General features: G+C 47.1%; 2 protein-coding genes across 9 annotated transcripts; one reads left to right on the forward strand and one right to left on the reverse strand.

Moving 5' to 3' along the window:
* Positions 1 to 6,151: 6,151 nt before the first annotated feature.
* On the reverse strand, positions 6,152 to 44,591 carry EMSY (EMSY transcriptional repressor, BRCA2 interacting). Of its 7 annotated transcripts, none has more exons than XM_035115212.2 (23): positions 44,482 to 44,591; positions 37,804 to 37,912; positions 37,021 to 37,120; positions 35,204 to 35,278; positions 33,384 to 33,559; positions 32,372 to 32,524; positions 31,600 to 31,859; positions 30,285 to 30,579; positions 28,703 to 29,002; positions 28,014 to 28,163; positions 24,784 to 24,957; positions 23,554 to 23,589; positions 22,498 to 22,634; positions 21,961 to 22,134; positions 21,022 to 21,220; positions 19,823 to 19,987; positions 18,882 to 19,037; positions 16,719 to 16,778; positions 15,243 to 15,389; positions 14,394 to 14,548; positions 12,746 to 13,327; positions 9,571 to 10,056; positions 6,152 to 7,761 (listed from the first exon to the last, which is right to left on the reverse strand). In XM_035115212.2, the coding sequence occupies exons 2-23, from the start codon at positions 37,871 to 37,873 to the stop codon at positions 7,570 to 7,572; spliced, it is 4,242 nt and encodes a 1,413-aa protein (XP_034971103.2). In that variant the 5' UTR covers positions 37,874 to 37,912; positions 44,482 to 44,591; the 3' UTR covers positions 6,152 to 7,569. The 7 variants fall into 7 exon arrangements, 6 of the variants coding, with proteins under 6 accessions (XP_034971103.2, XP_034971102.2, XP_060129907.1 ...); XM_035115211.2 differs by having other exon boundaries at positions 33,378 to 33,559; XR_009557520.1 differs by lacking the exon at positions 6,152 to 7,761 and adding an exon at positions 10,565 to 10,662 and having other exon boundaries at positions 9,924 to 10,056; positions 33,378 to 33,559.
* Positions 44,592 to 54,447: 9,856 nt separating this feature from the next.
* THAP12 (THAP domain containing 12) lies at positions 54,448 to 77,085 on the forward strand. 2 transcript variants are annotated; one of them, XM_035116238.2, is made up of 5 exons: positions 54,448 to 54,629; positions 61,587 to 61,707; positions 64,485 to 64,592; positions 66,803 to 66,839; positions 69,321 to 77,084. In XM_035116238.2, the coding sequence occupies exons 1-5, from the start codon at positions 54,541 to 54,543 to the stop codon at positions 71,258 to 71,260; spliced, it is 2,295 nt and encodes a 764-aa protein (XP_034972129.2). In that variant the 5' UTR covers positions 54,448 to 54,540; the 3' UTR covers positions 71,261 to 77,084. The 2 variants fall into 2 exon arrangements, with proteins under 2 accessions (XP_034972129.2, XP_034972130.2); XM_035116239.2 differs by lacking the exons at positions 54,448 to 54,629; positions 61,587 to 61,707; positions 64,485 to 64,592 and having other exon boundaries at positions 66,822 to 66,949; positions 69,321 to 77,085.
* The last annotated feature ends 66,406 nt before the right edge of the window (positions 77,086 to 143,491 follow it).

The following is a 143,491-nucleotide window of genomic DNA, read 5'->3' on the forward strand; positions in this document are numbered from 1 at the left end:
GCCCCGACCTGGTGGAACACTGTCTCCTGAGACCAGGGCCCTGTGGGACCCGATTTCTTTCCGCAGGGCCTGTAAGACAAGACAAGAGTTGTTCCGCCTGGCATTTGCCCTGGAGCCAACCTGATTCCCTCCCCCATTTTCCCATTCTTTTCCCCTTTTGTACGAGGCTGCATTTTTTAATTTTTAATTTTAATGTATTTAAGTCTTGTTGTTGAATTGTATTTTAACTAGTTGTTTTATATTTGGTGTTAGCCGCTCTGAGCCTGGGCCTTGGCTGGGGAGGGCGGGATATAAATAAAATAATAATAATAATAATAATAATAATAATAATTATTATTATTATTATTATTATTATTATTATTATGTATTGGTTTAATTTGTGTACATGTGTTTCTCTGCTAGTCCTGTAACTACCTTTCACGCTCCTGGGCGATTCAAATGGGTGCGGGGACAGTTGCTATTGGTTAACTTGTTAGCACAATTTGGATCCTCACTCTGATAGGTTCCCGCCAAAATCTAAATGTATCCTTTCCCCAACCCCTGCTCCTGAGAGTATAAAAGGAGCTCACCCTTTCCCTCCAGTTCAGTCAAGATTCCTACTGCAATAAAGAAGACTGTTCTTGTTATACTTGACTCCTAGCAGTTCCTTGCTAGTATGCTGAATCACTATTCTGAGCTGACTTCACGAAGAGCTGAAATCACACTCACGACATAACAATTATTATTATTATTATTAACGTTAAGCAAACAGAATCCCCCACCCTGGGTGTGTGAAAAGATGTCCAACCTGTGACAGTCCCGCTGCACAGTCAAGAGGGTGAGAGGAAGAGCAGAAATGAAAGCCAGGCAAGCTTATGAAGAAGAAGTGGAAGAAGAGTTTGGATTTGATATCCCGCTTTATCACTACCCGAAGGAGTCTCAAAGCGGCTAACATTCTCCTTTCCCTTCCTCCCCCACAACAAACACTCTGTGAGGTGAGTGGGGCTGAGAGACTTCAGAGAAGTGTGACTAGCCCAAGGTCACCCAGCAGCTGCATGTGGAGGAGCGGAGACGCGAACCCGGTTCCCCAGATTACGAGTCTACCGCTCTTAACCACTACACCACACTGGCTTATGGGGCTACTTCAGTCGAGGCGAGGTATTCAAGGAAGCCCTGGAGAAAGTGGAAGCGGCCCATGGTGTCAGCCAGACATAGACCCCTAAAGTGTCACAACGTCATAAGACCCAGGGAGGAAATCACAGCAGCTGCTATACTTAGACACTGCAGAGGGGATGCAGTTTCTCGAACTAGCAACCACACAACTGAAAGCTCTCCGTGGCAGGGGAAATAATGTTGGATTTCCCCCCAAAGCGACCGATGGTTCCCTTTGGCAGAAATTTCCCTGCAGTTAAGGGTTTGCCACCTTTCCTGCTGGCCCTGTAACAGCGGCCTGACAGCCAGAAATGTAACACGAAGCTTTTCCTTCCTCGCCATAGGGGGGAAACACCGCCAGTTCGATTTCTTTGCAGGAATCTGGTGGGGTTGTTCTAGGGCAAAACAAACCAACAGAGAAGGGGCTCTGCAAATATAAGTAAGGCGACACCAAGTTTTCAGGAACCTAAGCAACAATGAAATGATATAGACTAGGATGGTTATTTAAACACGAGCATCTAAGTGCATGTGCACAGAACTGCAAAACGCAAATGACAAACTACATTTGCTCCAAACCACAGCCACAATGTGGAGAAGGACTATCGATCAGTGGTAAATGATTTGCATGCAGAAGGTTTCAGGTTCAATCCCTAGCAACCCTTGGGAATGCCCAAAATCCTGGACAGTTGTTGCCAATTGGTGTAGACAATACTAAGGTAATAAATAATAATAATAATAATAATAATAATAATAATAATAATAATAATAATAATAAATTTTATTTACAGTCATACCTTGGTTTAAGTACGCCTCGGTTTGAGTATTTTCAGTTTAAGTACTCTGCGGACCCGTCTGGAACGGAGTAATCCACTTTCCATTACTTTCAATTGGAAAGTTCGCTTCAGGTTAAGTACGCTTCAGGTTAAGTACGGACTTCCGGAACCAATTGTGTTTGTAAACCGAGGTACCACTGTATACCCCGCCCTCCCCAGCCAAGACCGGGCTCAGGGCGGCTAACACCGGATATGAAACAATTGATTAAAATACAACTTAAAAACAAGATTAAATACAACATTGAAATGCAGCCTCATTTCAATTGAAACTACAGGCCCTGTGGAAAGAAATCAGATCAGACCATGGATCATTGGTCTGCCTGGGCTTCCTATGTTTCTATGGCCACATTCACACCACACCTTTAAAGCCACTTCAAACAGCCATAGCTCTCTGCCCCGCTACCCAGAATTATGCGAACTATAGCTCATAGGGACCCAGGTGGTGCTGTGGTTAAACCACAGAGCCTAGGGCTTGCCGATCAGAAGGTCGGCAGTTCGAATCCCTGCGACGGGGTGAGCTCCCGTTGCTTGGTCCCAGCTCCTGCCAACCTAGCAGTTCGAAAGCCCGTCAAAATGCAAGTAGATAAATAGGAACCGCTACAGCAGGAAGGTAAACGGCGTTTCCGTGTGCTGCTCTGGTTTGCCAGAAGCGGCTTTGTCATGCTGGCCACATGACCTGGAAGCTATACGCCGGCTCCCTCGGCCAATAATGCGAGATGAGCGCGCAACCCCAGAGTCGGTCACGACTGGACCTAATGGTCAGGGGTCCCTTTACCTTTAATAACTCATTAAGGATGCTGAGAGTTGTGAGGAGGGTTCCTATTCTCCTCAAAGAGCTACAATTCCCAGAGTGGTTCAACCACGCTAGGTGCATGCAGCCAGAGTCAATGGCAGGCAGAGAAAACTAAATCTAGCTTTGCCCCCCCTGCAGAGTTCTGCAAGGGGAATGCTGAGAGCTCACCCAGACTTGCCCTTGCTCCGCTGCTTCCCCCCAGAGAAAACTGATCTTTACTGCTGAATCGGAGCAAACTTCAATAGGGCTTTCTCCAGGTTGACATTTGCTCATATTTATCATTAGAGAGCGGGTTTTCCTGGGCACAGAGAACAAACTGCTCAGACCCGAGCCTAGAAAGCGTGGGGAAAGCAAAGAACCGCTCAGACCCGTGCTTTCCAGGTATGAGACAAGCAGAGGCGCATACCCGTCAACTGCCCGGAAAAGTTGGGGCATCCCATTTTTTCCCTGCGAGAGAACGGTGACTATTCTTGGGAGCCTTGCTCTAGCACGATTTCGGGGCGACATCTCGTCCTGAAATAAGCGTGGTTATTTCCGGGTCCATCATCTTGAACAGGTCACGTGACTTGCGTGGCATTTCAGACCGGAAGACAGCTTCCCAGATTTGGGCCATGTCAAGTCAGAGGGTATGGAAGTGTGGATGGCCAGCGCTACCCCCTAGATTGGTTGAAAGTAAGAAGGCAGGGCAAGTAGGCACTAGCTAAGAGAGAATTTGGCATGGCTGTGCCACACTATGGGCCAGACTCCACTGCCTCTTTGTGCGGCGGGGAAGGTTGTGATAGTCACCGGTTCCTCTTCTGCAAAACGGTTATTTTGTGGTGCCCACGACAGTTTTAAATTTCCAAACGTGCCACAGCTCCCAGGCCTGAGGTTGGAGAATCCTGCAAACCTATTGAACACTCAGCAGCACAAAACAATTACAGCTTATGGAGCTGCGTCCACACAGGGCGCAAATGAACTTCTCATAGCGCTGCATGCGAGGCGAAATGCTAAGTGATTTCAGAGCCGGCCTTTTAAAAATAAAACAGGCACTGTTTTGCAGCCAGCAGATAAGGCGGCTGTTCTTCCTTAAGAAAACGCCTCTTCTTTCCAAGCCTGCCTACACAACTTGGGTTCAGCCACTGCAAGAGCGGAGGGGTTTTTGTTTTGCTTTTGGCTATGCTTATTCCCGTTTCCTGAGAAAGGCTGCAACCGGGGGAGAGACAGAAGACAAAAGTCCACCCAACCCACTCACCGCGAGGGGCCCTGCGGTGAACAGCGTGAGTGGTGTTGAGAGAAGACACTGGTTTGAACGGGGGTAGGAAAACTGGAGCCGAGTGTCTTTGGCACACCCGGTAGGACAATGAAAGAAGTTCAGTCTCAGCTAAAAGTACCTGCGCCAGCATGTCAAGACATGACCGTGTTATTTCAGGATAAGGTGGCCACAACAAACACAGCGCCATAATAATGATGATGACGACGACGACGATGTATTAGCAGAATAAAGAATACAGAAAATCTGCTATCGGGGGACTGGCTAGGCACTGAGGAGTAATGGCTGGATACTGAGGAGAAAGGGGGTTGGAGACCGACTTGGAAGGGACCAGGAGGAGATGCAAGCATCAACAGTGGATTCCACCAAGACAGGTCCTGCATTGCGGAAGCAACTGATCTACACTTTAGACTGAACTAGCCTCCTGCTATTTGAAAAGGCCCATCGCATCTCTCCGTTTCCTTTCGCCAAGAACCTTTCCCTGCCCGTACATTTCGCAAAGCTTTCACTTTGTTCTCATCTCACCCCTTCCTCTCCCTCTCCAGCCTGATCTGTCCTCTAGTTCTTTACATTGGGTCACCATCCTTTTTAGGTTTACGGGACGATTTGGGGTTTCAGAGTCCGTCCGTCCCCAACCCTGCCTGATCGGCCACCCTCCCCCAAGAGACCATGCCGGGTAGATGCACGGGCTTCGCTTTTCCGAGGGATCTCCGCAGAACAGTGGTTCCCAACAGGTGGTCCGCGGACCCCCAGGGGTCCGCGAGCTATGCCAGAGGGGTCCGCAAGATGCTATTAGAATAAAAAATATATTAAATATATTTTGTATGATAACAGATTTTTTGTTTTGGCCGCTTCCTGCATGAGCAGAGTCTAGCGCAAAACTAGAATTAGATAGAGGCAGTAGTTCTGCTGTATGCCGTTAGGTGGCGCTTTACAAACACTACTGTTTTGCAAAGAGGCAGCGCGCGCATTCTACTAACGCTCACCTCCCCAAGATGCTTTGCGCGCGTCGGCTTCATTTGTGCGCTACTGCACAGGTACCCTGTCTTCTCCATTCCCCTCCCTCCTCCCTGGCGCGCGCTGCCTCTTTGCAAAACAGTAGTGTTTGTAAACAAAGCGTTGTTTTTCGCGGAAGCTACAGTTCGCGTAGTTAAAAATGGACCCTTGGTTAAAAAGTGGTTCATCTCATTAAGAACTGAAAATTAAAACTAACTGTATACTGATGGAGTACTCTGCTGTAACTGTAAAAAAACGTATAAATATAAAATATAAAAAGACTCTTAATTTGGCTCTCACTTTTTAATTTTAGGATTAGGAATTAATGGGGGTCCTTGTCACAATAGCGGCTCGATGAGGGGTCCTCGAGAAAATTTTGTTGGGAACCCCTGCCGCAGAAGTTGAATCCGGCAAAACCGATATGGGGCCTTGAAAAGTGCCTAGAGCTGAAAGAGGAAGTGGGAAGGAGGGCCACAACTCTTCCAACTTCCTCTTTCCTCTCTATGTACTTTCAGGGGGAGAACAAAGGTAGCTGCTCTCATGACCAAGGGGGCAGTGAGCGTATGTGCATGTGTGGGTGTTCAGAGCCTTCGTGGGTTCTAGGGGAGGCCTCAACAGCATCTGAAGGAGAAGCTGCGGTTTCTTATTGAAAGAAGCACACCCAGACTCATGAGCAGCACTGGGCAATCTCTCTTTCATAAGAAGACCCCTGCAGGATCAGGGCCCATCTGGTCCAGCATCCTGTTCTCACAGCGGCCAACCAGATGACTTGGGGGGGGGGGGAGTCGCAAGCATGGTTCGAGCACAAGAGCCCTCTCCTCCCCTCCTGTGGTTTCCAGCGGATGTGGGTGCAGAACGCAGCCACCATGCCTGGTAGACATCAACAGCCCTCTCCCTCTGTGTTCTTCACCTGTCCTAGAGCAATAAGGAGGATTATCGCAACAGGGGAAGAGCGTGCGTGGTCGACTTTGTATAGAGATGTTAACAAGGAATGGTCAACAGTGCCACCTGGCGGGGAGAGCCAAGCAATACACACAGATACAAGATGCTTAAATGGACAACAGAGCGTTTTCGGTCATCATACTTCACTTCCCGGAGTGTTCTCTCAAGTGGCCATTTAATTACAAAACACTAAAATCACCATTTAGAAAATATTTGACACAAGTTGTATTAGAGCCTTCAGAGGATATCTACTTGAAGTAGTATTTCAGCACCAAAAAAACAAAAACAAAACAGGGCAGTTCAATTGATATGTATATACAGGATACATCAAAAATGCTTATTTATAATGAAATCTATACAAAAAAAAATCCACGTTAAAAAACCAGTTCCTATATACAGTTCTTTCTTTTCTTTTTCTTAAAAAAAGCAACGTCTTCATTACTAAGTTGTACAGACTGTTTCTTACTTTTTACTACGGTTGATTCAGTCGACGCAACACACACACTTTTTAAAAATTGTATTATTCGTTGTGCAAACAAAAATGGTAAGGCTTGGAAAAGGATCGTCTCAGAAACAACAGAAGGTCAGTAATTTTAAGGTATTTTTTTTCTTTGTAAAGTCTCTTAACAGTCATAATTAAATTTCCTCTTTTTAAAAAAGAAAAAAAAAGCACATAAGAATAAAAGAAATGTCTGAATGTCACAACCCACAACACAGTTCCTCTCTCGGATTATCAATGCCCTTTGTTCTGTTTTTGAGACGTATTTCTCCCACCCTGCAGCTTAAAGATCAAACCGTTTTGCTTTACAAAAAAAAAAAAAAAAGTATTGAGGTTGCTGGGCCTGTTTAACAGGACCAAGGAGCGTCAAGCTGGAATTCTCTCTTCAGGTTTTCCTATTTTGAATAAATAAAAATAACTTTAAATGTGGGACGATTTCATCTTTGCCCGGAAGAAATATGATTTCTTGGGTGTCTGATCCAGTAAGAGGATCCCCTCGCAGCATGTTTTCCCTGTGATCCTGAGTGTTCCTGGACAATACTGCTTTGTGTTTAGAAGCGGCCAATCTTCTTCAGCTTATTTGAAAATAAAATGGCACATCAGTGCAGGGAAGCCACAACGCACACCAGACAAAATTTCTTAAGTGCTTTCCCAGCACCAAAGGACCTAGGCATGCTAAGTTTTTTAAAAATAAAATAAAATAAAACTACAAACATCTTGTGATGGGAGTTTCAAAGAGAGAGTGCTGCTGCTGTTTTCAACCAAGAATGTTTTTAGCAGCTGGTCCAGAATGCCGTGGCAACAAAAACTTCGGTGACACCTTTAAGAAATAAAAACCGCCACACGTTTGTCTTCTTTGCTTGGAAAAAAAAAAATACATTCCCCACTGTCGTGCGGCTAAACCGGCGCAGCAACACCATCTCCCTCCAAAATCATTTCGCGGCCACTGCTGTCCCCTGCCAGCACGCCGATGCTTGGCGAGCCCCCCCCCCCAAATGCCTCCGAAGGGCAAAGTGCTTATGGAGAATGCTACAAGGGAGTCTTCAACACCAGCAGCCGAGTCTTTGCTTCGCCTTTCTGCGACCTCCAACCTTTTAAAGTGCACGCCGGCATCCCAGGCACGCTACGAGTGTTCGGAGCTCTGCATCGGGATGGGCTCGGCGCCGTCCTCGTTGCCGCTGTCAAGGTCCTGCTCCATGGCGGTCTCCTCCTCGTCGAGGCGCTGGCTGGTGAAGTTGTTGAGCTCGAGGAGGCCACTGGGCTCCACAACCACGTTGGAGGTGGAATGGCAGGCCACAGAATACTGAGGGATCGTCTGGAAAAGAAGGTGGAAGAACACGGTGCGTTAAGCATAGCAAAGCTAAAGGAAAGCAAGGGAGAGAGAGAGCGTAAAGGCACTTTTTGAGCCAGGTTTTTCTATTTTCTTTTAATTTTTTATTTATACTTCTCAGATCTATACATTTCACTGATTTTACAATCACCTTAAAACGTGACTTCCTTCCCCCTCTTTCGGCGGTTCCCTAAATTTATCTTTAATCTTCCACACATCCAAATTAACTTAGCTTACTCATTTATTTATCTTCTTTAAATATATGCTCTTATGTAGGTAAAGGTAAAGGGGACCCCTGACCATTAGGTCCAGTCGTGACCGACTCTGGGGTTGCGCGCTCATCTCGCATTATTGGCCGAGGGAGCCGGCGTATAGCTTCCAGGTCATGTGGCCAGCATGACAAAGCCGCTTCGGGCAAACGAGAGCAGCACATGGAAACACCGTTTACCTTCCCGCTGTAGCGGTTCCTATTTATCTACTTGCATTTTGTCGTGCTTTCGAACTGCTAGGTTGGCAGGAGCTGGGACCAAGCAACGGGAGCTCACCCCGTCACAGGGATTCGAACCGCTGACCTTCTGATCAGCAAGCCCTAGGCTCAGTGGTTTAACCACAGCGCCACCTGGGTCCCTATGGTCTTATGTAGCTGCAGGTTATTACAATAATCCTGCCGGTGTTCTTATCTGGAACGCCCTCCCACCAGATGTCAAAAAGAAAAATAACTACCAGACTTTTAGAGGACATCTGAAGGCAGCCCTGTTTATGGAGGCCTTTAATGTTTAATCGATTATTTTATTTTATTTTGTTTTTCTGTTGGAAGCCGCCCAGAGTGGCTGGGGAAACCCAGCCAGATGGGTGGGGTATAAATATATTATTATTATTATTATTATTATTATTATTATTATTATTATTATCTGCAAATATTCAATAAACCATTTCCATTCTTTTATAGAGAGTTTGCTATCTTGGGCCTGGAACCAGCTGCTGCAGCGTGGAACGCTCAGCAGCGGCGGGCAAAGCAAGGAAGCAGAGCGCGGAGATACGGATTAGCTGTAGCGCGGAAATCAGCTGTTCCTGGCTCAGCTGTAGCGCGCGCCTACCGGTAGCTAAGTCAGCCGTGAGGAGGGGAAATGGCGTTGAAAAATGCCGTTTGAAGTGATTTCAGCCTGCCACCCCGCCGCCCGGAACCGGCTGCTGCAGCGCAGAGCACTCAGCAGCGCCCGGGTGGAGCGCCCAACAGCGCAGACGGGAGCGCCCACCGGCGCGGACGGAGTGCTCAGCAGCGGCGGGGTGGCAGGCCTCCTTGGCAGGGCCAGGAAGAGACGAGGCTGCTGGCTAGAGCGCTCCTGACCCCAGCCGCTTCCACGCGGCAGCAGCAAAAGAGCCGTGCGGCCACATGGAGAGGCGAGCGCCCGAGCGGGAGACGCGTGCTCTGCAAAGCTCTGCACTCACTTCATCTGCCCGCCGGGAAAGCGAAGTAGGGAAGAGAAAAAGAGAAAAAACTGAAGCGGCTCTTTTTCTCTTCCCCACTTTGCTTGGAGAGGCGTGCGCCCGAGCAGGAGACGCGCACTCTGCAAAGCTCTGCACTCACTTCATCTGCCCGATGAATTGGAACCGCCGACCTTCTGATCGGCAAGCCCAAGAGGCTCAGTGGTTTAGACCACAGCGCCACCCGCATCCCAGCTGGGCAGGAAGGGGGTGGGGAGACTAAGAAGAGGAACCAATGGCAAGTGTAAGTTTCTGCTGACCAGCAACACTTTTTATGGCCCCCCTCTCAGGGTGTCTCCCACAGTTTACCTGGATCAAGATCTCCGCAGGAATCTCCTCCACTTTCTTTGGGGCGATGTTCTGGATGCGAATGAAGTGGTTGCCGGCAGCCGGGGTGCCCTGCTTCCTCTCTGGCAAGGGCAGCTGGACGGCAGGGGGGCTCGAGGCAGAGTCCAGGCGCTTGGGCTGCTGGAGGACCGACGCTGCCATCCCGACCGTGGCCACTCTCAGCACCGAGGCGGGCACAGATTCCACTTCGCCGGTGCTGTTTGGTGGGTCCGCCGCCGCCGCCGCGCGGTCCACGCTCGTGTCGATCTGGGCTTCCATCATGGACATTTTCAGAATGTCCGCCACCGCCGTCTTTGCAGACACCTGGGCAGGAAAGAGGTTGGGAAGGGGCGTTGCCAGCTTGGGCACCGCGCCGATGCTGGTCACCTTGGAGACGGTGGGCGGCTGGTGGCCTTCAAAGGTTATCTTTGTAACAGAGGATCCTTGGGTTATGATGGGCTGGTGCACCTGGAAATTAAAAGGGGGGTTCTGCACGTTACGGGCAGGTTGGCTGGACGGGTGGGATTATTTAAACCTAAATGGCAGTAATAAACACCAGCAACGGGGGCGTGATTTTGAAAGTCAAAGTGTTGTGAGACAGAATAATCCATAGCAACATAAGGGGGAAAATAAGTTAAGAGGCAGGAGAGGCTTTCAGAATTGCTTAGGGATCTACAACCAGCAGTCCCGTATTCCTTTGGGATTTACACCCCCCAAAGCATTGCCCTGTTCAATTCCACCCCTGCCCCCACCTCAAAAGGCTCAGAGAGCCAGTTTTAAAAAGAGAGGAGTGACTTTTTTGCCCCTAAGTGTCTATCTATAGTGATCGATACATGTTTTTGTCTGCTAATTAACTTTTCCTTGGTTCCCCTTTGCGGTTTTGCGCCCTTCCCCGAGGAAAATGAGGTTTGCTCTTCTCAGAGAAAGCAGTTTTTACTAAGCTGAGGGTGATGTAAAACGACAAAGGAAGACGTACAATGGAGGTCCTTAGAGTGCCGCCGGGCCTTCGTCTTTACGTTCCACAGAAATTAACAAAAAAAGGTATTACGGGGACAGAAATCAATAACTTTATACCTAAAAAGAAGAACAAAACAAAAGTGAAAAATGAAATAAAATCAGGAAATCAGTCCGTGCAATGGCAGTTGCAAAAGATCTGTTATTTAGAAAGCGTCTGAAGCTAACAGGAAATCACAAGCCTGACGGGGCTTCTTTTCCTAGCACAGAGAGGGGTCGCTCCAAAAAATACACTCCTGGTACAGCATAGCTTAAATGTGAGCTTAATCACCGTGAAACTATGAAGCTAAAAGGGTGACCTTGAAGCCAGACACTCCCTCAGCCTAAGGGTCACAGCTCAGATCAGCTTGCCTTGCATGCAGGAGCTCCCAATTTCATACCCCAGCAGCATTGCTAGGTAGGGCTGAGAGAGACCTCTGAAACCACGGAGAGCCTTTGTCAGTCAGGGTAGATAATGCTGAGCTAGGGAGACCCACAGTCTGACTGCATGTAATTCTATGTTCTTCCTATCCTACCTCACGGGGCTGTAGCGAGGATAAAATGGGGACAAGGAGAACCAAGAATGGGGACAAGGAGAACCAAGAACACTATATTGTGCTCTTTGGAGGAGAGAAGTTCTCATACATACAGAACGATCACAGCTTATGTGCATTTAACCTGCATAATTTCTACCACTGAAGGCGGGCTGGTTGAAACCGTGCAACTTAAATCCAGGATTTAAAAGTTCTTTTGGTTCCGGGTCCACTTGGGCTTCCCTGGCACAGAAACAGATGCGAAGCTCTCCGGCTTGCTATTGGGGTGGAGGGAGGGCAAAACCCTCTTGGAGCGCTGCTTGTGGGAGGCTCTCAATGTCCCGTAAAGCTATCCAAGACCCTGCAAGATCTCACATGACCATCCCTAGCATTCCAGAATGGGCACACTGAGCAGGCCTTGCCCCTCCCCCAAGCATAGAATCGTAGACTTGGAAGGTAACCCGAGGGTCATCTAGTCCAGCCCCTAGCAATGCAGGAATCTCAGCTAAAGCATCTACGACGGATGGCCATCCAACCTTTGCTTAAAAACCTCCAAGGAAGGAGATTCCACAACCTCACAAGAGAGACTGTTCCACTGTCTAATAGCTCTAACTGTCAGAAAGTTCTTTCTGATGTTTTGTCAGAATCTCCTTTATTGTAACATGAAGCCATTGGTTTGAGTCCCACCGTCCAGGGCAGGAGGGGAAAAAAAATTGGCTCCCTCTTCCATGTAACAGCCCTTGAGCTACTTGAAAATGGTGGATATTTGAAGCAAGGTGGAGAGCTTAAAAGCTCTTTTTGCCCTGGGTTTGCAAGGCACAAAAAGAGCTTTTAGCCTCTCTGCTTTGCTTTGTTCTTTTGGGGGTGACCTGCTTGAAAGGCATGGGCTCTGGCCCCACCCCCCACTTGCCAGACATGAGACGGCTCCAAGGGTCTGAGTTCAGGCAGTTTTGGGGTTTTTGGAACCCTTGGACCCAGCCCCCTGCAAAAGATGCGATTGTGTTGTAATAAAAATTGTGAGAGCAGAGGGAAGGGCACTTGGGAACAGGAGCACAAGCACGGAAAGCCTCAAAGCCCTATACAGTGGTACCTCTACTTACGAATAACTCTACTTACGAATGTTTCTACTTACGAATGGAGCTCCGTCCGCCATCTTGGATGTGGTTTAGATAGGATTTTTTCTACTTACGAATTTTTAGATAGGGTTGCTTACGAAATTTTTCTCCCAATGCATTCCTATGGGATTCGACTTACAATTTTTTTCAACTTACAAATGTGCGTTCGGAACGCATTAAATTCGTAAGCAGAGGTACCACTGTATATTTGCCACTGATTCTCTGCCCCCTTAGCTCTGTCCTCGCCATAGCTGCCAAGTTTTCCCTTTTCTCGCGAGGAAGCCTATTCAGCATAAGGGAATTTCCTTTAAAAAAAGGGAGAACTTGGCAGCTATGGTCCTTGCCAAAGCCTCAACCTCCTCACAGGCAAATCACACGAGGGCTACGAAGTGGCTGCCATCGACAGGAGGAGACGGTGGCTGCTCTGTTCAACATGGCAGCTTCCATGGGGCCCTCAAAGCAAGGGGAATTCCCCCCCAACTCCTCACAGCACCCCCAGTGCCCCGAGTCCTTTACCTGGCTCGCCGGCTGCTTCTCGGGAGGGGCGGGGAGCTGCATCTGTCCCTGGGGTGGCTGGGGCTGGACGTAGATCTTTTGGGCAGTGGGCGCCTGCTGCAGTTTAGGCAGCTGCTGGGTGGTCTTGACAGCCAGGACCTGGACCACCGTCTGCTGGGGCTGGGCCACCAAGGTGGGCAGCTGCCTCTCACGGGCTATGGGGTGGTGGGGAGGAGGAGGAGGCACCGCCGCCTGCGGGGCGTCCGGCTTGGGCTGGGCCAGCTCCTGTGGCAGCGGGGCGAGCTTCTGGTGCCGGATGGAGAGCTGGGGCATCTGGGGCAGCTTGTGGGGCAGCTGCTGCTCTCCCTGGAGGTGGATGGTCTGCTTCTGCTTGGCCTGGAAGCACTGGAGGGTCTTGACCTGCAGCTGCGTCTGCTCCAGCTGGGGCGGCTGGCTCAGCTTCTGCTGCTTCTGCGCCTGCACCAGCGCCGAGCGGTAGAAGAGGCCCGTCTGGGGGTCCAAGGTGTCCATCTCCTCGACCTCCCCTTCCTCTGTCCCCAGCTGCTCGCTGTGCTTGGTGAAGGCCGTGTGGCTGCTCAGGGCCTTGATGCACACAGAGGAGAGGGAGCAAAAAGACATTAGCGTTCAGTGCATTCATATGGGATACCACTCCCCATATGAACAAGCCTGGAACCTGCAATCATCATCTGAGTGTTGGAATTCTTCTTCTTCTTCTTCTTCTTCTTCTTCTTCTTCTTCTTCTTCTTCTTCTTCTTCTTCTTCTTCTTCTTCACGTGCCTCCTCCATGAGAGGGTGGCAACACGAGAATGGATCTTTTCTGAGCTGGCTCCCCGTTTGTGGAATGCTCTCCCCAGGGATGCCTGCCTGGTGCCATCCTTACATATCACATATCCCTAGGTGCCAGGCAAAAACATTCCTTTTGTCCTAAAGTTTTAGCTGATTGAACAATGTGTGGTCTTTTAAATATGTACCAGTATGTACGGGGTATTATTATTACTATTATTACAGTGGTACCTTGGTTCTCAAACTTAATCCGTTCCGGAAGTCCATTCCAAAACCAAAGCGTTCCAAAACCAAGGTGCGCTTTCCCATAGAAAGTAATGCAAAATAATCTGTTGCAGACTTTAAAAAACAACCCCTAAAACAGCAATTTAACATGAATTTTACTATCTACTGAGACCATTGATCCATCAAATGAAAGCAATAAACAATGTACTGCAGTCACACAATCAATCAATCAGTAGCTGAACTGAGTTCCACACAGTCACAAAAACAAAACAAAAAGAGCCACAAATAACACAAAATAAATAGCAAAACCAGACAGACCTCAGCGTAACACTCAAAACAGATGCGTGGCACTCAAATCAACCTCAGCGTAACACTCAAAACGGAGCACGTTCGGCTTCCAAAAAAGAGTTTGCAAACCGGTACACTTACTTCCAGGTTTGCAGTGTTTGGATTCCAAGTTGTTTGAGGACCAAGGTGTTTGAGAACCAAGGTACCACTGTCTTAGCTTCTCCGGGGAGGGAGTTTCCAAATCTCTAGCATCACCACCTCAAGAGGGGAAAACATAGCTAGACACCGGAGGCCCAATCTCCAGAACCTCCCTGGAGCGCAAAAAGGCTGCGTTGGAGAGACGGTTACCGACCTGCTGCATGATGTGGGTGATGGCGCCTGTGGAGGAGGCTGGGATGGATTTCACCACAACTGATGTCTGCGTTGCTGTCTGGGACTGGGCCACATGCTGCAGCAGAGTCCGCTGGGGCTGGGAGGACGGCTGGTGAGGCTGGGACCGGTGGCTAACTGGAAGTGAGAAAGGGAATCAAGGACAGGAAGGAAGGAAGAAAGAAAGAGGTCAATAGTAACCTCTCAGGGTGCGTCACAAAGCTGCCTGCTCCACCGGAATTCTCATGAAGCCATGGGAAAATTGGCGAGATTTAAAATGTGTGTTCAGACAGCGGTGCTAGTCTTACATTCTGGGGTCAAAGGGGGTGTGGATCAGCCTTTGCCTCTAAGTGCTTTGAACTACAACTCCCCACAGCCCCAGGACTGGTGAAGGCGGATGTACAGCCACAGGCAGGTGGGGAATGTCACCTAAAGTGACAGCGTAGATCTGGGAGGGGCGGGAAGGAACAGAGAGCACCGCTTCTAAGCAGCCGCCACGTTCCAAAACTTGCTCAATAATGCCAAAGTGTACGGCACGGAGTGGGGTTGTACACTGCAAGGATCCCAGCCTGCACCTTTCTCCACAGACACACACACACACACACACATGGGATCTCCGTCAGCAAGTTTCAGGGGGAAAGAGCAGAGGTCAACCTTGATGCAGTGTTGACCCCACCTGCGGAGCTTTAACTTCACCCGCTATAAATGGAGAAGAGGGTTGTCGTCAGCTACTAGCCATGACGGCCATTGCTCTAACTCCACGGTTGGGAGGCAGCGATGCTTCTGAATGCCAGTTGCTGGAAACCACAGAAGGGGAGAGGGGGGCACTTGCGTTTGAATCCTGCTTGTGCATTTCCCATAACGAGCATCTGGTTGGCCACTGTAAGAGCAGGGTGCGGCACTACTTGGGCCATTGGCCTGATCCAGCAGGCTCTTCTTGTGTTCTTATGGCCAATTGTTCTTGGCCATTTGTTCATTCCTACGGAGAAAAGCAAAGGGTGGGTGGAATGGGGCCAAATCTGCTCCCTACCCTGGGGTTCCCAAGTCTCCTCCTGCTGAGTCTTTTGAGTCACAGGGGAGCTTGACAGAAATGTTGCAAGCTGGTTTTCCACAACTACCTCTGAAACAGGTGGAGGCTTTTGAAGGCTCAGGGAAACCAAGTCCCCATCGGAATGTCTTGTTTTCCTGTCCTTTGCGGTTCAAGTGAACATACAAGGTGTCTTTCAAAAGCCTACGCGCTAGTAAGGGTTAGGAACGAAACCACATTCTTAACACCCTGTGCAAATACACGCAAGTGGATAACACAATGTTAAGAAGAGCTTGGCAGCTGGGTCAGGCCAAAGGTCCAACTAGCTGAGCATCCTGTTCTCATAGTGGCCAACCAGATGCCTACCAGGAAACCTGTGGACTTGTCCCGGTTAAAGGTGCCGTGTTTTGCGTCTTTTCTATCATCTTCTGTATCACAGCAATGGCACAAGTGAAACTCCCTCTTGAGTAATTGCTTCAAATAACTCTGCCCTTGCAGAGAATTCTGTACACCAAGAAACTCAAAGGAATCCTGGTTAATCATTGTGAGTAAGCAAAAGCCCAGCAATGTTATGCTTTTAAAAAACAACAACCAACGATTAATTTGTTGGCACACTCCAGTGAGAGAGAAAGAAAAAAAATGCAGGCAGTCCTAAATCTTCAAGGGAAGTGTGGGAAATCAACAGGCTCATTAAAATCCAGCAAGTTACCTAGGAATTTGCCTAGGCTAAGAGCCAAACAATCTCCACGCCTCTTCCCCAGTTACATAGTTTACATAGGTGCCATGTGAACAAGCCTCTATGTGTCCAGAAGCCTCCATATGACTATTGAAGCTATCAATTCTGACAACTGCTACAGTCACCCACAGAAAGCCTTCTTCCAGACCTTAGAGCCATCAGTCACATGCTTGCCCGCTCCCTGCCAGGCTTTTCTTTGCTTCTTGCAATGGTGCAGAGGAACAAGTAGTCAAGGCAACGTTCTAGTTCTCTGCTACCACAGAAAGCTAAAACAGAAAGTGCTCATGGTTGACAGTAGCAGCTGTCAGAAGCAACAGCCAATACAATCAACTGGAGTCTTCAAACTGCTAATCTAAAAGCACTTGAGAAAAGCTTTCCAATGTAAAAAATAAAATAAATTGGAAACTTAATGTACTGATCCAAATAAAGTAATGGATCCCAATGCTGGTGCACATCAGCACTTCCATGCTCTATCAGATCACCCCAAGGGCCTCAAGAACAGTCTATAAATTTTTTAAATGCCTTTTAGAAATAAAACATCTAACCTATGTGGCTTTGGAGGTATTCTTCCGAATGTGAAGGAATACAGTGCTGTCTTCCTGAGTCTGCAGATAGACAAAAATGTTAGAGATACGAGAAGAGGCAATTTGCTCTGCTCATCTCCAGCCAGCGCTTGCTCTAAAGCAAAACCAACTATTTATCATGATCTGTCCAGGACAGGTGTTTTTCCCAGCCCTACCTGTAGACGGTGGGGCTTGAACCCGGGACCTTCTGCATGCAGAGCAAGTGTTCCAACCAGTGTGTTGCAAAATGTTCCTCAAATGCAACCAGAGCGCCGGCTAGATCAGAATGAAGACTAACCTACATCTAATCTAACATCCAATGCCAGCTTCAGCGCACATTCAGCAGGAGTCAAGTCATGAAGTAGAAGAAGAGTTTGGATTTGACTTGATCACTACCCGAAGGAGTCTCAAAGCGGCTAACGTTCTCCTTTCCCTTCCTCCCCCACAACAAACACTCTGTGAGGTGAGTGGGGCTGAGAGACTTCAGAGAAGTGTGACTAGCCCAGGGTCACCCAGCAGCTGCATGTGGAGGAACGGAGACGCGAACCCGGTTCACCAGATTACGAGTCTACCGCTCTTAACCACTACACCACGCTGGTGTAGTGCTAGTGTAGAGAGGAAGGGTAGGCTATACAGCCACAGCGTGCGATTTGGCAGGCACACCAAGGAAATTTTTGAGCATCAGGAAGGCAGACATCAACTGCTCTGTACTGAAGGGGGTTGGGATCAATGACCCTTTGGCTCCCACCCAACAATTCTATGGTTCTGTTTGACAAGAGTCTGCGGCAAACTATTCCATAGGCTCCATTATTTGGGCATGGGCATGGGTGTGTGTGAGAGGGAGAGTGGGCGACAGGGAAGAGATACAGCAGCTGAGAAAAGCAGCCACCTACAATCTTCCCAGATACACACCTTGGAGACTGCCTCCTTCCCAAATACAATCCAAAAGGCCAGGCAAAAACAGGGCCTGCTAGGCATGAAGAAGGGATGGGAAATGGAGAGGCCTTCACGGTACTGTACTTCCAAATTCTGGAGCATAGCTGCCAAGTTATCCCTTTTTAAAAGGGATTTTCCCTTATGCTGAATAGGCTTCCTCGCGAGAAAAGGGAAAACTTGGCAGCTATGCTCTGGAGCTGGGAGTTTGTTGTCCCCCTTTTTCTTGGAGGGGACCAAGTGTAGGTAGTGAGAGAGGCACTCTGCATTTACTCAGAAGCTCCACTAATTCCTGAACATGGTTCAGCTGGAGGCTCCAAGATGGAGCCGTAGTACAAATTACACCCCAACTATTCTCTCTAGCCACTCCCCAGAGTTGGCACTTTCTTCTTCCCAAGATCTGTCTGTGCTCAAAAGTAAGAATTTAACAGCAGCCCTGCTCATAGCTGCCAAGTTCTCCCTTTTTTTAAGGGAAATTCCCTTATGCTGAATAGGCTTCCTCGCGAGAAAAGGGAAAACTTGGCAGCTATGGCCCTGCTGATCAGACCACAAGGCCTAGGAAGACTTTCATACTCTGCCCCAAAGTGGATAACCAGCCCACAAGCAGGGCATTAAAGCAACAGTCCTCTTTCCACTGTTTGTCTCCAGGTAGGTTGCCTCTAAACATGGAAGTTCCATTTAGCTATCATGGCTACTAGCAATTGATGCAACTTCTCTTCCTCCAAGGATTTCTCTAATCCCCCCTCCAAAGACCTCCAAACCAACTGCCACGACCACAAGTTCCATGCTAATCATGTACTCTTCAGTGACAAGGCACCCCCAAACTCGGCCCTCCAGACATTTTCGGACTACAACTCCCATCATCCCTAGCTAACAGGACCAGTGGTCAGGGATGATGGGAATTGTAGTCCAAAAAAATCTGGAGGGTGGAGTTTGGGGGTGCCTGATCTACTCTCTCTGCCCTGTTCATTCATTCAGAGCTCTACTGCATCAAACCCGCTTCCCCAAGAGATTGGTTTTTTTGCGGTAAGGAAAGTGATGGGAATGCAAATCAAGGAATAGCACATCTTCTAAATCAGGATGGGTGCTCAATAAACTGGTCGTTGGGAGGTCCCAAAAGTCTGTGAAGTTTTCCGCATCCTGCTTGCAATATATTGAAGTCTCACCAGCACCTTCTCCCCCTCCCCCTCGTAGGTCTCCTACGTGACTCACCAGTGGTGATGTATTCTGCAACCAGTTCTGACTCCACCACGGCAATAGAGGGGCTTTCTGGAGAATGCCGCTTCTCTTGGGTCATCTGGATGGGAACTGCCATTTGGCTCAGATCAATCGTTGGCTGCCTTGGCTTGGATTCCAATTTCTCCTTCACTGCTCCGGCATAAAGGAGGGGGGGAGGGGAAAGAACAGAGAACACTGTTTTTGTTTTTTGTTTCGAACTCAAGACTAAGTTAAGCACATAAGCCCCCAATGACACATGCCAAAAAAATTATTCATTTATTGATTGCATTTCTTTGCCACTTCGTAATTCAAGGAGATGTACAGGCAACTCCCCATTTTCATGTGCAACTGCACACACATGCACCGCTGCAAAGTGGCACGAAAGGGGCGAAACGGGCCTAAAAGAGCACAAAAAGGGCACAAATTGTGCGAAAACGGTGTCTAGCAATCCCATAAGCCTTTGCAAAGGCAATCCTAGGGGCCTTTGCACCGACCCTTGAGGCCTGCGGAGAGTTGGAGCTTGAGCAAGGAGGTTTGGAGGGAGCGAATGTGTTGCTTGCAGGCTTTTTCAACAGTGTATATATGCAATTTCACTTAACCATGTGGTGCCTCAGAACATAACCGCCGGGTAAATGGGGAGTTGCCTGTACACGGTTCTCGCTCTCCTCATTTAATCCCCACAACAACCCTGTGGGGTAGTTTAGGTTGAGAGGAAGCGACTGGCCCAAGGTCACTGCATGGCCGAGTGGGGATTTGAACCCTGGTCCCTCAGAATCTAGTCAGACAATCTAACCACCACGACACACCGGCTCTCTAGGGAAAGGGGGTGAGCGGCCACACATAGACAGGACCGAGACCTTTTCTGCCACTGAAATAAAAACACAGGTTAGTTGACGCAAGGGAGCCACAGGCGCTCCGGGATCAAGAGTGCCCACCTGTTGTTTGCTGGAGCTCCAACAGCGCCTTAATTGTCGAAGTGGCCGACTGAGATTCACTGGAGACATCCTGGTAGATTATGGTAGGGCTGGAGTCCACAGCAATCTCGTGTTCTGACCAATCCTGGCTTCGGGAGGCAATGACGTGAACCACAGGCTGGGAATCTGAGACACAAAGAAACGCAAGATCATAGGGAGAGCCTGCTCTATAAGTCCAGCATCCGGTTCTCACAATGGCCAAGCAGATGCCTGTGGGAAACCTGCAAGCAGGATTCGAGCATAAGTGCATCCTCCTCTTTTAAAGCCATCAAAGGTGGTGGCTATCACTGTGTGTTCTATTATTTTATCTGCCCTGCATCTTCCAACGTTCAGCATCATTGAATGAAAAACTTATCTCCATCCACTTAAGAGAAGGGGGGCATCTCTAAATTAATTGCTCTTGATCTTTCCCCTAGCTAAGCCGCAGGCCCTTGGGAGCTTGTTGGATGCCAACTCTTCAAAACGAATTTCATATAACTTCAGGGATGTCAAAGCTGCTGTTCCTCCCACCTCCTCCAATTTGCACTTTGCTGCTCCCTGTTGACCATCGATCTAGGAGGCCATGTTTTCTTATGAAAATGATCACAGACAGACAGAAATAGGAGGAAACCAGTACCACTGCATTAGCAGGTGAGCGGGCTCTGTCGTGGGTGTGCATGGAGCTGCATGTCCTTTTAAGGCCACTGTGCTTGCATGCTAAGATTAAGGAAATGTGGTAACTGGGACTAAGGGGCTGGCCACCAATGGGAACCGTCCAAGCCATAGAATTTCATGATTCTCACTCCACGGCCAGATGCACACTAACGACATGATCAAAGGACATCTTATGAGCATGCAGAACAGCCAGGGGTGCAGAGAAGCTCAGAAGCCGAGCTCACGAGGCCAGCCAAGGTCAATCTGCTCCCAAAGTCCGAACCACAGAATCGTTTTGAGTTGCAAAGGAACCACTAGGATCATCTAGTCCAACCCCTTGCCATGCAGGAATATTTTGCCCAACGTGGGGCTTGACCCCACGACCCTGAGATTAAGAGTCTCGTGCTTTAATCAACTGAACTATCCCCAGCTTCGTCTCAGCTCCCCCAAACCATCATGCAACCTCCGGAAAAATATAAAAACCAACCCAAGCCACATTATGCTAGGAGATCTATTGCAGGTTTAACCTTGGGAACCCTGCGAGGATTCTGTTGAAGAGGAGCTGCTGTCTGTGTACGCCTGGGGCTCCTCTTTCACCTCTGGCAGCAAAGCATTCCCCGCCTCCACCACCCGGGAGGCCTGCTGAAGTGTTTCAGTGACCAGTTGCCTTGTCTGCTCACTCACAACCGTCGCCTGGAAGGTCACTGGCTTTGGCTTGATAAGGACCTGAAAAGAAGCGGGGGGGGGGGGACCAGTTTACCACAGGGGTGGACATTTGTTCACACCAGGGGCCACATTACCCCCCATGCAAAGTTCTTGGGGCCCACATTCCGGCACCAGGTGGGGCAAAGCCCAGATCCAGTTCTTCCCACAGAAACAGAGGCATATGTTTAATTCCACTAACGTTTCCCTTTCATATTTTCAGACTTCTCTTTAAAAAGGCTTTTTTGTGGGAGGTGGAAGTGCTCTCCATCACCCCGACTGTGCACTCGGCAATCGAAGTGGAAGAATATTGATACAGTCAATGCACAGCTGAGCTACAGTCCCAGACCCACAGTCAAGTCAAAGCTCAAAATGCAATTGGGTCCTGGAAAACCGGAGGTTGCAAAATGCATGGACTACTTGTTGCACACAATATGATTTCAAAGATACGCAGTTGAAGGATGCTGGTCGATATCCTGCAAGCAAGGCAGAGAGCTTGAAAGTTCTTTTTGCACCAGGAAAACTGGGCAAAAAAGAGATGTTTAGCTCTCCACCTTACTGGGGAAGCAAGACTCTCTCCATACGCTGGCTCCAGAAGCCCAGGGATGCTCTCACGAGATCTAGTGGCCACACCCCAGACCCAGTGCGCAGAGAAGGCCTTGCTCGCCAAAGCGAGGCAGAGAGCTACAAAGCTATTTTTATGCTGGGGGTGAAACACGTTTGCCCCCTCCCTCCCTCCCCTTGCCCAAAGTTCTTAAGCATACCTGCGTTTTACCCTGCTGCCCATAAACAATTTTGGTCGGGATGATTTTGGTAGCTGGCTGGACGGCAGACCCGATCCCTTTTGGCTGCGTGACGATCATTTTGGTAATGGGCCTGGTGGCAGTGATGATGGCTGGCTTCGCTCCAGCTGGCACCGCTTGGATCGTTTTCTCTCCCTGAGGACAAAACTTGCAGGTTTACCTCGGTGGGGCTGGGCCAGAAAATCACATGCATCACGTGACTTAACTCACTTGCTCTCCTCTCATACTCCATCTGCATAGGACCAAGCAATTTCCCCCCATGCAATGCAAAGGGTTAAAAGCTCTGTACAGTAACTGGATTCTTAGTGGAGAGCAAACTATACACAAAACTTAAGCTGGACCATCTGAGTAATACATTTGGCACCAGCTTGGTTGTAGGAGTTGCCAGAAGGAGGGTCTACTCCTTAGCCTTTTCTTCTCCCAAAGATGACTCCTACAAAGGCAGCGGGTATTGATGACGATGACGAAATAGCGGTAATCACATTTCCTCTCTCTTACCCCCGCATTTAGCAATGTCGTGACCACGTTTTTGCCCGGAAGCCCTTGGATGGTGGTTCCTTTCCCCGTCGTCTTCTGCACTACTATCACGTTGGGCTTGGACGTCACGGGGATGGTTGTGATTTTGGTCGTAGTTCCTTGGTTGCCCAAGTAGGAGGGGAAATAGAAATGAGGTTCGGTTAGAAGCAGCAATGCTTGCCCCATTACTGCTGTGGTTCCCCCACGCCATTACAATTTAAAATGGCCTCATCCAAGCACGATTTAGGGGGCACCAAGTATTTAGGTGGCACTGTGGGTTAAACCAGAGCCTAGGGCTTGCCGATCAGAAGATCGGCGGTTCAAATCCCCGCGATGGGGTGAGCTCCCGTTGCTCGGTCCCTGCTCCTGCCAACCTAGCAGTTCGAAAGCACGTCAAAGTTTAAGTAGATAAATAGGTACCACTCCGGCAGGAAAGTAAACGGTGTTTCCGTGCACCGCTCTGGTTCGCCAGAAGCAGCTTAGTCATGCTGGCCACATGACCCGGAAGCTGTACGCCGGCTCCCTTGGCCAGTAAAGCAAGATGAGCACTGCAACCCCAGAGTCGTCTGCGACTGGACCCAATGGTCAAGGGTCCCTTTACCTTTACAAGAAAACACCGATGGTGCCCACCCCCTCTCTATTTCAAGTAGGGGACCCATAACCACTTCCCCATTCAATGCAATGGAGGAAGCCAAGCTGGTCAGCAGTCACTGGGGAGCTGTAGCTACAGCTCTCAGAGCATGCACCAGGGGGCATAGGGACCCTGAGAAGGGGACAGTTTGCTAGGCCAGGAGCACAACCTCATATCAGGTCAGGTCCAACTGGAAAAACTGACCGGCGAAGCAGTTTTTTTACCTGCCAGAGCAGATCTCAGTTTAAAACAGGAGACCATGTTGTCTCAAGTAGCTTTGCAGCTTGTCGTCGGTAAAACACCAGCAAAGTCACAGGGCGAGGGGTGCTGTGACACCTCGTGGAGGGGGCTGGGGTGGGGGTGGGGAATCATGCAAAGGTTTCTAGAGCGTTGCAAGTTTTCGATACCTTTTTGTTGGAAATAGGTCTTCATCAAGGAGTTACCTTTCAAAAAAAGCAAAAATACAACAGCTTGGTCTACACGCAGTGGTATTTGCTCGGAACATTGCCAGCTTCCAGGGGGAGGGGTGTGTGTTTGAATTAAAATACAAACAGACTAAAAATATGCCACTGTTACAGATCGGCATTCATTTGTCTTTTCGACTATGAAGAAAAATGAAATTTTCTTATGTGCGCCAGCAACTGCCGTTACTGCGAAGACTTATTGCTGCATTGCACAGGAAGCAGGGAAAGGCTTCCTCCTTTTTTAAAATAAATATTTCCTTTTGCAACAAAAACAAGACAGTGTATATCATCATAAATGTATGAGTAACATATAGTCAAGAGCATTGGTTAAGTCTCTGTCGTACTGCAATACATTTGCTCTTCTTTACGTATGACCGGAATTCTCCTTCTTTGTAAACAAAGATGACACTGTAAACAATCGTATTTCAGAGCAGGTCACTTTCTGGCAGTACTGGGCAGTTGCATTCCTTTTGTGCTATGTATTTAATAAACGTGGCTTGCAGCTTTTCTTTGTCATTCTTAAACTGTTCCTTGTACTTCACCTGTTGCATCAGTTTCCCCCTCAATGCAATGTTCAAGTTTGCTGGTACTATTCAGACAGCAAGTTGTCTCCTAAATCTTTCCACCTTCTAGCTATTGTCAAGCGTGCTGGTGGTAAAAATTTTAATATCCTTATTTGTAACATTGTGACTTCCCTCATCAAATTTGAGTAACAACAACCCCATTCTAGGATCTAAGTCTAGTTTCTGACCAGTGACAAGTCCCATTTTCTAACAGATACTTTCTCTGAAATTCCTCTATCTTTCCACCCTGGGACCTCTCTCTCTCTCTCTATATATATATCTAAAATAAAATAATTTTTACACTGTTTTTATGTGTTGGGGTGTGTGTGGTTTATTCAGCTGTTTCTGTTTATATTTTGATTTATGTATTTTATGTTTTTATATTGTAATTTTACCTTGTGAACTGCCCTGAGACCTGCGGGCATAGGGCATCATATAAATATAATTCATCGATAATTATAATTATGATTCCTTCTTGCAGCCTACGACTGGATCCCACGTCGCACCCTTCAAACATACAGCAGCAACACACAGACAACCCGGCCGAAGCTCCACTGACTCCAACTGACCCATCTGGTCACTGCGTTTTTTGAGACACAGGCCTACCTACCGGAAACGATATTGCTGCTGATGATCTTGCCTCCCAGCGTGGCAAGCGATTTGGGGACGACCGTGATGATGCTGCCGCTGGTGGTTTTGACGTAAGTGGCGGCGCCCGGCGTGCCAGTCATGCGTGTCCCAATGGACTGGCTGACCGTCGGACGAGTGTAAGTTGCCTGAGTCCCTGGTTCAAAGGGGGGTGGGGGGGGGAGGAAGGGAAGACAGGACAGGCATCAGCGCGAGGAACCGACACTGCGAGCGGAGAAGCAGAGCTCAGCCATTGTATGAGCCACTGTTCAGAAAGTGGTGCCTGAGTTTCGATTCTCCTCCTCCCGCCCTGTCCCTTTCCCCTTGTGTGTTGTGCTTTTTATTTTATTTTTGAACATACTTTTTATTGATTTTACAAATTACAAAAGGCGGTACATACATGAACACCTTTTCCACCTTCTTCCCACCCCCCTCCATGGGTCCTCTCCTGCCACAGAAGTATCCCACGTAGGTGAACAGTCAGAAATGGTCCATTTTATGATTGGATTTCTGTCCTCCTCCCCCTCCCCTGCCCCCAAAGCCCCCCCTGCCACCAGGGAGCTCCAGTAAACCAGGGCAGTACGCGGGAGGTCATACCAAAAAAAGAATAAAAAAAGAGAAAAGAGAAAAAAGAGGGGAAAAAAAGTGACAAAAAATGAAAAAAGACAATACAAAGCAAAACAAAACAAAACAAAACAAAAATCTTTCTTCCATTCATAATTGTTAAACCATATTTTGTGGGCTTCCCCACCCTCCCCCCTTCCCCGGTTTTCCTCCCTTTTTTTATCATCTTCAACAGTTTCTTATTTTATAAAATACACCTTTATACCTTATACTACTTTTAAATTAGCTATTATCATTTTCACCTAATGTCCAATCACTGAAAAAATCAAACTCCCATTTTTTCTTCCCGTGCCTAATTTTTACCCCCTCTATAAGCCTCCATATTTTCACCTTTTTCCAAAATCAATTCACTTTTAAAACTATAACTATTCCCAATCTAACCTTACATCCCCGATTACCGGCTCCACCCCCCCAATCCAGCAAGTTCCGTAGTCAGCAGTCCAGTTATAATCCTGTTAATCCATCCTTATAATCACAACTTCACTTTCCCTTCACCCCACCCCGTTTACAGCCTTTTGCCATCCAGGCCTCCATACAAGACCCCTGAGCTTCTTCTCTTCTCTGCTTATTTTTCCCCTCTTCCCTGTGGGCATTCTGGAGTTCCAGTAAATCCAATCGTGCCCCCCTCGAAGGGGAGGCACTCCATCCGACTTTTTGTAGAGTAAAATCATCATTTTTTTTCCTGGTGGGCTTCATTTTGTGTTATATTATCACAGTCCTCATCTTCATCTTTTCCTTCCAAATCACAGTCCCCATCATTGTCGTTCTCACACTCGTCTTCTTCAGTTTCAATAGCTTCATCCTCTAAGAAGTCATATTCTGCCATCACCATCTGGAATTGTTGCTGTAACTCTTGCTGTTGTGTCTCCTCTTGACATAGTTCTATTCTTACTTCCCACATTAAGGTCAAAACAGTCCGCTGGAACTCAGGCGAATACCTTTTTGTTGACATAGTTCAATCCTGTCAAGGTCAAAACTTGTCACATGGGGTGGAATATGGTCACAGTTTATTTTCTCGACTCCATTTTAACAAGCTGGCTGCATTCTTCAAGTCTTATTAAAAATAAAATTCGAACTCGCATTTCAAAAGCATATAAACCAAAAAGGAATTTCCAAAAAGTCCAGAAATAAAGATAGAAATAAAATTTGACTTATAAATCCTGATCAGCTCACTGGGTTGTCTGGGCTGCCGGCTCCCGAGGAAAAGAAAGGTCTTTCTTAGTCTTAACCTCTTTCTGCAGGGCACTCACAACCACAGTCTCTCTCCCCTTTTACCCTGCATTTAGGGGAGATTCTCTTTGATGCCTTTGAGGGATCCTTTTAAGTTGAGGTCTTCTATTTACGGCTTCGGGTTTCTATTTACTGTCTCTTATGTTGCCGTGGGGGGGGGGTGGCTTCCTCTTTTCCCCCCTCTCTCCCAGGTCCAAATTGTTTTATAATCCAAATCGTGAGGTTACTTACAGTCTTATTTCCAATCATTTTATTTTCAGAAGAATCCAGCGCTCTCCGCCTTCGGCTTGAAGCTTCTCACCGCTAGGATAACGTTACCGCTCAAAATGGCCCCCGCGACTTCTACCCTCCTCGCTCCGGAGCTCTTATTAGAGCTTGCCGGAGAGTTGGGGAGTCCGGATTGGGGCTCTGCCGAGCAAAATTCGCCCCCGGGACGCCCTTCCCGAGGTTCTAAGGGGCGCAGCGTCGCTCTCGCTGCCCTCCCCACTCCTAGCAGAGACGGGCCGTCTCGGAGACGAGACGGGACCCCGCCGATCGGCGCTGGCGCTGAACCGGAAGCCGTGTGTTGTGCTTTTTAGACTGCAAGCCTGTGGGGAGCGACGGCTTTGTTTTGATTGTATCCAAGCCGCTCCGGGAGCCTTTTAGGCTGAAGAGCACGGGTACAAATGTTCTAAATGAATAGACACCAATGGGAGGTGAACACTGCCAAAACTGTGCGCATGCACATAAGCACACACAAACCCTGGACAGGTGGCAAGCCCAGGGTCTTGGCGAGGCAGACATGGGATCGCAGCACTTCAATGTCCCTCTGTGCAAATGCAAAATCCCTGCACAAAGAAAATCAGCATGTCAGGGAGAAGGCTAAAACTGTGCACATTGCATGCTCACATTTATTCTGTGAACCACCCTGAGACCTGTGGGTATAGGGCAGAATATAAATTCAAATTATCATCATCATCATCATCATCATCACCCCTTGTAAATTCTGCAAATGTGGAGAGGTGTCTTGGCTGTTCCACTTTAACAGGACTGAATGCTCCTCAACACAAAGACACAAGTCTTTGAAAATTGAAAATCAGCTGGTCAGGGAGAAGACTAGGTAGGAATCCTTGTCTCTTGACATGTTAATCTGGCAGTGTGGACCCCACCTCCTAAGAAAGAGGAGGATGGAGGAATCTTTTTTTTTAAGTGCACAAACTTGTATCCTCATGTAAGTAGGCTAAAAATGATTCAAATACGTCAAACAATCTGTATTGTATGATCGTCTCCACTGTGCCCTAGGTACATCACCATTTCACCTTATTTCCCAAGTTTAAATTGCTTCCCACCCTCTACGGAGCATAGGAAAGAATCACTCACCAGCAGGGGCTGTGACCAGTTTGGTTGTCATGATGGTCCCATTACTGCTCACCACCATAATAGGGGAATTGCTACTGCTGGGTAAAGTTGCTGTGACTGGCTTGGGGAGGATTTTGCTGGGCTGCACTTGCTGGGTGATTATTTTGACCCCTAGGAAAGAAAACAGCCATCGCGAGTGGGAGGTGGACATGAGAAGCAAACATTACAAAGGAAGGCAAAATAGCTACAGAGAGACAGAACAAATCATCCCCCCCCAATGCAGTGGAGTCGCATCACAAGAGCATTTAACTTGTGCAAACTCAACAATATATGCTTGGCTGAAGCTCCATTCCAGATTAATTCTAGTCTTTTTCTTCTGCCTGCACCTCTACCTTCTGTGTTTGTCTCTCCTCCTCTGTCACCCGGGAGGCCACTGCTAGAACTGATCACCCCACTGCTGCTTCCTTGCCCCTCGGCCCTTCACTTGCCTGACTTGCCTCTTCCTCCTCTTCTTCCATCCTGTGCTCCACCCTCCAGCTCTGAGGCTTCGCTTGCCTCTTATCCTTGCCTCCTGGTCTCCACAAACCACTGCCCCGCTCTCCCGAGTCAGACTCCAGCCCCCCTTCCCCCAGTGAACACTCATCGGCATCCTGCCAAACCCTGACAGGGCGGCAATGAGTTAACACCCGGAGCAACACATTTATCGGTACCTGATTCCTGCTTGATCTGGATGGTGGGCTTGATGCCTGGCGGAAGGGGAGACTGCTGGGGGTGAAGGGCTGGCTGCTGCTGCTGGGAGGGTTGTTGCTGTTGCTGCTGCTGTGCGGCCACGGGGGAAGCCTGGGTTAGCTGCTGCTGCGGCTGGGCTTGCTGAAGCTGCTGCTTGGGAGATGGCTGCTGCTGCTGCTGCTGTTTAGGAAACGGTGTCAGGATCTGGGTCGGCGCCCCCACCAGGGTCTTGGGCGAAGGCAACCGGGCCGCTGCGACTTTAATCGCCGACGTGCAGACTCCTGGAAGAGAGGAGGCAGGCAGGCATTTGGTGCTTTGTCCTTTGTTTTGGACCATTACCAATCTCTGACTCACAGCCAATGCCCACTCCCACACTGAGTTCACGTTATCCAAGTAGTAGTAGTAGTAGTAGTAGTAGTTGTTAATACCACCCAGCCACTCTGGGCAGCTCCCAATAGAATATTAAAAACACGATAAAACATCAAACATTAAAAACTTCCCTAAACAGGGCTGCCTGCTCCAGGTGGATCACGTTTAGTCAAAACTCTCCACTATGACCTGTCCGTCTTGGGTGGCCCTGCACGGCATAGCTCATAGCTTCTCTGAGTTATTCAAGCCCCTTCACCACGACAAAACAGTGATCCATGAAGGAGGGCTGCCTTCAGATGTCTTCTAAAAGTCAGAAAGTTTTTTATTTCCTTGACACCCGATGGGAGGGCGTTCCACAGGGCAGGTGCCACCACCAAGAAGGCCCTCTGTCTAGTTCCCTGCAACCTCACTTCTCGCAGGGAGGGAACCGCCAGAAGGCCCTCGGAGCTGGACCTCAGTGTCTGGGCCGAACGATGGAGGTGGAGACACTCCTTCGGGTATAGTGGGCCGAGGCTACACAAAATGCAGCCATTGAGTTTCACTTGCGTGGCCCGTGGCGTGCCTGTGGGTTTGTGGCTGAAGACGTCCCATCTGTTGCATCCAGCACCCATCCTGGATTTATATAGGCAACCCCCAATTTGCATGGGGATTGCATTCCAGGTCGCAGCATGCGGCGGTAGAACATGCATAAGCCCATTTCTCCCCCTTTCCCGCCACTTCCAGGTTGCAGCGATGCACGTGGAGGCGGCCGCATGTCGACTAGACGTATGTAAATCTGCCGTCGCCTATAGTTGCGTTTTCACCACTTCCTCTATTTCTCATGTTGTTTTTGTTTTAAATGTATTGCAGATTATGGAAGAAATAAAAGTAATAAAAAATGCAAGTGGAAAGAAAACAGCATCTAGCATAGCACTTGAGCATTGCTGAAACAGCTGGAAGTTATGGGACATGTGCAGAGTGGAAAATGAAGCAGTGTGCTGCCCCAGGACTTTTGCAGCACTGAAAGTGGGGCTGTCTCTAATTGCTCCATTACCAGTATTCATAAGCTCAACTCATCATAAGTGCAGCACACAAAGGAAGCCTGGAAGACCCTAATGAGATGTAGCATGCAGTTTTCAACTGCACCTGTCTTTTCACCCGAGGCAGTGGGTGTCGCAATCTCAGAACCTTCCCCATGCAAAGCCAACGTCTCACCCTGTGCAACTGTGGACATAACCACGGAGGGCGTCGAGGAGACCACGGTGGTCACAGCGACCGTGCTGGGAGCGGAGGAAAGGGTGGAGCAGCCCCCGGTGAAGGCGCTGGCAGAGGTGCTGGTGGAGCTGCTAACCAAAGAGGACTGGGAAGCGGTGATGACCACCGGCTGCTTCTGGGTGGTCGAGGCAATGACGGACGTCGGGACGAGCTTGGTGACGGCCGCGTAGTTGTGAGACTTGGAGAGGATGTTGGGGACAAAAGTGGAGCTGGGAGATGTGGTGACTATGATCACCTGGAAAAGAGAGCACACAAAAAGGTTTTGATCATCACCCCTTGTGCCGACAGCCCCTCGCCGTTGTTTTAAGGGGTCTGCTCCAAAAAGGAGCATTTGACCATTCTGAGTAAGGGTAATGCTGCAACCACTGCCATCACTCTCAATGGGCTTTGTGACAATAAATCATGTAGCCCAAACTGACTGGTTATTATTGCATTCGCTTTCAATATGCGATTGAATGACAACCTCCAAATTGATGCCGCAGCAGCCAAACGTGGATTTATAGCCTGCCATTTCTCTTGGGAGCAGCTCTTGAGGTTGCACCCGCAGACAGGGCTATATCATTCCCCTGCACCCTATGAGACCCTATGAGACAGGCTGTTAGGGGAGTTGGCTGCCTGTTCCTCTGCCCTGTTTCTGGTCTACCGGCAGAATTATCTTTTGAAATGTGGTGGATGCAGTTTTACTGAAGGGACAAGACATCAGCACATAACAGAGGAACTCAGGGAGAAAAAAAGGAATAGACAATTAAACAGAACTGATGTTGCAGGGTGGGGTCATAAACAGTTTCCAGTCTGTAGACTGGGACTGGGCTGAGCCTCTACCCCGGTTTTGGGGTGAAACAGCCTCCCCACATTTGTGGGCGTACCGCAACGCGAGTGGCAAACTTACTGCAGCTTCTCACACTTCTGATTGGCTGGCCCCCACTATTCTTTCCAAGACTGGGAAAGCCAAAATGGCGACAGCAGGTAGCTCTGAAGGGTCACCTGCCAGAAATACATGCTCCTCAATTTCACAGTGGCAGGGATTGCACAGGGACTGTAGTCCAGCCTGACTGTAGTCCAGGCACCCCCAAACTCAGCCCCTCCAGACGTTTTGAGACTACAATTCCCATCACCCCTTACCACTGGTCCTGTTAGCTAGGGATGATGGGAGTTGTAGTCCCAAAAACATCTGGAGGGCCGAGTTTGGGGATGCCTGCTCTAAACTAAAGAAACCTCTCGTTCTCAGCCACACATACTAAACATCCCTACCCACCTTCTGGGTTGTCGTGTTGGTCGTCTGTGTCGACGGCTTCGTGAAGGTGATCTTCACAGGGGACATGTGGGGCGGCAAGGAGTTGGCAATGCTCTGCATGATGCTGCTCATCTTGGGGCTGCCGCTGACAGGCACCGTGATGGTCTTGGTGACCGGCGTGGCGGCCTTAGGGACCTCCTTCAGGAGGACTGGGGAGGAGCTTGAGGAGTTGGTGCGGCGCCGTTTGCGGGGCTTCTCGTCGTCATCTGAGCAGCTCACGCCTGCCAACGAGAGAGGCGCCTCAGTCCGGTAGCCTCCCGTACTCTGATGCACCCACCAAGAGCGCTGCTCAAACCTCCCCAGCCCAAGCTGGCCCACATACCAAGACACAACTGCTGCTCTCTAGGTGGCCATTGGGGAAGGCCGCACCCCCCCCCGAGCTGCGGGGCCCTAGACTTTGGCTCCGAGGTCCAGTGCTAGCTGCACCACTGACCAGGAGACTGACCAGTGCTTACCAATCAGCCTCTCTGAATTTACCCGTGAGAAGGAAATGATGCAAACTCCTTTCTACCAGCTTGCTCAAACTGCTGGCGGTTTCAAACACATTATTACATTCATCCATTCACTTCTGCCAAGCCCAAAGGGTGGCTACCAAGGTTTGCAGCACACTGTGAGCAATGGTGGGGGAAGGGCCTGGCGTATGGCATTCAAAATCAAAGAACCCTCAGGCCATGCTCAAAACCTTGGCTGCCTCTGGAGGAGCCTGGCCCTCCTTTTCCTTGATGTCACTTACTCTTGACGTAAACGGCGCTCCCACTTGGCAAGACGACGACGTTGGAAGCTGGGCTGGCGGGTCGGGGGGATTTCACGGTCGCGACGCTGCCGCTCGGGACTGGGGTGGACGTCGGGGTTGAGGTGGTGCTTGTGTAGGAATAGCAAACCACCACTGAAGAGAGTGAGAGAAGAAGAAAAGGATGATGTGTAAACCAAAGCGTTTTCATCTGTTTACTTCATTCCTCTCCAGCCTACACTCCAAAGGGCTAGAGGTGGCGTACGCACTCTGCTTCCACAATAACCCCGTGAGGTATGTTAGGGTGAGTGGCAGTGACTGGCTCAAGGATACGGCCACCCGTCAGACGACTTGTGGAGGAAGCACACAATAAAGGGCCTGAGATGATGATCGTAGGGTCTAGGTTGGATCATATGGGGAGAGGCAGTCCTGGGCCGTTTAAGGCAATACAGGTCAAAACTACCACTTCAAATTGGGCCCAGAAACTAATTGACAGCCAGTGCAGTTGGGTCAAGGCTGGGGCCTTCTATACAAGGGGTAAGAGGGGCCCTGATATAGGTGGCAAAGGTTTAAGGATCGAGAGTCCAGGTCCCATCAGCCCCACAGGAGGCAGTGATGGTTACGAAGTTGGATGGCTTTAAAAGAGGATTAGACAAATATCTGGAGGAGAGGGCTATTGATGGCTGCTGGCCATGAGGGCTCTGCTCTGCCTCCACAGCTGGAGGCAACAATGCTTCTGAATGCCCAGTTGCTGGAAACTTGTGGATTTTCCCACAGGCATTTGTGAGAACAGGAAGCCGAACGAGATGGGCCATTAGTTTCATCCAGCGGGCTTCTCTTATGTTCTCAGAGGCCATCATCAGGGTTGCTGGGATCTGTATCCCAGCAACAGCTGGAGGAAGAGAGGTTCCCCAACCCCGGTTGAAGGCCTAAGCACGGTGACCCTTTCGAAGCATTAAAAGAGTCCTCCTCCCATTCCCAATATCCGAAAGAGAGGAAGGCCACCTACCCTCACCTTCTTTGCTTCCTGTCTCTGCTGGGGAAGGGAGAGCTGCATTGTGCTGGAGCGCCGCGTTGGCAACAGCGTTTGCCGTGACGGTGAAAGCGGTTTGGGGAACCAGCCGGGGCATCAGTGGGACGAGCCGGCGGCCTTCAATAGACCACTCAGAAGAGCTGTTGGGCCCAGACATGCTAAGGAGAAACACACAGGTCTGTAAACTGTCTGTTCCAAGTCATTCTCCCATTCCTAAATGGGTCTCCCAAACCAGAAAATCTCTCTCCAGGCAGGTATCGTGACCTCCCCGAATCCACCGCCAGGTGGGGTGGATTGTAAATTCACCCAGAAATGGAAAACATTTAGCTACTGGGTAGAACACACACTTGTTTGACAGTCCCAGATCCTAGAACCTTCCGCTCAAAATGGATCTCCCTTAGCAAGGCGTCTGATCAAAACCTTGGTGAGAGGTCAAAGTATAATTTACTGGGTGAAAGTGACCGATAGGCTTACTCAGAATATGGTCATTTCATGGGATGGGAAGGGTCCATAGCTCAGCTGCAGGGCACCTGTTTTGCATGTGGAAGGTCCCTCGCTTTTCCAGTTAAAAGGATCAGGTCACAGGTGCAAAGCGCGTTTTTATTTTTGAGATATTCCGAGAGGGAATTCATCAAGTCCAAATGTCCTGGGTCCTAGTCCAAGTACTTCAGCGAATACACCATAGTTTAAAAGTGTACTGTTTAGCGGATTGCAAGTGTCAATTACCATGGGGCAAAATGCACTGAAAAGAGACATCTAGAAATGTCCCTTTTTATCACTCAATTGAGAGTTGGTTTGAAAGAACCAGAAGCAGTGTTCTTGCAGAAAAACTGGCCCATTGGAGTTAACCAATGGTCAAGCAAGGGTAATACTAATGACAGGTCTCAATCATTTCTCCTCTAAAAAAGTCACCGCCTATCACTCAAACCAAATTCGGGAAGGACATAGCTATATGTATTTAGCTTATGTTCTCACCCCTCCGAAAACCTGCTCCTGAGGTTCAGCTGGCCTTTACCAGGGGCTGAGCCTTTAGTGTGGTAAGCCCTGGGCCTGTGAAACTCCTTGCCAATAGAGGTTCAGCAGGAACCATCCTTGCTCATTTTCAGACACCTTCTAAAAACTGTGTTATTCAGATGGGCCTTTTGAACCTAATATTCCTCATCAACCAGCTCTCACAGGTGTGCCTGTCTCTCTTTTTTTGTAATACTGTTGTAATACCTTGTGATATTTTATATGAAAATGTGGCTTATAAAAACAAACAAATAAAGTAATGGCGTACCAACTCATTCTTTCCATATCATAAATATGCAGTGTTATTTGAGATTACACATTCATGCACAGCTGTAGGTTTAACTTTTGAAAACCAACGGTGGTATTCTATTTCTTCATTTCAAGCATTTGTACAGGTGAAACTCGGAAAATTAGAATATTGTCAAAAAGTGCATTTATTTCAGTAATGCAACTTAAAAGGTGAAACCAATATATGAGATAGATGCATGTCATGCAAAGCAAGATATGTCAAGCCTTTATTTGTTGTAGTTGTAATTATTTGTCTTTAGGTGGGCCAATTATAAATGGAATGTAATTAATGAAATGTAATAGCGATGTTTATTTTTGTATTATTGTAACTATTTGTTTTATTACTGTGGCATTCCCAAAAGAAAGCATTTGTAAAAATTAAAAGAAAAAATAATAAGTTGCACTTTTCGACGATATTCTAATTTTCCGAGTTTCACTTGTATTGTTTGCATTACTTAATTTAAAAAAAACTTAAAGGGATTATAATACGTCCCCCTCCTTACTTGTGAGCAATCGTTGTCAATCGCTCATCATTGACCGCCCTTCGAACTTCAGCTCGATGCCTTTCTGTTGAAATGCTGTTGAAAGACGCCAAAGTGTTAGACACAGGGGTACAGGCCACAAGCAAGACAAGGCTTGGGACTTAAAAATCAAAGTGAAATGGATAGCTGTCAAAAAGCAATGCTATCATGGGACTTAATTAGCCCTGCCAGCAGACACTGGTTCACCTGCCCAGACTTCAATGCGATATATATCGTCTCCCAATGCCCTTGTTTCGTCAGACAAACAAGCTTGTCTCTGCACAAAAATAACGAGCGGAACAAACCTAACATTCAATAGCCCAGGCTGCTCTGTGGCCAACTTGGAAGTCATCATTCTTCAGCAAAAGAGCTTCCCTGAGATTGCTCAACTGGAGTTCTTAAAATACATTTGAGTCTATGCATTTTGTGGACCTTTATCGAGACCAAGTTCTTATTTCCCACCTAGTCTTCTTGAGTACTATGTGGTCCCTTTCTTCTCAAATGGACTTCTGCAAGTTTCCATCGCCATCAACAACCAGCCATTGCCTTTGGGGCGCATCGACAGCCAGACAGTGGATTGTATCCAACATAGTGAAAAATACCGCATTCCGTCAATGTAAAGATTTCTGCTTGGGCAGCAGAAAATCCTGCTCCCCCCCCCCCAACATGCACCCCCAAATCTGTTCTGGGGTTTCCGCCAACCCTCCGGAGCAGATCTGGAAAGGGCACAGGGTGCATGTGGGGACATGAGAGGGCGAGGAATTATCGCTGCAGAAGCATAAATTCTTCCACTGACAGAACCACTGGATACTGCTGACTGTGTTTGGGAAATAAATAGGCACCATGGTTTGCCAGGGATTCACCATCCTTAACGGACATTGTCTTCCTTTATATTGTAACTGATGGTCATGTCTAATTTTCTCAAGGTCAGCAACAAAGACGGTACCCGCTGGGAGCAGACAGCTGCACTTAACATCATCTAAATGGAACTAGGCAGAGGGCCTTCTCGGTGGTGGCGCCTGCCCTGTGGAACGCCCTCCCAACAGATGTCAAAGAGGAAAACAACTACCAGACATTTAGAAGACATCTGAAGGCAGCCCTGTTCAGGGAGGCTTTTAATGTTTAATAGATTATTGTGTTTTATTTTTCTGTTGGAAGCCGCCCAGAGTGGCTGGGGAGACCTGGCCAGATGGGCAGGGTATAAATAAATTATTATTATTATTATTATTATTATTATTATTATTATTATTATTATTATTATTACTACTACTACTACTACTACTACTACTACTACTAAAAAGCGTTTTGCCCTGAATTGGCTTTGTGCTGCACTGGCTGCTGTTTTTGTTTTTTTCCTGTGGTGTGTTATTTTATGATGTTATTTTAATTGACCATTGTGCCCGCCACGCTATATATTACTTAAAGGGGAGGTTCTAAACTTAATAAAGAGAAGCTTTCATATGTCATCTGGCAAAATCAGGCACTGTATCAATATATAGAAAGGAAAGGAAAGCAGAGCCTTTTTGGTGATGGCGCTTGTTCCGCGGAACTCTCTGCTGCAGGAGGCCCATCAGCCAGCTTCTATTGAAAAGAACAGCAATCCAGTGCAAACTAAGCTATTCTGCCAGTCCCTTGGCTGTTAGATATATGTGCTTATTTTTGGTGCTGTTTGTTGCAGCTTTTAAACTTGCATGAATTAATGGGTTTCAAGCATTTGAGGTTTGCAGTACTTTGCTGTATTGCAAGCCACTCCTTGTGGGGCTGAATGGGCAGGGCACAAATGAGTATGTTCCATCTACCTAAGGACTTTGGAGAGTTCTCCAAGGATGTCTTTCTTTTCCTTCGTGAGATCCCCCTGAGCGCGCAAGGCACTGATGACACCGGCATATGCCTCCAATTCTATAAAAGAAAGGAGAAAGATTAAAAGTGAACAATACATTTTGGGGGGGGGGGCAGAAGAGAGATCAATGAAAAGATCACAGAACCATAGAGTTGTAAGGGATCTCAAAAGCCCTCTAGTCTAACCACATGCGGAAAAATCTGTCTCTGCAACATCAGTGGGGAGCCTATGGCCCTCAAGGTGTTACCAGCCTATGATGCCCGTTGCCTCTAACCACTGGTCATGCTGGCCGGGGATGAAGGAGTCCCCCAACATCTGCAGGGCCATAGGTTCACTACTCGTGATCTCCAGCATCCCTGATAAGTGGCTGTCCAGCTTGTGATTTGAAACCTCTAATGAAGGAAAAATACAGTAGTGGAAAAATTTCCACCACATGCTTACTGCCACTAACACAACACAACCAAAAGAGGGGACAACAACCCTCAAGGCTTTGCTGATTAACATAGTGTCAGCTAGCACAGGGAAAAGTCCCTGATAAGTAATGATACAGAGACTTACTACTTGACATTGATTAAGATGAAACACATTTTTGGGGGTCCTCTAGCATTACCCTGGAAGGTCCTTTCATTCCTACAGTTCATCTTGGGGACCCAGATCTCATTCAGGCATGCATAGCCAGGGTCAGGTCAGTGTAAAGAAGATGACACCCTCCCCCCCCCAGCAAAGAACCCCGTAGGCATACCGAGTTTGCGAAGGATCCTTTTGCATTCATCCCTGCTGAGATCCAGCAGGGTCGGCCACACCACAGGCATTGTTCCCCGGTCGGTTTGCTCCCAAGGAGCTCAGCCTCCCTGTAAAGGGACGCAAATCAAGGGAAGAGAAAATCAGGCTTCCGTTGCAGGCTTCCAAATGCTGACCCACCAAAGCAATACCAGGCACCTGTGCCACTTGGTGGGGGGACCAAAGTTTGGAGAATTTAACAGTGGTTAACAAAGTCCCTGGTGCACAAAGGTAAAGAGTCTCTCTGCCTCGCTTTCTCCAAGGGCATGTTGGGAGAAGGAAGTAGGCTGCAGAAATATGGTCTGTGTAGACTCTTTGGGACTGTGGAACCACCTCAAAAGGGGCATGTTACATAAAAACATGAGTTAGAGAACATAGGAAGTTGGCCTTATACTGGGACAGACCATTGGCCCACCTAGCTCACTTACCAATACTGTATATGGACAACTGTGGCCAGATTCTCTCTATCCAGGAATGGGCATAGACGTAAAGTAAGTCACTTTCATTATCCCCCAAATTGCAGATAGGGAGACTGAGGAAGAGATGCAGAAAGACAGAGACAGAGAGAAACTGGCTTGACTAAGGCCACCAGGTGAATTTATGACAGAGGCAAGATCTGAACTGGGACTTCCTCATTCATGGCTCAGTCTATGAGCTTCTAGGCTACACCGGGTCACAAGCCAGGAAGGCGAATGGGGCACATGAGAGGAGGAAGAAGAAATCAAGTCAAAAGCTCGGGGCACAAGTGGCTGCTACACTCACAAACCAAAATTGTGATCTGTCCTTTGTACTGAGATTTATGTTTGTGCAGTTTAAATGTTGTGCCTTCAACCTATGTTTATTTTCCCAAGGCAGCTAGGAGAGCAGTAAAAACAAGAAGCGTACTGTTTTAAATAAATAAATACGAAGCATTAAAAATTAATGCAGCAAATTAAAACAAGCTAAACAACAAAAAATGGATTTACCTAGAGCAGGTTTGTCTTTTTACTTTAGAGCTTTTCATTGGGTTGGTTAGATTAATTAGATTAGACTGTAAAGCCAGAATGGCAAACCAGTGGGCCTCAAATTTCCACCAGCCCCAGATCAGGAGGTGGTGGTGATGATGATGATAGCAATTGCAGTCCTGCTTTGTTGTGCAGGGTCACGAGTCCCTAATTTTCTTTCCTTTAATTCCCACACAGACACTTCATGTAGAAAATCTATATACCATTGCTTCTTGTTTGTGTACCATCATCATGCTTATTTCTGCTCAATCGGAGGTGGGTGGTCAGAGGGATCAGATTGGAGCAGGAACAGCCAGTGCATTCGTTTATCAGAAGTGAAAAACTGGGCTGCTCTGAAACACCAAAAGACTCAATTCTAAACCAATTAAGAAATCAAATCCCCAAACAATCAATTATTTACAGCCAACAATGTTAAGCAAATAAAACAGTGGTGCAAATGAGATGCAGGAGATTTAACAGCCCTTGCCTGCCTTTTATCTCAAAACTTGGGGGTGGAGGGGGGGGGAGAGAACTAGGGAGTTATAACATTTCTTAAGAGGAAATTAAAGGCACACAGGGAGAAAATGGAGGTGGTGAGACTATTGCTGTTTTTGAAATGGTGCTCCGGAGTGGCCGGAAAAAGGAGACTGGGCTGGAAAGAACCCAGTTGGGTCAACCTGAAAGCCCTGTTTTACATGGCACCAGACTTGCAAAGGGTTGGGGAAGCAAGGAGACCCATCCCATGTCCGCTCATCTTTCATGGACCCTAGAGACAAAAAAACCCAACAACAACCCCAACCCTCACAAAACTAGCCACTGGAATGCAGGAAGGAAATGCCAGCAATAGGACTGATGCTGAATGGTAAGAGCTGGAAAGGTCATCTGAGGCCATCTAGCCCAAAGGTCATCAACCTTCTGTCTGGTTCAAAACCACAAGTGAAAAAGAGCCCATCGCCTCCTGAAGACCGTTCCACGGCTGAATAGTTCATACCATTAGGAGGTTCCGCCTAATGCTTAGTCAAAATCAGATTACCTGCTATCTTCCACCCATTTGGTCTGGTCTGGAGCAACAAGTTTGCTCCAACCTCTGCATGATGTTCCTCCAGGTAGGACAACTTGACCAAGTCTCCCCTTAAAACTTTTGTTCTCCAGATGAAAACCATGCCCTGCTCTTTCAACCGCTCTCCCTCGGACTTTGGCTTCCAGATACCGCAGCATCCTAGTCTCCTCCTCTGGACACGCTCCCTCCTAACATGACTCTGTCTGCAGGACACATGACGACATCAGGACCGTTGCCCTACAAATCTCTGAGGAAGCCAGTACCAAGTCTCTCATGGCAGGGAAGGATTTGTTCATTAATTTTATTAAGGCAGCAGTCTCGAGGCAGCGCATGAGATATAAAAATAGAATGCATCAGTAGAGGCGAAATACAATACAAAAGAAACACAGCTGAAAATCGGGCAGTGGGGCGAAAGCATGGGGAGTGTGTATGGAGGTCCTGGGCTGCCCAGATGACAGGGCACCCCTCTCAGCCTCGCTGATGTGATCCAAAGGAAAGGCAAGCCATTCGTCTGGCACAGCTTGGCTGCAGGGGTTGCCAGAAAGAGGAGTACTGTATAAGGTACCATCCTAGGGACTCCACTCCCAATTTGTGTAGGGTTTTTACTCCTTGGCCTTTTCTTCTCGCGAAGATATCCCGCAAGACAGAGGAGGTTTAGGATCAGAGTTTTCCTTCCTTCTCCAAGATGGGCTCCCTTCCCAGGAAGACGAGCCCATCTGCCTCTCACTTCCCACTTACAGCAGGGGTTGTCAACCTGGTCCCTACCACCCACTAGTGGCCGTTTCAAGATTCTAGGTGGGCGGTAGGGGGTTCTATGGCACAAGCTGAATCCTCCTTCCATCGAGCACTGGTGGGCGGTAAGGAAATTTTACCATCAAGAAAGATGCAAAAGTGGGCAGTAGGTATAAAAAAAGGTTGGCTACCCCTGCTCTACAGCCCATTCAGAAACTGCCTCCTTGACAACTGGACCCACTATTGGTCTCGTCTGCTCGATCCGCCAGAGCCTGTCTTCTTCACATGCAGGGGAAATCCCCAATGCACTGAGGGTTTGACACCCATCAGCTACCCTCACCTGGTTTAGCTGGTCAGTCAAATCTCTTTCCCATGGTGTGGCCAATGTCACATGCTAACAGCTTCTAAGAGCCACAGGTGGAGGCTGAGTGCAGGGTGGGGACCAAAGGTGGACAAGGTACCCCTGAGAAGCACAACATGTCTCCCACCAGAGATACTTCCCCTCCCCTAAAACCCCACACACCCTACCTTTTGATACTAACATAGTACTGTACAATCACAGTCCTCATTAAGCCACTGCAAACCTGGCTGGGGCCCTCCTCCACAAAGCAATGAATTAATGGTTAGTTCAGCCTTAATAGCCCCCCTGGAGCTATCTAAACAGCATATCCACACCCACACACTGGCAGCAAGGCCCTCAGGTCACGGATATTCTGGATTTGGCAGCGCAAAAACAGTTACCACCAGGAAAGCAGGTGACGCCAAACTGGTTTGTCAACCGATCGAAGGATTTTGATTTTAAAACAGATCAGCTACATCTTAACTAGTTGAGCAATTAAACTTGAATACATTTGCCTGTTGTCAAAACCTTCTTTATGACACATGGAAGGAAGAGATGACTTAATGAACAAGACGCTACTTGTGCAGAGAAGAAAAGGTCAGCTTTCGTATTTGCTGTTTCTTCTTCCCATTTTTTAAAAAGTAATAAACCAGAGCCAAAGTGAGTGTCAAAAATTACCGTATTTTTCCATGTATAAGACGCCCCCTATTTTTAAGGACTCCAATTTAAGAAAATAGGAGGGAGATTGCCCTGTGTATAAGATGACCCAGTTTTTCACATAATTTTTAAGTACAAAAAACCCCTGGTCTTATACATGGGAAAGGAGAGTAATTGTGTGTCCTTAATTCCAAGCCTCACATATTCAAGTTTACCCTCTCTGTAAACCAATTAGTGAACTAACAGTGCAATTCTGTGCATATCAAACATTAAGCCCATCTGAGTTCAACGGGACTTACTCTCTGGTAAGTGTGGTCAGGGTTGCAGCCTAATTAATGCTTTTAATTGAAGGATCTCAGAAGAGTTTGCCACTCTTCCCCATCCCAAATTTATGCACGTTCTGTTCTGGAAACAAAACAAAAAAACTTTGATGAAAAGAGGAAGAGGAACACACAAACTGTACATGCAACCTTAAGGCAAGGACAGGAAATGTGCCATCTGATTGATGTTGCTGGACTACAACTTCCATCAGGCCTGGCCTGGAAGGTCAAGGGTCAGGAAAGATGGAAGCTGCAGGCCAATAACATCTGGAGGACCACAATTTTTCCATCCCTGGCCTGGTGGGTCCATCGTGCTATGTAGGAACTGAAAACTGATGCCTAAGATGGAAAATGAATCACTGATTTTGTGTGTGCACGCTGCTGATTCTTGCGAACCAGAACCTGTTTTACTTAAGAGTCAAATCAACCAAGAGCAACACAACTTCCTCACAAGTAGGCAAACTCAAGGCTGCAGGCTTGGTGAGAAAAAGGGTTCAAAATGTGCTGCCACATTGAGAATGAAGCTGTCAAAGTGGGAAAGACAAGGCTGAAGGGGCATATTTCATTCTCGCCTGCCCTCCCCGCCGGCAACAACAGACTTACTATCCACTACTGTTTGCAATGGTGGACAATGAGGATTAAGGGGAGGAGGAAAGGGGCCAACAAAAGCAGATCCCAGAGAAGGAAGGCCGGAAAAGGGGGCAGGGAAGAGGGGGTGCCACAGAGGAATCTCCGGTGGGAAAGAAAGAAACGGGTCCACTTGGCAAGAACCCCTTGGAGGAAAGGGAAGAGAATCAGAGGCAGAAACAGAAAAGGCAGCTAAGCAAATCAATCAAATGGCGGGCAAGGAGGAGGGAGATGGGACACAGAAACGCTCTTTCTTTCCTGCCCTTAAAAACAACAAAATAAAAACCACAGAGATGAATTGGGAAAGAGGGAGGCAGGCATGCAAAGTAGCCCCAACCAAGGAGGGCTAAACAGGCATAGCTGCCAAGTTTTCCCTTTTCTCGCGAGGAAGCCTATTCAGCATAAGGGAAAATCCCTTTAAAAAGGGATAACTTGGCAGCTATGAACAGGGGGGGGGGGCTGGGGAGAAAGAAATGCATGTAAAGATCATCAAATGGGGAGGGGGAATGAAAAGGAGAAAGGCAGGGAGAAATGTAACAGTCACAGCCCCAAATTATTCCCCCCTCCCGCTTTTTTTTTTTTTTTTGGTGGGGAAGGAAGAGAAATAAACCAAAATCGAGGAAAGAGGAAAAGGAAGCTGGGAGGAAGAGAGAGCAAAGGTAGCAAGAGCCCAAACACACATAAAAGAGAACCAGGCACCAACCAATCAGCGGTGGAATCAGATAAGAGGCTACGCCAAACTACAATATAGACAAATATTACATGATATGGAAAAGATGGGGGGGGACTTGAGAAGTGGAGAATACTGTATCAGTCAAATCAAACAGCTGGAAGACAGAGAAAGGTGGGGGGGGGCAGATAGGGGAAATTACAGTTCTCCATCTTTTTTGACTCTCTGAAAGCAGAGGGTGGGAGGCAGGAATGAGGAAATTACAGATACCCACATTTATTCTCTTCTGAACCCCACACCCCAAAAAATTCAAGGGGGAGGGGGAAAGAAATAAAATAATAAAAGCAGCCAATAAATTGGGGGGGGGGCAGTGTAGTAGATAGAAGAGATGGAAAGAGGGGTGATGGAGATTGTATCTCTTCTTCCCAAATATTTGAGGGGGGTCAGGGTTGAAGAGAGGCAAGTGGAAAAGGAGCAATCCTATACAGGGTGAGTCTTTTAAAAGAGGCCCCGTGGAACATGGGTACTGTACTCTGTATCCACAGGGCCTCTTTTTAAAGGACTCACCCTGTATAATTGAGGGTAATAATGAATCCCTTCGATGTAGGAAGCGGCCCATCCACCTGGAAACAGCGAGAGATGTAGATGCAAAGAGGTGGAAGGAAGGAAGGAAGGAAGGAAGGAAGGAAGGAAGGAAGGAAGGAAGGAAGTCATTATTTGTATACCCCTCACACACAAAAAGAGACGGGGGAGGGAGGGGGATGAAGAGAGGCACGCAGAGGAGCTGCCACAGCCAGTCGTGGAACTGAGGCAAATCAGCTCCCATTCAAACTGAGGATGGAATAGAATCGAAGGAGGAAGGCGACCATTTATTTCACACACAAGAGAGCAGGAGGGAAATCAAATATCGCACTGGGGTTGGAGGGAAGGGAAAGGGCAACGAATTATTATTATTATTATTATTATTATTATTATTATTATTATTATTATTATTATTATTATTATTTTGTCTCCCATCACCCCTCCAAAGAATGAAAAGACGAGCTTATCTCCTGAGTTTATGCCAATAAAACTCAGAAACGTGAGGAGAGGCAAGCACGAAAGGAGGGAACTGAGGAACTCCCTGCGACAGGCCTGCCCTTCCCCACTTTCAAAGGAGAGGAAGATGAGGGTCTTGCTCTTCCTCCTCCTCTTCCTCGCTCTCCTCCTCCCCCCCCTCACTTCCCTCCTCCTCCTCCCCGGGAGACCCACCTGCCGATCCTCCCCCGGGGAGACCATGGATCCCGCGCCGCCCGGGCTCGGCGGGCACCTTCGGCTTCTGAGGCGGCGGGATTGTTTGGCGTCGGCGCCAGCTGAAGGGAGCCAAGATGGCGGGCAGAAAAGGGCGCCGCGCGCAGGCGCGGACGACACGCGCAGAAGGGAGGGGGAGGAGGCCGACGCCCGAGGCATTCTGGGGGGTGTAGTTTTTCGCTCGCTCTCGAGCTTTGCTTCTAAACGCCGGCGGATTGAAATCAACGAAGCGCTTCCGGCTCCAGAGCACAGCGCTCTGGCTGAGGGGCGGCCGAGGAGGAGGAGCAGGAGGGGTTGGGCAATCATAAATTCGCGGAGCTGGAAGGGGACCTCCGAGGGGCATCTAGTCCGCATAGCTGCCAAGTTTTCCCTTTTCTTACGAGGAAGCTTATTCAGCATAAGGGAATTTCCCTTAAAAAAAGGGAGAACTTGGCAGCTATGAGTCCGGCCCCGTGTTGTAAGTCATGGGCCCCGGTTTGCTCATTTCTATATATAAGGGTGCCTACATTCTGCATGTGCAAATGGCTTGAGATACCTATTAGGTCCATAAATTACCATGTAGCACATATTCAACGCAAAAAACAGTGACAATTTCTTGTTGACAAAGGGCAGCTGGACATATAAAGGGCCCCATTACCTTCAGTAGCTTAGGGCCTCATCAAACCTAAATCCGGCCCTGGGCATGATGTTAACATCAGACGCATTGCAATGTTTTGTGCTACGTTTATGCTGTTACATGAATCGATGGGGGGGGGGTGGAGAAAAAGCTCATATGAATCCGGCAGGGATGAGCAGCTCTTTTGAGGCCATCCGAATGGGTGGCCATCATTGTTCCCTCTTGTGGCGGTGAGTTCCGCAGATCCGCTATGTGCTGCGTGGGGAAGTCCTTTCTTTTTCGTGCCCTCCAGCTGTCAGGACTCTTGCAACGCTCAGATTCGTTGGATGTCCCCGAGCTCCAGCACCTACGAGAGAGAAAAACTCCCTGCCCTTCCAGAAATCTTCATTTCTTTGCTTGATAGACTGTTTACACTGCTTTGTTGTTGTTGTTGTTGTTGCTGCTGCTTAAAAACAACCCTCAAAGCGGTTTACAGCAAGATAAAACAATAAGATGCATTGAAACACGCATACCAGAGCGGGTTAAATTTTACACCAGCATTTCTAAGCATCTGGGTAGGCTTTTCTAAACAATACTGTAATGTGTTTTGGGGCAGAGGATGGTGCCTGCTTGATATCAATAGGCAGGGAGTTCCAAAGTGTAAGTGCTGCCATGAAAAACGATCAAGCTCTTCCCAATATGTAGCGGGTACAGTATTTATTATGTGGCTCCTGCGGCAGTGCCAATTTCTTTTTTTTTAAAAAATATTTTTATTAATTTTCCAATTAAAACCAATTATATCACATTCAATATTTCAAATTATACACATATATATATCAATCAAACCGAATGTTATGCCAAATCATCTAAATAATTTATTTTTGGGTTCCCATGCTTCAAGAAATTGGGAATTCCTCGCAACTGTCCACTGCCGTCTTATTTCTAAAGTTCAAATCGTCCTCCAAGCTCATAATATTCCAAATCTTCCCCTTACAGTCACCTAGATGTTTTCCACTTTCATCCAATTGTTCCAGCTGCTGAGATAAATGTCAAACGAAGTTTCACAGATGTTCTTTCTCCTGTGTGAGTTAATCAGTCCAGCCTCCCCATAAATCTTCTTAGTGGAGCTCCCTGTTGCGACGGAGTAGCAGCGCCATCTTAAAAGGCTCAAATCACTTTCATTTTCTCTCATAGCCATGAAGATTTACGATTTATTTATCTTTATAGAGTTTACAGCTTTTTCAGGCAGGAGACCCAAACATCCAACCATGAACTCTTGGTAAATTAATGGATCTCCTTGCCCTATAGCTGAACTTAGCTTCAGGTCGCTGCTCCAATTTAAAGTGCGTCACAGCTCATAAATCCTCCGAACGCGTCCAGAACTCCTTCCGTCTGACTAGGGGGGGGCTTTTCTCATCGGCAACTTCACATCTTTAAGAAATATGCTCAGTAACAACAGCTATAAAGTTCAACTCACACAGTCTTTTGCTTCTCTTTCACTCCAAACAAGCCAGGACATCGCGTCCGGGAAGATACGAGGCAACAATATGAAGAAAAAATAAAAACTTGCTTCCCTTATCGCTCCGTCCCCATCAATCCTTCTTCCAGATGCCGTACATTCTTTGACTCCTCTCGCTCAGCAGCATAAAATTCTCAGCAGTAAACAGCGCTTCTTCCCCTCCTTCTGAAGTATGTCCATAGATTTAAGCCTAATTATCTTCTTTAACCATGGAAATCCCCGCCATGCAGATTAGCGTCCGGGAGTCCTGGCCGTCGTAAGTGCTCAGCCCAAGCTCCCCCCACTCCAAAAACAGTCGGAGTGGGTCTGGGGGCATCGCGGGCCAGCGGCCCCTCTCCGTAACCCCCGGAGAGGGTAGGGGGTTGCCATTTACTCCCCTAGCAACCGCCAAATTCCTTACGAAGGTCAGAGAGATGGAAAACAGGTCCGCCATTCCTGCAGGCGGAAACCGGAACCCCGCGGCAGTGCCAATTTCACCAAGTCTGGTTTTGTTCTGTTTTACATATTTTATATTTCGGAGTGGCTAAGCAAACAAATAATACTTGCTATGCACGCCCCCTTGCGCGGTTTAGCGAATGGTGGTGGGCTTGCTGTTTCTGCAAATATATAATGTATTATAGCCGAATGATTTCGACCAGCGTGAGCGTGCCTGCTATAACCGCTTTTGAATAAATTCAACTGAGGAAACATAAACGCCTGCTGAAGCAGGCAGGCACTCAACACGTGCAGCTCGCTCGAATGAATCGGGGCTCACCTGTTGAATGCCTGCCTGTCACTAAACCTAAGGCACGAGCTTCGGGAGGCGGAGAGTGTGGTTATTCCAACACAACTCCAAGAAAAAGCAGCTGCCACCAATCCCTGTCTTGTTCTATTTTTTATTTTTTTCATTCCCTCCCATTCCCTATGGACGTCCACCGTCCTCCCTCCACACAGAGCGCTGCAAATGGGAGCCGCACATCTTTGTTGATGGAACCACTTCGGCTGCGTCCCCTCGGACCAGGGACGTGAAGGGAGTACGGGCAGCGACGTTGGACATTAGGCTTCTTTTGGCGAATCGTGCTCTCTAGGCAATCGTGGCAAAGGGACTGGGCTGTTTTTATGCAATAAATGGGCATCGTGCATTTAGAGCAGCGTTTCCCAGCCTTGGGGCGCTGGCTGTTTTCTGGACTACAATTCCCATCATCTCTGACCACTGGGTTTGCTAGGTAGGGATGGTGGGAGTTGTAGTCCAAAAACTTCCAGAGATCCAAGGCTGGGAAACACTCATTTAGAGGGTTTTTAGAGTTATAAAGTGATAACCAATGCAAGTCCTACTCAAGAGTACCGGTAAGCTCATTTTCTTTTTAAAAAAGCCTTTAGGCTCATTTACCTTTTTTTACGTTTAGGTTCATTGGAATCGATGGGTGTCCCTAACTTGACTCCATTCATTTCAACGCATTTTCTCTTACTTCCATACCAACTTTTTTCTCTCTCTTTTAATGAATCCTTGGGATTCAATTTACTCCCTTTAAACCCCCCCTCCCCATATTTCAGTTCCCCAAGTCCAAATTTGCATATCATGCAAGCCATTGGCTGATTATTATGCCAATCGCTTGGTGTGGTTGGGAAAAGGTTAAGGCGAAGCAACCTCCCCCTTCTCCCCCACTGCCAACAAGTTTCCCCAGCCCCCCCCCCAATCACTTATTGCAAGGTTGTTCCTTTAGGACAGGCACGTCCAGCAGGTAGATCGTGGTAGATCACTGGTAGATCACTGGCTCCCCCCAAAGAAACTCAACAACGTTGCCCCCCCTAAAAAAGCTCAGCATTTTTGCCCTGCACCCTTTAAAATGGGCTTTCCTCCTCCCTAAGAAAAACTCAGCAACTTGAACCCCCCAAAAGGGGGTAGATCACTAGCAGTTTTTAACTCTGTGAATAGATCGCAGTGTCTTGGGAGTTGGCCACCCCTGCTTTAGGAAATAAATCCTTGGGGGGGGGGCCGTTTCTTGCAGACATTGGCATGGGATATAAATCCACAAGTATGTATGGTAAAAAGTAGGGGTTTGCACCAAACACCTTCCCTACTGGGGAATCAAAAATAATTAACATTATTATTATTGTTATTTATTTCATTGCATTTATATCTCATTTGTTCTCCAAGGAACTCAAGGTGCTGTAAGTGGGTATCTAGCAAGTTGGTTTTTTAAAAACATTCATTTTCAAGCTCTTTATCACACTTTCCCACAAGGATAGCCTTGAGTACAGTATTTCTACTGCCCAGCTTCAGCAGTTTTTTTAAAAAATAAAGTAAAATAAAAAACTCTCCTTTTGTCTGTTATGGCTATGCAGTGGGAGTTGGACCTAAGACATTGCAGGGCATCAGAATGGGGAAGGTAAGAATTGAATTTAAGAGTAAGAAACCCACTATGATTAATATTGGGAAACTATGAAAACCAGGAAGAAGGGATCTGAGGAAGTCACTAAAATAATGTTTAACAAAGTAAGAGATTGGAAAATGAGATGCTTGTTTGTTTTTCCTTTTTGTGTTTTTTTTCCTTCCTCTTCATTTTTTTTAGAATTTAATGGGATTATATATAAATAGTTGGGGGAACTCCAACCCGTATCTCTCCTTGTCATCCTAGGGCCTCTTGGTGGCAGGGGGAGGCTCTGGGGGAAGGGAGGGGGGGTGAGGACAAACCCATCTATAAAATGGACTACATTCGACTCTCATCGTCCACGGGATTCCCTTGTGGCAGAAGGTGTCTGGTGGAGGGAGGGAGAGAATGTGGATGGATATGTTCTGTATGTTTTTGTTTTTTGTGTTATTATATAAAACCAATGAAAATTATATATATATATATATATATATATATATATATATATATATATATATATAAATAAACAGAATGGGGAAGGCTATTTTTTCTCTGTCCACACTGGGTGAAGCCGGGTGTTCCTTCCGGACAATGCTATGATTCCGCCCCGCCCCCCGCCCCCCGCATGATTATGTTCCAGATGTGCTCCTCTCTCCCTCTCCCAATCCAAAATGCTGACATCAGGCACAACGGACCAGACATTAGCCATGGAAGCCACAGATTAGAGAGCAATGCGCAATGCTCATTTAAAGCAGAGGGGGGGAAGCCCACCTCGCTGACAGCTTCTCGGTGCTGGGCTTGACTCAGGCCAATTCTTTTTCCAGGGAAATTACCAGATTGGGGTTCCCTGCATATGCTGCAGGGACCTCGGCACTAATGGAGCCTGGAGGAAAAAGCAATAAAATAAGGAAGCGCCTGTCAGAATCCTGGAGCTCAGCGACTTCTCATTCCTGCCACGGGGCGAGTCTTTGGTTCACGACTGTCATCAAGCCATCAGGCAAACCTGTTTTCCTTTCTTAGAAAAAACAGTGAAGGATCCGTTCCCCCCCCCCCCCATCACCCTGGTTTTTCTCTGTATGCATCGCTTCCAACAGCATGTTGGAATTATCTGCAATTTTCCAATTGGATTGCGTGAACAGGGAAGAAAAGAAAACTTATAACTTAGCTACAATGTAGGGAGGGGATGCTGTTCTTCTTCCCTGGTTTAAATTCTCTCCTCGTTTAGGTTTGGGTTTAGCCTCTTAATCATTGGCAGGCAAAATAAGGCCCAGGGGCCAGATCTGGCACAATCGCCTTCTAAATCTGGCCTGTGGACGGTCCGGGAATCAGCGTGTTTTTACATGAGTAGAATGTGTCCTTTTATTTAAAATGCATCTCTGGGTTATTTGTGGGGCATGGGAATTCGTTCATTTCCCCCCCCCCAAAAAAAATAGTCCGCCCCCCCCATGGTCTGAGGGATGGTGGACCGGCCCACGGCTGAAAAAGGTTGCTGACCCCTGATTAAGATGCAGGGGTCAACAAACGTTTTCAGCAGAGGGCCGATCCATTGTCCCTCAGACCTTGGGGGGGGGCAGACTATGGTTTTTTTGGAGGGGGGGGAATGAACGAATTCCTATGCCCCACAAATAACCCAGAGATGCATTTTAAATAAAAGGACACATTCTACTCATGTAAAAACACGCTGATTCCTGGACCATCTGCAGGCCGGATTGAGAAGGCGATTGGGCCGGATCCGGCCCCCGGGCCTTAGTTTGCCTACCCTGGTCTTAACGGTAAGACCACCAGTGTTGCAATACGTACCAGCTTTTTGTAATGTGTGCTCCGGTTGATTGTTGGGAAGTTGTGCTTCTGTGGGTGAATGCAGACCCTGTAAGTGTCCCTAATTTCTAAGGACAGTCCTGGATTTACAGAAGCTTTCCCAGTTTCTGATTTGACCCTGGAATGTCCCCCTTTTCCCTATTTTCATTGGAGAAATGTTGGAGGGTATGGAGTTTTGTGACTCCCCAAGCCAAGGAGATACAATCTTTAGAAGACATCTGTTTGCAAAACAGAGAGAGGAAGGACAGGTTTACCAATTTATTCTTTCCCCCCGCCAAAAAATAATTGGGTGAACTTGACAAAAAAAAAAAACCACCACTCAACCTTGAGCTGAAAACAGGATGCAGCTGTTAAACGATGAGTTTGAAGCACCTTATTTCCCCCAAAGATTCCTGGGAACTGTGGCTTGTTAAGTGTGCTGGGAATTGTAGCTCAGTTAGGGGTAAACTACAGTTCCCAGGATCCTTTGTTGGAAAAGAAGGTGCTTTAAATGTATGGCATATGCTCTCTTGCATAGGTTTAGCGGCCCTCTGTGGCTACTGGTTCAGGTACTGAATAGTCATATATTGCTTGTGAATGGGTGTGTGTGTGTGTGTGTGTCAGAGAGAGAAAATGAACGGAGAGAAATTAAGTTATACAAATTTACGCAGTTCTTATTTCTTTATGTCTGCAGGAGAAATTCAGGAATGAAAATTATCTACTTGTGGCCACCGATCTATCACTATATCACCTGTATGTGGCTCACCTGTATGCTAGGCACTGCACAACAATTTTAAAATTACAGTATATTCCTGCGTATAAGACTACTTTTTAACCCAGGAAAATCTTCTCAGAAGTCAGGGGTCGTCTTATACGCCGGGTCGTATTTCTTATACAGTGAGTATATCCCAAACTCTGTATTTTAACTGGAAAAGTTGGGGGTCATCTTATACGCCCAGTCGTCTTATACACCGGAATATACGGTAATCGACACAACATGCAGAATTCCTACTCGCCTGCCCCGGAGAAAAGATAGAAACCAATAATGTTCCTTGGACTGTGCCACGATGCAGCTTTGAGCCTCCCAACACACTAAAAACATAAAATTAAATGTGAGTGTACATCTGGAAAGCTCTTTAGAAAAACATACGGCTAATGCATATTTGAATGCTGATGCGGTTTCAAAGACAGAGACATACTAATATTAACAGTATGCACGTAGAGGGATTTTTTGAAATGTAAAGGGGGATTCTCTCAGTTAATATAAAGCACGCATATACTTAAAAACTCATTACCAAACAGGAAAAAGTCTTTTTAATGGATCAGCTCTGGATATTTTATTATACAAGAGCCATTTCCAGGACACTTGGGGTGAGTGTGAATGTCTGGAAGCTTTATCACAAAGGAGTTTGTTGGTTTTTTAAGTTGGGTTTTGCCTTGGTCTCTTTGCTAAAACAATGGGTTGGAGGCTGCAATGGAACAAATCCTTAAAAAAATAAATCAGGGCTGCCTGGGTGTAATGGGAATAAATAAATATGGGGCAATGAACTCCAAAGCAGATTTCTAAAGGAGTTCAGCTCACCACACTCTCAGTAATCAAACCTAAATTTCAAACTGCATTCCTCAGAGGAATCACATACCCTGTGGGATTTTTTCAAAGGAAGGAACCTTCCTTGCAACCCAGGGCAGTGAATGAAGCCTCCAAGCCTTCTTCAGCACACACAAATGGCTGCAGGTTTACAAGCATAAGTCTCCTTTGAAGACAATAGGGCTTGCTTTTGAGTGAACATGGTTAGGAGGATGTCAAAAAAAAAATCATACTGCCTTCCATCAGGAAAAGCAGGACTGCTATGACTTTCCTCAAATTAGCCTAAGAATTATTGTTCAGTGGATTGTTATTATAATACATTTATAAGATCATAAGCAATCCCCTTTCTTGCCATCCTCTAAAAAAATATATCAATAAAATCAATAATTCTTTATTGAATTTGTATACCATCCTATTATACCCACAGGTCCTCAGGGCAGTTACAACATAAAATCAGAATATAAAAAACAAATTATCAAAATGAAAACACAAAATCAATATCCCTTCCTCTCTCACTTCCCAGTGTAGATGTTGGTGTGCTCAGCCCCCTAAGTGTCCAGAATGAGCTTGCTGCGTCCCAAACTTTTTCTTCTTAATTAAATTTCTATATTGCCTTTAATCCAAGGACCACAAGGCAGTTTACAAAATAAAAATATTGGTGAGAGCCTGTTGGGCTTTTGCACATTTTACTGCTCCTCTGCAATGTGGTAGTAGGACTGTACAAAGCAAGGCACTGCAAAAGTCCATCACCTTTCTGCTGTCTTCGACCTCTTCTTACTTTCGTGTTATTCCCCCTGCTCCGATCACCCATTTGTTTTGTTTACTCTTAAAAATAACGTTATTTTCCAGCTCTCCCCCTTTTTATCCGAACCCTCTCCTTGCGCATGTGCACAACCTTCCCGCTTCTGGCTCCTCCAAGGCGCAGGCGCATTTGAACGTCCCGCGAAAGAAGAGAGGGGTGGGACTCCGTCTATTTGCATAGAAGAAAGCGCGCAGGCGCAGGAGCTCTGCATCCGGGTATCCCGCGGGAGACCTGAGTCCTCACAGTTAGAGAGACAGACGATACGCTTCACAGGCAAAGGGCACCAGGGGTTATGGGAATCGTGAGGTAATTCCGGTTGCCAGTAAACAGCGCAGTGCTTGCTTTCCTCTTCCCGCCCCGTTCGCTTTTCCTTTTATGCGGCGTTTCTTAGGTTCCTTCACATCCTGTCTCCTTTAAGAATAAAATACATGTCTGCTTATTTATTTCATTAAACCATTTTTGTCTAGGCTCATAGGATCATAGAGTTAGAAGGGAGTCGTCGTCCAACCACCTACAATGCAGGAATCTCAACTAGTATCAGGCATTATTATTATTATTTTATCTAATAAATAAGATAATAAATAATAACAGTGCCAATTCCACCTACCGAAGTGGTCGAGCGGGCGATATCGCAGGTAAACTGCCCCCAGGTTGCTAAGAATAATTACATATTTTCGTATACCACGCCTTTCCTTCCACCCTGCGCTTTGACAGGGAATCGAGGTGGCTTGCAGGTAAAAGATAAGAGCACAGAGTTGGGCGGGGGAGGGGGAGACAACAAAATCCATTTTAAATAAACATTTTTATTAACTTTTTTATTTAACCTTTATCGTCCAAGGGGCTCCACCGCCCATTTCATCTCCACAACGACCCTGTGAGTTAGGCTAGGCTGAGAGGTAGTGTGACTGGACCAAGCTCATTCAGCGAGCACACAAAATCCATTTAAAACAACCACCGCCACCACCCATCAAACACCGGCGGAATTAAAACCATACGCGTTATATATTTATTCGTAATATTATTATTATTCTGCGCCCCGCACATGGCGGCGCTCCGAAAGGAATCCGGAAGTCTGGTTCGCGTTAACCTCTCTAAAGGGCGACGTCGTGCGGGGCAGGGGAGGCGCGGCTTGCGCGGGGAAAGGCTGAGTTCTTTCAGAGTTTGGCCTTCGCTGTGCGCACGCACGCGCGCGCGCCTCTCCGCGCCTGCGCGGCCGCCTGATGGTGGTTGGTTCTCCTGAGGGGCGGCGCGGTGCATGGTGGGAAGGAGGCGGGCTGGCGGGCGGTGTCGGCGGCAGGGCTCCTTCGCTCTCTTCAGTCAGCGCCGAGGGCCGCGCTCGCGGGGCGTCCGGAGGAGCCGCCGCCGAGGATGCCGAATTTCTGCGCCGCCCCGAACTGCACCCGCAAGAGCACCCAGAGCGACCTGGCCTTCTTTCGCTTCCCGCGGGACCCCGCCCGGTCAGTTTCCTTTTGGGGGGGCAGGAGGATGGAGATCATATTGGGGGGGGGGTGTCCCACGGCGAAGTAGAGGAGAGAAACCGCGGGTCTGAGCCTGGGTTGGCGGGGGAGCGCGTTCACACGTTACGCAGCGGCGGACACGTGTTCGTCGTCGAACACGTGCGTGCGAGAACAGTAAATCCCAGTCCCTGGATGAGCCGCGCGCATTCTAGCCGTATGCGTGTGTTTTCCGCGAACCTTGAAGTGGGGATGCGTTTAGGCATCAGAGGTGGGTTCACACGTTACGCAGCGGCAGACCCGTGTTTGTCGTGGAACACGTTCGTGCGAGAAGGGGGAATCCCAGTCCCTGGATGAGCCCCGCACATTCTTTTTTTTAAAAAAAAATTCCTTTATTGTAAAACAATTTACATAAAGAACATAAAAAACACAAACGAACCAGTACAGTACAAACATATCAAGTAGACCCTAACTAACAACACATCATTTAACATCAGACACACTTTTGACTTCTGATTCACCTCATTGTGCTTTTTACACATTACCCTATTGGTCTATATACACACTTCCCTTTTTTTTAAATCTTTTACCTATCAAGAGATATTTTTACTTTTGTAATTTCCTTAATATTCAAGAATCAATCTAGACCTGTCAGGAGATTTGCATTATCACAGTACCTTTGTTAAATATTGTCCAATCTTTGCTCACTTTCTGTTTTGAGTTTCCTCTTATTCTCCCAGTCGTTTTCGCAAGTTCCAAATATTCTATCATCTTCACCTGCCAGTCAATTTTTCTGGGGATTAAGTCACCTTTCCAGTTTTTTGCTATTAAAATTCTAGCCGCCCTGGTTGCATACATAAAAAAGGTTCTAAAATGTTTTTGAATTTCTAGCCGTATGCGTGTGTTTGCCGCAAACCTGAAGGAGGGGGTGCATTTGGGCATCAGAGACGCGTTCACGCGTTATTCAGCGGCGGACACGGGTTTGCGTTGGGCGAGGGCGAAATTTAGCTCCCCCTCCGCCATACTTCTTATTTTCACATAATTCCCTTGGGTGCAGTTGTTTAGCTTCAGATCTTCTCAGAAGGAGAAGATATAAGTATAGATTTTATTGTTGCTCAGCACCCTGTGAGGGGGAACTGTCCACAGCGCCCTAGACCCAGTGCTGCTGCTTCATACAGGTGAAATTTGGAAAATTAGAATACAGTGATACCTTGGTTTAAGTACACAGTTGGTTCCGGAAGTCCGTACTTAACCTGAAGCGTACTTAACCTGCAGCGAACTTTCCCATTGAAAGTAATGGAAAGTGGATTAATCCGTTCCAGGCAGGTCCGCAGAGTACTTGAACTGAAAGTACTCAAACCGAAGCGTACTTAAACCGAGGTATGACTGTATTGTTGAAAAAGCATTTATTTCAGTAATGCAACTTACTATTTTTCATTTTAATTTCAATTTTTACAAATGTTTTCTTTTGGAAATTCCAAAGTAATAAAACAAATAGTTGTTGTTGCTGTTGTTGTTGTAACATCACTATTACATTTCATTAATTACAGTGGTACCTCGGTTTATGAACACAATTGGTTCCGGAAGTCTGTTCATAAACTGAAGCGTTCATAAACTGAAGCGAACTTTCCCATTGAAAGTAATGGAAAGTGGATTAATCCGTTCCAGATGGTCCGCGAAGTAACCGTTCATAAACTGAAGCGAACTTTCCCATTGAAAGTAATGGAAAGTGGATTAATCCGTTCCAGACGGGTCCGCAGAGTACTTAAACTGAAGCGTTCATAAACTGAAACATGGGTGTAATTGGTTCCGGAAGTCTGTTCATAAACTGAAGCGTTCATAAACTGAAGCGAACTTTCCCATTAAAAGTAATGGAAAGAGAATTAATCCATTCCAGATGGGTCCGCGGCGTTCATAAACCGAAAATTCATAAACCGAGGTGTTCATAAACCGAGGTTCCACTGTACATTGCATTTATAATTGACCCGCCTAACGACAAATAATTACAATTACAACAAATAAAGGCAACATCTCCAGCGACTAAACTAGCCCCCCACTCCACTGCCATCCCTTTCTTGAAGGACAGGCTCTCCTGTAGATTTGCTGCTGCACACTTGCTGATGGTTCACTATTATTGTTACTTTATTGCAATATTTATAATATTTGTATACTGCCCTTTGGCAGTATCACTGGGCAGTTCGCCACACACACACACACAAAAAAAACAAGAACACAAGAATACATAATTAAAAACAAGGCAGAAGATCGAAAACAGACCAATAACCTCACCCCCAAAAAACACATTTAAAAGGTCATTTAATGTATTCACTGCTAGATTACTGTTCCCCTTAGGGAAGCATTCGAAACTCCCATTGTTCCAGGCACAATTTTGCGACAGGGAATTTCATTGGCATGAGCAGTTTCTCGGCTCTGTGCACCTACGATTTCAGATTAAAACTGCAGAGTGGAAAGAAAGGAGGATCTTTTGCTGCCTCCCCACTTCTAGCTACTCTCTGAAGACTGGAGAAGAGACCCAACTTCAGAATATTAGTGGGGGGGGGGAGGGCAGAGGAAGGACTAGACCAGGCATCCCCAAACTTCGGCCCTCTAGATGTTTTGGACTACAATTCCCATCATCCCTGACCGCTGGTCCTGTTAGCTAGGGATCATGGGGAGTTGTAGGCCAAAACATCTGGAGGGCCGCAGTTTGGGGATGCCTGCACTAGACCATGTGAAATATGAACATAGTACTTTAGCTGCAGTTCATTCATTTTCAGCTTTGTATATTATAAAAAAAGTGTGCCTAGACATTCCGTTGTTGCGCCCGTAACCTCGGTTTAAGGTGACATTTAGCTTCTAGCTTTCATATCTCAGTTTCTAACACTGCCTTAGGGACATGTTTTGCACTTGAACAATAATATTGAGAGAGAGAGAGAGCATTCATCTTTCTGTACGACTTTGCCCGACATCCTTTGACTCAAACCCACAACCGTGGGATTAAGAGTCCTGTGCTCTGCCGACTGAGCTATCCCAGGATACACACAGATATACAGTGGCACCTCGGTTTACGAACTTAATCCGTTCCGGAAGTCCAGTTCTTAAACTGAGGCGTGCTTTCCCTAATGAGGCCTCCTGCCACCGGTGCCCTTCCACTGTTTGGTTTCCGTTCTTAGACCGAGGTAAAGTTCGTAGACCAAGGTAAACTTCTGGTTTTGTGGAAGTTCGTAACCCGAATCGTTTGTAAACAGGGCTATTCGTAAACCGAGGTAGCACTGTATTGCTGTTCAGTTGAGGATAGCTTCATGTGTGTGTGTTTGTGTGTATGCTTCTAGACGCTCGTGGACAAGTTCACACATACAAATATGCACACACACCCCGCTTGATTATTGCATACCTGAAGGACACATTCACACATATGGTTGTACACAGTTTGATTACCGTGCTCTTGCAGATAGGTTTTCCTTGTACGGCTGTATGCTTAAGGGCAAGCTCATACATAGGGTGATACAATGCAGATCGTTGGAATAAATGTGCACCTAAGGGCAGGTGTCCCACATGTACAGAGAATCATCGAAGAGATCCTGAGGGTCATCTAGCCCAACCCCCTGAAGTGCAGGAATCTCAACACACGGTTTCCCATCCAATTTGAAACCATACCGGACCCTGCTTAGCTTTGCAAATGTGCCAGCGGTTTCATTGCTGCTTAACACGCGTACAGATTAGTTTCTTTCGGTTGTGTCCAATGTTGCGCTATGGAACATTTTTTGTCAGCGTAGGGGTTTTTGCTTTCACAGTGTAACTACCCCTCCCCCCCGTGCACCCCCCTAAATCTGTTCTGGGAGTTCCCCCAATCCTCTGGAGCAAATTTGGAGAGGGTGCAGCAGGGGGGGGGGAATCCATGTGCTGAAGGGACACAGTTATTGGGTCCCCGTTTAATAGTGAGTTGATTCATCTATATCCCAATTCATAGATACCAAAAGTGTTATTATATTCCCCCCCCCAAAAAAAATGAAAATTAATGTTTTAGCTACTGTGAATACAGTGGTACCTCATATTGCGAATGGGATCCATTCCGGAGGTCTGGCCGTGTCCCGAGGAATTAGCAACTGGAGGATCGCTTCTGCGCATGTGCGCAGCATGCTTTAGCGCTTCTGTGCATGCGCACGCGGCAAAACCCGGAAGAATACTTCCAGGTTTGCTGCGTTCACATTCCAAAGTTTACGTATCCAGAGGGATACGTAAGCAGAGGTACGACTATTGTGCGTGTTTTTTTTTTAAGATAAAGCAATAATTGTGTGTGTTTTTAAGATAAAGCAATAATTGATTTTGGGTTTTCTTTCCAGTCAAGAATATATTGAAACCATTTAAACACATTTATCAGGAGACACTTCATAAATTAGAGGTTGAATAATTAGTTGTAAAGGTTCACTTCGGTTTTTCAAACCGCCTTAGAGTGTCATGGTCTTTAAGACAAAAAAATAAATAAATTCCACAGCTGTACAAAATAGCAGGTGTGGTTTAGTACAAAAATCATATATGTAGTTCGTTTTACACAGATTTAGTTTCACAGTTGAACCTTTCCGAGATGTGGGCAATCGTCCAAAACATGCGTGCTGATCTGGCTCCTTAGAATATATTTTGCATGTTTCATAACTGCTTTTGTTTGAAAATTTCAAAATCTGTCAACCCAGAAATGGCATAATAAGTGTGAACTTCATTAGGATTTGAAAAACTGCATGGTTACACCTGGATCATCTTCTGATTTAACCCTCCCACTTGCCCCCAAAACATATTGATCATTCTTGTTATTGGATCTACTGTTCAGAATATATAAAATTGTTCCTTCGAGGGCCATCTGGCAACAGGAAAATAATTGAAAATGTCATGTCAGCATCATAGTTCTGCTAGGATACCTTCCTGCCATTAAGCCGTTGCTCATTCATCAGCAGGTGCAAGATGGAAATAAATTCTCTCTTGAGATGCATTCCTTTTTCTATACTTTTCTCACAGGAGGAAGGAACGTTATTTGAGGCAATGAATAATCAGACTGAAGCCTGCCTGTTCGTTTGTTTATTCATTCATTCATTCATTCATACATACATACATACATACATATATCCCACCGTTCCTTCCAGTGAGAGCTTTTTGCCCCAGTGGCGTGAGGCTTTAAGCAAGGGCTGGTTTGTGCTTCATTCCTGTTTCAGGAAAGTCAGATGGTTAAAACTGACTGAACAACAGAGCTAAATCCAGACATTGGCTTTGAAAGTGCATTTTTACCCCGACCGTCTTAACTGAGATTTTTATTTTAAAAAGGAAGTTGGTGTTTCCAAAATTTCTGATACCTGTGGCAGTACTTTCTGAATTAAGAATGAAGCAAATCTCCAATTTTAACGCTTCCCAAAAGGTTTACTTTTATATCAGCCTTGTAAACAAGCTGCCAAAAGTTACTGTCCCCAAAAATGGACTAGCGGGTTCCATCAGCAGCCTGCTGCATTTTTGCCTTGGGCCTGGGGTTCCTCTGTCTTAACTTCCTGCAATTCCTTGTTGCCTCCGGCTATCAGGTGAATGCATAGGTATTTTCTTGAGCGCATTAGAGGAGGAATTGCCTACCTGACCTATGAGAAGTCCACACCTTGTGTTTCTGCACCATTCACTGGCCTGGCCTCCTGATTTATGTGGAGAGGCAACAGGTAGCCTCACCTGAACCCAGGTAATCCCACTGCTTGCCTGCACTGAACGAAGAAGAAGAGGAGTTTGGATTTGACATCCCGCTTTATCACTACCCGAAGGAGTGTCAAAGCGGCTAACATTCTCCTTTCCCTTCCTCCCCCACAACAAACACTCTGTGAGATGAGTGAGGCTGAGAGACTTCAGAAAAATGTGACCAGCCCAAGGTCACCCAGCAGCTGCATGTGGAGGAGCGGAGACGCGAACCCGGTTCCCCAGATTACGAGTCTACCGCTCTTAACCACTACACCACTCTGGCTCTCACGATCCAGTCATGCCCAATATAAAGGAGTACCGTAACTATAAAAAATCGCAAGCAACACGCGGCTAATGATGTTTTAACCAAATATTTGTAACATGTATTATTTCACAGTTCTTAAACAGAAAATATATAATGGAGTCACAAAGGCAAACAAGCCTTTCAACAGTCACAATCCTGTAACCATGCAATAATGGAAGCTCCAAGTGTAGTACCGTATTTTTCGCTCCATAAGACACACCTGACCATATGACACACATAGTTTTTAGAGGAGGAAAACAAGAAAAAAATATATTCTGAATCAATGCCGCTGTTGGAGGCTGTGGCGGAGGGAGGAGCAGTCCGCTTTTGGGCTGCTCACCCCCCCCCTCAGCCGCTGGCGGCAGCATGAGAGGCATCCTTCTGCTCAAGGGATCCCACTGCCGTCCAGCGCCTTCGCTCCATAAGACGCACAGACATTTTCCCTTCTTTTTTTAAGGAAAGTGTGTCTTATGGAGTGAAAAATATGGTAATTCTTAAACAGAAAGTATTTAATAAAATCACAGATAATGAAAGTCTATCACTGTTGCATGCCCAACATAAGGCAATATATTCCATAAGTGTCAAAGAGACAAACAAGCCTTTCAACAGTCACAGTTCTGTGACCGTGCGACAATGGATGCTCCAAAAGGTGGAGAACGGAACAGTTCTTCCGGATGACGAACTGTTTCGATAGCAACTCTTCATCAGCAGTTAAATGGTCCTAACGGGTACATCAAGTAGCATAGGATCAGCACTCACTAAGAAGTGTAGAAAGCAATATAAAGGAGTTGCAGGTTCCTAGTTCCTGCAGACTTACCAGAGCCGTCTTGCATAAATGCAGCCTCCTTCGTGGCTTACAGGCACCTCTAAATGACTTTATCTGTTTGACGAAGGAGCAGCACCTTCTCTGGGAACTATTTTTTTGGGAGCTAATGACCTGTTGTCTCTCGCAGATGTCAGCGTTGGGTTGAGAACTGCCGAAGGGCCGATTTGGAAGATAAGACGCCGGACCAATTGAACAAGCATTACAGGCTGTGCGCGAAGCACTTTGAAACCTCGATGATATGTAGGAGCGTAAGTAAACGGAATAAGCAGTAATGGTCTCCTGCTTACTATGTGACACGCAACTGGATTCCCCCCCCCCTTTAACGTGTGTCAGAAGCAGGAGTTTCTTCCCGGGAATGTCTTGTCAAACAAAATGCTTTTCGTGACTTGATTTACTGCTTGTTGCTAATTGACTGGCTCTTCCTGCCAGCTGGAATGTGTGGGTTGCCTTCTGCCCTCTCCTGTGCATGCCTAACCTGTGAGCTTTCAGTCCTTTTAAGCCTTGCAGGATTACCTAAATAAGAAAAGAAAAATGAAGGGGTGTATTGGTGCTCTGGGAATCGGCATGGTGCGTGTTGGAGGAAAGCAGCGATTGGGCTCTCCCGTCGAAAATACTGGGTTTCCTTGAAGAGCCTTGCCTGAAACTCTGCTGGGGAGAATTCCATCTCTAAAATCAAATTGTGTTTTATGGCCTCAAAAATGTTTTTTAAAATAATATTTTAAATAGCCAAGTGGATTAACTTGCTCATGGGATGCAGAAGCAGCTGGCTTCACTTTTGCTACATTTGTGTAGAATTTTACTTTAAAACGTCAGGTGCCTCCCCCCCCCCCTCGTTGAGGAAGGGCTTGCACGAGAATCACATACGCATTAATAAAATTCCCTGTAAGCAGCTGTTTCCCCCTGTGTAAAAAAAAGCAACCCGCTAGTTGCCTTTTAAAATCCTTTCTCCAAGAGTGCTGGATATGGGGAGGGGATTCAAAGTATAAGTATGGCGAAAATTTGTTAGCTGCCTTCCTTGTTGTCTCAAAACACATAAATGAAACTGGGACCAGAAACCTTAACTATGCATCACTGGCTCGTCTAAGAATCCTAGACTATAACCCAGCAGTGTTCATCCCCTCCTCCAAACATGGTTGCAAACTCATGTCTGCCATCAAAAGGACACTCCACAGAGAGCTGTAGCTGACTGAATGGATGAGTATACCCACAGAATATACGCATTTTACAAATATGTTTGTCTCATTCATTGGTTGCACTTTGTAGGAGTGCAGCTAGTGCATTAAAAGATTGCCTCTTACGCAACTTGAACTTGGTTGGTCCCGACATAAAAATACTCTTTTCTCCCTGCTGGTGTCTTGGCAGCAGCTTGCCAAACTTTCTTCCAAGAGCCATTTGGTTTCAATAGCTTCCCATTATCCGGATGTTCTGGTTCCTTGGTCTGGCCTGGGGGTTCGGCAGGTGGGAAGAGTTCTGGGATGGGTTGGGGGGAGGGGACAGGAACCCAGTTGCCCTGTTAAGTGCAATGCACCCAGAAATGTCACTGGCATCTGTGAGGAGTTGCTGCTTTTAGCTGGATTTGTAAGACCTGTTAACTTCAAAAACGTGAGTTGTAGTCTCTTTTCCCTCCAGTTCCTTTTTCCTTGTGTGTCGTGTCCACTTTGCTTGCAAGCCTGAGGGCAGGAGTCGATTTAATACTGATTTTTTGTAAGCCGCTCTTGAGAGTTTTTGGTCTACAGCAGGGGTCAGCAAAATTTTTCAGCAGGGGACTGGTCCACTGTCCCTCAGACCTTGTGGGGGGCCGGACTATATTTTGGGGGGAAAGAAAAGGACGAATTCCTATGCACCCAGAGATGCATTTTAAATAATAATAATTTAATAATAATTTATTATTTATACCCCGCCCATCTGGCCGGGTTCCCCCAGCCACTCTGGGCGGCTTCCAACAAAACATTAAAATACAGAAATCCATCAAACATTAAAAGCTTCCCTAAACAGGGCTGCCTTAAGATGCCTTCTAAAGGTCTGGTAATTGTTGTTCTCTTTGACCTCTGGTGGGAGGGCATTCCACAGGGCGGGTGCCACTACCGAGAAGGCCCTCTGCCTGGTTCCCTGTAACTTGGCTTCTCGTAGCGAGGGAACCACCAGAAGGCCCTCGGCACTGGACCTCAGTGTCCGGGCAGAATGATGGGGACACATTCTATTCATGTGAAAAGACACTGATTCCCGGACCGTCCGTGGGCCAGATTTAGAAGGCAATTGGGCCGGATGCAGCCCCCGGGCCTTAGTTTGCCTACCCATGGTCTACAGGGTGGGGTATAAATGCCATACACGAATTTATTTGTCTCCATGGCCTGGCAGTTCTGAGAATTGAGCAGAATCATACTTAACTGTACTTGGCAGGGATGGATAAGAGCAGGGGGTCCCCAGACTACGGCCCCTGGGCCGGATGCGGCCCAATTGGCCTCCCAATCCGGCCCGCAACGACCCCCGCTGCCGCCGCCCGCTCTTACGGCGCGCAGCGCGGCGGCGATCTTCCAAATCGGAAAAAATCGTCGAAAATCCTTTGTGCGCATGCGTATGGGCCTCTCCCGACCCAGAAGAGGTCATTTCCGGTGCACTTCCGGGTCGGGGGAGGCCCATACGCATGCGCACAAGCGATTTTCGGCGATTTTTTTCCGACCGGGAAGCGCGCCACCGCGCCAGTAAGTGTGTGTGCGCATGCGCACAGGCGTGCACTCCCCCGCCCTCCGGCCCGCTGCGCACACACTCCCCTGCCCTCCGGCCCAAAGCCCGGTAAGTCTGGGGACCCCTGGATAAGAGTTAATGTAAATCCAAAAGCTAAGACATATAAAAGCAGATTTGCCACATGCTGTCTTGGTGTTTTGCCATTTTCCCGATGGCTCCCTCCTGATTCTAAATGAAGGATAGTAACCTGGGGCAAGAAATCCCTCTGCTTATTTCCCCCACTTAAAGAAACTTGCTGTAAAACAATGAGAGATGAAGACACTTGCTTTTCTCTTTGCAGAGTCCCTACAGGACTGTTTTACGAGACAACGCCGTGCCAACAATTTTCGACCTCACGAGCCATTTGAACAACCCACATAGCAGACACAGGAAAAGAATTAAAGAGCTGGTAGGTGTGCCTTGGCCTGAGATGCTACAACTAAGCCGACCAGTCAAGTCTTTGTTTTCTGTTGTGGCTTGAAGTCGAAACAATAAAGAAGTAAGAAAGGAATTATAAGAAGACAGTATGCTCACAGTAGCAGTAAAATATAATTTATTCACCATACTACTGAGGAGGCAGAAAACTGGCTCAAACTTCAGAAACTGCCAAGGCGAGTCCCACCACTGCCGATAGCGTCACCCTGTTCTGTGAAAAGGCGGCAGAAATTTGTTTTGGGTTTGTTTGTTTTGGAGTTCAGATTTTACCTCCACAACTGGGTCTAAAAAAAATGGTGGAGATCTGCAGAAGAAAAATAAGGCAACAGATTGAAAAATGAGGTACATCCTCTACATCAGGCATAGGCAACCTTGGCTCGCCAGATGTTTTGGAACTACAACTCCCATGATCCCCAGCTAACAGGGCCAGTGGTCAGGGATCATGGGAGTTGTAGTTCCAAAACATCTGGAGAGGCAAGGTTGCCTATGGCTGCTCTACATAACCACAGCCACAAAGACGGGAGTCTAAAGTCGTAAAGCATTTTGGCACCTGTGAACATCCTGAGAGAAGTTAGCGCTGTTAAGTAATTTCAGAGAGGCTAGCGGTACAGTTCTGCCCAAAGGGTATATATAGTTCAGTACAAGAGGAATGGGAATAGCCCAGGTTTTCTTCTCATAGAGTGCAGCTTCACTGTATGTTTTGCCGTGTCTCCAGATACGAATCTCTTGCCCATTTTAGCATCCTTGGTCTTCTGAGAAATTGATGGTTTGATGGGTCTCTTCCAAATGAGGGGTTGAATATTTAGAATCATAGAATCGTAGAGTTGGAAGAGACCACAAGGGCCATCCAGTCCAACCCCCTGCCGAGCAGGAAACACCATCAAAGCATCCCTGACATATGCCTGTCAAGCCTCTGCTTAAAGACCTCCAAAGAAGGAGACTCCACCACACTCCTTGGCAGCAAATTCCACTGCCGAACAGCTCTTACTGTCAGGAAGTTCTTCCTAATGTTTAGGTGGAATCTTCTTTCTTGTACTTTGAATCCGTTGCTCCGTGTCCGCTTCTCTGGAGCAGCAGAAAACAACCTTTCTCCCTCCTCTATATGACATCCTTTTATATATTTGAACATATATTTGAATATTTATTTATTTCTTGGAATATATGTATAAAGGCCACAGAGGAAAGCTCTCATTTCCTCCACTGCCATCTGGGCTGGTGGTGCTCTTAAGGTGCGCACAAGACTGAGTTGCCAGACACTATTGTGGTTGGGACTGACAACGTCCCTTCTCCCAAACTCCTGGGGATGCTTGCAGAGTGCAGACCAGTTTAATAATAATAATAATAATAATTATTATTATTATTATTATTTATACCCCGCCCTCCCCAGTCAAAACCAGGCTCAGGGCGGCTAACACCAATAAAATTACAATGAAACATAAAAAAGAAATTAATTAAAATACAGATTAAAATACAATATTAAAATTTAAAATGCAGCCTCATTTTAAGTAGTCCATAAATCCAAGCCATGAGGGAGGAAAACACAGGAATCAGACTAAGTCCGGTCCAAAGGCCAGGCGGAACAGCTCTGTCTTGCAGGCCCTGCGGAAAGATGACAAATCCCACAGGGCCCTGGTCTCCTGTGAAAGAGCGTCCTACCAAGTTGGGGCCAATACTGAAAAGGCCCTGGCCCTAGTAGAGGCCAATCTAGCCACCTTATGGCTCGAGATCTCCAGAGTATTGTTGTTTGTGGACCTTAAGGTCCTCCGCGGGGCATACCAGGAGAGGCGGTCCCGTAGTTTCCTAGTTTGCGGAAGGAAGGCAGAAGTATAGCAAGTCTCTCTTGCCATTTCTCCAAAACCCAGCATAACGACCCGCTCTCAGCATTCCCTAGACCTGTGTGGATTTGGAAGGTGAGCAGTGTTGGGTTTTGGTGCCTTGCAGTGTGAAATATTCCTCTTCCTTTGTGCAGTTCTCTGAACACTTCCAGGAGGTACTGCTGTGAAATAAAACCCCATTTCTTTCTGTAGGCTTCCGAAGCCACACAGGCAAAGGCAGTTTTATCCCTAATTGACTGGAATACAGTATACGTTTGGATTCAAAAAAACCCTCCTGCTTATAAAATTAGTAGATTTCTAGTGACTTGTCGGTGGCTCATAGAATGCCTTGTTTTCTCTCTCTATTCAGAGTGAAGAAGAAATAAGAACATTAAAGCAGCAAAAGAGTAAGTCGATCGGACAATTGAAGGAGAGATAACCTCTGGAGGCAATTAGCTGATCATTAGAACATACTATATTTTGGTCCTGTTTCTTCTGGAAGCCGCTTCCTCCTTGGGTAAAAGGCTGAATGCAAATGTCCCACGTCAATACAATGACTCGGTGGTATTAAACACTCTTAACTCCTGGGATTTTGACTTGGGCACAATCCAACAAAACCCTATTGGTATCAGTGGAACCAGGGACCCAGGTGGCGCTGTGGTTAAACCACTGAGCCTAGGGCTTGCTGATCAGAAGGTTGGCGGTTCTAATCCCTGTGATGGGGTGAGCTCCCGTTGCTTGGTCCCAGCTCCTGCCAAGCTAGCAGTTCGAAAGCACATCAAAATGCAAGTAGATAAATAGGAACCGCTACAGCAGGAAGGTAAACGGCGTTTCCCTGTGCTGCTCTGGTTTGCCAGGAGCGGCTTTGTCATGCTGGCCACATGACCTGGAAGCTGTACGCCGGCTCCCTCGGCCAATAATGTGAGATGAGCGCGCAACCCCAGAGTCGGTCACGACTGGACCTAATGGTCAGGGGTCCCTTTACCTTTATCAGTGGAATAATTTAGCATATGATTTTTAAGTCTCTTCTCTCCCTGGAAATCAATGGGACTTTGGCTGAATCGTGTCTGCTGTGCGGTGAACAGTGAAGAGGTCCAAAGCTTTCATATGCTGCATTCTTAGGCTTACACCAAAAGTAGTCCCTGGATGACCATGTGGTTGCAAACACATGCAACCTACAGCAGCCTTTGCAAACCATATATTTGGGACTACAGCCCCAAAGCCCATGGAGGGTAGCAGGTTGACATAGGCCGGCCTACAGAGACACTCGCCAGCAGTGTTAGGAACTCAGATATATAAGCTAGGCGCCAAGGTATAGGTAAAGGACCCCTGACAGTTAAGTCCAGTCGCGAACAACTCTGGGGTTGTGGCACTCATCTTTACTGGCCGAGGGAGCCAACGTTTGTCCGCAGACAGTTGTTCCGGGTCAAGCATGACTAAGCAGCCTCTGGCAAACCAGAGCAGCGCACAGAAACACCGTTTACCTTCCCGCCGGAGCGGTACCTATTTTATCTACTTGCACATTGACATGCTTTTCATAGAATCATAGAGTTAGAAGAGACCACAAGGGCCATCCAGTCCAACCCCCTGCCAAGCAGGAAACACCATCAAAGCATTTGTGACATATTCCTGTCAAGCCTCTGCTTAAAGACCTCCAAAGAAGGAGACTCCACCACACTCCTTGGTAGCAAATTCCACTGCCGAACAGCTCTTACTGTCAGGAAGTTCTTCCTAATGTTTAGGTGGAATCTTCTTTCTTGTAGTTTGAACTGCTAGGTTGGCAGGAGCTGGGACCGAGCAACAGGAGCTCACCCCATCGTGGGGATTCGAACCACTGACCTTCCGATCGGCAAGCCCTAGGCTCGGTGGTTTAGACCAGTGGTCCTCAACCTTGGGCCTCCAGATGTTTTGAGACTACAATTCCCATCATCCCTGACCACTGGTCCTGCTAGCTAGGGATCATGGGAGTTGTAGGCCAAAAACATCTGGAGGCCCAAGGTTGAGGACCACTGGTTTAGACCACAACGCCACCCGGTCCAACCAGGGTTACAGTCTCCAAAACAAAATGTCTAATTGCTATTTTGAGGCAGACAGCTTGATTGTCGTATTTTTCAGCTACGACTTTTGGGTTCCTGAAATTTGTTCTGGTTGTGCAGATAAAATATAACGGGTAGAATTCTACAGGTTGTGTTGTTAAGTATGTGAAAACGTTCCAGATCCAACGATCCTCAGGTATACACCTCCAGATGGTGGAGATGTCAGGTTTGCCCTGTCCTAAAGTGTGCCATGGGCCCGAGTCCTTCATTGGGATAAGAGAAATTTATTACATGTGTATTGTGCTCTTTCGAGAAAGCTCAGGACAGATAATATGCCCTCCACCGTTGAGTGGTTTACAGTTGGCAATCTAAAATAGTCATTAAACATGCAAATCAAAAGAAACAAGTTAGATGTATGTGTATACCAAAATCACGTTGCAATATTATTTGAAAAGTATGTGCAACTGTTAATATGCAGTGCTGTCAATTGCCTAAGTCAGTACATATTTCTCAGGCATTGTTGGACTACAACTCCCATCATCCCTGACCACTGGTCCTGATAGCTAGGGATGATGGGAGTTGTAGTCCATCAACATCTGGAGGCCTATGTTTGAGAAGCACCGATCCAAGGGGTGACCAGCATAGTGCACTTTCAGTATTCTGATCTCCCAACTCCCAGCAGCCCCTGTCAACCTGGCCAGTTGCCAGGAATGATGGGAGTTGTAGCCTTATGTCATCAGGAGGGGGCACCATTGTTGACTACCCATGGTCAAAGAGTTCTGGAGCTCTGATAATGATGAGTTGGTGTTGCTGGCGTTTCCGTATTAAATATATCATTATCTCCTCTCCTAGTTGATGAAGCTTTTGAGCAGGAAAAGATGAACCAAGAATCCGTTGACAACGACCTGCGGAACCCAGCCTCGGAGGAAGGAGGCGACGAGCCGGTCGAAGACGATGTCCCTTTAACGCAAGAGGAGAGGGAAAACAAAGATTACCTTAAGTCTCTGTTTGAGATTTTAATCCTGATGGGGAAACAAAACATCCCTTTGGACGGCCACAGTGCTGACGAACTCCCCGAAGGGATCTTTACTCCAGACAACTTCCAGTCTCTCTTGGAATTCAGGATAAATTCCGGAGATGAGGTCCTGAGGAAGCGGTTTGAGACCACGGCTGTGAACCTCGCCTACTGCTCCAAAGCCCAGCAAAAGCAAATGCTGGAGATTTGCGAAAGCTGCTTGCGGGAAGAGACCCTCCGCGAGGTCCGGGACTCTCACTTCTTCTCCATCATCACAGAAGAGGTGGTGGACCTCGCCGGCGAGGAACACCTGCCGGTGCTGGTGAGATTTGTGGACGATTCTCACAACCTGAAGGAGGAATTCATAGGGTTCTTGCCGTACGAGGCGGACCCCGAAATCCTGTCCGTTAAGTTCCACACGACCATTACCGAAAAGTGGGGCTTGAACATGGAGTACTGTCGAGGCCAAGCCTATATCGTCTCCAGCGGGTTTGCCTCGAAAATGAAGACTGTGGCGACAAGGATCTTGGAGAAATACCCTCAAGCTGTTTATACGCTGTCGTCCTCCTGTGCCTTGAACATTTGGCTAGCCAAATCTATTCCAGTCCTGGGCATTTCCATTGCCCTTGGAAAGATAGAAGAGGTTTGCACGTTTTTTCATCAGTCGCCCCAGCTGCTAGCCGATTTGGACAACGTCATCTCCGTCCTCTTTCCGAACAGCGAAGAAAGGGGGAACGAGCTGAAGGAGGTCGTGCGTTCCCACTGGACGGGCCGCCACGACACCTTTGAGATTGTCGTGGACCTCATGCAAGCCCTCGTGCTGTGCCTGGACTCCATAAACGACACGTCCGTCCGGTGGAACAGCTCGGTTGCCAGCCGGGCGTGCACGCTTTCCACCGCCCTGTCGGATTTCGACTTTGTGGTCACGGTCGTAATCATCAAAAACATCCTCTCTTTCACCAGGGCCTTTGGCAAGAACCTCCAAGGCCAGACCTCGGACGTCTTCTTTGCGGCCAGCAGTTTGACGGCGGTGTTGCATTCCCTGAACGAGGTGATGGAGAACATCGAGGTGTACCACGAGTTCTGGTTTGAGGAAGCCACCACCCTGGCCACCAAGCTGGACCTGCCCGTCAAGCTGCCGGGGAAATTCAGCCGCGCCCAGCAAGGCAGCTTGGACTCCGAAATCACCCCGGAAAACTACTACAAGGAAGCGCTTAGCATCCCGACCATGGAGCACATCATTCAGGAGCTGAAGGACATCTTCTCCGAGCAGCACCTGAGGGCTCTGAAGTGCTTGTCTCTGGTGCCCTCGGTCATGGGGCAGCTCAAATTCAACACGTCCGAGGAGCACCATGCCGACATGCACAAAAACGACCTTCCCAACCCGGACACGCTCTCCGCGGAGCTTCACTGCTGGAGGATCAAGTGGAAGCACAGAGGGAAGGACATCGAGCTCCCCACGACCATTTACGAAGCCCTCCACTTGCCCGACATCAAGTTTTTCCCCAACGTGTACGCCTTGCTCAAAGTCCTCTGCATCCTGCCGATAATGAAAGTGGAGAACGAGAAATTTGAAGTGGGCCGGAGGCGCTTGAAGGCCTACCTAAGGAACACGTTGACCGAGCAGAGGTCAAGCCACCTGGCCCTGCTCAACATCAACTTTGACATTAAGCACGACTTGGATTTGATGGTCGACACCTACATCAAGCAGTACCCCGAGAAAGTAGAGGAGGATTTCCTCCCCCCTAACAGTTCAGAAGCAGCGGAAGAGACTTAATACAGGAACGGGGCAGTTCTCTGTTGTCTGTTTTGGATACTTGGTTTTGCCTTAAAAAACAAACAAAAAGGCAGGTTGGGGGTTCATAACTGAAAGAGGAGTAACTGGGTCCTAGCAAGCATCTTTTGGTTTCTATGGTGTGTTTCCTCAACAAGCCCTGAGCCAATTGTTCAGGTTTTGTTGCTTCTTCACCCCAATTTACAGTTCTGTAAAGCTTTTATTATTTAAAAGTGCACAGTGAGTGCAATTGCCACGACTGTGCGCCTTCTCTCTCATCCCCATCTGATGTCCCTTACAATACGACGCAGTTTGATCTCTTCGCTTTAGGGAAACCCAGTTCATGTCCAGATAACTAGAAACGCCCTTTAAAAATGAACAAAATGTATTGGGTTGTTGCTGTTTCGGCTTACGGATCTCCCTGAACCCTGAACAGGGAAATCTTTCAAAATGGTATACATTTAAATGTACTATTTAGAGCAGTTTGAGTTGGGTCTAATCTAGGCACCCCCAAACTGCGACCCTCTAGATGTTTTGGCCTACAACTCCCATGATTCTTAGCTAAGAGGACCAGTGGTCAGGGATGATGGGAATTGTAGTCCAAAAAGTCTGGGGATGTCTGGTCTAATCCATGCCCTCCTAATGTTACTGGACTCCAGCTTCCATCATCCTTGTCGTTTGGCCTTGCTGGTTGGGGCTGATAGTCTTTGGAGTCTGCAGTACCAGGAGAACCCCGTGATGGCTACCCCGCCCTAAACTAATCTGTTGTCGAAATTCTTTTATGTGTCTGGAGTTCAGTTCCCCTGAGACTTGCGGGACTTCCCACAACACTCTGCACAGAGGATTTTAGACAAGGGCTTTTGGCGATCCTAGTCTGGCTGTTTGGGAGAAATGTGTGTTTTTTCCCAAGGGGTGCGTTAACTTCAACTGCCTGCCCTTGTTTCCCTTCTGTTGCATTGACTGTTTGATGGCCCTCTTTGACCTCTCCTCTACTTTTAGGACTGGAAGGGAGCTCTCCCCCCCCCCCCCCGGAAATGAAGCTATCTTGTAAAGGAAACAACAACAGAAAACTATATTCCAAGAGCATCTAGAACTGTGCATCGGCCCGACTTGTATCTATAAGTTTTTTACTAGCCTCCAGAATATGAATTGCAAGCCTAGTTAGGCAGAAGAGCAAAGAGGAGGATATGTTCGGTTTTCCTTTTGGGGTTTTCTTTTGGTTTTTTTTTAAATGAAAAATGTAGAAGTCATATGGAGTTTTTTTCTGCTGGTATTTTTTTGGCAAACAACGGAAATGTTTTTGTATAGTTTTATTTCCATCCAGAATAAAATGTGAATTTGCTATTTTGGTATTATCCGTGTGTTGTGGCCATAGAGTAGGCTGTGTGTGTGTGTGTGTGTGTGTGTGCGCGCATGCACAAATGATTAGTCTTTTTATGGGGCCCAGGAAAGAGATTCTGCTGCTGAAGCAGTGGTTTTTCAAACTCTCCCGGCCAGGAGCTCTTTTTGTGTTGGTTCACCTGCCAAGCAAACCCTGAGCGTCTGCCACGGAACTTGTGTACAGAGAGGATTCTGGTACTTGAGGTTGTGCATTTGATTCATGCGGGGGTACTAGCAGGGCCTGTTCAAAATCTGAGAAGAGCCTTACTGGATCAGGCCAATGGCCTGTCTAGTCCAGCATCTATGACCAGATCATAGAATTGTACAGTCGTATCTCAGAAGTCGATCGGAATCCGTACCGGAAGTCCATTTGACTTCCGAAACGTTTGGAAACCCAAGCGCGGCTTCTGGTTGGCTGTAGGAAGCTCCTGCAGCCAATCGGAAGCCGTCGGATGTTTGGCTTCCGAAAGAACTTTCAAAAGCTGGAACACTCACTTCCGGTTTTCGATCGTTTGAAAGCTGGAACGTTCGACTCCCGAGGCGTTTGGGAGCTGAGGTACGACTGTACAGTTTAAAAATAAAAAAGTGTGATTCTGAAGTAGTTCCTGGACTTTGGGGGGGGGGTAGGGTCGGGAGATATAATTTTGACAGAAGCATTCCCAGAAAATTGGGATTCCCATAATCAGCTTGTCAGAGGGTGTCAGAGGCATCTAACAACTTTCTCCAGAGTGTGGAATCTGCCACTGGGATCTTGGGAAGCACTTCAAAAGAGTTTAGTTGGCATGGGAAACACACTGTATAAAATCCAAAAGCAACCTGAACGCTTGTGTCACTTAAAAATAAATAAATACAGTATTTATATATTGCTTTTCAGGTGGACCTCCCAAAGCGGTTTGCATAAGATTATTACAACCAGAAACATTTAGTTTTTAAAACGGTTGCAGAAGAATAGTAACATGACATTTTGCACCCCCAAAGTGCAACAGCAGCGACATCCCATTTTTTAATTTTTTTTAAAAAAAATTCCCCAAGGGATTGGAAAGAGTTGCCCTCAGCGGTGCAGGTGCAGTTGTGTTTTGAACGTTCTTAGCATAAATCTGAGGATTAGTTTCTAATGTTCTCGGTGTGCTAATTTCCTGCTGCTCCTGAGCCGAATTGAGTGCCATAACCGATTCTCCAGATGCTGCAATGAGGCGATCATCTTGTAAGGTTCTGCTGAATGGGATGGCCTCTTTTCGCAAGCTGCAGAAATTGTGCAGTGGACGAGAAGTGACGTTTTATTAATTGAGCTATTTCTGGAGCTTACATGTAGGTCTTGTGGGGTAAAGCTCTGCATGGCTGCTAAGTGGCTCCGTGGATGTTTGACAACGGAACAGCCTCCAGTAGAGAGAGAGATTGCAAAAATGGAGTTGCAGACAGATAGCTGGAATATCAGAACAGTGCAGAATATTTAGTGGACCATCTTTTGTGTGCCAAATGCTAGCTTTCTATATAGCTGGTCTGGGTAACCAGTGTTAGAAACTCGGAGATACAGTAGTACCTCTACTTACGAATAACTCTACTTACGAATTTTTCTACTTACGAATGGAGCTCCGGCCGCCATCTTGGATGCGGTTTAGATAGGATTTCTTCGACTTACGAATTTTTAGATAGGGCTGCTTCGACTAGCGAATTTTTCTCCCAATGCATTCCTATGGGATGCAACATACAAATTTTTTCGACTTACGAATGTGCGTTCGGAACGCATTAAATTCGTAAGTAGAGGTGCCACTGTATAAGCTAGGGGCCAAATGTCTCCTTAAACCAAGGTTGCAGTCACCAAAATGGAATGTCTAGTTGCCATTTATGTTAAGACTGCTCTAAAGTCGTATTTTTTAAATGATGGACTGACTGATTCTCAATTAAATATCTGGCTAGTTCAGAGGACAATCTTGAGCTAGAACTTTGATCCGGAGACAACCCACAAATATATCGGCCTATTCTGACCTCTTTTTCTTAATGGTGACATGGACCGTTCATAACATAAGAATATCATTCACAATTGTGAGCAGGGGAGTGTAGTGGGGGGGTAAGTGAAGACAAGCGACAACAATTAACTAGAATGTTGTTCACTGCCCCTGCTCAGGCTGCACAAAAAAATGCATTTTGGTTCTGGAAATTCATTCCAGTTGTGCAGATAAAATATAACTGATAGGATTCTACAGGGTGGGGTATTGGTGTGTGAATGTGAAAACAGTGCCCCCCCCCGGCATGTGCCTTCAGATGGTGATGTCAGGTGCTATCGTGGCCAATAAAGGTAAAGGGACCCCTGACCATTAGGTCCAGTCGTTGACGACTCGGGTTGTGCCGCTCATCTCGCGTTATTGGCCGAGGGAGCCGGCGTACAGCTTCCAGGTCATGTGGCCAGCATGACAAAGCCGCTTCTGGCGAACCAGAGCAGCGCATGGAAATGTCGTTTACCTTCCTGCTGTAGCGGTACCTATTTATCTACTTGCACTTTGACGTGCTTTCGAACTGCTAGGTTGGCCAATAGCTGCAAAATGCACCTGGCACCTGGCTAATTTTGAACACTGGGGGGAACCTTTGATTCTCCTGGTTCTCCTGCCAGGCTACAACTTCCATCAGCTCCAGCAAGCATGGCCAATGGACATTGGGGGTTGTAGTTCAAGAACATCTGGAGGGCCAAAGGTTCCCTACACCTGCCACAAGACTTTGCATAAAAGAATAAAAACATTGACCAAATCTGGCAGTTTAAAGCTAAACAGGAGATAATGTCTCAGGAGACAATGGAGGAGTGCGCTTTTGGGAGTGAAGTCAAGCTCCTGGAAAGTTGCAGCACCTGTGATTGTAGAGACTGATATGGGGAGACATGTTTTGTTGCAACTGGGGCAGATGAAGACGTCTGGTTGTGCTGCTGTAGATGCGCCAGGGCGTTTCTTCTCTGCACACTTCCCAGCAGTCATTCCTCCTCTGGTCACTGCTATGAATGGATGACCTGACTGACTGTCTCCAGGCATTGCGGTCACCTGTAAGGGATTCCAACACGGTGGGGTTGATGTTGCCACCCTTTGGGTCTCATTTGCAGACATCTTTGTAGCACAGAGCTGGGTCAGCCAACAGGCCTGGTGCCTGAAGCCAGCTCCTCGTAGAGTACATCCTTGGGAATCCTGCCATCTTCCGTTCTGTGGACGTGACCAAGCCAACATAGACGTCACTGAGACAGGAGAGCAAACATGCCGGGATAAAGCACGGGTTGGGGCTGATGGGAATTGTAGTCCAAAACATCTGGAGGAAATGAAAGTTAGGATTAATCTTGGAGACGAATTGCAGTAGCTTGCAGCACCAAGGTACTGGGGTTATATTCCAGGCAGCCGAAGAGGGTTGCAGCAGGCGAGGTTAATTGCTCTTGCCATTTTGTTAAATTCGCAAGCTCCTCTCGTTTCCCCTCAAACAAAACTGGTTTGCAACCAGCAAAGCATGGGGAGTTAGAAATTAAAGTGGAACAGCTGCCTTTGGCACAACGGGCAATGCAAAACGAGCAAAGAGTGCCAAGCACCGTCAAAGCGTAATCTGAAAAGTTCCTAACGAAAACCATATTGGCACAGGGCAGCTGAGGAGGGAGGAAAACCTGTTTTGGAGTGAAATAAGAATATCCCATCAATCAACAAGGAATAGATGCATGTGGCCAAAACCTAAGTGGAAGCAGGCCTGAAACAGGCAGCTCTAAAGCCCTCGATAATGAGATCCCGTACAAATTGGGATGGGAAGTCTGTGACCCACTAGATCAGGCATCCCCAAACTGCGACCCTCCAGATGTTTTGGCCTACAACTCCCATGATCCCTAGGTAACGGGACCAGTGGTTAGGGATGATGGGAATTGTAGTCCAAAACACCTGGAGGGCCGAAGTTTGGGGATGCCTGCACTAGATTATAGTGGACTACAAATCCCATCATCCTGGGCCATAGGCCATGCTGATGGGAGCTGAAGTCCAACAATGCCCGGAGCCTGTTGACAGTTGGCATCAAGGCAGCACACCAAGCAGGCCCCCAAATCTGGCCGCCGTCTTCCTTGCCGCGGTGAGATGGATTGAGTTTCTATTTAAATGACAGCGAGGGTTTCTAAATTTGCATCTAGGTGTTTAAATTAGCATATGCAAATTTCTTGTCTCTGTTTTTGAACTACATGAAAGTAAGTTGAGTGATACTGCTAGCCTTACCCCTTGACCTAGTGTATTTCCCATGTAAGGAAGAGAGCCAGGGGGTTATACGGTGCCCTTTCGGGATTTTGCCAGCAGAATGGGGGAAAGGCTGGGCGAGCTTCTCTAGAACATGCCATACTTAAACCATTAAACGACGAAACCTCAAGATCAATACAGTGGTACCTTGGCTCTCAAACGCCTTGGTACTCAAACAACTTGGAACCCAAACACCATGTTCCGATTTGTGAACTTTTTTTCCGGAAGCCGAATGTGCTCCATTTTGAGTGTTGCCCTGAGGTCTGTCTGTTTTTGCTATTTGTTTTGAGTTTTTGCAGCTCTTTGTTTTTGTGACTGTGTGGAATTCAGTTCAGCTCCTGATTGATTGATTGATTGATTGATTGATTGTGTGGCTGCAGTACATCATTTATTGCTTTCATTTTATGGATCAATGGTCTTGTTAGACAGATTGCTCTTTTAGGGGTTGTTTTTAAAAGTCTGGAACGGATGGATCCATTTTCCATTACTTTCTATGGGAAAGCACGCCTTGGTTTTGGAACGCTTTTGGTTTTGGAACAGGTTTCTGGAACGGATTAAGTTTGAGAACCAAGGTACAGTCATATCTGAAGGAGCGTCTCCACCTCCATCATTCTGCCCGGACACTGAGGCCCAGCACCGAGGGCCTTCTGGCGGTTCCCTTGATGTGAGAAGCCAAGTTGCAGGGAACTAGGCAGAGGGCCTTCTCGGTGGTGGCGCCTGCCCTGTGGAACGCCCTCCCAACAGATGTCAAAAAGGAAAACAACTACCAGACTTTTAGAAGACATCTGAAGGCAGCCCTGTTTAGGGAGGCTTTTAATGTTTAATAGATTACTGTGTTTTATTTTTCTGTTGGAAGCCGCCCAGAGTGACTGGGGAAACCCAGCCAGATGGGCGGGATATAAATAATAAATTATTATTATAATATTATTATTATTATTATACTTAACATGATCTTCACCTGGTCAGCTACTAAGCTGGGCTGTGTTTCCTTGTCCGCCTCAATTTCCTGGAGGGCACTTTCCACTGTTCCTCATGCCTCAGAGCCCGCCATGTCTGTGGAGAAGGAAGAACCTCTGGTTCTGGTGATGTACCACTGTAAAGGTCACAATTTTAACAGTTGCTCCCTCTAATAGCAAGCCCAAGTGGTAAGTGCCAACAGAAATGGAGCCAAACCAGGGTCGCTGATGTCTCTTCCAGAAGGCCACCGGTCGTTTTCAGGTGGGATTCAATCTGTTGCTGGCACCTGTCTGTCTCGAGAGGCAATGGAGGGGGGGGGGCGAAATCAAACCGCTGTTTTGAGCAGCACTGAAGTGACCTCCCTGGGGCGTAAGCCTGGGCATTGTGTATGGAGGTCCTGGGCTGCCCAGATGACAAGGCCCCTCTCTCAGCCTGTGGTCCAAAGGAAAGAAGAGCGATACTTTTAGCACCAGCTTGGCCAAGCATAGAAGGTCTTGGAGACTCCACTCTGAATTAGTGTAGGGCAGGCATAGGCAAACTTGGCCCTCTAGAGACCCTACCTGCCCGCGGACTGTCTCGCCAGAGTGGTGCATGCCCTACTTATCTCTCCCTTGGACTACTGTAATGCGCTCTACGTGGGGCTACCTTTGAAGGTGACTCGGAAACTACAACTAATCCAGAATGCGGCAGCTAGACTGGTGACTGGGAGCGGCCGCCAAGACCATATAACACCCATCTTGAAATACCTACATTGGCTCCCAGTACGTTTCCGAACACAGTTCAAAGTGTTGGTGCTGACCTTTAAAGCCCTAAATGGCCTCGGTCCAGTATACCTGAAGGAGCGTCTCCACCCCCATCGTTTTGCCCGGACACTGAGGTCCAGAGCCGAGGGCCTTCTGGCGGTTCCCTCGCTACGAGAAGCCAAGTTACAGGGAACCAGGCAGAGGGCCTTCTCGGTAGTGGCACCCACCCTGTGGAATGCCCTCCCACCAGAGGTCAAAGAGAACAACAATTACCAGACCTTTAGAAGGCATCTGAAGGCAGCCCTGTTTAGGGAAGCTTTTAATGTTTGATGGATTTCTGTATTTTAATATTTTGTTTGGAAGCCGCCCAGAGTGGCTGGGGGAACCCGGCCAGATGGGCGGGGTATAAATAAATTATTATTATTATTATTATTATTATTATTATTATTATTATTATTATTATTATTTTGGGACTACAACACTCATCATCCCTAGCTAACAGGACCAGTGGTCAGGGATTATGGGAGTTGTAGTCCCAAAACATCTGGAGGGCTGAGTTTGCCTATGCCTGGTGTCGGGTTTACTCCTTAACCTTTTCTTCTTTTGAAGATCTCCTGCAAAGTACCAGGCAAGTTTGGCAGTTTTCCCAATGCACAATTATAATTGATGCTGCGCTCTTGCGAAAGATACCCACTACCCCTTGCCAATTGTCTTTTTGCAATGTGGGAGGTGTGGGGAAATGCTTCCTTGATGCAATATCATCTAACCCAGGGCCCCCCAAACCTACCGTGCTTCGGGCCGGTGCCAGCAGTTCCGATAGCGCAGCGGGCCGGAGGGTGGGGGACCACGCACCCATATGCGTGTGTGCACACTATTTCCGGCGCACCTCCGGGTCGCAGGAGAACCAGAAATAGCTTGTTCACGTGCTCACGGGCCTCCTCCGGGAAGTGTGCCGGAAAAGCATTTCCCAGAAGGGACCCAGAAGTGGGCAGACGCGCCGCACCGGTAAGAGCAGGCAGCGGGCGGCGGGCTGGATAAATGAGCCCTTCGGGCCGTATCCGGCCCCCGGGCCGTAGTCTGGGGATCCCTGAAATATACACTCAGGGGATCCCTGAAATATACACTCAGGAAACAAGTAGGATAACAATTTCTTACTAGGGTTACATCCTTTCAACTACCAACTTGTTTATTAAAGGTAAACAAAAATGGGAAACAGAAGGCACTTACAGGAAACAAACAATGTAACAGAGGAAAATAAAAAAATTCCTTCAGTAGCACCTTAAAGACCATTCCTTGCTACTGAAGGAATTTTTTTATTTTGCTTCGACTCAGACCAACACGGCTACCTACCTGTAACTGTAACAGAGGAGTAAAGGTACAGTGGTACCTTGGTTCTCAAACGCCTTAGGACTCAGACAATTTGGAAGTCAAATACTGCAAACCCGGAAGTAAGTGTTTCGGTTTGTGAACTTTTTCCGGAAGCCGAATGTGCTCCGTTTTGAGTGTTACGCTTCTGATTTTCGTGTCACACTCCCGTTTTGAGTGCCACGCTTCGATTTTGAGTGTTACGCTGAGGTCTGTCTGTTTTTGCTATTTATTTTTTGTTTTTGCTGCTCTTTTTTTGTTTGTGTGACTGTATGGAACCCAGTTCGGCTACTGTTGGATCAATTGTGTGACTGCAATACATTGTTTTGTGCTTTCATTTTATGGATCAACGGTCTCCTTAGCCCCTGAAGGCATTTTCCTGCCCAAGACATTTTGCTGGTGAAGCCTAGGGTGTGGAGCTCCCACTTACAGTTTCCTTGGTACCTTCCTCCTGGAGCCCAACATGCGAGGAAAGTGGAGTCCTGCCTGAAAGAGGATCTTGCAAAGAGCACATTGTAAAACACCATCATTCAGACACAGACTCACTGTCCTTTGGATCAATCAGATAAAACTGGGACGAGGAAAGTATTGGTGGATCTTACGCCGAACCTCCCGCAAGACTCTGCAGCCCAGTGCACTGGTTCAGGAACAGAACTTCAGGAACAATAACTTCCAGTTGCTTTTATTATGTACAGCAGAGCAAAACCAAAAGCAAAGTATTTACAAGTTACCACACACAGCTCTCTCATCTAACACACACCAACTATCTCCAGACTCTCTCAAAACTCCCCAACAACAACCTTGCAGTATCATGCTGCCTATCAGGGAACTTTCATCCAATCACAGCCTGTTGCTAGGCCTCTCAGTTGCAGGGAAAACTTTAGTCACGTAGTCCAGCCAGTTTGGCTGCTTGCCAGCTTTCTAATTGCTTCAGCAAAGCTGCCTCACTTTCTCACACTAACAGAAAGATTACTTTAGATTATTTACATCAACAAGAAACTAGATTGATTTATCTATTTAAATCCCTACACCCAGGAGGCTTGAATACAGAATCAGATTTCAACTGCTTTATTTAAGGATTTTTACACGTGGCTTCTGTTTGCGTTTGTTATGCTAGATTTTGTATACTGTATCTTTAAATTTCCTGAAATTGCCTGTGATTTGATACACCTGTGGATAGCCTTTTAAATTCCAATAGAGTTCTGCTATCAGTATCAGTCTACTACACTTGCTAGTGAGAACATAGTCATTCTTTTTACCTGAGAGGACAATTTATTGGGTAAGTATTTGTCATTCATTCATTTATGCTGATTGATATGCAGGTTGGTCATTTCAATTTCTGTTTTACAATTTAATGTTATGTGTTCAATTTCATTGTCAGCTGATGCAGAACTATTCTTGAAACAGTTCACCTATCCTGGAAAAACTGTTCCGTTCTGCTTGCTGCTGCATTCTACAGCACTTGGAATACATTATTCCTACGTTTGTAGGACCTATCACTGCAATATTCCTGGATTTTGACTATTGAAAGGCATCTCGCCTCCATTGTGGTGTTCCCTGATAGCGATTGATTACGCCTGCTATTTCTTTCCTATAAACTTTTGCATAACTATGCATGTATAGGTTGATGTTTATGATTTGTAATTATTACAGCTTGATCAAATCATTGGTCATACATTATTAGCCATAGGTTGCTTTGGGGTTTGTTCAGCTTACTCCAAGGGACTCTGGCAAGGAAGGGGGTGCTTTGTGGGGTCCCTATAGGCAGAATCCGCAATATCCTTAGCACCATACAGTTTGGGTGGGGGTGGGAGAGACCCTGGCTCTTTAAGGGTTAAAGGCAGCGATTGTATTATTACTAGGGTTGCCAGACTCAGTAGAGGACAGGACTTCTGTGCCTTTAATTAAAGGGAGATTCTTTGCAAGGTGGGAAAAAGAGGGAGATTCTTTGAGGGGGAGAAGGCTCCCGTGTGGCATGGATGGGTTATTTTTTGCTTTGATGCCTTCACTGTCTGGTGGGGTTCATGAGGAAGGCACCCAAGGAGGGCACAGTCTCTCTGTATAGCAGACCAGCCCTAGGAAGGTACCAAGGTGTTGGGAGAGATGAAGGAGGCAAGACTTTAAGGATGGGAAGAGGAGAACCATTGGCCCTAAAATGTCATTAGTTTCTCACCACCAGCAACTGCTGCAGCAGAGCTGGGGGTTCCAAGCACAGTCAGCTGCCTATACAGAGTCACACCATTGCTCCCTACTATTGTTGACACAGACTGGCAGCAATTGCTCTTGGGGATATCCGGCCATGGAGTCTCAGCCCTGCCTTGGGGCTGAATCTTGGGCTTTCTGCCTGCTGAGGAGATCCTCTGCCCTCGAACTACAGTACAGCCCCTTCCCCTAAAGTGGGGTTCCAGGACGAGGAGGAACAGAGGGAAGCAGCCGTGTCACAGCTCCAGGCTGGCAAAAAAGGAAATGGATGTTTTTAATGTTGGGAAGGAGATTCTTTTTCAGGCATGACTCCACTTTCCTCGCATGGTGGGGTCCAGAAGGAAGGTGCCCCTCTTTTACCAAGGAAACTGCAAGTGGGAGCTCCACACCTAGGCTGGGTTATCATTGTGACCATCGGCCTCTGCCTTTCGCCTTTACTTCTTCATAGAATCATAGAGTTGGAAGAGACCACAAGGGCCATCCAGTCCAACCCCCTGCCAAGCAGGAAACACCATCAAAGCATTCCTGACATATTGCCTGTCAAGCCTCTGCTTCAAGACCTCCAAAGAAGGAGACTCCACCACACTCCTTGGTAGCAAATTCCACTGCCGAACAGCTCTTACTGTCAGGAAGTTCTTCCTAATGTTTCAAACCTCTCAAATTAAAAATATAGTGGAACCTCGGTTTAGGAACACCTCGGTTTACGAATTTTCGGTTTACGAACACCACGGACCCATCTGGAATGGATTAATTCACTTTCCATTACTTTCAATGGGAAAGTTCGCTTCAGTATATGAACGCTTCAGTTTATGAACAGACTTCCGGAACCAATTACACCCATGCTTCGGGTTAAGTACGCTTCAGGTTGAGTACACCGCGGACTCGTCTGGAACAGATTAATCCACTTTCCATTACTTTCAATGGGAAAGTTCACTTCAGTTTATGAACGCTTCAGTTTATGAACAGACTTCCGGAACCAATTGTGTTCATAAACCAAGGTACCACTGTAAGTACTAACAGGGGTTTATGAGGTAAAATAAAAATCCTCCCATGCTTCCCTTTAGTCTTACAAAACACCCCTATAACTCTTGGGGTTTTGGAATAATTTGAGAGTAGTATTTCCAGCACGTACCTGGCCAGGTACCTTAACGAACCCAGGGCTATAAGTGAGACAGTTCTTTGTGTACACAGATAAGGGGTTCACTCCACTAGAAACTCCCCTACTGAAAAGCTTTCCTCCTTCCTGAGGTAACTTTTGTCACAACCCAGAACCTGTCTCCTTCCTGTCCCCTCCTCCTGGTGCACTCTCAGACACAAACTAATCCTTCTAGTCCTGAAGGCTGTTTTGTCTTTAAAAAGATTATTCCCACCAAATGAGTTTCAGGATACCTTTGATGGAAAAAATATCACAGACGGTGGTTTGTATGACACTTCAACTATGCACATTTATTGTATTACTAGCTGGCCCTGCATGCGATGCTGTGCGTTAGTCTGTGAGATGGAGGGTAATAGCCCCCCCTTCAGACCCCCCTGAGCCTCAGAGTCCCCTTGAGTTGAGGCAAGATACTGTGGAGAGGGCAGGTTTCATCCCTGTGTCTCCCCCCACCCTGTTCTGACCCATTACGTATCCCGGCTCCCTATTTGCCCCCCCCACATCCCCTCCAGGCAGGCCCCTGCCTCCACTTGGCAATGTTGGTTATTTGGTGGGGGCCTTTGGGTCTGATAATGGCCGCCTTGGGGGTTTGATTTGCTTGGTTGATGATGATGTCATTTGGTTTGTGGGTGTGGCTTAGATTTCACAGGAAGGGAGGGGTTGGAGGAGGGTACTACGCCACTTGAGGGCGCTGTTTGACTTGGTGGAAAACCAGGTCTGTACCTGGGCAGGTGTGCGATTTGAGGTTTTTTTGCCCCCAACAACGCTCTTGGAGTGGCCTGGATCGTTGTGTCAAAATTTCAGGACGATCGGTCAAGCGGTTACGGAGAAAAGTGGCAAACGGGATTTCACGATTTTTACATTTATATATATATATATATATATATATATATATATATATATATATATATATATAGATTTCTTGATGGTTGCTTTTGGGTTTTATTAGTACAAACCTAGTTTCATTGGTATTGTTCCTAATAAGCAAATATCAGATAACCTAACAAATACCACATCTACTCTAATCTAACCCTCCTCCCAACCTCCCAACTCCCACACCAAATCCCTCTCCCACTGACATAACGGTTGCCCTTTCTATTTATACCCTCGGCAGGCCACGCCTCCCATGGAATGTTGCTGTCAGTTAACCAGGAGTCTGGGTTAACCCTTTGACAGGTCAGTTGCGAAAGAAAAATATTACAGAACAGTTTCAAATTCGTCACGATCATTCACCAGCAAAATGTCTTGGGCAGGAAAATGCCTGGAGGGGCTCTCAGGCTCCCTTTGCTTCTTCCTCCCTCCCAGGAGCTCTTCAGTCCAAGCGAGGATGGAAGGAGGAAGATGGACGGTAGACTTGGTCAGGCTGTCTCCTACAACCTTTGAATCTTTCATCTCAGGACCCTCAGAGAGATCTGGTGAGTGCAGAGAATGGTGATGGGGACATGAAGGGATGCTGGGAGTGAGGAAGCTCCCCTTGCAAGAAAACGGGGAAGGCTGCAGGGCCAGAGCTCTGGGCTGGCAGAGATTAAAGATAGCCAGGAAAGGAATGTTTTTTAAATGGTGACATGGGGATAGTCAGGATTTGGGGGCTGCTGTCTACCAGCTGCATCTGGTACACAGGCTGAGACCCTCGCTGCACACAGACTTGTGGTAGATGCTCTGATTCTTTCCTGCTTGGACTACTGCATTGTGCTCACCTTGGGGCTACCTTTGAAGGTGACTCAGAAACTACAATTAATCCAGTTAATAAAATTTAGAATAGTATAATTTATTGGCCAAGTTTCAACCATACTTGGAATTTTGCTTCGACTACATTGCAATGTAAAGAAAAGGAAAAAAAGTACCTCATACAACCACTATTCCCCTCACAATACAATAGCACAGTGAAAAGACCCCATACCACCAACTAGCCTCCTTTCCCCCCATAACTCCAGATTCAACAATTTGATGGCACAAGGAAAAAAGCTATTCCTGTGCCTAGACGTTTTTGTATATAGAGTCCTGTACTGACGTCCGGATGGGAGTAAATCAAACAGGTGATGACCAGGATACGAAGGGTCTACAGCAGGCATCCCCAAACTGCGGACCTCCAGATGTTTTGGCCTACAACTCCCATGATCCCTAGCTAACAGGATCAGTGGTCGGGGAAGATGGGAATTGTAGTCCAAAATATCTCGAGGGCCGAAGTTTGGGGATGCCTGGTCTACAGAAATTCTCTCTGCTCTTTTCCTGACTCGAGCGGCATAAAGTGTCTCTATTGGAGGCAAACTAACACCAATCACCCTCTCTGCAGTTCTTACTGCTTGTTGGAGCAGTAATTACAATTAGCTCAACTGGTGACTGGGAGCAGTTGCCAGGACCATATAACACTGGTCTTAAAGGATCTACATTGGCTCCCAGTACGTTTCCGAGCACAATTCAAAGTGTTGGTGCTGACCTTTAAAGCCATAAATAGCCTCGGTCCAGTAGACCCGAAGGAGCATCTCCACCCCAGACACTGAGGTCAAATTCTGAGGGTCTTCTGCTGGTTTCCTCACAGCAAGAAACAAAGTTACTTCTCGGTAATCAAACTGTCCCTGTGGAATGGCCTCCCTTTAGATGTCAAGGAGATAAAGAACTCTGTAACTTTTGGAAGACATCTGAATGCAACCCTGTATCAGGAAGTTTTTAATGTTTGATGTTTTACAATATTTTATATATTGTAAGCTGCAGAAACCCAGTCAGATGGGAAGGGTGTTGTTAGAATCATAGAATCATAGAGTTGGAAGAGACCACAAGGGCCATCCAGTCCAACCCCCTGCCAAGCAGGAAACACCATCAAAGCATTCCTGACAGATGGCTGCCAAGCTTCTGCTTAAAGACCTCCAAAGAAGGAGACTCCACCACACTCCTTGGTAGCAAATTCCACTGCCGAACAGCTCTTACTGTCAGGAAGTTCTTCCTAATGTTTAGGTGGAATCTTCTTTCTTGAAGTTTGAATCCATTGCTCCGTGTGTGCTTCTCTGGAGCAGCAGGAAACAACCTTTCTCCCTCCTCTATATGACATCCTTTTATTTATTTGAACATGGCTATCATATCACCCCTTAACCTTCTCTTCTCCAGGCTAAACATACCCAGCTCCCTAAGCCATTCCTCATAAGGCATCGTTTCCAGGCCTTTGACCATTTTGGTTGCCCTCTTCTGGACACGTTCCAGCTTGTCAGTATCCTTCTTGAACTGTGGTGCCCAGAACTGTTGTTGTTGTTAGAAGTTACAGAAAGTCTCACTAGGGTTGGTATTTTGAATTACACTTTTAATTGTGATCTTCCCTTAACTTTAGCAGATGATGAACAGGACAGTTCATCAGAAAGAAACAAGCATGATATCAAAGGAAAGACCGTTCAAGATCAAGAGGAAACAAGTACACAATCGAAAAACCAAGAAGAAAATGGGAGGAATAAAGGCCTTCTTGCGCAGACTGATAATGGCCATCGAATCCCCATCCAGAAAAAACATCACAAGGGAAAGAGGACAAATCAGAGCCCTTTATGCGGCAAAACATTCAACCGCACGGAGGAGAAACTGTGTAAATGCTTGGTGTGTGGAAAGAGCTTCGGTGACGGCTCAGGCCTAAAAGCACATGAAAGAATTCACGCAGGACAGGAATCATACGAATGCTTAGAATGTGGAAAGGGTTTCAACCACCCCTCAAACCTTAAAAGACATCACAAAGTCCACACTGAGGAGAAACCACATAGCTGCTTTGAGTGTGGAAAGAGGTTCAGTCGCAACAGAAGCCTTACAGAACATCAAAAAATCCACACAGGGGAGAAACCGTATACCTGTTTTGACTGTGGAAAGACCTTCCGTTACAGCTCAGGCCTTACATCGCATCAAAAAATTCACACAGGGCAGAAGCCATATAAATGTTGGGAGTGCGGAATGAGCTTCGCTCTCAGCTCAAGTCTTATATCGCATCAAAGAATTCACACCGGAGAGAAATCTTTTTTATGTTCAGAGTGCGGAAGGAGCTTTGCTCACAGGGCTAGCCTTACTTCACATAAGAGAACCCACACAGGAGAGAAACCATATAAATGCTTGGAATGTGGAAAGAGCTTCAGTTCGAGTTCACGCCTTAGTTCACATAAGAAAACTCACACTGGTGAGAAGCCGTATAAATGCTCTGAGTGCGGAAAGAGCTTCGCTCACAGATCAAGCCTTACATATCATCAAAGAATTCACACAGGGGAGAAACCATATAAATGTTTGGAGTGCGGAAGAAGCTTTGCCGATAGATCTAACTTTGCTTCACATAAGAGAATCCACATGGAGGAAACCATATAAATGTGTGACTTGGAAAGAGCTTTAGTAACCACACATACCTTGTTAGCCATCGCAGAATCCATACAGGGGAGATCCATACAGGCAGCTAAGGGAATCCCTCTGTGTCTGTTGGGCTTTCTGCTCTGTGGGAAGAAGGGCACGCCTGGTTGTAGGGGAAGGAGGGGGCTCTAGCATACTAGAGACATCATGTCAGTTGGCTGCTGCGATATTTCTAACACAACAGACTCCCATCTCTGTTCAGGGCTGGAGCACCTGCTACCTTGCTCCTGTAATGTTCCACTATTTCCCAGCTCCTTCATTCTTATGGTGTGTGTCTCGTCTCAAACCACCGCAATCCTAGGTCCATATTCCCTTCCTCTTCCCCCTCTCTGGAAGCCTATTGGAGTGGTGGTCTCCACCACTCCTGCTCATCTCATCTTTGAAAACAGACAAAAGGACGGGCTAATATGGTCACACTCTTATCTAAGGAAGCATGTTGTGTGGGAAAAGCAGGGACAGGCTTGAACATCATGTGCTTCTTGTGAACTCCTGCAAGTTCCTGGCTGGTGTTCTTGAATATGAGATGGTGCCCTTCCATGGACCTCGGGCCAGATCCTGCAAAGCAGCTATTGAAAGAGGACCAGGATTCATTACTTTTGTTTTGAAGCAGTTCAGTAATTTGAATGTAGTTGGTAATGAGGTGTTTCTTTTCTTTGCTCCAAGTGTGCCCCGCTTTTTCCTTGTAACTTCTAGATGGATTAAATCTTTGAGCATTATTATGGGGGTCAGAGTAATACATTTTGTTACATGTGTTTTAGTGTAGTTACCTTTCAGTGGAAAGGTGGAACATAATCGGGTATACCTATAAATGCACATGAACAAACACACATGCATATTCAGAAATAATAAAACCCATTGCTTAAAAATCCCTGGAGAAGGAGGCCACATGCCTTGAGTTAATTCCAATTTATTGTTAGTTACAAGCAGAAGTAAGGGCAACTAATTCAGATTAACACCATCAGCTTCTGTCTGCCTACCTTTATAGAATGAGTAAAAATGAGTATATTCTTAACTAGGGGTCCCCAAAATTACCCGGTTTGATGAGCGCCGGAAATAGCTTGTGTGCATGCGCAGGGAACTCCTCCGACCTGGAAATGGGCAGCTGCGCCGCGTTGGTAAGAGCGGGCGGCAGGGGTCACCGGGGGCCGCATAAATGAGCCTCGAGGGCCGCAAACAGCCCACGGGCCTTAGTTTGGGGAAGCCTGATCTAACCTCCCCCCACAACTTCCCCAAGTCCGCCCTAAACCTTTTGGGTGCTGTTTCAGTCCTCATAGAATCATAGAATCATAGAGTTGGAAGAGACCACAAGGGCCATCCAGTCCAACCCCCTGCCAAGCAGGAAACACCATCAAAGCATTCCTGACATATGGCTGTCAAGCCTCTGCTTAAAGACCTCCAAAGAAGGAGACTCCACCACACTCCTTGGCAGCAAATTCCACTGCCGAACAGCTCTTACTGTCAGGAAGTTCTTCCTAATGTTTAGGTGGAATCTTCTTTCTTGTACTTTGAATCCGTTGCTCCGTGTCCGCTTCTCTGGAGCAGCAGAAAACAACCTTTCTCCCTCCTCTATATGACATCCTTTTATACATTTGAACATGGCTATCATATCCCCCCTTAACCTTCTCTTCTCCAGGCTAAACATACCCAGCTCCCTAAGCCGTTCCTCATAAGGCATAGTTTCCAGGCCTTTGACCATTTTGGTTGCCCTCCTCTGGACACGTTCCAGCTTGTCAGTATCCTTCTAGAACTGTGGTTCCCAGAACTGGACACAGTACTCCAGGTGAGGTCTGACCAGAGCAGAATAGAGTGGTACTATTACTTCCCTTGATCTAGATGCTATACTCCTATTGATGCAGCCCAGAATTGCATTGGCTTTTTTAGCCGCTGCATCACACTGTTATGGTCACAGTCCTAACAACAGCCTCCCGTTCCCGCCAACTGTAGGGATCTTGGAAACATTATTTGGGCATCGGAAGGAGCCCACCCCTCCGCCTCTCTCCGATTGTTGCCGCTTTTCACCTCTCCGTTGACCTGCTCCTCTGTCGGGACACCTCTGTCGGGACGCCTGCCAGAAAGTGCTGGATGGATTTGCCAGCTCTTCTGCTGGGCTCTGCCCAGCCCAGAGCCTCCAGTGACACATCTCGGCATTATAACTTGCTCTCCAAGACGGAGGATCTGGGCCAACAGAAATGGAAGCTGTTTGATCCAGATGCACCAGCTCCAGGAAGGGTTCCCTATAAGATAATTAACTGTGATAATCCAACAGCCCTTGCATTTTATAAGTTTAGTTACTGGGCAGAAAGTGTGCAGGAGAAACCTATGTTAAAAGCTCCCCTCGGGCACGTATATATTTTCTGGTCCTCTGCTGGTTCTTGGCCCGGCTAGTGCATGGTTTGTTTAAGCAATCTATCCCCACCCATAATTTATCTCCAGCTCCACTTGTCACTAACGTCTCGCTTCAGTTCTGTTGTACTTTTAGCCAACTTGCTTTGGCTAAAACCATGAGGACAAGTGGTCTATCTGGCCACTCTGCAATTTATCCGCAGTTTAGACGCAGGTGGCGCTGTGGTCTAAACCACTGAGCCTCTTGGGTTTGCCGATCAGAAGGTTGGCAGTTCGAATCCACGCGACGGGGTGAGCTCCCGTTGCTCTGTCCCAGCTCCTGCCACCCTAGCAGTTCGAAAGCACATCAAAGTGCAAGTAGATAAGTAGGTACTGCTGTGGCAGGAAGGTAAACGGTGTTTCCGTGCGCTCTGGTTTCCGTCACAGTGTCCTGTTGCGCCAGAAGCGGTTTAGTCCTGCTGGTCACACAGCCCGGAGAGCTGTGGACAAACGCCGGCTCCCTTGGCCGGAAAGTGAGATGAGCGCCGCAACCCCATAGTCCCCTTTGACTGGACGTAACCATCCAGGGGTCCTTTACCTTTACCTTTTACACCTGTTAGGTATCATAACTCTTCAGTATGGACCAGAAATCTATCTATCTATCTATCTATCTATCTATCTATCTATCTATCTATCTATCTATCTATCATCTATCTATCATCTATCTATCTATCTATCTATCTATCTATCTATCTATCTATCTATCTATCATCTATCTATCTATCTATCTTCCTTCCTTCCTTCCTTCCTTCCTTCCTTCCTTCCTTCCTTCCTTCCTCCTCTTCTTCTTCTTCTTCCTCTTCTTCCTCTTCTTCCTCTTCTTCCTCTTCTTCTTCTTCTTGTTTAGTCATTTAGTCGTGTCCGACTCTTCGTGACCCCATGGACCAGAGCACGCCAGGCACTCCTGTCTTGCACTGCCTCCCGCAGTTTGGTCAAACTCATGTTCGTAGCTTCGAGAACACTGTCCAACCATCTCGTCCTCTGCCGTCCCCTTCTCCTAGTGCCCTCCATCTTTCCCAACATCAGGGTCTAGAATAGCATTAGCTTTAATTTTAAGAGAAAATAAAAATTGATTTCTGATAGATTGGTATACCCTTAGGAAAATGCAGTGAAAACCACGTAACAAGGGCATGGTTAAATTTGGTTTTTAATTGAAACCTGGTTTATTATACCTAGTTTTATCTAGGACGGAGCACATAAAAGTGAATGTCATGCCCCCGTTTTTGGTGCCTGTTTCAATGCCTCCTATTAGCAAGTCCTCCCAGAAGATCGAAGAAGAAAAAGATGACTTCATAGTGAAATTTATAGGGGTGATACCCCACCCCCACCCCAGAACTGCTAAAGAATAAATACATTTTGCACACGTTTATTAGGGAAGGGAAAGTGATCTTTCCAAAAGAGAAAGATTTTATTTTTACCGATTAATGGCTCGATTCCTTTCTTTTCTTTTCTTTTTAAAAAGGAGGCTTCAGAACTCCGTTGAACAATTTTTATGGTCTCTGGAGGCGAATCGGACACAAGCTCAGCTCGGGAATAAAAACGGTGATTTCATTATTACGGCTCTGGAAAGTGCACTTGCGTTACCTGAGCCTGAATATATACTTCCTCGTGCAGGAGTTTTCGGCATGAAGGATTTAATGGAAAACGTTTTTCTAAATGGGGATGGAAAGCCCCACCGGGCAGGTTTAAAGATTTTACGAAGAAAGGGTGGTTTAATATTTGCAGCAAAATATTGCTGGTATTAGTGTGTCTGCTAATGGAAACTAAATTGCCCTGTGTCAATATTTCCTGCTTCGCATCACTGTTATGGTTTCCCTAAAATTCCAAACTATTGGGTTGAACTAGATGGGCCATCAGTATGATTATCAGTGGCATGCGGCAAATTTTTTCCTGGGGGTACAGTTTGGGCCAGAGGTGATGTCTTGATGTCACTCATGAGCTCCACGCCAGAAGCGGCTTTGTCATGCTGGCACATGACCTGGAAGCTGTACGCCGGCTCCCTTGGCCAATAAAGCGAGATGAGCGCCGCAACCCCAGAGTCGGTCATGGCTGGACCCAATGGTCAGGGGTCCCTTTACTTTTAGCTTTTAAAGGTAAAAGATGCAGGTGGCACTGTGGTCTAAACCGCGACAGGGTGAGCTCCCATTGCTCTGTCCCAGCTCCTGCCAACCTAGCAGTTTGAAAGCACGTCAAAGTGCAAGTAGATAAATAGGTACCACTCCGGCGGGAAGGTAAACGGCATTTCCGTGCACTTCTCTGGTTCACCAGAAGCAGTTTAGTCCTGCTGGCCACATGACCTGGGAAAACTGTCTGCGGACAAATGTCAGCTCCTGTGGCCAGTAAAGTGAGATGAGCACAGCAACCCCAGAGTCGGCGGCTACTGGGTTTAACTGTCAGGGGTCCTTTACCTTTACCTTTAAAGGTAAAGGACCCTGGATGGTTAAGTCCAGCCATAGGCGACTATGGGGTTGCGCCACTCATCTCGCTTTCAGACCAAGGGAGCTGGCATTTGTCCACAGACAGCTTTCTGGGTCATGTGGCCAGCAGGACTAAACTGCTTCTGGTGCAACGGGACACCTTGACGGAAACCAGAGAGCATGGAAATGTTATTTACCTTCCCGCCACAGCGGTACCTATTTATCTACTTGCACTGGTGTGCTTTTGAACGGCTAGGTTGGCAGGAGCTGGGACAGAGCAACGGGAGCTCACCCCGTCGCGGGGATTTGAACCACCGAGTAATTGTGATTATATTTATTTAGATCCTGCCTTTGACCAGGACTCGAGGCAGCTTACACATAGAATCATAGAATCTTAGAGTTGGAAGGGATCATCTAGTCCAGCCCCCTGCAATGCAGGAATCCCAACTAAAGCACCCATGACAGATGGCCATCCAACCTCTGCTTAGAAACCTCCAAGCAAGGAGAGTCCAACATCCCTTGTGGGAGTCTGTTCCACTGCCAAATAGTTATTGCTGTCAGAAAGTTTTTCTGCATGTTTAGTCGGAAATCTCTTTTCTTGTAACTTGAAATCACTGGTTCGAGTCCTACCCTCCAGAGCAGGAGAAAACAAGCTTGCCCCATCTCCCATCGGAAAGCCCTCGAGAGATTTGAAGGTGGCTATCCTATCTGGCTGTCATATACAACTTGAAAGCAATGCAGAGAAAGTACAAAAAGCTAAAAACATATCAAAGATAATTGTTAAAAGGCAAATGAACTCTGACGGAATGAAAACACTCCAGTATAAATGGCAAATCTTTGAAAATACGGGTAATAAAAGCAGCCCAGCACTATTAAAAGTTCATTTTCTTTTTTAAAAATACAAAAAGCAGTCGGTACCGAAAGCCCTGTCGGAATAAACCAGACTTCATTGGCCTGGTCTTGCAGGATAGCTCAGTCGGTAGAGCATGAGACTCTTAATCTCAGAGGGTTCGAGCCCCAAGTTGGGCAAAAGATCCCTGCATTGCAGGGGGCTGGACTAGATGACCCCTGGGGGTCACCTCTGCAATTCTATGATTCTAAATAGAGAACTGTCCTCTGGCGGCCCTTCAAAATAGAGGACTGCCCCCGTAAAGGAACCAGTGAAATTGCTTTTACAGTATATTCATTTGCTGCTTATTTTACCACTGAGTAGCCTCTTGGGCTCCCTGAAGGGATGCTTAATCCACATTCCCATAGGCAGCAAAATCCATTTCATTGCTGCAATCCCATCCAGACGCTCCTACCTGCTGCTAAATCACCTGCAGGGCACCCACAATCTGGTTTTACTGTTTGCCTGGGTCAGGTTTCCACGGTGCTGATGTCCAGCATCGATTCCCTGCCAGCTGCGAAGTTCAGAAGTGTGTCAACTTGATACAGGCAGAATGGCGCAGTAATTCTTTGGCACTGTTTGCAGCTGAAGTTTGGGGAGGGAGGGAGAGATTTCAAGACACAATTGAGAAAGTTTGCCTTGTTTCACTGATGAAACAAAATTAAAAAAAAAAAAATCCTTCCAGTAGCACCTTCAAGGTAAAGGTAAAGGACCCCTGACAGTTAAGTCCAAATCGTGGGTCAAACTGAATTAGTCTGATTTGGTTTGGAATCGGGGATTCGACTCGAGTGTTTGCACAGCCATAGTTATTCTACATTTTAGGATTTTACCATTTTATTCTGTGCTAATGGTTTTATCAGACGCCACCGTGATTTTTTTTTTCTTTTTTGAATGACTTGGTGGTTCAGAACTACCTGTATAAACCCATAAACAAATACAGTAAGTAGCGATCTCTAGGTGCTCCTCCCAGAATTACAATTCAGAGGGAAGGTCTTTTTTTGTGTGTAGTTTTAACAAGTTCTTTATGCTGCATCATCAAGCACACACACAAACCCTCGAACGCAGTTTCCATAAAAATAATACAAAATATGCACGAGAAAATGACGATAACAATCTTTCAAAACAAGCAGACATAATAAAATCACCAAGCCGTAGATAAAACCGACAGACTCTCCAAACAAGCAGACATAATAAAATGATCAAAATGCAGATAAAATCAAGGAACTTTGAAGGCAAACAGACATAATAAAATGACGTGTCTGGTTAGGCGTGCGTAGACGGAGGAGTTTCTCGTAGGGGTCAAAAATGATCTGTCGAAGGGGCTCGACTAATACTAATATTAATGTCTTGTTATTTATATATTTCATTTATGAACGGCTTTCTGTGATGCCTCTTGGAGCAATTTCACAATACGGCAAAAAAAAAAAACACCCATTGACAAAACATTTGCATGCATATATGAAAACAATTGCACATATCAGAATAAAATTTATGCCCATTGCATACCTCAAAACATTTATTTTTATTTTTTATTTTTTTACCTTTATTGGCATGTATATAAAATATAAAAACAAGAACAAAACATACAAAACATATAGGTCATTAGTATAAATAGTAAGTCTACAGCATACAGATGTAGAGTCTTAAGGCATTTTATAAATGAGATACCCCCAATTCCCCTTTTCCCTCATTTGGCTCATACCTCAATAATTTCCCAACAAAAGACTGATCAATATGAGTTAATCAATATATATTCAGCCGATGATGACCCCGATCACCCGTCGGGTCTGCTCGCTAGGAACCATCAAAAGCCGAACTCTCCTGATGTAGTAAACCAGGCAAACGACCTTGACAGTTTTGAAAATAATTTACTTTATTCTTATAGCGCCCTTCCACAGGAAGCTCAGAGTGAAATACTTCAAAAACTTGACACTCTTCGCTCCTGCCTGGTACATCTGACAAAGGAACAGGCGGCTCCACCTAAGTTAAACACGCCCGACTATGTCCCAAACTCTGCCTCACATCTATATCATCATGAGTTAGACCTGTGGGTCAGGAAACCTGCTGTTTCGCCACCTCAAATGGTCAGAGCAGAGATGAACCCACTCTCTCAGAACCGAATGATGAAACGCCCTCCCCCGGACACAACTCCGATGCATCCCTTCTCCGAGGCAAGTATGGCCACCTCATTAGCTTGGGAAAAAATGAGAGAGCTCAACGAGTCTGAACTGGGATCCCCAAATAAAGTGCCTAGCCCAGATGCCTCTATCAGCATCTCTATTAAGCCATTCCCCTCAAATGTAAGCAAGCTGAACACCTCTCCAGATATCATTGAACGGGCTCCAAAACCGGTCGTTTCCACGGACTGGACAATTGGAAAACATTTGTATGTATCCGAACAATTTGAAAAATGTCCAGATACTGGCTGGGATAAAATTATAATAATCTCCACTTAGTGAAAGAGAAAAATGGAAGAGAAACTCAGGACCCTTAGTTTCTCCTTTTCAGCAAGCGTTGTGGATTGCATAAATTGATTCCCTCCCCATAGAACCATGAGGTGGCAGACTTCTCCTAGCTATCGGCTCACGACTGAGCAAACCAAAGCCCTCAAGATACTTGCTTGCTCCTGTCCCTGAGGAAACACCCCGACATTTCTCCCTACGGAGTTTTGTGTCCTCCCCTCCAACGCGGGTGGCGCTGTGGGTTAAACCACAGAGCCTAGGGCTTGCTGATCAGAAGGTCGGCGGTTCGAATCCCCGCAGCGGAGTGAGCTCCCGTTGCTCGGTCCCTGCTCCTGCCAACATAGCAGTTCGAAAGCACGTCAAAGTGCAAGTAGATAAAGCGGGAAGGTAAACGTCGTTTCCGTGCGCTGCTCTGGTTCGCCATAAGCGGCTTAGTCGTGCTGGCCACATGACCCGGAAACTGTACACCGGCTCCCTCGGCCAGTAAAGCCAGATGAACGCCGCAACCCCAAAGTTGTCTGCGACTGGACCTAATGGTCAGGGGTCCCTTTACCTTTACCTCCAATGCTGCTTGCTTAAAATCCCAAAATGAAAGAGTCTCTCAAAATGGGAATGCTGGGGGGGGGGGGGAGAGTAAAATGGAATCTATAATGGCCATTGCAAGAAGCTTCAAGGCTCAAGCCAGAATGTCCCTGAGGGTTAATTCCCATCTTTCGGCTTTCAGTTCTGCTTCAGATCACAAGAGCCATGGCCGGCTCACCCATAGGGCAAGGGGAGGCAACTGCCTTGGGTGGTAGGAGCCACAGGGACACTAGATTCAGCCTCCCAGGAGTGCATTGCGGCAGCAAAGGCTGTGGCACACTTCTTGGAGACAGGATCTACAGCCTAGGGTAAAAAAAAAAAAAGGCAAAAGGTAAAGGACTCGTAGACGGTTAAGTCATGTCAAAGATATACAGTGGTACCTTGGTTTGCAACCATTTTGGATTACAACCACGTCAAACCCTGAAGTTTGTGCCCCTTTTTTTGGATTACGACCCATTTTTGTTTGAGGCCCCATTGGTGAAAGCGCGCCTTGGGTTACAACCTGAGGTCCAGCACCGAGGGCCTTCTGGCGGTTCCCTCGCTACGAGAAGCCAAGTTACAGGGAACCAGGCAGAGGGCCTTCTCGGTAGTGGCACCCACCCTGTGGAATGCCCTCCCATCAGGTGTCAAGGAAATAAAAAACTACCAGACCTTTAGAAGGCATCTCAAGGCAGCCTTGTTTAGGGAAGCTTTTAATGTTTGATGGATTTCTGTATTTTAATATTTTGTTGGAAGCCGCCCAGAGTGGCTGGGGGAACCCGGCCAGATGGGCGGGGTATAAATAAATTATTATTATTATTATTATTATTATTATTATTATTATTATTATTATTAACCAGACCTCCATAACAGTTTGTGGTTGTAAACCAAGGTATCGCTGTATTATTTCTGGTCCGTACTGAAGAGCTGATGAGACCTTACAGGTCTAAAAGGTAAAAAAGTAAAGGACCCCTGGACGGTTAAGTCCAGTCCAGTCAAAGACGACTCTGGGGTTGCAGCGCTCATCTTGCTTTTCAGGCCAAGGGAGCCGGTGTTTGTCCACAGACAGCTTTCCGGGTCATGTGGCCAGCAGGACTAAGCCGCTTCTGGCGAAACCAGAGCAGCGCATGGAAACACCGGTTACCTTCCTGCTGCAGCAGTACCTATTTATCTACTTGCACTGGCGTGCTTTCGAACTGCTAGGTTGGCAGGAGCTGGGGACAGAGCAACGGGAGCTCACTCCATCGCAGGGATTTGAACCGCCTAACCTTCTGATCGGCAAGCCCAAGCGAGAGGGAGGTAATAATGGAGGCTGCCCTCGGGGTCTCCTGGGCTCTGCACCACCCGGCGCAATTTTAGAGCGAGTCCCTCCACACCCTGCAATGGCTTTTGATTCCCAGTTCAAACATGTAGTAAGCTTGATATGATTCCCCACTTGCTCCCAATGGAGATCTTTATTCCTTGTTCCTGATATAAATTTCCACACACTCCTTCTTCCCTGGTGGAGAGGGGTGTGTGTGCATTTTGTGGTTTGCCTCAGGTGCCAAAATGTCTTGGGCCGCCCCTGGCGAGAGCTATGGGCAAACAGCCTCTTGGCATTCCTTCCCATTGCTTCCTTTTCTGGAGTAAAAAAACCCCCACCACATTCTGGGGAGGCAAATTGCCTCAAAGCATTACTGAATAATAATATCCAGAAGCATCCGTCCAATTAAGCCGAACGTTGGAAGATACAGGACAGCCGAAAGAAAGTCTGTCGCCACGCAGTGCTGAGTTAAACTGTGGAACTCCCTGCCACAGGACGCAGTGGCAGCCACCAACTTGGATGGCTTTAAAAGAGGATTGGACAATTTTCTGAATCCCCGTTGCTGGAAACCACAGGCGGCGAGAGTTGCTCTTGTGCTCAGATCCTGCTTACAGGAATGTCCTTCCTGCCTCACCAGTCAGTGCAGAAGACAGCTTCCAAGGCTCCCAATCTGAGACGGATGTGTCATGATCTGCGACGCTGTGGGCAGCAGAGACCACCCAGTTTTGCGCGCTCCATTGACAAGGTGCCCTTTGCCGATGCACACGAGCCGAAACGAGGGACATGTTGGAACATACATAAACATGAGTTTCAGCCCGTCCATTCCCAGCCTCCTCGTGCGCCTGAATCCTCAATGGCATCACGCTCACTGGCAGAACCACCGGCAATTAGCGGTGTTTGTCTGAGGAAACTCATAACTCTTCACTTGCCAATGATTTATGAGTCTTTCCCCCCCCCCCCCGGTTCCGGCATTGGCTGGAAGCAAGAGAGGTTTCCTGGGCAAATTTCCAGTCCGCCGTCCTTTGCTGGGGCTGGGATGGAGCAGAGGGGGAGAACCGTGGACCAGGGAGGCCGTGACTCTCTTCTCCAGCTCTGACGGCCTGGTCTTCAGCCCGGAGAAGCCCGAGGCGCTGTACTTTCAGCCAATTTATCGCCGTGGAAGTCGGAGGGGATGAGATCGACTTAAATCCAAGACCTCTGGCTTCGAGAGATTAGGGACGCGGTCGTGAAAAGCCCAGAAATCTGCAGTGATGACAGACGGCTAGGCTGAATGTTGTTTTGTCTTAGAAAAATAACAGCAAGAGAAGCATTTGGTGTGAGGTATTAGGGGAAGATCAGCAGCAAGGCTCCCTCAAGTGGGGCAGGTGTTGGTTTTGGAGCTGATGACATACCTGCCTTGGAAGAGAAATATATTTTGGGCAGCCCGATGGTGACCAGGAACAACTCTGTTCAGGAGTTCTTGGCCAGAGTTTGATGGCTACCTCCTTTGATTAAGAACATGAGAGAAGCCCTATAGGATCATGCCAATGGCCCATCTAGTCCAGCCTCCTGTTCTCACAGTGACCAATCAGATGCTCCTAAAAAGCCTGCAACCTTGGCCGCTCTCCATCCAGCTTTTAGGTTCTTCCAAGAACAGGCCACCTCCCCAGGCTGCATCCCTCACTTTCCCAGCTCTGCGCTCTGTGTGGGATAACCAGCTTCATATAACCATCATGCTTAAGTCTAGTTGATGCATGAAGGGGTTAAGACCACAGAGTAAGCTCTCCTGCCAGGCTTGGTTCACCTTTGGAGGAACTGGTAATCAAGCTGTTGTTTCCCCTTCCAGTCTACTTGTGAAGCTTAGCATTTGAAGAGGCTAAGCTGGTTGCTCCAGCCCAGCTGCATGGCTTTCACAAGCCATTCTTTAGTTCCTAGACCAATAATTTAGGAACTTTCACCACTCTAACTAAGCCAAGTTTTACTGCCTGTGCAACATTTTCCGAATGCTGTATGGAAAAGCACAGGAATCTGACCTTTGGAGATTTTGTAAGTAAAGCATTTTAAACTTACCGAATGTGTGGTCTTTTTCTATGCTAAGAAGGAAGTTTTGGAACACACAAGGGCATATTTTAAAGATCTAGCAGCTTATATTTCCATCCTTTACTTTGCTGCCTATATTGTGATTTTAAATCTCTGCTGAGGTTCTCTCACCAAAGAGGACTCCCTCCAAATGCAGATCTTGGCAGCCTGGAAGTCTCTTTTCTCCTTCTCTATTTTTTCCCCTTGCACCAACCTTCTGGGCCAACTGCAACTTCCAAACACTTTTCAAAGTTAGCCCCACACAGAACACGTTGCAGGATGAAGTTGGACGCCTTCCATCTTGCAAAACTTTCCTTAATGGTAAACTTTTTCTTGTCCTTTCCCCCCGGCCTCTGGAAAGAGGCGAACCGAGGCAGGGAGGGTGCTCCTCTTTTAATTCTGCCCCTTGTTGGTATTTGCTCTTTCTAAGCAGAAGAAATTCCCCAGCCGGAATTAAGATTGCCGGAAGAAATATCAACAACCTCAGATATGCAGATGACACAACCTTGATGGCAGAAAGTGAGGAGGAATTAAAGAACCTTTTAATGAGGGTGAAAGAGGAGAGCGCAAAATATGGTCTGAAGCTCAACATCAAAAAAACCAAGATCATGGCCACTGGTCCCATCACCTCCTGGCAAATAGAAGGGGAAGAAATGGAGGCAGTGAGAGATTTTACTTTCTTGGGCTCCTTGATCACTGCAGATGGTGACAGCAGTCACGAAATTAAAAGACGCTTGCTTCTTGGGAGAAAAGCAATGACAAATGTCAGGAAGTTCCAGCAGACTGGAGGAGGGCAAATGTTGTCCCTATTTTCAAAAAGGGGAAAAGAGAGGACCCAAACAATTACCGCCCAGTCAGCCTGACATCAATACCAGGAAAGATTCTAGAGCAGATCATTAAGCAAACAGTCTGTGAGCACCTAGAAAGAAACTCTGTGATCACTAAAAGTCAGCATGGGTTCCTGAAAAATAAGTCATGTCAGACTAATCTGATCTCATTTTTTGACAGAATTACAAGCCTGGTAGATGAAGGGAACGCTGTGGATGTAGCCTATCTTGATTTCAGCAAGGCATTTGACAAGGTGCCCCATGATATTCTTGTAAAGAAGCTGGTAAAATGTGGGCTAGACAATGCTACCATTCAGTGGATTTGTAACTGGCTTACTGACCGAACCCAAAGGGTGCTCATCAATGGCTCCTCCTCATCCTGGAGAGTAGTGACTAGTGGGGTGCCACAGGGTTCTGTCTTGGGCCCAGTCTTGTTCAACATCTTTATCAATGACTTGGATGATGGGCTTGAGGGCATCCTGAGCAAGTTTGACACCAAATTGGGAGGGGTGGCTAACACCCCAGAGGACAGGATCACACTTCAGAATGACCTTAACAGATTAGACAACTGGGCCAAAGCAAACAAGATGAATTTTAACAAGGAGAAATGTAAAGTACTACACTTGGGCAAAAAAAAATGAAAGGCACAAATACAGGATGGGAGACACCTGGCTTGAGAGCAGTACATGTGAAAAGGATCTAGGTCTTGGTAGACCACAAACTTGACATGAGTCAGCAGTGTGATGCAGCAGCTAAAAAAGCCAATGCAATTCTGGGCTGCATCAATAGGAGTATAGCATCTAGATCAAGGGAAGTAATAGTACCACTGTATTCTGCTCTGGTCAGACCTCACCTGGAGTACTGTGTCCAGTTCTGGGCACCACAGTTCAAGAAGGATACTGATAAGCTGGAACGTGTCCAGAAGAGGGCAACCAAAATGGTCAAAGGCCTGGAAACGATGCCTTATGAGGAACGGCTTAGGGAGCTGGGTATGTTTAGCCTGGAGAAGAGAAGGTTAAGGGGTGATATGATAACCATGTTCAAATATATAAAAGGATGTCATATAGAGGAGGGAGAAAGGTTGTTTTCTGCTGCTCCAGAGAAGCGGACACGGAGCAACGGATTCAAACTACAAGAAAGAAAATTCCACCTAAACATTAGGAAGAACTTCCTGACAGTAAGAGCTGTTCGGCAGTGGAATTTGCTGCCAAGGAGTGTGGTGGAGTCTCCTTCTTTGGAGGTCTTTAAGCAGAGGCTTGACAGCCATCTGTCAGGAATGCTTTGATGGTGTTTCCTGCTTGGCAGGGGGTTGGACTGGATGGCCCTTGTGGTCTCTTCCAACTCTATGATTCTATGATTCTAAACCTAGACAGCATCTTAAAAAGCAGAGACATCACCTTGCTTACAAAGGTCCGTATAGTTAAAGCTATGGTTTTCCCAGTTGTGATGTATGGAAGTGAGAGCTGGACCATAAAGAAGGCTGATCGCTGAAGAATTGATGCTTTTGAATTCTGGTGCTGGAGGAGACTCTTGAGAGTCCCATGGACTGCAAGATCAAACCGATCCATTCTGAAGGAAATCAGCCCTGAGTGCTCACTGGAAGGACAGATTGTGAAGCTGAGGCTCCAATACTTTGGCCACCTCATGAGAAGAGAAGAATCCTTGGAAAAGACCCTGATGTTGGGAAAGATTGAGGGCACTAGGAGAAGGGGACGACAGAGGACGAGATGGTTGGACAGTGTTCTCGAAGCTACGAACATGAGTTTGACCAAACTGCGGGAGGCAGTGGAAGACAGGAGTGCCTAGCGTGCTATGGTCCATGGGGTCACGAAGAGTCGGACATGACTAAACGACTAAACAACAACAAGCCGAAGAAAAAGACACGTTCTCTGTGGGCGTACGTGTTTAGATGTCTCGATGCGGCTTCAGAGGGGCAATTTCTTTCCAGCAATACTAGTAAAAGTACAGCCTCCTTGGCTGGGGAACTGTCAAACTGCAGCCACTCCGAGGAAAGTTACCTGGGGGAAATTGGCTGAGGAAAAAGGAGTGTGGAGTCTTTTTAATTGGGGCCTATTATCACCTCTCTCAGAGCCTGTGAGGAGAATGGAGTCTGCTGAAATAATTAATTGGGTGTCAAGTCGCTACCCTGCCAAAATTTGCTTGCTCAGAAGGAAACTACATCTCAACTGGGAATCTACCTGCAAGGCCAGTCAGATGTCTGTAAATGTGACATGAAGGCTGACAATACTTAGTACTGTGTCCAGTTCTGGGCACCAAAGTTCAAGAAGGAACGTGTCCAGAAGAGGGCAACCAAAATGGTCAAACGCCTGGAAACAATGCCTTATGAGGAACGGCTTAGGGAGCTGGGTATGTTTTGCCTGGAGAAGAGAAGGTTAAGGGGTGATATGATAGCCATGTTCAAATATATAAAAGGATGTCATATAGAGGATGGAGAAAGGTTGTTTTCTGCTGCTCAAGAGAAGCGGACTCAGAGCAATGGATTCAAACTACAAGGAAGAAGATTCCACCTAAACATTAGGAAGAACTTCCTGACAGTAAGAGCTGTTCGGCAGTGGGATTTGCTACCACTGGTGGAGTCTCCTTCTTTGGAGGTCTTTAAGCAGAGGCTTGACAGGCATATGTCAAGAATGCTTTGATGGTGTTTCCTGCTTGGCAGGGGGTTGGACTGGATGGCCCTTGTGGTCTCTTCCAACTCTACGATTCTATGATTCTAATATTCACTCCGTCGTGTGGGAATCTCTTGCAGATGACTGTATATCCACAGAAATGACCAGAGGAGGAATGGCTGCTGAGAGGAGAGCAGAGAGAAGAAACATTGTGGTGCATCTGCAGCAGCCCAACCGGACGCCTTCATCTGCCCCAGCTGCAACAAAACATGTCTCTCCTGCATCAGTCTCTACAGCCACAGCATATGCTGTAACTCTCCCATGGTTTGACTCCATCCCAGAAGGGTCACTCCTCCATTGTCTCTCAAGACAGATGGATGCCAACCCCCCCGCCCAAACATTATCGCCTCTCTCAGAGCCTGCGAGGAGAATTGAGTGTGCTGAAGTAATGAATAGGGTGTCAAGTCACTACCATGCCAAAGCCTGCTTACTCAAAACGATGATTCTTCAACATCAACTTCGTTGGGATGGTCATGTTGTGCGGATGCCTGATGATCGTCTTCCAAAGCAACTGCTTCATTCTGAACTTAAAATTGGAAAGCATAATGCTGGTGGTCAACAAAAGAGGTTTGAAGACTGTCTCATGGCAAAAAATGTCATATAAACACAGACAACTGGGAAACACTGGCCTGCGAGCGCTCCAGTTGGAGAACACCCTTATACCAAAGGTGTCATGGACTTTGAAGACTCTCGAACTCAGGATGAAAGAGAGAAACTTGCTAAGAAGATAGCACACTTGGCAAACACTCATCGTGATCAACTCCTGCCCAGAAACCAATGTCCCCACTGTGGAAGGACGTGTGGATCCAGAATTGGCCTCCACAGTCCCTTACGGACTCAGTGTTAAGACGGTGTTCATAGAAGACAATCTTACTCGGCTACGAGTGATCACCAGAGAAGAAGAAGAAGACTCAAAAGGAAACACACAAGACATCTTGACTGGGGATCTTCCTGCTAGATTAGTCACATGATCCTTTTGGCTTTAGGAGAATACAAGGTGAGCCTGACCGCTGGATCAGGCCAAAACCTCTTCTTCTCACCATGGCCAGCCAGATGCCCATGGAAAGCCCTCTGGAACAAGCATCCCCAAACTGCGGCCCTCGAGATGTTTTGGCCTACAACTCCCATGATCCCTAGCCAACAGGACCAGTGGTCAGGGATGATGGGAATTGTAGTCCAAAACATCTGGAGGGCCGAATTTTGGGGATGCCTGCTCTAGAATGAGAGGTATGTATGTCAGGTGTGGAGGACCACAGGCCGTGTGGTCAAAGGTGGCCCTCAGTGTCTCTCTGCCTGGCCCTCAGGCTTCCCCCTCAGGCCACGCCCCCTCTCCCTAGACCACACCCCTCACCAGCCCTGCTTGGCGCCCTCCTTGATTGTTTCCGCCTGGCTGGGATGTGTCCTTGAAGGCTGATTCTAAGCACCAGCCCTGCTGGCAGGGGCTGACGGGACTCAGAGTCCAACCACCTCTGGGGCATACCTGCCAAGTTGCTGTTAGAGAAATAGCAGACCGGAAGTAGCGCTGCCGCCATTTTGGAACTGGGCGGAGCATGCTCAGAAGTGACTTTTGGTGCTGTTTTGCCCAGTTCCAAAATGGCCGCCGTGCCAGAATAAACCGGGGGAAAACAAAAAAATCAATTTTTTCAGCTAGGAATAGCTGGAAAAACGGGAATTTCCTGGGGAAAACGGGAGACTTGGCAGCTATGCTCTGGAGTGCCCCAGACTCCCGATGCCTGGCCTGCCACGTCTTGCTCTCGATTGCAGCCGGGGGCAGGAGAGATCTCCCCTCCACGAACACTTCACCATCACAGCTCGACAAAAAGCTTTCTGAGTTATTATCCGAGTTTTGGATCAGACCCTTGAGCAGCTGTTAGGCTGGGCGTAGATTTCTACCAGATGTGGAGGAGCTTAAAAAAAAGGAAAAAAAGGTCCGCGTGCAGGGCTGAAAATGGAGGTCAGCAGAGATAAGATTTATGGATTGAATTACCCTTGAACCGAGCTATTGTATGGGCTGGGGGAGAGGGATTTAATATAGAAATATTGCCCATAATGTTAAACTTCTGTTCCTCTCGCTTCGTGAGACCCGGCTGGGTACATTGGGGTTATCTCAGAGGGCTTGGCGTTAAACTTTTTTGGGGCGGGGGGCTCTTCCATCTTGCCCTGGCTCCTCCACCAGCCCACCTCCCCCAAACGGAGGCTCCCTTGCTCCCATCACCTCCAAGTGAGCCCTGGGTTTCTGCAGCCATTACATTAGTAGCAAATACTTGCATGGCTGCAGGTAAAAACTGGCCACCTTTGGCATAGAAAAAAAGAGAAGATTGCTCCAGTGCTCCTTCAAGCATTTGCAGTGGCAAACTTTGTTTGGGACTTCCCAAATGATAGAAAGATTACTTCTAGGAATTTATAGGAGGTAACCTGCTCAGTTTGGTGTCCATTGATCTGCCAACGGTGCTCGATTCCCGTTTTGTTAAAAACCAAGACCTTAGTTTGGGTGTAATTTATTGCCAGCAGTTCATTGTTGAAGCTAGGGCACTTAGAAGACATCTCAGGCCTGTGCTTGGCAATGACAGGAGCACTACATTGTCTACATAGGTAAAAGGTAAAGGACACCTGGACGGTTGAGTCCAGTCAAAGGCGACTATGGGGTTGTGACGCTCGTCTCGCTTTCAGGCCGAGGGAGCCAGCGTTTGTCCACAGACAGCTTTCCGGGTCATGTGGCCAGCAGGACTGAACAGCTTCTGGCACAACGGGACATCGTGATGGAAACCAGAGCGCAGGGAAATGCCGTTTACCTTCCCGCTACAGTGGTACCTATTTATCTACTTGCACAGGTGTGCTTTCACACTGCTAGGTTGGCAGAAGCTGGGTGTCAGGAGTCCAGGTTCCCAGCTTGATAACACAGGAAGCGTAGGTAATTAAAAAGGAGGATTTATTGCAAAAACAAACAGATAACTCCAGGTGGCTCTAACAAAGGGAGCCGGTGTTTGTCCACAGACAGCTTTGCGGGTCAGGTGGCCAGCATGACCAAACCGCTTCTGAGCAATGGGACACTGTGACGGAAGCCAGAGTGCACAGAAATGCCATTTACCTTCCCGCCGCAGCAGTACCTATTTATCTACTTGCATTGACGAGCTTTTGAACTTCTAGGTTGGCAGGAGCTGGGACAGAGCAATGGGAGCTCACTCTGTTGCGGGGATTTGAACCACTGACCTTCCGATCGGCAAGCCCAAGAGGCTCAGTGGTTTAGACCGCAGCACCATCTGTGTACCTATAGAAGGATTGACAGTGGTCCGTTTGCCAGTCTGGGAGGTAGTGAATTTATTATTTTTCAAGGACTGGACCAGGGAACTAATATAAAAATTGAAGCAAGTGGGTGCCAGGACACACCCCTGTCTTATAAGTGGGTATTAATCCTGTTAAATGACCAGCACGACTGCATCCTGACTCTCAGATGCGTGTTTTCATAGAGACTCCACGTGAGTGTGAGCAATCGCCTATCGATGTTAGCGGCCTCAAATGCTCCCCATAACCTGCTTCTGGGAATTGAACCAAAGGCTGATTCAAAGTTTATAAATGCAGCGCAAAGGCTTTCTTTGGTTGTTGACGCAAACTTTTCAGCCACAGCTGCAGCCGTTTGGGGCCACGCAAGAACATGTCATACAGTCACGTTTTTGTCCGTGTGTCCCTCCTGGCCTTGGGTGGCTGCTGAGGTGTGCTTAATCGAGGGGCGTCTTGGGAATGGATGGCTCTGCTCCTTGAAATGGGGGGGGGCAGTAGCATCTTATGCATGTCTCGCGCCCTGGTGCAGGGATCCTGTAAGGGGGGAAAAGTACAGAGAACCGCCCCCTTGCATCAGAAGTAGCTCCTCCCCAAGTAGCGATGGAAGCGAGGGCTCTGAGGAAGCTAGTGAGGGAATGGAGGGAGAGGGCCAGGGCTCCAGCAACATGAGAGAGCCCCGGCCACACAGGAGTGAGGAAAGGGAGGGGGAGAAGGGAGAAAGTGAAAGCCTGGAGCGTAGACCCCTTCCTCCGGTTCCGGAATTACGTAGGAGAAAGAGAGGGAGGAGATTCACTGTCCCGAGGCTACTATGTTGGAGAAGGTCACATGGGGGGGGGCAGTGCCGGATTCTGCATCGGACCGAGCAGACATGTTGTACATACCCAGCTCACTGTAAATAGCCTGCACTAATAAAAACTGCTGAAAGACAAGCATGCGGAGCGTCGTTACTCTAGAGTAGTCACAAGAACCCCTGACAGATCCCTAGGGTGCCCCCACCCCCAGGGGTCCCCCTACCCTCCCGCACGCCGCCTCGCCCGCACTTTCCTCAGCGGCTGCCTTGGCTGGGGAAGAGCAGCACCGAAGCCTCCCGGGGAGTGCGGTGCGCCTTCCCGCCAGGCCCCGGCCACGGTGCCTCGTCCTCTGCTGCCGCCACATGCTCCGCCTCAGCTGAGCCATCGCTGCGCAGAGAGCCGCAGGGCCAGGAAGGGGAGAGCGCAGCCTCCGGAGAGGCTTCGCCACCAGCACGCACATAGCGCGGGGAAAAGGAGAAGGAGGCGCAGCGTGGCGGCGGGACCAGCATAGGGCTTAGTGGCTGGTTGCGCCCTGCTAGCGCCTCCCAGAGGCTGGCGCCCGGCGCAACACACTACTAGGCCCTAGACGCTTCGGGGGGGGGCACCTGCTACTGCAAGAGATGAGGAACAAGACAGAAGCATCTAGAGCACCATTGCATTACAGCCAAAAGGTAAGAAGAGCAAAGGTCTGTTTAGTCCAGCATCCTTTGCTCAGAATGTGTAGCCAGCTGTATATTGGCAGTCTGTAGTAGTAGTAGTAGCAATAATAATAATAATAATAATAATAATAATAATAATAATAATATATTTATACCCCGCCCATATGACAGGGTTTCCCCAGCCACTCTGGGTGGCTTCCAACAAAATATTAAAAATACATTAAAACATCAGTCATTAAAAACTTCTCTAAACAGGGCTGCCTTCAGATGTCTTCTAAATGTCAAACAGTTGTGTATTTCCTTGACACCTGATGGGAGGGCGTTTGACAGGATGGGTGCCACCACCGAGAAGGCTGGTTCCCTGTAACTTAGCTTCTCACAGTGAGGGAACTGCCAGAAGGCCCTCGGAGCTGGACCTCAGCGTCCAGGCAGAACGATGGGGGTGGAGACGCTCCTTCAGGTATACTGGACCGAGGCCGTTTAGGGCTTTAAAGGTCAGCACCAACACTTTGAATTGTGCTCGGAATTGTGCTGTAAGCTAGGCATGAGTGTAACAGGCTTTTGGGGATGGAGCGTGAAATATACTCTGAGTCGAGAGTGAATTTCATGCTCTTTATTCAGCTCATAGTCATCAAGGAGAAGAAGAGAAGAAGAATGCCCTTTTCCCAAAAGCATCTGCTTATAGACATTATTTACACAATGGGCTTTGCGTGATTGGCTACTTCAGGGCTACACCTGTGGGCCAATCAGTTTGTGGATTGACTTCTGCCAGCAGCCTGATTGGCTGCTCCTGCAGGCCAATCAGGTTGCGGATTCACTTCTGCCAGCCGCCTGATTGGCTGCTCCTGCAGGCCAATCAGGTTGCGGATTCACTTCCACCTGGAGTTGGATTGGGTGGCTCCGGCGGACCAATCAGCCTGCTGATTCTGGATCCTATTGTGCTATGATTCAGCTCAGTACATAACAGAGCGCTTTAAAGAAAGGGCTGGGGCCATGCTGTTTCTACTGCAATTATTATTACTATTTAATATTTATTAACTTTTCATACCCCCCTTCATCCGTAGAACACAGGGCAGTTCACAACATTAAAATACAATACAGGTGTACCTTGGAAGTCGAACAGAATCCATTCCGGAAGTCCGTTCAACTTCCAAAACGTTTGGGAACCAAAACGCAGCTTCTGATTGGCTGCAGGAAGCTCTTGTAGCCAATTGGAAGCCACGGAAGCCCTGTCGGACATTCGGGTTCCAAATAATCTCTGCAAACCGGAACACTCACTTCCGGGGTTGCGGCGTTCAGGAGCCAAAAGGAGTACTAAGGCATTCGGGATCCAAGGTACGACTGTACAAAAACCCACAAAATTCACAAGAAAAATAAGAACAGAAAAGAAACCAATAACCCCCCATCCACAATACATTTAAAAGAGTATTGGATATCAATCACCCAAATGCCTGGTTGAAGAGGAATGTTTTTGCTTGGCGCCTAAAGATATGTAATGCAGCCGCCAAATGAGCCTCTCTGGAGAGAGTGTTCCACAAATGGGGAGCCACTGCAGAAAAGGCCATGCTCCAGACCTCTCTTGGAGAGAGCACACAGAGAAGGGCCTCAAATGATGATTGCAGGGTCCAGGTAGGTTCATAATTATTGGTATGGTTTAATAGATTTTTAATGCGTATATAGATAGATAGACAGAATTAAAAATATATCAATGTTTAATTGTCATTTAATGATTGTTCTTGGAATCATAGAATCATAGAGTTGGAAGAGACCACAAGGGCCATCCAGTCCAACCCCCTGCCAAGCAGGAAACACCATCAAAGCATTCTTGACATATGCCTGTCAAGCCTCTGCTTAAAGACCTCCAAAGAAGGAGACTCCACCACACTCCTCCTATGTTTTTAGCTGTCTTAATTTTATCTATAACCTACCTTGAGTCCCCATCCGGTAAAAAGGTGGGGTATAAATGAAATAATAATAATAATAATAATAATAATAATAATAATAATAATAATGGTTGTCAGCCAATCAACGTGCACAGCCAGCTGCCAACCAGCCAGCAAAGTCTCAGTGCTCCCAAACTTGCAGAAATTACATTTCCTTTGCAGTCTGAAGAGGGAATAAGCATATATTTTAATATGATGGCATTGTTTCCAGAGCACAGCGACTCCCGTTTCATACATATACGCCTGTACATGTAAGGAAATGAGGAGAGCAAGAATGTCAAGTATTGCAAGCAGATTTAAATGAGGAGCATTTATTTCCTCTTTTTTGGTTTTTTTATTATTATTTAAAAAGTCCCCTCTGACTCATTTCAGCTCTGAAGATGATCGGGGCCAACACTCCAATGCAAGGGGCATTTTATTCATTTGGGAGTTTGTACCATAAAATAATATCATCCCAGCATCTCATCTTCCCAAGCTGTAAATCTGTCAGAGGCCTTTACCGTCCACATTCCCCAACGCCAGCAACGAGTTCATTAAGAGCTCTCCTTGCGCCGCTGCAGGAGTCGGCAATAACCGCGCCGAGCTTTCATCTTGCCGTTCCTCCGTGTCTCTGTCACGCTGCGCAGAAGGAGCCTTTGCTTTGAAAAGCATCTCTCCGCCACTGCCAACCCTCTGGGCTCCCCTGCCGGCTTCTGGGGAGGTTGCTCTGTCGGAATGCGGGAGCAAAAGCAGCAGCAACAATCTGTCAGGATGCCAAGTTCAAAGTTGCTCTCTCTCGCCGGGGGGCTTTCAAGTTTCGGAGATCGGAGCTGGGCTTATGTCTCTCAGCTCCTGAACTTCCGGTCCTTGTCTATTGCTCTGGCATTGGGAAAATGCACGCAGTGGAAGGGTTTGCCTTTCAGGTGAGTTACAGATGCGCCCAAGATATCAGGCCAGATGGAAGAAGTGAGTAAGAGTAAGCTCCCATCAGCCCCAGCGAGTGTGGCTTTTGGTCAGGTATGATGGGAGTTGTAGTCCAGCAACTTCTGATGGGTGTCATGTTCAGGGCCGAATTTAGGTTTGATGAGGCCCTAAGCTACTGAAGGTATGCACCAAAGCTTTAAAGCCCATTCAAGGCACATTCCTCACCTCAAAGAATTCTGGGTACTGTAGTTCATCAAGGGTTGCTGGGAACTGCAACGCTGTGACAGGTAAACCACAGTGTCCGGAGGGGAAGAATATGCTCCAAATGTGCTTTCAAAGTGTATCATGTAAACCAGGCATAGGTAAACTCAGCCCTCCAGATGTTTTGGGACTACAACTCCCATCATCCCTGACCACTGGTCCTGTTAGCTAGGGATCATGGGAGATGTAATCCCCAAAACATCTGGAGGGCCGAGTTTGCCTATGCCTGGTGTACACAGTCAATACCTTTCTACAGTTGTCCTTAAGGGTCAAAAAGCGGCTTGCCTGATCTTCCCTGCAAGGAGGGATCGGGCAGCAATTTGGTTTGGCTTTGCTTTTTAAGGCAGATCGAACCAATTCACCGTTCAGAGAACAATAGGTGAGCCAAGACGCAGGTGCACCTTGAAATAGGTGAGCCAAGACGCAGGTGCGCCTTGAAATTCACATTGCTGCAAATTTCGTGGTGCAGTTCCCCCAGCCCAAAACAGCCAGCAAAAAGCAGGTGTGTGGCAGGACAGTTTGCGCGTGTGAAAATGCATTTGTTAGTGAGCAGATAAACTGCATTCGGTTAGGGGAAATAGCTTGCAAAAATGTGGCTTTTAGGAGAAATTCTGGTGGTTTTTTATGAAGCCTTTTTTGTTTTTAAAGCGCCAATTGAAGTGTTGCAAACCGATGTGGATTTTGTGAAAGCATGTTGAGGCAGACATGGGCTCTTTATATTTACGTTGGACTATTAGTAATTGGGGGGGGGAGGGAAACAATGATGCTAGCTCTTCATTCCTTCATTTGGCAAGTCTGTATATGAATTCCTTAGTTTAAGGAAATGCCCACTTGCAAGGAAAATATCCCAATTGTTTTGTCTTCTCCCGCTGGATCTTAGGTTCCATGTGACTTTAGTGCTTTCTTGTTGCTTTCTTTCATTTGCACGGAAAGTTTTCCCTTTCTGGTCATAATTTACAAATTTCGATAAAAACCAAGAGCAAGAAAGTGAATCTGCTGGCTGCAAAAACGAGGAACTGAAAGAAACCAGATTTGACAGGTCTGTCCATCCCTACCGGCAAAGCATCCATAGGAAACACATACAAAAAAACATCCTTCCATCAAACCCACATGACCAGTGCCGGATTTACATAGAAGCTAAACAAGCTATAGCTTAGGGCCCCACTCTCTTGGGCCCTCCCCAAAAAAAGTAAAGGAAAAAAACCTGGATGTATATTTCCAAAATCTATATAAATAAAAATGTAACTGTCCGTTCGTTACCAGCTACCAGATTTTTAGAAGACATCTGAAGGCAGCCCTGTTTAGGGAGGCTTTTTAATGTTTAATAGATTATTTTATTTCATTTTTCTGTTGGAAGCCGCCCAGAGTGGCTGGGGAAACCCAGCCAGATGGGCGGGGTATAAATAAATTATTGTTGTTGTTGTTATTATTATTATTATTATTATTATTATTATTATTATTATTATACCAATCTATGCTCTCCGAAAGCACTTGACCGATTGCTTTGAAATTTTGACACAACGTTCCATTCGAACACGGGAGTTTTTTTTTATATATACCTAGATGACATAGATGTCTCACCTGTGACCTTCTTTTTTTTAGAAAAACCTTCTTCCGAAGTTAGAAGGTCTGCTGGATGTCAAAGCTGAGGATGTCTCAGCTGCTGCCATTGGCTACAGAGTATCTGTGACATAACAATAACATGGAATTGCCCAGCATTGCCCAGCCAAGGGAACAGACCAGGCCCTTCCCAAGACGCACATGGGGTGTGGGGATGGAAGAGATAGAGGGGTTGGGGTGACGGGTGCCATCACATGGGAGGAAGATGACATCTTCCAGCGGGGGGACCAGAGAGAGAGGTGTCATGACATCTGGAGTGAGGAACGGGGGTGGTGTGAGGGGCGCTGAGTTGGGGAGGGCCATGCCTTTGGGGAGGATGAATGGGCTGGGGCGGGGGGGGGGGATTTAACAGAACACACGTGTTTTTGGGGAGGAAATGATTGCCACAGCAACGCGTGGCCGGGAACAGCTAGTATAAGATAAAAAGACAAATAAAATAAAACCTACGGTACATACAGAAATAGTGTTTTGTGTTGCGTGGGCTCCTATGTGTTATGTGCAAATGGCTTTATCATAGAATCATAGAGTTGGAAGAGACCACAAGGGCCATCCAGTCCAACCCCCTGCCAAGCAGGAAACACCATCAAAGCATTCTTGACGTATGCCTGTCAAGCCTCTGCTTAAAGACCTCCAAAGAAGGAAACTCCACCACACTCCTTGGTAGCAAATTCCACTGTCGAACAGCTCTTACTGTCAGGAAGTTCTTCCTAATGTTTAGGTGGAATCTTCTTTCTTGTAGTTTGAATCCATTGCTCTGTGTCCGCTTCTCTGGAGCAGCAGAAAACAACCTTTCTCCCTCCTCTATATGACATCCTTTTATATATTTGAGCATGGCTATCATATCACCCCTTAACCTTCTCTTCTCCAGGCTTTAGATACCTATTAGGTCCATAAATCACCATATACCATATATTCAACACATATATTCTCTGGAGCAGCAGAAAACAATATTTCTCCCTCCTCTATATGAAGGCTTGTAAGGTACGTATGTTCAAATACTTTTCGCTGTCCAATTTCTGTGACCATTCACCGAACCTTCCGGTCCCGCCTTGTATATCCAAGCCCATGATAATCTGCCCTTCCTTTCCCCACCTCGGCCACGTTTAAAGCTACCAAGGGAACTTTCCCATCAGATGACTGACGCTGACCTTGGGCGATCTCTTCTCTCCGTTGCAAACCTCATCATGCCTGATGGGTCCCTTTCGATTAGCTCATGGAAACTGAGACGCGGATCGCTTCCTTCTGCGCAGGACAGTCTTGTCAGCACCTTCTTCAGCCGGGATGGTTCTCAGGCCCTCGCCGGACCCTCGTTGACACTCGCTCCCAGATGCCTACCGGAGTTTAAACCGTCTGCCGATAGCATCTCGGGCATCCTTTTGCCCTCCTCCCTCGGAGAGAGACCAGCATCTTAGGTGGGTCGAATGGCAGAGCTCCACCCCCCCCCCAAAGATGCAAATGGTGAACGGGAAATTGTGTGTTTTCACGGATGCGGAGGCATGCCAAAACTTTGCAAGGTCGGCCTGCAGCGAGCCGGATTCTTTCCAGCCTCCGTAAATTAAAACTCAATCAGGTTCCGAACATCCCCTTGTGTTCCCCAACCCACACTCTCTGGAGGGGGTCGCCCCCTCCCCCAGCATGTGCTGTTTTGTCAGAGGGAAGATGTTAGTCCATAATTATAAACCAATCCTGATGAGCGCTCCAGGCCTTCAGCTCACTTCCTGCTCCTTGTTGTAATGCTCGCCGATTCCGGAACAGCCCGGTCCAAAGAAAACAAGCAACTGTTAGCACGTAGCCGCCTGCGAAGAGCAACTTTCCGCTCCTCTCTTGCTCTCGTCAGCTCAGATCCATCCTAGCGTAGATCGGGGTGACGGGGAGTTTATAATGCTCCCCGATCTCCACTTTCCCCAGGTGTCCAGAAGTTTCTGACGGTCACTGCAGATGGACTGCGCCCCGGTGAGGAAAAGTCCTGAAGCCCACAATCATTATCTGTATTGATGAATGCTCCTGGCTGAGCACCTATGATGTGCGGAAAAAAATAGTTTATTTGAGTTTCAGAACAAGCACACGGAATTTGCAGCAAAAAACCATGCTGTATCCAGAAAAAAAAGTTCCCCTGAATATCCACTGACCCTCCCACCACCCCTTCTCAAGAGAGTGTAATTTCATCAGCGTATCCAAGACATATTTGGGTACAGCAAGAGCAGACAGATTAAAAGAAAGGGAATTCAATATATACATACATGCCAAACAGATTTGCACAGGGTTGGAACTAGGCTATTATTGTCTTGTGTATTCACATATCCCATAAAGGTCCCCACAAATAGAGCTCACTTTCTTTTACCTTTAACTACTCCCATCTTATTTTGAACACATCCAGCTTACCATTATCCATGGTTCTTACATTCCAGGTTCCTATGCAATATTTTTCTTTACAGCATCGGACTTTCCTTTCGCTTCCAGGCATATCCGCAACTGAGCGACCTTTCAGCTTTGGCCCAGCCGCATCATCAGCTCTGAATCTACTTGTACTTGTCCTCCGCTCTTCCTCAGTAGCATGTTGGATGCCTTCCGACCTGAGGGGCTAATCTTCCAGCGTCATAAGTTTTATATGCCTGTTGTCTTTGTCCATGGAGTTTTCTTGGCAGGGATACTGGAGTGGCTTGCCAGTTCCTTCTCCAGGTGGATCATGTTTAGTCTCCACTATGACCTGTCCATCTTGGACAACCTCAGATATGCAGATGACACAACCTTGATGGCAGAAAGTGAGGAGGAATTAAAGAACCTTTTAATGAGGGTGAAAGAGGAGAGCGCAAAATATGGTCTGAAGCTCAACATCAAAAAAACCAAGATCATGGCCACCGGTCCCATCACCTCCTGGCAAATAGAAGGGGAAGAAATGGAGGCAGTGAGAGATTTTACTTTCATGGGCTCCTTGATCACTGCAGATGGTGACAGCAGTCACGAAATTAAAAGACGCCTGCTTCTTGGGAGAAAAGCAATGACAAACCTAGACAGCATCTTAAAAAGCAGAGACATCACCTTGCCTACAAAGGTCTGTATAGTTAAAGCTATGTTTTCCCCAGTAGTGATGTATGGAAGTGAGAGCTGGACCATAAAGAAGGCTGGTCGCTGAAGAATTGATGCTTTTGAATTCTGGTGCTGGAGGAGACTCTTGAGGGTCCCATGGACTGCAAGAAGATCAAACCGATCCATTCTGAAGGAAATCAGCCGTGAGTGCTCATTGGAAGGACAGATCCTGAAGCTGAGGCTGCAATACTTTGGCCACCTCATGAGAAGAGAATAATCCTTGGAAAAGACCCTGATGTTGGGAAAGATTGAGGGCACTAGGAGAAGGGGACGACAGAGGACGAGATGGTTGGACAGTGTTCTCGAAGCTACGAGCATGAGTTTGACCAAACTGCGGGAGGCAGTGCAAGACAGGAGTGCCTGGCGTGCTATGGTCCATGGGGTCACGAAGAGTCAGACACGACTAAACGACTAAACAACAACAACACTCCCATCTTATGGGTGAGGTTTTCAAATGATGCCACTCTCCAATCGCCTTGGGTACCAGCAATCCAAATGAGGAAAATTAAGTTCTTCCAGAATTCGGCAGGGGTAGAATAAGGGCAAGTCGGCAATACCAATCCTACATCAATATCAGTCCAATGCCCTATTGCGCCAGAAAGTACCTCTGCCAGCAAAATTAATCTCTTAGCAAACTAGCCGCTGCCAAATCTCATAGGATCATAGAGTTGGAAGGGACCCCAAGGGCCTTCTAGTCTAACCTCTTGAAATGCAGGAATCTCAGGTCAAGCATCCATGACAGATGGCCACCCAACCTCTCTTTAGAAATCTCCAAAGGAAGAAGAGTCCACCACTTCCTGAGGGAGACTGTTCCACTGTCAAACAGCTCTTAACATCAGAAAGTACTTCCTGATGCTTAGTTGGAGTCTCCTTTCTTGTAACTTGAAGCCATTGGTTCAGGAGGAAACAAGCTCACTCCACCTTCCATCTCACAACCCTTTAGATAGCTGAAACATCCTTCATCGAATGTTCTTAAGCAGCGGCTGGATGGCCGCTTAGTTGAAATTGCTGCAATGCAGAGGGTTGGACTATATGACCCTAGTAGTCCCTTCCAACTCTTCAAATCTACAGTTCAATGATGGCTAAACCCTTCTGAGAACCATAGCTCTGTGAGGGGAAATGAGGGACTCCTGGCAACTTTCAGCACTGAAATATACTCGGAGTCGAGAGTGAATTTCATGCTCTTTATTCAGCTCGTAGTCATCAAGGAGAAGAAGAGAAGAAGAAGAATGCCCTTTTCCCCAAACCATCTGCTTATATACATTATTTACACAATGGGCTTTGCGTGATTGGCTACTTCAGGGCTACACCTGTGGGCCAATCAGTTTGTGGATTGACTTCTGCCAGCAGCCTGATTGGCTGCTCCTGCAGGCCAATCAGGTTGCGGATTCACTTCTGCCAGCCGCCTGATTGGCTGCTCCTGCAGGCCAATCAGGTTGCGGATTCACTTCTGCCAGCCGCCTGATTGGCTGCTCCTGCAGGCCAATCAGGTTGCGGATTCACTTCTGCCAGCCGCCTGATTGGCTGCTCCTGCAGGCCAATCAGGTTGCGGATTCACTTCCACCTGGAGTTGGATTGGGTGGCTCCTGCGGACCAATCAGACTGCTGATTCTGGATGCTATTGTTCTATGATACAGCTCAGGACATAACAAGCACTCTCAGCAAACTACAGCTCCCAGATTTCGGGGGGGGGGGGGAATCCAGGGCTGTTTAAAGTGGCATTGTAGTGTTTCAATGTTTCATGTGAATATGGTCTGGGTTCTCCTCTGACCGCAAGGCCTTGTCATCCGCTGGGTGTGTGCCACAAAACTGTGTCCTGCAACTTCTATCGCACACTAAGCAAACACCTTTGGAAATGTGGAATTATCTTCAAGACGGCAGCAAATGTGCTGGGTTAAGAGCCTCCGAAGTGGGCGAGAAAACTCCCAGCGCATTCTCAAAATAGTGCCGTACAGTATTTATTTTTTTGTAAGGCCAGAAGGGCCTGTTACATTCTTCTGGTCTGATCTTCCACATAACCCAAAGGCGAGGGGGGATTTTGCCCAGGAGATTCTTGCATCCTGCCTCGATGCCCTACTGAGCAAGCTTTTAACACTCCCCTCGCACCCAGCCTGATTCTCCCAGTCCCTCGAGGATTTTAATATCTCAGGGATCCATGAATCACCAGAGGGATCAATGGTTTTCAAAGCTAGAGCTCAGAAGCAGAATATGCAGAAGAGTTACTCAAGAGTAAATATACTGCCTCGGTAAGGTAAAAGGTAAAGGGACCCATGACCATTAGGTCCAGTCGTGACCGACTCTGGGGTTGCGGCGCTCATCTCGCATTATTGGCTGAGGGAGCCGGCGTACAGCTTCCGGGTCATGTGGCCAGCATGAACCAGAGCAGCACACGGAAACGCCGTTTACCTTCCTGCCAGAGCGGTACCTATTTATCTACTTGCACTTTGACGTGCTTTCGAACTGCTAGGGTGGCAGGAGCTGGGACCGAGCAACGGGAGGTCACCCCGTCACGCGGAATCGAACCGCCGACCTTCTGATCGGCAAGCTCTAGGCTCTGTGGTTTAACCCACAGCGCCATCCGCGCAGCCTCAGTACTATTCACAAATTCTCTGTGAGCATAAATCCAGCCAAGGCCTCATGTTAGCCACCTAGAGTGGTAGCCATCACTGCCTCTTGTGGCAGTGAGTTCCTTAGTTGAACTATGTGCTGTGTGAATAAGCCTTTTTTTAAAATCTGTCCCAACGTTCCCCTTCATTGGATGTTCACGAGTTCTGGTGTTATGAAAGAGGGAGGAAAACCTCTTCTTGATTCACTGTCTCCCAAACATGCATGATTGCAGAAACTTCTTGAAATATACTCGGAGTCCAGAGTGAATTTCATGCTCTTTATTCAGCTGGTAGTCATCAAGGAGAAGAAGAGAAGAAGAATGCCCTTTCCCCAAAACCATCTGCTTACGGTATATACATTATTTACACAATGGGCTTTGCGTGATTGGCTACTTCAGGGCTACACCTGTGGGCCAATCAGTTTGTGGATTGACTTCTGCCAGCAGCCTGATTGGCTGCTCCTGCAGGCCAATCAGGTTGCGGATTCACTTCCACCTGGAGTTGGATTGGGTGGCTCCTGCGGACCAATCAGACTGCTGATTCTGGATCCTATTGTTCTATGATTCAGCTCAGTACATAACACTTGTATTATATTGTCTCTGACTTGTTTTTTTCCATCAAAGCCAGATCTTTAATGTTCAAATTTCCTAACATGCCACACGGCCTTTTCTGTTTGTGTCTTGGGGGACAATTTCATTTTGGTCTGCAATTTTAATGCAAGCCTGCCTAAGGGACCTTGGACAGCTAAGTCGATCTGTTTTGCGGTACCTACCTCTGAAAGCAAACCCTGTTGCAAACTGGGATGTGTGTCTTTCTGTCTGTGCTTCTGCACAAGTCACACGACCCACGGGAGATCGCAGAGCCCCAAAGACACATTTTTTCATGTGTTTCAGGGCGCCCTGCAAGATTGCAGCCCAGGAAAATGCTTTTTAAAGGGCAAGATCTCGCCCCAAAATGGCCTCCGTACTGTTGCATGCAAAACCGGGGTGTCCTAGTTTCTCCGGGACACTTGCCGGGCATGCTGTTACTGGATTTGTGCTGCTTTATTCCATCATGTTGGTTTTTGAGTACGTTTCCGAGCATAAGTCAAAGTGTTGGTGCTGACCTTGAAAGCCCTAAATGGCCTTGGCCCTTATATAGTGTCTCCACCCGCACCGTTCATCCCAGACACTGAGGTCCAGCTCTGATGGCCTTCTGGCGGTTCCCTCCCTGCAAGAAGTGAGGTTACAGGGAACCAGGCAGAGGGCCTTCTCGGTGGTGGCACCTGCCCTGTGTAACGCCCTCCCATTAGATGTCAAGGAAATAAACAACTACCTGACTTTTAGAAGACACTTGAAGGCAGCTCTGTTTAGGGAAGTTTTTAATGACTAATGTTTTTGTTGTTTAGTCGTGTCCGACTCTTCGTGACCCCATGGACCATAGCATGCCAGGCACATGATGAATTCTGCATATAAGTTAAATAAGCAGGGAGACAATATACAACCTTGTCGTACTCCTTTCCCAATTTTGAACTAATCAGTTGTTCCGTATCCAGTTCTAACTGTAGCCTCTTGTCCCACATAGAGATTTCTCAGGAGACAGATGAGGTGATCAGGCACTCCCATTTCTTTAAGAACTTGCCATGGTTTGCTGTGGTCGACACAGTCAAAGGCTTTTGCATAGTCAATGAAGCAGAAGTAGACGTTTTTCTGGAACTCTCTAGCTTTCTCCATAATCCAGCGCATGTTTGCTATTTGGTCTCTGGGTCCTCTGTCCCTTCGAAATCCAGCTTGCACTTCTGGGAGTTCTCGGTCCACATACTGCCTAAGCCTGCCTTGTAGAATTTTAAGCATAACCTTGCTAGCGTGTGAAATGAGTGCAATTGTGCGGTAGTTGGAGCATTCTTTGGCACTGCCCTTCTTTGGAATTGGGATGTACAGTAGACTGATCTTCTCCAATCCTCTGGCCATTGCTGAGTTTTCCATGTTTTAATGTATTTTTAATCTTTTGTTGGAAGCCGCCCAGAGTGGCTGGGGAAACCCTACCAGATGGGTGAGATATAAGTAATGAATTATTATTATTTATTTACTTGTCTTATAATTCTAGCGGTTTTATTTGTTTTGAGAATTATAGGCTGTATTGTTGTAACCCATCCTGGATTTGGGTAAGCAACGTTCTAAAGAGAGAAAGAATAATCGGCGCTTCCTGAAACAGCGTGCAAAGCGAAAGGCAGCTATGCTTAGAAAATTCACACCTTGCGATGCAGTTTGTCAGCCGATCGCAACAAAAACTGCATGCATTTGGCAGGAGCATGTCCCCCCCCCCGGAGTAGCATGCAGATGAGCATTGGGTTAAGGAAAATGGATTTTGGAAATGTGTACACAAAATTGCACACCAAAATATGTGTCTTTGGATGAATGTGCATGAAAATGCATAGACATTTTCATATGGAATTCTTTGGGGGAGGGGAAATCGCACACACGGCTAAATGGGATGAGCTCAATTTAAGATTGGAAAAAGGAGAAGCTGAGAGACACTGTAAGTGACAGATCCTTCCAGCCTCACTCCTCCTCTTACTCTTAATGAAATCTTCTTTTAATTTGACTTTGTGGTTTGGAGTGCCAAAACTCAAGGGGCCATGTTCCCCTCCTGTGCTTAGGCTAATGGATTTACCACTCCCTTGCCGTGCTTATGAGCCTTCCGAGGAAAAAACACTGTCCTAGTCTTGTCCGGATATGAATCCACTAGTTCGATGTTAGATATTAAGTCCAGATATTAAGTCAGCCGCAGCTCTGAAATTCCTCTTGGATCACAGTTGGAGGAAATTTACTTTATTATTTTGTAAAAATATTTGATAGGTGGGACAGCTCAGTCGGCAGAGCATCTGAACGTGTCCAGAAGAGGTCAACGAAAATGGTCAAAGGCCTGGAAACGATGCCTTATGAGGAACGGCTTAGGGAGCTGGGTATGTTTAGCCTGGAGAAGAGAAGGTTAAGGGGTAATATGATAGCCATGTTCAAATATATGAAAGGATATCATATAGAGGAGGGAGAAAGGTTGTTTTCTGCTGCTCCAGAGAAGCGGACACGGAGCAATGGATTCAAACTGCAAGAAAGAAGATTCCACCTAAACATTAGGAAGAACTTTCTGACAGTAAGAGCTGTTCGGCAGTGGAATTTGCTACCAAGGAGTGTGGTGGAGTCTCCTTCTTTGGAGGTCTTTAAGCAGAGGCTTGACAGGCATATGTCAAGAATGCTTTGATGGTGTTTCCTGCTCGGCAGGGCGTTGGACTGGATGGCCCTTGTGGTCTCTTCCAACTCTACGATTCTATGATTCTATGATCAGGCTCTTAATCTAACACCTGAGAAACTTGGGTTCAAATCCCACTTGGCCATGAAGCTTGCTGGGTGCTCCTGGGCCCCTCGCTGCCTCTCAGCCTAACCTACCTCACAATCTGAAGAAGTGTGCATGCACATGAAAGCTCATACCAATGACAAACTTAGTTGGTCTCTAAGGTGCTACTGAAAGGAATTTTTTATCTTGTTTCGACTAGACCTGGGGTCGGCAACCTGAGGCTCCGGAGCCGCATGCGGCTCCTTTACAGCTTTGCCGTGGCTCTCTGCCCCTGCCTGGCTCACGCAGCCTCTTTAACCCTATCGGGGCTTCCTACTCGCCGGCTCCAAAATGGTGGACTTGCCGAGGCTGGAAGAGTTGGGTGACGGAGGCACGGATAGGCCAGCCCTGATAGGGTTAAAGAGACACGCTTGCTGGGAAAGAGAGAGGCGGGCGCGGCTGCGAGAAAGGGCAGCTTTTGAGGAGCCGCTGAAATGGTGTTGTTGCTGCTGCTGCTGCCGCCTCCTCGGGAGGCGGAGGTGGGGCGAGCGGGAGAGGTGTGTAAGGGGTGGGGGCTCGTCTCTTTCCTAGGGGGGAAAGAGGGGTAGGAGGGTGGTCGAGTGCTCTTGGTTTGCTTTATTTATGAGTTCTGTGTAGCAGAGGGGAGCTGGCACTGGAATTTTGTGAATCGGTTAAAATCTCAATTTTATATTAATTGTTAAAGTAAAGCCTCCTTGCTGGCTGCTTTTCGTTGATCAGTCCATTGTAACATCAGCGGGTTTGGAATGCACACCTATTGTCTTATCTGATCTCTCCCAATTGAGAGTGTCAATTGAAAGTGTAAACACATAGCACCTTTGAAGTCAGGAGCTGAAAAAGGGGTTTCCTCAGTCTTAGAGTCCCATCTGTTACTCATTCATAAAATGTATAAGGTCCTTTTTCCTGCCCCCTTTTGATGACAGGACGGAGGAAATAACAATTAAATGTTGGGGTGTTTTGACCTTTTGTTTGAATGATAAAAAAGTGGTTTCCTTTAACAAGATCTACCATTTGAAGTGTATTCCACAGGATGCAAGGCTGTTTTCCAATCCAAACCTGATAGTGACTTTTCTCTTTTATTTTCTCTTTCCACCCCTTTCCCCATGCTTCTCTCTCTTTCCCCACACTCCTCCTCCCCCCAAATTCCTTTTAGGATTTTCAGTTTTCGCTTCACTCCCCCCCTCACGGTGTTTCCCTCTCAAACTGGTCCTCCTTTTCTTCTATCCCCCCCCCCCATCCTCATTGCATCCTTCTTCTCTCTGCCCCCCTTTGCCACACACACACACACACACACACAGAGAGAGAGAGAGACTGTTTGTTCCCCTGCCCCCTTTCCTTGCATGTCAGAACTGGAGCTTGAATAAGTTCTTCTTTCTGCTCTGCTACAATATAAACCTACCCTTCACATTCTTGAGCACTGTTCTTTCATTCACCCCCCTTTTTTGCTTGCTTCTGTTCTATAGCTGCAATATCAGCTCTCTCCCCCTTCAATACATACTTCAATACAGTAAATCTCTTGCTGATTGGTGCTGATTCAAAGTCTCTTGGAGGGCACCAGGTTGACAAAGGCTGCTTTACACAGCCAGCGTTCTACACTTCCCCACCTCTACTTGCTCCCCTGTGGTTTGTGTGTGTGCCCCGCCCTCTTCGCCCGCTCTGCCTTTCCCCCCTCCTTCCCTTTGGAAAAGGGAATACTCTTCCATGCCTTTTTTCCTGCTCTGTAACTGGATTAATTTTGAGCATGGAACAGCTGTATTAAAAATCCAGAGAATGCAGTAAAGCATCACTTAATATTTGGTTAAAGGATTATTTCATACAATCATAGAATTGTAGAATGGGAAGGGTCCCGAGGGTCATCTAGCCCAACCCCCTGCAATGCAGGAATCCTGCCCACAGCTGTGAGCCATCCCTGGGTAGGCTCGAACCACCAGCCTTGTGGTTAACAGCCAGACGCACTGACCCATCAAACTGTAAAGAGCAACTGGTTCTTATTATTAAACAATTCCTGCACCCGACATACAGAGGAAATGAATAATAAGCTATCTCTGTGCTGTGAAAAAACAACAACACCTCTACAGTATTGATTGTTAATTTCTGCCAGGCCAGACTGTTGCTCAAAGGAGCAGGAGTGGTGAAAGAAGTTTGCAACCTTAATTTCATATGAAAACAGCTGTCTGGCAAACTGCTTTCTGAAGCACTTTCCCCCTCTTTTGAAAAGGCATGGGGCTTGGGCCAAGCAGGGAGGGGAGGGACTTCAGGCAGGGAGATGGGTGAGGGGCTGGGTGAGGTGCAAAGAGAGGTCCGTTTCGGTTAGGACCGTTAGGTGTAAAGGGGGCAGGGTTTGGTGAGCTGTGGGGGAAATAGGGTTGGCAAAGAGGATGGCGAGTGGAGCAAGCAGGGGTGGCAGCCTGTATAGGATGAGGGGCTTACATCTAGGCATGCTAGGAAGCCGCTACCCCTTTGGACAGTTTTAGAAATGGAGTCAGGGAACTAGGCTGGGAGTGGAGAACAGTGTGTTCTTTAGAGGCTGCTGGATCAGGCCAATGGCCCATCTAGTCCAGCATCCTGTTCTCACAGTGGCCAGCCAGACGCCTGTGGGAAACCCACAAGCAAGACCTGAGCACAAGAACTGTTAAGTGAAAGTCCTTTTTTTCTTCAGATTGACAGCTGACTGCACGATCCTGTATATATAGCATTAAGTTAAGAAACAATATATGCAGTGTTATATTTGTTTTAAATGTCGCAATGGTTTTGCGGCTCCCAGTTTTTTTTTTCCTTCAGAAGCGGGTCCAAGTGGCTCTTTTTGTCTTAAAGGTTGCAGACCCCTGGACTAGACCAACAGGTAGACCAACACGGCTACCTACCTGTAACTACCTCACAAGGTTGTTGTTGGGGATTAAAGGAGGAGGGGTGAGAACCATGCACGCCAAAATCTTAATCTCAACCCCCTTGCTCTCTTATCGTGTGTGCATGGGTGTTTTATAACTTGCGAACTTTATTTTCATGTAGCCCAGAATTTAGCACAGGCTGGAAGAACCATATGCCTTTTTCGTAAATGATACGAAATCGCATATTGCAAAAAGCCCCTGTTTTTGCCACTAGATCGTCCTTGTCCCGTCACCCCCGTCCCCCGAACTTTCAGTTTATAGGATTTTTTTTCCTAAGAAGGCTGTCTCTGCTAGACCCTTAAGTACCAATAGTGCAAATTAACTAACAGAAACATTTCCCGAATCCTTCTATAGATATTAGTGATTACTTTTTCATTTCCCCCCCTCAAAAATTATGTCCTGTAGCACAAATTATGTCCTGTAGCACAAATGGATGAACTTTTGCCGATTAGTGACTAAAATGAGGTATATTCCATTGAAATATTTGAAAAGGTCACGCACAAACCATTTCTAAATTTTTTGTATCCTGTTTTACCATTTCATAAAATTGTATTAACAATTCTCTATATATTTTGTATCAAATTTGGACACAATGCCACATTCCACATTGAGGAGTGATCTTAGCAACATAGGGTATACAAATGTGACACCTGCGCAAGGTAAAAGCCCCTTTTGGGGACCTCAAAACTCAGCCAGCAGACCCTGCCGGGCATGCTGGGGAAAGAACCTACAGGAGAGGTAGCAAAACATCATCCTCTAGCGGCGTCTATACTGTTACTGCAACTAAAAAAAGCTTCCTTGTGTGTTTGATGACCCTATATAATGTTGTATATAAAGGTAAAGGGACCCCTGACCATTAGGTCCAGCCATGACCGACTCTGGGGTTGCGGCGCTCATCTCGCGTTATTGGCTGTGGTATTGGTACATCTTCCAGGTCATGTGGCCAGCATGACAAAGCCGCTTCTGGCGAACCAGAGCAGCACATGGAAATGCCGTTTACCTTCCTGCTTGGAGCGGTGCCTATTTATCTACTTGCACTTTGACGTGCTTTCGAACTGCTAGGTTGGCAGGAGCTGGGACCGAGCAACGGGAGCTCACCCCATTGCAGGGATTCGAACTGCCGACCTTCTGATCGGCAAGCCCTAGGCTTAACCCACAGCGCCACCTGCATCCCCAATGTTGTATATATGTGACTCTAAAGCTTGGGTTCAATTTTATATCCGCTTACAGTGACTTCAAAAATGGTCAAAAAACTGATAAATAATTTTTTTAAAATCATTTTGTGCGTGAGGTTTTTTTATATCAAATATCTTTGAAAGTAAGATTTTATCTAATCTTTAATGAAAGCTCATCAAATTATGATACAGGGAAATGAGGTTGTAAAAAAGTCATCATCCTAATAGACATCCTTGCTGTACTTAGATATGTTCCATGCTTTGTTTTTCTGGTCTCTTCTCTCTCTCTCTCTCTCCTTTCCTATTTTTCCTTTTGTTCGTTTTTCTCTTTCTTTTCATTTTAAAACTTTACATGCACACACACAGAAACCAGGCATCCCCCAAGAACTGAGGAAGTGACCTATATTGATGCAAGGAAATGAGAGTTTCTCCTCCGAAAGGTCCGGACGCCTCTAGCGCAAAGGAAATCAGGAGGAAGCAGGCAAGAGAAGGCATGAAGTGATATTTGCTAATGAGGATGGGTGTGCGGGATTAGCTGCTGACAAATGAGGTGTTGACGGGCAGTGCTGCCCAGTGGTTATGTGAGATGATACCTTGGAAGATCAGGAAATTAACTCCATGCAGCCGTGACTGGGTGTGAAGGGACAGAATCCTGAGAGAGGAGGGTCCCCCCCTTTACAATCATACAGGAGTGGGGCCGGTCCATCTGGGCAAATGGGACAGTGCCCACAAAACCCAGTCTCCATTCTTTTAAGCCTTCTTGTGTTCTTAGTCACGGCTAATAATAATAATAATAATAATAATAATAATTTACTTATACCCCGCCCATCTGGCTGGGCTTCCCCAGCCACTCTGGGTGGCTCCCAATAGAATACAGTGGTACCTCGGTTTATGAACACAATTGGTTCCAGAAGTCTGTTCATAAACTGAAGCGAACTTTCCCATTGAAAGTAATGGAAAGTGGATTAATCTGTTCCAGACGGTCCACAGAGTACTTAAACTGAAGCGTTCATAAACTGAAGCGAACTTTCCCATTGATAGTAATGGAAAGTGGATTAATCCGTTCCAGACGGGTCCGCGGAGTACTCAACCTGAAGCGTACTTAACTCGAAGCATGGGTGTAATTGGTTCCGGAAGTCTGTTCATAAACTGAAGTGTTCATAAACTGAAATGAACTTTCCCATTGAAAGTAATGGAAAGTGAATTAATCCGTTCCAGATGGGTCCGCGGCGTTCGTAAACCAAAAATTCATAAACCGAGGGGTTCATAAACCGAGGTTCCACTGTACTAAAAACACGATAAAACATCAACCATTAAAATTCCCTAAAAAGGGCTGCCTTCAGATGTCTTCTAAAAGTCCAGTGGTTGTTTATTTCCTTGACATCTGGTGGGAGGGCGTTCCACAGGGTGGCCGCCACTACCGAGAAGGCCCTCTGCTTGGTTCCCTTTTTTAAAATAGGAATAATAACAACAAATTGTTGTTGTTGTTGTTGTTTGTTGTTGCCATACATGTATGAAATCTTAACATAATGATACACATACATTATATTTGTACATATACAATATATTTATAAATTCACATTTTTATGTTTCATTATATACCAACATTTATCTCTTTCGTTTTTGTTTTTTCTTGCCCTGTGTACTCCCTCCACCCGTGCGTGACTTCCTTGTTGTAATTTTGTAACTTTATTATTTGGGATTATATTTCTGTATCTTAATAATTGAACATTCTTTCTTGTATATCTTAACTTAACTTAACTTAACTTACTTCTTATCTTATCTTATCTTATCTTATCTTATCTTATCTTATCTTAACTTAACTTAACTTAACTTAACTTAACTTAACTAACTTGGTGAATTCAATCTATACATACCAATAAATTCTGGTTCCCTGTAGCTTCACTTCTCGCAGTGAGGGAACCGCCAGAAGGCCCTCGGAGCTGGACCTCAGTGTCTGGGCAGAATGATGGGGGTGGAGACGCTCCTTCAGGTCTACTGGGCCAAGGCCATTGAGGGCTTTAAAGTTAAGCACCAACACTTTGAATTGTGCTCGGAAACGTACTGGGAGCCAATGTAGGTCTTTCAAGACCGGTGTTATGGGGTCTCAGAGGCCGCTCCCAGTCACCAGTCTAGCTGCCGCATTCTGGATTAGTTGTTGTTTCCAGGTGATCTTCAAAGGTAGCCCCACGTAGTCCAGAGGGTGACACTGGCTGCCGGCTTCCTCTGTCTTAGGGCCCACCTGCTCTGTACATTTAAGAATGTAAGAACAGCGTGCAGGATCAGACCAGTGGCCCATTTGGCCCAACGTCCTGTTCTCACAGGGGCTGAACCAATGCTCTGATGGGGAACGAGCAAGCAAGGTTAGAGCGCAAGAGCAACGGTGGTCTGAAGCAGAATCACGGCACTTTAAGCAGCCACAGCTTCCCCCAAAGAATTCTGGGAAGTGTAGTTTGTTGAGGGCGCTGGAAGTTGTTCTGAGGCCCCTGTTCCCCACGCAAAAGATTTGGGGTGGATAAGAGAAAGTGCTTCTTCAGGCAGCACAGAGTTAAAGTACGGAACTTGCAGTGATTGTCCCCAACCTAGATGGCTTTAAAAGAAAATTCATAGAGGGAGGGCTATCAGTGGCTACTATTACTATTTCTATTTACAGTGGTGCCTCGATAGACGAATTTAATTCGTTCCACAGGTCAATTCGTATAACAAAAAATTCGTCTAGTGAATCCCATAGGAATGCATTGAATTTTTTTTGAATTTTTATTTGGCCATAGGAACGCATTAATTGAATTTCAATGCATTCCTATGGGAAACCACGATTTGCTAGACGAATTTTTCACAAAACGAATTCGTCTTGCGAGGTAACCTCCACTCAGAAAAATCTCTTCGTTAAGCGAAAAATTCATCTTACAGGGCATTCGTCTAGTGAGGCGCCCACTGTATTATTATTTTCATTTGATTGTTGGCATCCGTCTGTCTCGGAAGGCAATGGAGGAGTGTGCCTTTTGGGGGTGAAGTCAAAACACTGGAGAACTATAGAGCCTGCTGTGGCTGTAGAGACTGATATGGAAGAGACATGTTTTGTTGCAGCTGGGGCAGATGAAGGCATGCAGTTGCGGGGTGCAATGCAGGGGGTTGGACTTGATGACCTTTACGGGACCTTTCAATTCTACAATTCTCTGATTCTCTGACTAGATGGGCTATTGACCTATTCCAGTGTCAAGGAGCTGTCAATAAGCCCGGTCATCCACAGGCAAGCACACACATGGAAGGTAGTTAGCGTTTTATTAGCATCTTTGGTGTCATCTTCAGAGTCCTTCCTGGGGGGCTGTTGGGTGGCAGACTTCCACCACTCTTGTAGTGGTTACCGGTAAGAGTGGTAGACTCATAATTTGGGGAACCGGGTTCGCGTCTCCGCTCCTCCACATGCAGCTGCTGGGTGACCTTGGGCTAGTCACATTTCTCAGAAGGAAGGGAAAGGAGAATGTTAGCCGCTTTGAGACTCCTTTGGGTAGTGATAAAGTGGGATATCAAATCCAAACTCCTCCTCTTCCTCCTCCTCTTCCTCCTCCTCTTCCTCCTCCTCTTCCTCCTCCTCCTCCTCTTCATTCAGCCATTCTGAGCTGGGAGCTTTTGGGCTGGTGGCTCCCAGCTCTCCTTATCCAACCAGGCCCTGACACCCAGCAGAACTACTACTCTTCTTCTTCTTCTTCTTCTTCTTCTTCTTCTTCTTCTTCTTCTTCTTCTTCTTCTTCTTCTTCTTCTATTCTATACCTGTAGATCTCAGGGTGGTTCACAATATAAAATTTTATATATGAGATGCAGTCTCTGAACTTGAAAGCCCCACATAACCACCACAACCATCAGATTTCTCAATTCGAAATTCTGGTTCCAAACTTCAAACCCTTTCAGAGGCGTGTGAAATTTCACCTGGGCTCCGACGACCTGAAATATCACCTCTCCTCTTCGCATTTATACCCGACGTGTTTCCGCCCCGCTTAAATCCTCTGCCAGAGAAACAGCATCACGTTGGGGAATGAAAGCAGGAGCCAAAATAAGTAAATAACGCAAATTAGCCCCTCGGCGTTCCCAAAGACTTGTGATAGTGCTTGTCGATCTCCTCCCACATCATTAATCAGCACGGTGTAGCTGTTAAAACAGTTGCCTCCATCTAGGCCCAGACAGAGGTTGTGTTTCAATGACGTGTGAAGCGATTTGGCCCTCTGTCGTGCACTTTATCGCAGGTTGTTAAACTTGTAACTTGGAGGCACTTTGGGCTGACAGGTCCGGCAAGAAACACGAGTCGCCACGAGAAAGGGAGAGTTTTGAAACTTTTACAGTGGAAGAGAAAGCATCCCTCCTTCTCGCAGGGACAGGGCAGAAATTCAGCAAAGTTTCTGCGTGCAAAGGTGACGCTTCCTAATTTGCATGTTTTGAAAGAAGGTGCAAACCGAAACTCAGCGATCTGTTAAAATTCCGCAACGTGGTTCTCCAGCCAAGGAGCGCGGATACAAAATTGCACATGCTTGATTGAAGAGTGCCTGGAATTGCAACTTTTGGCATGCTTAGGGGAGCTCAGTCGGATTATCTAGGGGCAAGGGGGTGGCAGAAGGGGGTGCTGGAAGTGTGAATGACAACCAGACTTTGAAACGCTGGTATTGCTGGATCAAGTGCCTTAGTTTTGTTGAATTAATTAAACTAAATCATTCCAACGGGATTTGTAATAAATGTGCAATTAATTGTTTGTTTTATTATTGCCCTTAGTGGGCCATGCAAACCGCTATTCTCTGTATAGGATAGGGGGCCCTGGGGATGAGTTTATGGAACCCCCAAAAATTTGGAAACCCCTGATCTAATGATATGCAGAGTGTGAAGAAGTTCTTACTTTTGCCTGTGCTGAATCTTCAACCTTCCGCAAAGGCCTAATAATCTTTGGAGTTATTCTAAGGGTGGAGTAAAGACAGTTTAAAATTAGATGTGGAATGAATGTTTATCTCTAGACGGGTCCGGCAGCCTTATCCCACTAAACTGCCCCCCACCCCGTGATAATCCTCCTCTTCAACCTCTTGAATTGCCCACTTCAAGCAGGGGGGAGGAAAATGCCATGCTGAATTTTTTCTGTGGGAACAGGGGAAAGGAGATTGTCGGATCCACGTCTTCTCCTCCACCTTACCTTTTGTCCCTCGTCCCATTCCCCCTTCCTCTCCTCCCCCCCCCGTCCCTGTTTTTGCACAGCAGGTAATTATTACAAGCTTCAAGAATTAGTTTCACTCCACTTCTTTCAGGAACAAAAATAATAACACACAAAAAAACCACACACACCCAGAAAAGCGCCTTTAAGTCCACCTAGGAGCACATTATATAGATTACTTCAAAGAAGTCATTGATGCCGCAAGAACTGGTTCCCGCCTCGGGCTCCTGTTCTTTCAAGTCCATCTGTAGCCGTCCTTAATGTTCGACTTCAAGGTAGGAGGGGGGGTGCCTTTGAAGCCCTGCCAACAATGAGGCAAAAGGCTATCCACGTCCCGGGTTTCACGAGGGCTTTAGGGAAGGTTGTGTGGGAGGCAGAACAAGAGAGGGAGAGAGAGAGAGAGAATGGAAGAAAAGCTCAGGTGTAGGATCAGGTGAAATGGACCATTTTGCCCATCACCCGGTTCTTACAGTGGCCAGCCAGATGCCCCAATGGGAAGTCTGTTGCAAGCAGGACTTGAGTGCAACAGCCAACTCCCCTCCTGTGATTCCCAGCAAATAGCAACTCAGAAGCTTCCCCCTGAGAAGCCTTTCGGTGGTAGCAAGTATAATTGGTTTAGTTCACACTGAAATAGGAACGCCTGGGTCATAGCTGCCAAGTACCCCATTTCCCCCGGAAAACCCCCGTTTTTTTCTTACCTTTTAACGGCGGTCCCCCGTATCACTTCATCTCCCATTATTCTCCCTTGTACTCTCCTGCCGGCGGCTTTCTTTCTTTCTTTCTGATTTTCCCATCTATGGGCGCTGAAAATGGCCGGCGCCGGCTTCGAAAGTCACGTCTACGCATGTCCGGAAGTGTGTAGACGCGACTTTTGAAGCTGGCGGCAGCCATTTTTAGTGCCCATAGATGGGCAAAGCGACACCGGAAGTTGCATCTACGCAACTTCTGGTGTCACGTGGCTGCCGGTCCCGGATTCTGCAGTCCGGGACTTGGCAGGTATGGCCTGGGTGTGTTGGTGAAATGGTTTAATCCAGAATGCGGCAGCTAGACTGGTGACTGGGAGCGGCCACCGAGACCATATGACACCAGTCTTGAAAGACCTACATTGGCTCCCAGTACGTTTCCGAGCCCAATCCAAATGTTGGTGCTGACCTTGAAAGCCCTCAATGGCTTTGGCCCAGTAGACCTGAAGGAGAATCTCCACCCCCATCATTCTGCCCGGACACTGAGGTCCAGCTCCGAGGGCCTTCTGGCGGTTCCCTCATTGTGAGAAGTGAGGTTACAAGGAACCAGGCAGAGGGCCTTCTCAGTGGTGGCATCCACCCTATGGAATGCCCTCCCATCAGATGTCAAGGAAATAAACAACTATGTGACGTTTAGAAGACATCTGAAGGCAGCCCTGTTTGGGGAAGTTTTTAATGACTGATGTTTTAATGTACTTTTAATCTTCTGTTGGAAGCCGCCCAGAGTGGCTGGGGAGATCCAGCCAGATGGATGGGGTATAACTAACTAACTAACTAACTAACTAACTAACTAACTAACTAACTAACTAAAATTACTATTATTATTGTTATCGTCATCATCTGTTTGATTTCCAGTGGGTCGAATCCAGGCAGAACAATGGCACAAGAGTTGTCACACCCCTGTTGTCCGGCTGATCTTCCTTACCTTTATTATTAATCTCACTTCCCCACCTCCAGAAAGAAAAATATATGCTTGATGTTCCTCCAAATCTGCATGATTAATTAAGCCATTGAACTCAGGGGAGGGGCGGGATTTTCTCAGGATTGACTAAATGCCATGGGGGTTATGATGCCACGTGGCCACCTGCTACGGATGCTTTCGCTGAGATTCCTGCCTTGCAGGGGGTTGGACTAGATGATCCTTGGGGGCACCTTCCAACTCTACAATTCTGTGATTCTGTGATCTGGTCACTGCTGCAGATGCATGCCCTGACTGTCTGTCTCCAGGCACTGCGGTCATCTGCAAGGGATTCCCACACGGTGGGGTTGATGTTGCCAACCTTCTTCACACGGCGTGTAGTCAAACCACGGAACTCCCTCCCAGAGGCAACGGTCACCAACTTTAAAAGAGGATTAGACAAATTCACAGAGGAGGAGATGGCTATTGAGGGCTACTAGCCCTTGTGTCTGCCTCCTCCATCACTGGCAGCCACGTCTCTACATGCTAGTCGCTGAAAACCACAGATGCTCCTGCGATTGAGTCCTGCTTGCTGGTTTCCCATGGGCGCCAGGATGCTGGACTAGATGGGCCATTGGCCTGATCCTGCAGGCTCCTCTTATGTCCTTACACTGCTGCCACAAGGCCCTGAGAATAATCCTCCAAAGGGGAGTCTCAGAGCCCGTTGTGGCAACCCTACCTTTCTCTGCATTGTCTGTGGGGATGAAGGAACCCAAGGCCTCTTGCCTTTTTGAGGATGGAGAGAGGGGAAAAGGCAAGGGTCATACCCATTTGAAATAGCCTTCCCTTATTCCATTACCGGCCTATAAATAATTACAGAGAGGCTGAATGTTATCAGGAGCGAGAATCACTCCTTTAGAACTCCTTTCTACCGGAATCCGGATTAGATTTCTGGTAGCGCTCACATATCGTCCCTTAATTAAAAGCAAATGTCTCCGTGGGGAAAACAAGCCAGTTAAATGTGAACTTCGGCGCTCATGCCGAGGTTGGAAATGAGAATAATCAAATGCAGCCCCAGAGATTGCCATCTCGGGACATCGTTCTGGCTGGCAAACACAATATAAGCTCAAATGGAACATCGGCGCTGTCATGTTGGTTTCTGAAACCAAAGAGATGGCTGGGAACTCAAGGGATCAGCTAGCACAGCCTACGTATGTCATGCCTGATAGATGCTCAGGCAGCCGTTGGATATGAATGTCTGCAAGAAATGAGTCATTTCAGGCAGAGTCTGTGTAGAAACTAGCCTGCAATGTTGTTGTTGTTGTTGTTTAGTCGTTTAGTCGTGTCCAACTCTTCGTGACCCCATGGACCATAGCACGCCAGGCACTCCTGTCTTCCACTGCCTCCCGCAGTTTGGTCAAACTCATGTTGGTAGCTTCGAGAACAGTGTCCAACCATCTCGTCCTCTGTCGTCCCCTTCTCCTTGTGCCCTCAATCTTTCCCAACATCAGGGTCTTTTCCAAGGATTCTTTTCTTCTCATGAGGTGGCCAAAGTATTGCAGCCTCAGCTTCAGGATTTGTCCTTCCAGTGAGCACTCAGGGCTGATTTCCTTCAGAATGGATAGGTTTGACCTTCTTGCAGTCCATGGGGCTCTCAAGAGTCTCCTCCAGCACCATAATTCAAAAGCATCAATTCTTCGGCGATCGGCCTTCTTTATGGTCCAGCTCTCACTTCCATACATCACTACTGGATGTATGGAATACAAAGGTGAAATTTGGATTTGTTGCTCCGCTCACATTTACAGTGTAACCTTGGTTCTCGAACTTAATCCGTTCCGGAAGTCCGTTCGACTCCCGAAACCGTTCGAAAACCAAAGCTTGGCTTCCGATTGGCTGCAGGAGCTTCTGTAATTCGGAAACTGGGACACTTCTGTGTTTTCGGCGTTCGGGAGCCGATTTGTTTGTCAACTGAGCCGTTCAAGAACCAAGGTTCCACTGTAATTATTTCATAACGTTTATATATGCTGCTTGTTTGGAAAAAGACAACAACCCTCAAAGGAGATCAAGTTATCACTAAGGAAAGTTAACAGCAATAATTCAAGACTTTCAGAAAGTTAAAATGTAAATAGACTAAAAACAGATTAAAAATCCCTTCAGCTTTCTAAACACCTGGGTATGGCCTGTCTAAACAAGAATGTTTTGGGTGGGTGCCAAAAGGAGTACAGGGAAGGTATCAATAGGCAAGGAGTTCCAAAGTGTAACTGCTGCCACACTATAGGTTGAGTTCTCACAAATGCGGAAAAAATGCACTTGTAACCGTTTGTTGAATTCCCTCTAAATTAAAAATTTAAAAATAGTCCATTAGCACCTTAGAGACCAACTAAGTTAGTTCTGGGTATAAGCTTTCGTGTGCATGCTTATCTGAAGAAGTCTGCGGGTGGCGCTGTGGGTTAAACCACAGAGCCTAGGGCTTGCCGATCAGAAGGTTGGCGGTTCGAATCCCCACAACGGGGTGAGCTCCCGTTGCTCAGTCCCAGCTCCTGCCAACCTAGCAGTTCGAAAGCATGTCAAAGTGCAAGTAGATAAATAGGTACCGCTCCAGTGGGAAGGTAAACGGCGTTTCCGTGCACTGCTCTGGTTCGCCAGAAACAGCTTTGTCATGCTGGTCACATGACCTGGAAGCTGTACGCCAGCTCCCTCGGCCAATAACGCAAGATGAGCGCCGCAACCCCGGAGTCGTCCGCGACTGGACCTAATGGTCAGGGGTCCCTTCACCTTTACCTTAAGGTGCTACTGGACTATTTTTTATTTTATTTTGACTGCATCAGACCAACACGGCTACCTACCTGAATTTTGAATTTCCTGACGTCCTCTTCTTCATTTGTTTTTGCCGTCTTTATGTTGCATTTACCTCCCCTCTTTTAATGATATTATTTATCATTTGGTGTTGTAAACCCTTTAGAGCAGGGGTCCCCAGACTAAGGCCCGGGGGCCGGATGCGGCCCAATCGCCTTCTAAATCCAGCCCACGGACGGTCCGTGAATCAGCATGTTTTTGCATGAGTAGAATGTGTCATTTTATTTAAAATGCATCTCTGGGTTATTTGTGGGGCATAGGAATTTGTTCATATTTTTCTTCCAAAATATAGTCCGGCCCCCCATAAGGTCTGAGGGACAGTGGACCGGCCCCCTGCTGAAAAAGTTTGCTGACCCCTGCTTTAGAGGGTTTTACAATGCTAAGTGATTTATAAATGCTTTTAAATAAACCAATGTCCCTCCTCTCCCACCCGCTGCTCTTTCTAAGGTGCACAGAAAGGATGTTGGTTCATCAAAAATGGGACCTACATCCTGTGACTCTCTGCCCTTTAAGGGTAAGGCAAACACCATTTTTGGCGTCTGATAAAACTTTTTTGTTCAGTGATGCCAATCCGGACATGAAACTTTAACATGCAATATCAACATGTATCTCCCCCCCCCCCTACATACATATACATATATATATGTGTACATATATATATATGTAACACTGTCATCATGCCAGGGGCGTAGGAAGATAGGGGCGGTGGGGGCGGGCTGCCCTGAGTGGCAGGCTCCAAGGGGTGCCATCGCAGGCGCCCGCCCCACCCCCGGAACGTGTGTCACGGCCCTCCGGGAGGCGCATCCCACCCCTGGAACGCATGACACGCCCTGCCGGGAGGCGTGCCATGCCCCTGGGAGGCGTGCCACAGCCCTGGAATGCGTGTCCTGCCCATAGCTGCCAAGTACCCCGTTTTCCCCGGGAAACCCCCATTTTTACTTACCTTTCCCTGGTGGTCCCCCGTATCACTTCGTCTCCCGTTTTTCTCCGTTATTTTCTCCTGCCGGCGGCCATTTTTTTCTGATTTGCCCTTCTATGGGCACAAAAAATGGCCGCCGCCGGCTTCAGAAGTCGCATCTATGCATGACCGGAAGTGCATAGACGCGACTTCCGGTGTCGGCGGCGGCAATTTTTGGTGCCCATAGATGGGCGGGGCGACACCGGAAGTTTCGCCGACGCACTTCCGGTCATGCGTAGAAGGTACTTTTGAAGCCGGCAGCGGCCATTTCTTGTGCCCATAGGAGGGCAAAGTGACACCGAAAGTTACGTCGACGCAACTTCCGGTGTCACACGGCTGCCGGTCCCGGATTCTGTAGTCCGGGACTTGGGACACGTCCTGCCCCCAGAACGGGTGCCAGCCAAGAAGCTCCGCCACTGCATCACGCAGTCCCCATTGGAGGATTTGTAGTATTTCATCACAATATTGGGTTTGCATGAGGTTGGGGAGGAGGAGAAAAATAGAAGACAGGTGCCATGAGTAGAGTTTTTCCTGATGATAAGTGATCTTACAGGTCTATACAGGGGCAGGTGCTCTGCCAGGTAAGCTGGTCCTGAGTTGGTCACAGCTTTCTATATTAGCAACAAGATCTTGAACACGCTCCAGTAGCTCATAATACTAAGATGATGACGACTACTACTACTAAAGGTAAAGGTACCCCTGACCGTTAGGTCCAGTTGCGGACGACTCTGGGATTGCGGCGCTCATCTCGCTCTATAGGCCAAGGGAGCTGGTGTACAGCTTCCAGGTCATGTGGCCAGCATGACAAAGCCGCTTCTGGCGAACCAGAGCAGCAGAAGAATCGTTTGGATTTGATATCCCGCTTTATCACTACCCGAAGGAGTCTCAAAGCGGCTAACAATCTCCTTTTCCCTTCCTCCCCCACAACAAACACTCTGTGAGGTGAGTGAGGCTGAGAGACTTCAGAGAAGTGTGACTAGCCCAAGGTCACTCAGCAGCTGCATGTGGAGGAGCGGAGACACGAACCCGGTTCCCCAGATTACGAGTCTACCACTCTTAACCACTACACCACACTGGCTCCCAGTGCACGCAAACGCCATTTACCTTCCCGCTGGAGCGGTACCTATTTATCTACTTGCACTTTGACATGCTTTCGAACTGCTAGGTTAGCAGGAGTTCGAATAGAGCAATGGGAGCTCACCCCGTTGCGGGGATTCGAACCACCGACCTTTGCGGCATCCAGCCTATATAAAAACATAATAAAACCTTAAACCTAAAAAAGCTTCCCTGTACAGAGAAATAGATGGAATCTCAGAAGTGCCTAGGAGGGCAAGCAATTTGGCTATGCTTCGCCTCCCCAGCAGTGCCTCTGAATACTAGTTTCTGGAGCTTGCAGGCTTCCCTTTCAGGGCATCTGTGAGGTTGCAGTGCTAGATGGGCAATCGACCTGATCCAGCAGGCTTTTCTCCTACCCTCCAGCCCTCCCTATTTGCCCAGGACATTCATGGAATTACAGAAGCCACCCCGGCTTCTAATTTGATCCTGGAATGTCCTGGAAGTGAGTCAGTGCCAGACACACATCAAAAGACACACATCCCATTTTTTTTTGTTAGAGTAATGTGGGAAGGTATGCTCTTCCCACTTTCTTAACTTCTCAGATTTCTCTAGGAAATTTGGGCACGGGGAATGTCTTTAGCAGCCTGGTGCAAATCGTTCTGCTCTCTCTTTCTCTGTCCTTCTGTCCTTCTCAGACTCTCTTGAAACGACCTATTATGCCAGCAGCCAGTGGGCAGACCCCAGAAGCTTTTGAAACGGGAACCGAGAAGCCACCAGTTTTCCAGAGAGCCGGTCGCCTCCACCGTTTCCACTGAACAAACTGGGAACCGCAAACCAAGAGCTGGTGACTTGCCCCAAGCTGGGGGCGAGATGGGCCTCCGCACTTTCTGCGCGACTTCCCACAGAAGTCCTTTTGACACTTAACTCCCCCCCCCCCCCGCTGCAACTCTCAGCCAGCTCCAAAGTGGGTAGATGAAAGCACATCCTCAGCCAGCCCCCCCACCCAGTCTCCCTGGACTTGCAACAGTGGGCTCCTTTAATAGTCAAGGGCAGTGTGTTTGCTAAGGAAAGCCAAGCTGGCATCTTCTTCAAACAAATTCTAGTCGCTTCTGTATTAACCGCCCCCCCACCGCTCCCCAACACCACCCCCTCATTGTCCTTTTAATACTATAAGGGTTTTTTATTTATTTAAAAGCAGCACTTTGAATGCTTTATAAACGGCATGCACTGCTAGTAGATTTTAACATCTCCGAGCCAAGGGATCTCCACAAAGCCTGTGTTTGTTGAATTGTGCGAGGGGGTCGCGTCCGAGCCATGCCCGGCCTGAACAAAAGGCAAATATGCAAAGTGAAGCAGGACAAGAAATGAAAGCTACAGCAGGGTCATGACATCCCCCCCTCCCCAATTACGGGATGGTCTGAAGATCTAAGGCGGTCCCCAGATTAGCTCACAAAGAGGCAGCGTCAGGCCTGTGAAAGGGGGAGAAATGTGAAAGCGTCGCTTTACAAGGTCCCTCTGAAACCGTTTCCAAAAACCAGAGAGTTCCCATAACATGAGAAGGCCCAGAGTACACACACACACACACACACACACACACAGGATGAGCTGGCGGGAGAATTGGCCCCAGCCTTAAAAAGGTAAACAAATAATTACGAGAGCAAACTTTCTCCCTTGGAACTTGGCAGCGCCACCCGGGCCAGGCTGCAAAGGGAAGCAAAAAGAGGCTTTCTGAAGAGGGTTTTCAGGAACTCAAAACAAGCTTGGTGGATTTCAGGGCCCGGTTTGTGAACGGCCTCGATGACCAAGCTCAGCGTTGCAAGAGCAGCTGGAAGGAGGCGGAAGAGAGCCGAGGAGGTTGGATGCAAAGGGGCACTGCAGACTGCAGGTGTAGGATAGAATCATAGAGTTGGAAGAGACCACAAGGGCCATCCAGTCCAACCCCCTGCCAAGCAGGAAACACCATCAAAGCATTCTTGACATATGCCTGTCAAGCCTCTGCTTGTTGTTGTTGTTGTTGTTTAGTCGTTTAGTCGTGTCCGACTCTTCGTGACCCCATGGACCATAGCACGCCAGGCACTCCTGTCTTGCACTGCCTCCCGCAGTTTGGTCAAACTCATGTTCGTAGCTTCGAGAACACTGTCCAACCATCTCGTCCTCTGTCGTCCCCTTCTCCTAGTGCCCTCCATCTTTCCCAACATCAGGGTCTTTTCCAAGGATTCTTCTCTTCTCATGAGGTGGCCAAAGTATTGGAGCCTCAGCTTCACGATCTGTCCTTCCAGGGAGCACTCAGGGCTGATTTCCTTAAGAATGGATAGGTTTGATCTTCTAGCAGTCCATGGGACTCTCAAGAGTCTCCTCCAGCACCATAATTCAAAAGCATCAATTCTTCGACGATCAGCCTTCTTTATGGTCCAGCTCTCACTTCCATACATCACTACTGGGAAAACCATAGCTTTAACTATACGGACCTCTGTCGGCAAAGTGATGTCTCTGCTTTTTAAGATGCTGTCTAGGTTTGTCATTGCTTTTCTCCCAAGAAGCAGGCGTCTTTTAATTTCGTGACTGCTGTCACCATCTGCAGTGATCAAGGAGCCCAAGAAAGTAAAATCTCTCACTGCCTCCATTTCTTCCCCTTCTATTTGCCAGGAGGTGATGGGACCAGTGGCCATGATCTTGGTTTTTTTGATGTTGAGCTTCAGACCATATTTTGCGCTCTCCTCTTTCACCCTCATTAAAAGGTTCTTTAATTCCTCCTCGCTTTCTGCCATCAAGGTTGTGTCATCTGCATATCTGAGGTTGTTGATATTTCTTCCGGCAATCTTAATTCCGGCTTGGGATTCATCTAGTCCAGCCTTTCGCATGATGAATTCTGCATATAAGTTAAATAAGCAGGGAGACAATATACAACCTTGTCGTACTCCTTTCCCAATTTTGAACCAATCAGTTGTTCCATATCCAGTTCTAACTGTAGCTTCTTGTCCCACATAGAGATTTCTCAGGAGACAGATGAGGTGATCAGGCACTCCCATTTCTTTAAGAACTTGCCATAGTTTGCTGTGGTCGACACAGTCGAAGGCTTTTGCATAGTCAATGAAGCAGAAGTAGACGTTTTTCTGGAACTCTCTAGCTTTCTCCATAATCCAGCGCATGTTTGCTATTTGGTCTCTGGTTCCTCTGCCCTTTCGAAATCCAGCTTGCACTTCTGGGAGTTCTCGGTCCACATACTGCCTAAGCCTGCCTTGTAGAATTTTAAGCATAACCTTGCTAGCGTGTGAAATGAGCGCAATTGTGCGGTAGTTGGAGCATTCTTTGGCACTGCCCTTCTTTGGAATTGGGATGTAGACTGATCTTCTCCAATCCTCTGGCCATTGCTGAGTTTTCCAAACTTGCTGGCATATTGGGTGTAGCACCTTAACAGCATCATCTTTTAAAATTTTAAATAGTTCAGCTGGAATATCATCACTTCCACTGGCCTTGTTATTAGCAGTGCTTTCTAAGGCCCATTTGACTTCACTCTCCAAGATGTCTGGCTCAAGGTCAGCAACCACACTACCTGGGGTGTACGAGACCTCCATATCTTTCTGGTATAATTCCTCTGTGTATTCCTGCCACCTCTTCTTGATGTCTTCTGCTTCTGTTAGGTCCTTACCACTTTTGTCCTTGATTATGGTAATCTTTGTACGAAATGTTCCTTTCATATCTCCAATTTTCTTGAACAGATCTCTGGTTTTCCCCATTCTATTGTTTTCCTCTATTTCTTTGCATTGCTCATTTAAGAAGACCCTCTTGTCTCTCCTTGCTGTTTTTTGGAAATCTGCATTCAGTTTCCTGTATCTTTCCCTATCTCCCTTGCATTTTGCTTGCCTCCTCTCCTCCGCTATTTGTAAGGCCTCGTTGGATAGCCATTTTGCTTTCTTGCATTTCCTTTTCCTTGGGATGGTTTTCGTTGCTGCCTCCTGCATAATGTTACGAGCCTCCATCCATAGTTCTTCAGGCACTCTGTCCACCAAATCTAAATCCTTAAACCTGTTCCTCACTTCCACTGTGTATTCATAAGGGATTTGATTCAGATTGTATCTTACTGGCCCAGTGCTTTTTCCTACTTTCTTCAGTTTAAGCTGGAATTTTGCTATAAGAAGCTGATGATCTGAGTTACAGTCAGCTCCAGGTCTTGTTTTTGCTGACTGTATAGAGCTTCTCCATCTTTGGCTGCAGAGAATATAATCAATCTGATTTCGATGCTGCCCATTTGGTGATATCCATGTGTAGAGTCGTCTCTTGTGTTGTTGGAAGAGAGTGTTTGTGATGACCAGCTTGTTCTCTTGACAGAACTCTATTAGCCTTTGCCCTGCTTCATTTTGAACTCCAAGGCCAAACTTGCCAGTTGTTCCTTTTATCTCTTGATTCCCTACTTTAGCATTCCAATCCCCTGTAATGAGAAGAACATCCTTCTTTGGTGTCATTTCTAGAAGTTGTTGTAGGTCTTCATAGAATTGGTCAATTTCACTTTCTTCAGCACCGGTAGTTGGTGCATAAACTTGGATTACTGTGATGTTAAAAGGTCTGCCTTGGATTCGTATCGAGATCATTCTGTCATTTTTGAGATTGCATCCCATTACAGCTTTTGCCACTCTTTTGTTGACTATGAGGGCCACTCCATTTCTGCTACAGGATTCTTGCCCACAGTAGTAGATATGATAGTCACCCGAACTGAATTCGCCCATTCCCTTCCATTTTAGTTCACTGATGCCCAGGATGTCGATATTTATTCTTGTCATCTCATTTTTGACCACATCCAGCTTACCTCCACTCATGGTTCTTACATTCCAGGTTCCTATGCAATATTTTTCTTTACAGCATCGGACTTTCCTTTCGCTTCCAGGCATATCCGCAACTGAGCATCCTTTCGGCTTTGGCCCAGCCGCTTCATCAGCTCTGAATCTACTTGTACTTGTCCTCCACTCTTCCTCAGTAGCATGTTGGACGCCTTCCGACCTGAGGGGCTCATCTTCCAGCGTCATAACTTTTATATGCCTGTTGTCTTTGTCCATGGAGTTTTCTTGGCAGGGATACTGGAGTGGCTTGCCAGTTCCTTCTCCAGGTGGATCACGTTTAGTCAAAACTCTCCACTATGACCTGTCCATCTTGGGTGGCCCTGCATGGCATAGCTCATAGCTTCTCCGAGTTATTCAAGCCCCTTCGCCACGACAAGGAATTGATCCATGAAGGGGAAGCCTCTGCTTAAAGACCTCCAAAGAAGGAGACTCCACCACACTTCTTGGCAGCAAATTCCAAGATAGCGCTAGCCTATCTCTCCAGCATCCGTCCTGCTTTGGTTGCACAAAGCAGAATGATGGGGATGGAGACACTCCTGCAGGTCTACTGGGCTGAGGCTGTTTAGGGCTTTAAAGGTCAGCACCAACACTTTGAATTGTGCTCGGAAATGTACTGGGAGCCAATGTAGGTCTTTCAAGACCGGTGTTATGTGGTCTCAGCGGCCACTCCCCGTCACCAGTCTAGCTGCCGCATTCTGGATTAGTTGTTATTTCTGGGTCACCTTCAATGTAGGCCCATGTAGGGAGCATTGCAGTAGTCCAAGCGAGAGATAACTACAGCATGCACCACTTTGGTGAGACAGTCTGCGGGCAGGGGGGTCTCAGCCTGCGTACCAGATGGAGCTGGTAGACAGCTGCCCTGGACACAGAATTGACCTGCGCCTCCATGGACATCTGTGAGTCCAAAATGACTCCCAGGCTGCGCACCTGGTCCTTCAGGGGCACAGTTACCCCATTCAGGACCAGGGAGTCATCCACACCTGCCCGCCCCCTGTCCACCCAAAACAGTACTTCTGTCTTGTCAGGATTCAACCTCAATCCGTTAGCCACCATCCATCCTCCAACCACCTCAAGGCACTCACACATAGGCCTACCCCCCCAACATTTCCTAGAAAAAGCTCAACAATTTTGGTCAATTTTATTTATATCTCACC

The sequence above is a fragment of the Zootoca vivipara genome, chromosome 4 (assembly GCF_963506605.1).
Source record: "Zootoca vivipara chromosome 4, rZooViv1.1, whole genome shotgun sequence".
Lineage (NCBI taxonomy): Eukaryota > Metazoa > Chordata > Lepidosauria > Squamata > Lacertidae > Zootoca > Zootoca vivipara.

Excerpts from the sequence above, each read along its gene's own strand:
- EMSY (XM_035115211.2), bottom strand. The coding sequence starts at position 37,873 with ATGCCTGTGGTGTGGCCGACCCTGCTGGATCTCAGCAGGGATGAATGC. Across the intron at positions 22,635-23,553 it reads GACCTATTTCCAACAAAAAG|GAACTACGACCAAAATCACA; the intron begins GTATCGAAAACT and ends TGGGCAACCAAG. Across the intron at positions 13,328-14,393 it reads TCACCCACATCATGCAGCAG|GCCCTGAGCAGCCACACGGC; the intron begins GTCGGTAACCGT and ends GTGTGCATCAAG.
- THAP12 (XM_035116238.2), top strand. The coding sequence starts at position 54,541 with ATGCCGAATTTCTGCGCCGCCCCGAACTGCACCCGCAAGAGCACCCAG. Across the intron at positions 61,708-64,484 it reads CCTCGATGATATGTAGGAGC|AGTCCCTACAGGACTGTTTT; the intron begins GTAAGTAAACGG and ends TTCTCTTTGCAG. Across the intron at positions 64,593-66,802 it reads GGAAAAGAATTAAAGAGCTG|AGTGAAGAAGAAATAAGAAC; the intron begins GTAGGTGTGCCT and ends CTCTCTATTCAG.